The sequence below is a fragment of the Physcomitrium patens genome, chromosome 2, assembly GCF_059467195.1.
Source record: "Physcomitrium patens ecotype Gransden chromosome 2, ASM5946719v1, whole genome shotgun sequence".
In the NCBI taxonomy this organism is placed as follows: Eukaryota; Viridiplantae; Streptophyta; class Bryopsida; order Funariales; family Funariaceae; genus Physcomitrium; species Physcomitrium patens.
The window spans coordinates 9,406,532-9,550,710 of NC_143411.1; the positions used below are offsets into that span (position 1 = coordinate 9,406,532).

A 144,179-nucleotide genomic window follows, 5' to 3' on the forward strand; every position below is an offset into this window, starting at 1 on the left:
TTACTATCCATTCCTTAATTACATATTTGATTCCTTGAATATTTTATTGATTCTCAATTGGCACATGATGTATTTATATGATATACAAACAAAAAAGTATTTATTGTTATTGTGTTTTTTATTAATAGTGAAGTTAGGTTAATACATTTTTTATTTTAAAAATAATTATATTAAATTATTATGGTTGATATGAAGAAGAGTTGTATTAATTCATTTTAATTTTTATCACTACTACTAATATTTATTGTCAAAATAATAATAATAATAATAATAAATTTTAATGATCTTTGATATTTGAAAAAGAATTGATAAACCAAAAAAATAAAATAACATAGGTTATTAGATAGAATAGAAAATATTGTGGTTTTAAAACCAAATATATTATCAATTTTTTAATTCTATATATATATATATATATATATATAGATAGATATAGACACATATCAACTTAAACTTTTAAAATAAATCATCAAATAAATCATGATATGATGTGAACTTATTGACAATCCACAAAATAATTTTAGAACGTATGTAGATTTAAATTTCAATATATTCATTTTTTAACTAAAAAACTAGTTATATTAAATACTTAAACAATAAAAATTAATACAAGTTTTTGTTACATTGATACCTTCAAAATACCTTTATAATTCCATCACAATTAACAAAAACCACATATCCTAGACTTTAATACAAGATTCAGTTTGTTAATACATGATTCAATTCTTTTCATAGTCTTATAATAGTTAGACGTCATTATCTTATTAATTAGAAAAAAATATATTCTCAAAATATGTTGATTAATAATATTTACATACTATGCTTTTAAGTATATTATAATATATTTGTGTAATTTTTGGTATTGTTTTTAAATTCAAAAGTTCAAACTTAAGACCAAATATATGTAATTTATATTCTTTTATAGTAAATTCTAAATAAGCATGTTAAAAAAGTGAATTATGTTATTTAAAATAGAATCTCACTTAAACGCTTTATTTAAATCAAATTAATTTTAAATTATTACTCGTTTATTTCAATGATATTCTATAGGATTCTTAAAATTATGTACAAAATATTTTGATTCACGGATTGTAATTGGAATATAGTAAGAAGTAATATTCTAATACAACACAAGTAGCATCTAAAGACCAAAATAATTTATATTTTATTGATCATATTTTGTTAGTCATGTTATAATGAATTAGATTTTTTAAAGTAATGTGATATATATGTATATAGATAGGTAGATAGAGACCATGCTATTATCTAAAAATTTTGTCATTTTATTTTTAAATATTAAATATACAGACATCTATTACTTATAAGAATCTAAAAATGTACTTTAATATATTGAATTTATTTATTTTTGAATCTTGAATTTTATACATACACATGACGAGTTTTTTTTTTTTGAAAAAATATAATGAAATTTCACTCAAATGATTTATCTTCCTTCTTACATTTGCACCAAGTTAATCATGGTTTGGATGGCTTCAAAAAAATATATTTTCCTTCTTTTTTTTCTTTTTAAATAATGGCATGTTTATTGAAGAATATATCAAGTGATGTGTTTGTTTTTATTTCCTCTAATTGAAGAATGACAACAAAAAGATGTTGTATATAAAATTCGATTATCACAACTAATAAAAAAATTAATATTGAATTTGTGCTGTGTACTAATATTTATATAAAGGACTGTAAATAAAAATTTTAATTTTAGAAAAATATTATAATGAAAAATAATTTTGTAAGTATGTATTGTCTAAATTGGATTTTTTCTTTTTTTCTTTTTTATTAATATTTGGGTGAAATTATGAGTAGGAAAATGATGGTTTGGACTCTTTGTTTAGAAGTGATACAAAAATAAAGGCGTTAATAGGTTTTCGAAATTGAAATTAAGGAATACCTTTGTTTTGGGATGGTTATTGTAGTTTAATAAACTCAGAAATTCAAGTTCCATATGAGTATCCAGAATTTCTTAAGTACTTTGATTTGTGCTTGATTAGAAACATGATTTTAGATTAGTTGGCCATACTTCTTTCGTATTTATCAAATTAGAAAAAAAATAAATGGCACTGATTAGATATATCACACATTGCATTAACAAGAAAATGATACCAATTAATAAATAAATAAATAAATAAATAAATAAATAATAGTATAACAAGTAAAAGATATTATAATTATTATAAATGTAAAATGCAATATATTTGAAAATGTATTTCGTAAATAAGAATATTTTTTTAAATTATATAAAAAAATAAGCATGCAACCAATTAGGAATATATTGAGAATTTAGATTTATAATATTAAAATTTTGGTTTAAATTATATAAAATGCATTAACAATAGAGAAAATATGTGAACAGTATTTTGAAAGAAGTAAGGATGCATGTTGCTTCTAAAACATCATAGACATTATTATACCAATTTTTTTATTAAGTTCAAAGAGTAATTTATTTGTAATAATTATACTTTAAAAAAGATTCACGCTTCTAAAATCAGCAAAAAAATCACAGAATAGCTCATATATTATTAAGAGATTTAGAACGAAAAATAAAATCAAAACAAAATAAAATTTATATTTTTTTTATAATTTCAATCATTTCATATTGTAATTGAATCAAAATCATTCTAAAAATAATTAAAATATATGGATGTTTCATCACCAAAGAATTTGAAAATTTGAAAATATATAAATTATGAGATTAAAAATATAATTGTGTATTCTATTTTATGTAGGTTGAGGGTATATGATGTGCATAAAGGTATAAAAGGAAAGTCAAAAACTTAAAAATATACACTAATTAATTGTGTTAATATTCATTTGATTGAAAATTTTACTTAAAATTTATAATTTTAGCAAACTAGGTGTTATGTTAAATGTCTCTTTTACTCCAATTTAGTAAAATAATTTTAAAAAATTACTTCAAAAAAACTATTCCATCATTGAAAGTATTGGATACAATTTCATCATCTAAATTATACATCTTTAAAATGTTTTCGTTCAATCTGTAAAAATATGTAAACCCTATGGAGGTGCTGAAACGAATGAATAAACGGGTGGACTGATGAGTGAATTCTGTGGAGATCATGAGGAAAAAGCGGTGAAGAATGAGACCTGCGAGGGGCAGCAGGACGGGCAGGGATCACGGAGCGGGCAGACGGGCCGACGGGCAGAAGGAGGGGACCCCGCCAACGACGAGGTCAGCAAGTGGGGGGGGAGGGATCTCATCTGCAAGAGCGCGGAAGCTCAGGGGGTTCGAGGCCCCATAGCCAGACTTGGCCCCTAAAGCCACGAATCAAGGGGAAGGGGCCCCGTCACCACGGAGCCTCAATCAAGAGGGAAGAAGAAATATAAGCTCCACGCGCGCTTCGCATGCATCTACCACTTCCTCTTCTTCTTCGTTTTCTACGTCTTTCTGTCTGTCTGTCTATATTGTATTGTTTGCTTGCCTTGCTCGTTTGTGTCATCTTCTCCGCCTTCAAATTCACTATGGCAACTTCTGGATGCGGCAAGCCCGGTTGCCCCTGCGGCAGCGACTGCCAATGCAACTCTGGATGCTCGTGAGTGCTCTCCTTCACTCGGCTTCAGTCGGTGTGTTATGTTGTGTTATTATTTATTTATTTATTTATTTTGGTCGTCTGTTGTGTGTGAATTGGGGATTCTTTGTCCGGTTGAGGACAGGAGTTCTTTGACCGATGAGAGATTGGATTGGGGCTCGGGGCTTGGGGGTGACGGTGAGACCACATGCAGTCGAATACTGGAGCCTGTTATGGATTTCGCGGCTTTTACAACATAATCGATTTCAATTATAGCCTTTGGCCTCTTCTTTCTTTTCGTGTATAGTTAAAAGTTGCTCTCAGCGGAGATGTCTTCGAGGTTGTTGGACACCGTGGAGCAGATATAGGGTTGTTGTTGAGATGTTGAGTACCGGTAGGTTGCTTGTTGTAGACTTGCGATCATTAGTACGTTGAAGAGCGGTTGTAACCAAATTAGAGCGACTGAAACTATGCTTCTGATCTGCTACATCGAGTGTGATAGAGGTTTAACTGGTGTTTTTTTGTTGTATGATTCTCCAGGTGCTGCAGGACTTTGGTGAAGTAAGTTTCGTGTCCTCTCTGCTCTTTTACTAGCAGAAATTGTGTTTAAAAATGCATTATTAGGATGAGTCTAGTGTTCGTCAAGTGTGACTTAATTTGCACCTGCAACAGCCTTGAGCATGATCTATAAATACTGAAGTCTGTGCTGATGTGTTCCTACCAACAGCTTCAACGCAGAGAATGATTGCAAGTGCGGCCCCAACTGCAACTGCGCCGACTGCGCATGCCACAAGTGAGCCATCGATTTGGCTGCCTTAGTGAGGCGACTCCCTTGCGAAGACACGGGGTAGATGCTTCAGGCGGGAAGGGTAGTCCTGCTGGATTTCTTACATCTTTGCAGATTATCATGAAAAATCCCCCAAAAAATAGCATGACTATCCGTGTTGGGTTGCACAAGGATATGATAGAGGCAGTTATGTTTTAATAATTTGTTGCGGACCCATGCTGGTTCCTCGCTACTGTTGTGTATCCAAGTGTTTACAACTGATGAATTGGCATATCGTGTGATTTTTGTGTCTAGCTGGTGCTTCCGTGTTCGTGCGAGGTTTTACTTTTCTGCCTGCTGTGTCGTAGAAAGCTGCTACATATGGATGGTTTTTACATGTGTCTGCTACATTTCTCTCTAATCCGTTCGCGACTGTTCGACACTATCTTCGAGATGTGCTGTTGCTCTCTTAGTAGTTTTGTAATGAAATCGTCCATTCATGACACAGTGAACGCAATAGTCCATCATTTGCGTGCAAAATTACATTCTGAGTGCTCTCTTCTAAGTTAGCATTACGTCTAAGTTTCATCCTCCACGAAGTAGCTTGGATCTCCTAGCTTATTCTAGTACCGAATTTAAATGGCCCCGAATATGTAGATGGTAGCTTGATTCATCGTATCGTCCACTCAGGTATGTTATCTTCACTCAGATCTGTAAGAGTTTATCTCCTTACTCTGTCCTGTGGACACATGCACAGTCTTCCGTCTTGAATTATAATATCTCATACACCGTAATTGTGTCGCTCATGCATGTGCAGATATTATCTATCAGTAATTAATTCGTCATTTGTTAGGCACGTACTCCGAAAATTATTCCTATCCTAATCCGAATGATCAAGGGCTGACGATGCTTGAAATCAGAAGTCCAATAGAATCTTCCAATTCTTGGGTAGTTTCAACAGTGGTTTCGAAGCACGAGATTTTTTGTTAGAGAATAGGATATGCTTGGGTCGGATATAGATCAGAGATGTTTTCGTAAACACTCATTGGTGCACCTGGTCATCAATGAATCAATGACTGCTGCTCAGGGAACGATCTTAAACCGGATATCTGTAACATCATTGCTGTTCAAGCTTGCAATTCATTTTGCTCTTGGAGATTGGAACTTAGGGCCCGTCTCGTTAGGGTTGTGACCAGGAAGATTGGAGAAATGGAGCGAGGCTTTGGTGTACTTCCACATTCTGACTACAATGTAGCCAGCCATGGTTGACCATCTGATCATGATGCTATCGGAGTCTCACGGCGTTTACTTAACTGCATGCCACTCTGTCGAAAGAGGAAGGACTCCTGAGGGTGAGAGCTGGTGACGACAGCCCCACCTCGTTACTTTCATGCGCTCTTGCACCCGTAGGCTTTTGTAGTCGTCCAACATCATACTTGCTTTTGGCATTGCAACTACCTGACATCAAATCGTAATGTTGCACAATCGTGCCCGATGCGTTGAGACCAGGCCCGCAAACTGGTCTGGTTTTGAAGCCCCTCAGAAAGGCGTAGATTAACTGATTCTAGCACTTGCTGATTAAGTGGTTGCATTATCTTCATTGGACCCTTTGATCGGGTTCAATCATGGAGCAATTGAGTTGGCTTGAGGAAAAAGACCATTGGCCGAGTGCCTGATCGTCAGCACATGCCAGTGTTCTTGCATGGATGTAGAAGCTGGGTAATCGAATCCATTATTCATGCAATAAACAAGGTTTTTGATTTTTGCATATTCAAAGGTCTATGTGGTTTGTTTGCAAAGCTATGTCTAGTAGAAGATAACACTGTAGCAACAATTTTAGATCGTCCTCTGTTACTTCCGTTCCTGTCCTCCTCACTCAGGATCATCTGACTATAAATATGTACCTATCCTTTCTTATTAATCAAGTGAGTGTGTCATTATGGTTAGTAAGAGCTTGAGAGCTCTGGTGCCTGAATTCTCACATGGTATCAGAGCTAGTTATGTAGTTCCTTTCCTTGAGTATTCTCCCAAGCACTTGGTATCTTCCTTCCTAGAGGTCTCTGCTTACTTTCCAGACAAATTATCAGAAATTATTTCACATTTGTCTCCTTACTTGGATTCACTTTATTCTCTTCACTTGCATTTTCTTTGCTCAAAATTCCTCCCATCCAAATTCTATACGAGGTAGTTTAGACACTTTACTTCAACATTGATAAATTAGGTTGGTCCATTGGATAGCAAGATGTTAGAATTGTTAGACAACATCATTATTGAGAAGAATCTCTTTCATGGAAATAATTACAAAGAGTGAGCCTCGACAATGTAAAGTGTATTTCATGGAAAAGACTTGCTGTGCATTGTTTACACTATACCTATAGAATAGAATGCAACACCATTAATATTAATATTAGACAACAAAAGCAAGCAGCTTGCTAGAGACAATGATATCAAATTGATAACCATCAAATTGGATTTTTAGAAAAGAAAGAGTGAAAAAGCAACATCTTATCCCAAATTAGCCATCAACAACTCTATTGGCCCTCAAATCAAAGATATGGAAGACTCAAAAGAGACATGGTTGTAATTACAAAGAATCTTTTAAACTACTATCGTTATTGATGCAATAGTTGTCTTAAATAAATAAGAATCTCTTTGCATGAATGAAAATCAAAATATAGCCAAATTTAATATCATCTATATATTTTATTGTTAAAAAGATGAAAGAGATAGGACAACCATAGAATGATGTGGCTATTATTTACAAAATACTCAATTATTTGTTTATTTAATTTATAAATCTTACATAACTCTTGCAAAATAAAAATGAGATATTAAGCTTGGATAAACTTAGCAATCAATTAAAGATAGAAGAGAGTAATATAAAACTACATAATAACTCTAATTCAATACCAAAAGAAGAGCTTGATATGTAACTCCAATATGTAACTAACAAAAATCAATTTTGAGAGAGTTATGGTAGTCTAGATACTTCAATCTACATCCAACAACATTGATATATCTACTAAGTATTATATGATACTTTAGAGGAATTTCACCCAAAAAATGACATTAAGACTAACTTATTAATTAACCACTACATATGTTTATATATCATCGATGTAATAAAGAACACAACCATATCTCAAGGAATTATATAATATCAACCTCTATATAAATAATAAATTTTAATTTAGTATAATTTAGGGCTAATTATATCTTAGTATCATGAATATATATATATATATATATATTCTAATAATTATTTAGATAATATGAATAAAAAGAAATAAATTAAAATAAATAAATTTGATAATATCTTATAGAAAAGCTTCTTAGAAGGTTCATAGACACGGCTCTGATTTTATACATATTTATAGTTGATTAATAGGTTAGAAACTTGACCAACAAATTAACCAAATATTATATATGTTGACAAGTTGTGATACAAGCTAATTATGTTGTGTATATGTATATATATATATATATATATAGAAAGCTTGGCTTATAAGTTAAAACATATATCTTATAAGTTGGATATGTATTAGAGGTCGTATAGAACGTCACCATATAGCTCTTAAATAAATAGTATATATGGAGGCATAAATGAAGCCTTTTTTACTTTCATCAATGCCTTTCTAATATTTAGCGTCATTTTAAGACTTTCTAGCTTTTGATAATAGCTATTTGAGTTTAAAATTATACCATCTTTGAGCAATTTTTTTAGTATCTATCTTTTAGTACTATCTTTAGTATATTTGATATCAAATATTATTAAATTCTAAAATCTTACTTGCAATATGGTTTTGAATAACAAAGAACTTATCAATCAATTTTAGTATGGATTAAAAGATAATTTTAAAATTTCATAATCAACAATACTAAGAGCAAACTCATTGGAGCAATTTATTATTCAAGCCATTGCATGCAACAATCAATTCTTTGAAAGATGCCAAAAATAAAGATTTGATTGAACAAGTAGAAGTCAAATTATAGCAATAACTTCTAAGTTTGTAAAATCTCATTCATCAAGACTGAAATCTATGCAAAGTAACATAGTGTCATATTATAACATAACTATTAGGTGAAAAAGGAAAAAAAAAGTTATAATATAGAAGAGTATAAATAAAAATATTTTAGCAAATCATCTTAAAAATTTAGATAATAGACAAAGAAGTAATAAAAATTAATAAGTATTAAGATTGCTTTCTTAAAAAAAAAGATCTATTTACTTTATATGGCCTTAAATAAGACAAAATAAAGTAGAATAAGTAAATAAATCATATAAATATTTAAAAAAAAATTTAAGAATAGGTTTAGTAAAAAACTATTTAAAAATACTAAAAATTGATACTTGAAGAAGATTAATTGTGAATATAGATCAAAATTAGACCTTGATGCACAAAATTGAATACCTATAGCAATTCCAAGGTTCTTTGGTTGATCAATAATTTACAATCTTTTTAAGACAGTAAAAGAGTCTCTATAGCTTAGAAGGTAAAATTCCTAATCAACCTTCAACCTACTAACTATTAAGACAAGAAAATTAACTAAGAGGCTTTTATAAAAGTCATGTTTAAATATCTTGAATTATTATTGAACCAAGATAATTAGATATTAATTAGAAATTCAATTTCAATTATATTTTCACTATATAGTCATATCACATCACAACATCATACATGTTTGCACCATTAGGTAATCCAATAGCATATAAGTATCTTTATCAAAAAGCATCTATGTCAAGCTTGCCTTGATATTTAATAAACTACAAGTCAAATTAGAAAGTACATGACTAGATTGCAAATCCCTCATCTAAGAGCAATACAAATAATTTTATGGTACATCAAAGAAACATGGATCTATGGAGTTTTATATAAGAAATCAAGATTATCTCATATTTTTAGTTTTGTGGACAATGACTTGGCAAGGAATATCAAAGGTGTTCTACCTACTACAAGTTTTGTTTTTTTTCTTAGCAATAGATTGATAATGTGGATGTCAAAAAAGCAATCAAGTGTTGCATTATCTTCCATAGAAGCCAATTATGTGGCTATTTCATCACCTTGATATAAAAGCCACTAGTTAAAAATACTTACCATTGACTTATGAATGATTATTAAATAGTCAATTTTTATAAATTACAATAATAAAGCTTATATGAAGATAGCAAAAAATTCCAAGATTACTCCATGCAACAAACATAATTCAACTTCTTTCTATTATACAAAGAAAAAATTGGAACAACAAGAGATATATCTAAATTATATATCAATAATTAAATAAATTACTATTTTATTTATAAAGTATTTGATAAAAGGTTTATTTGAAAAATTTAGAGAAAAAATAATAAAAATAAGCTTTAAAAAGTCTTATGAGAATCTATTTTAAAAAAACAAAATTAAAACACTAAATTTTCTATTGCTTTATTCTTTTTACTTTGTAATTTATTAGCATAGTTATATGTAATTTTTACTTTCTATGTCCAAAATAATCATTGATAAAATATGATTAATATCTATCAATTAAAAAAAATTAACAATCTTAAAACCTAAAATCCTAATGTCTAAGTAATACTCAGCCTCTTTATACTTTTTGAAATTCTTAAGCTTTATGTTGTTGAAGCCATTTACTTGAACTTTGCAATTTTACCAAGAGAAATGGATATTAGGATGATAGCCTTGTCAAATGGCATAATATTTTCTAATGTTGGGCAATAGCAATAAACTCTCAATATGACAAACAACACATTGATTTAGATATGATTGCACATAATATTTTATAATGTTGGGCAATAGCAATAAACTCTCAACATGACAAACAATACATTGATTTAGATATGATTGCACAACAAAGGTTAAAACTTGTACATTATTCCTTGTAGTGGCAATTACATCAACAAAAACATCTTAGTCATCTCTAACATGATAATATGATAATGTCTATCAAAAAGGCAAGCATAAAAAAGAAGAAATAAATATGACAATCACAAAGATAACAAGCAATAAAATCTCCACATGAAAGAAATCCAAAACATAGATATTAACAAACCTTTTGTCAAGTAATTATAGAAATAGGAAATATAGCTATATATAATTTTAGTTTTTGGAGTATAATTAGAATTAGAACTCACCACAATTAGAGAATCCAACTATAGTTGGAGATCCTTCACAAATTGCATAGGAATCAACTTCACTTGCAACATTGCTTCGGAGACATTATCCTAAAGCAAACAAGATGGGAGTATGAGGGGAAAAACAAGTTCTTTTAAACTCTACTTCGCTCTCAAGAATCTATGCTCCAAAAGCTAGAGTCATTGATCAACAATTCTCAAAATTGTTTTACAATGAGAGAAGGTGTTAGAAGATAATATTGTAGCAACAGTTTTAGATCCTCCTCTGTTACATCCATTCCAATACACCTCACTGAGGATCACTTGAGTAAAAATATGTACCTCTCTTTTCTTATTAATCAAGTGAATGTGTTCTTTATGGTTAGTAAAACTTGAGAGCTCTAGTGTGTGAATTCTCATGTGTGCATTATTGGTTTGTAGATGATTCTGATAGAACCTGTTGGAAGGGTAGGTTTAGCAACAAGTTCTCCCACTAGACTGTACTTTCATTGATACAGGTGGGCATGACTTTTGTGGTTCTGCAAAAAGGAAGATGTAACTGAACTTAGGCCAAAAGCCTGAGATTGATAAGCCATGGCCCCTATTCATTTTCAGCTCTAGACACCCCATAACAATTGTTTTATAGAAGAATGAAAGTTATAAGCTGCCACACAAATTTATATGATGGGGAGGATTTCATCCATGAGACACCTCCACCTACAGGTAGACAAAGGACGCAAACAAGTTCTTTCACTAGCAAATTTTTTGCTTTTGTTTATCAACTGGACTATTAACTTTTCTTCACATGGAGATTTCTATGAAGTGGAAACGTCTCTAATGTTAGAAATTAATCGAAATCCAAATAAATTAATTGATGTGCTCAACTGCATGGATTTCAATTTATTTATTAGATATACATAGAAAGACAGTGAATTATCTTATTATTTACCTTTGTAAGACAATGATTAATCAGTCAAAAGTTTTTATTGTCTTGATTGTTGCATTAAAACTACACAAGATTAAAATATTAAAATACTTGGTACAACTATGATGATCAGATTATATTATTAACAACAAATGTCTTTTATTATTGTATATTTAATTGATATTAGTTAATTAAAAAAATAAATAAGTTATAAAAATAAACTTACAAACTTATGTTCAATTAATGAAAATTTAAGTCAGAGTTAAATAATTTTTATATTATATTTTTACAGGGAAAATAAAGAAGATATTAAAATATTGCATGAATGAGTTATCAAAACGTAATTTAACAATATTTGTTAAATAATTTTGTAAATAAGATAATATGAATCACATTTTAAAGATTATGTGTATGAAAATTAAACTTGATTTTTGACATCTAGAAATTATATTTGAAATCACAAGTATCAATCATTGGAGTTTTAAGATGATTGAAGTTTGAATATTTTTTAGTTACAATTGCTTCTGTTTATAATTGTAAGACTCAAATATAAAATTACAAGGTTAAGGTATTTTTCTACTCATTTTTTTCATAATAGTACATAAATTATACAAAAAGAAGAATGTGATATTCCTGTCTTCCTCTCATCTGGTAATTGGAATTTTCATCAAAGTAACACATGTTCTTCAATTCAACACTAAAAAACAATTACCTATACAAAAAAAAAAAAAAAAAAAAAAAAAATCCAACCCAATGATACTGATATTTATATTTTTCCCTTGCTGTTTACCTTTACTGTGGCCATGTCGCCCATATTGCAAAACCATGTCAATGTTTTACCTCCATTAATTTATCACCCTTGAAGAATTGAATATAAACGAATAAAAAAGTTGCAATACATTCACATATTTGCTCACATGAATAAATAAAAGGCCTTGGCCAGAGTGCACACCTCATTCTTTTATTCAATTACGTCAAAACTAAAGGTACAATGACTAACCAGGCATACAAAACTAAAAATGAAATAAAAACTTATAGACTTCATCATCTAAAACTTGGATTTTAGATCTGTTATTCAGAATTATTCTCATTATTCAGAATTTGGGTTTTAAAGAGACCGCAATTCAGTTCCCATGAAACCATTAGGATTTACTCATTCTCACCGATTACCAAAGAAAGGGGCCATCTGCCTCCCTGTTGCGGTGTGAACAGAGGTTACACCCACTAATTTCAATTTATTAACCGAAAAAAAAGCTTTAGAACACGTAATACAGTTTCGTCACAGAACGGCCATACCGCTGATGATGTTCCATTTCGGAACTGTCGAGCCCTAAAACACTGCACGTCCAACAGCACTAAGAGGCGCTGGAGCAACTCAAGAGTCCTCTTTTCAGCGTTTTGCACCTCCCCTCGCGTCGTCGGACGTGGGCTTCGCTGCTTGTCAAGCCAGCTCGACCACCATGGCGGAGCAGGTACGATTTCTCTTTGCTCGGCTATAGCTTAGGGTTGTGTAGTTTTGTCCCTGAACAACGTCATGAGGCGGTAGTTGGGAGTATGCTGTGTATTAGACTCTAGGGTTTCGGTTCAGTACTGTCATCTCGATGTTGTTGTCTCATTTAGTCTTATGTTTCTGCTGGCTTCTATTTCGTTTTGCAGACTGAGAAGTCGTTCTTGAAGCAGCCCAAGGTCTTCCTCAGGTGGTATTTCGTTCCACTAACCCCCCCCCCTTTTTTTTCATTACCTCCATGTGCCGTTTTTCGTCGTTGGAGATCGCTGTCGTTGTGGAGATCATGTATTGAGCGGCATGCTTGTTTTTTTCTGTATATAGCACCAAGGCTTCTGCTAAAGGGAAGGCAGCAGGGAAGGCTGGTACCCGCTTCTGGAAGAACGTCGGTCTCGGTTTCAAGACTCCCCGTGAAGCAATTGAAGGTACGGATATGTGTTCAAGATCTCGTGCATACCAGTCTTGTCACCTGTCTCAATGATCTAATTTAGAGATCTCCCTCGGAGATTGTGATAAGTGCTTGGTTTCCACACCCTTCGGATTTTTTTTAGTATCCCACATTTTCCGTTGTTTTTGCAAGCCACGCTCTGATCATTTTGGTTTTGTTGTAATCCTACTATAGCAAGTGAATTAAAACGGTCTCTGGAGGTAGTCCCGGCTATTCCTTTATAATCCCGATGTATTTTTCTTATGAACAGAGCGCAGGCAGGTGTTCGGGTTCAACCCAGGCTATGTGACTTAATATTCTCCATCATTACTTATATCTGTGAACTACTCCTCTCCTGCAGGCACCTACATTGACAAGAAGTGCCCATTCACCGGAGATGTGTCCATTCGCGGCCGCATTCTCACCGGAACCGTGAACTGCACAAAAATGACTCGCACTATTACTATCCGACGGGATTACCTCCACTTCGTCAGGAAGTACCAAAGGTGACCTTGTCTAGCAATTAACTCGCTTAGAATTCAGTGCTACCGATTTCAGGATAGGAGTGTAGGGGAGAGTTGTACGTTGGTGCATTGGCAGACTATATTTTCTTTTTTTTATATTTTTAAACATCCTCAATAGTGTTTTCTGTCGAGTAATGGATGAGTTTCCTGCAGGTACGAGAAGAGACATTCAAACCTGGCTGCTCACGTCTCTCCTGCTTTCCGTGTGAAAGAGGGCGACAAGGTCATTATTGGCCAATGCAGGTAAGGCTTAATTTTGTTTGTTTGAAAGCGCGTACCAGAGACACAAAATTGAATGAATATTAGTTTCCTATTCCATGTGTTGTAGAATGTGTCTTCTTTGTATGATTGAATGAAGTTCTTTGCAACTACTGATTTATATTTTGAGTACTCCTAAGTACCTGTTTGTCCGTCCGTACACCGACCTAACCAATTGTTCTGACTATTCGTAGGCCTCTTTCGAAGACTGTGAGATTCAACGTCTTGAAGGTCATTCCCATGGGCGCATCAGACGGAGGGAACAAGAAGGTGTTTACTGCCGTATAGAGCCAGTGTGCTAGATGGGGATCTAATGTAGTTTGCCCGAGCAATGGGCGAGGACCTATTTTAGCCGCATGTTTCACATTATGCAAATGAGAATTTTTTTCGCTTCCTACGATGTTTCTCTCAAAGTCTATCCAATCACTGTTAAGTCGTTTTTCATACCCATTTGGACCATATGGATTGAATGGCTTTTCCGATTGTCAAGAACTTCATTTGCTTAACTTTCATGAAAGTTACCCCTGGAGAGTTTGGATACATGATTTGGTTATTACTAACTGTCTACACCTTCGTCCCAACCCACGTCTGTGTTTGAAGCAATGAAGCACTGTCTCCATCTTCAGAATGAGCCTTAATTGAGGCATCTGGCTTGTCTGAGGGGGTTTTAGATTAAGCATGCAATGCTATCTCTAATCTAAGAGCGATTAAATGTTATGAAAGTGCACAGTATATCCATTATTGAACACTTTGAGCAATTTCTTTTTACGAGTTTGGAGTCGAATTTAAATATGGTCATTACCTGCGTATGAAATGTTTACATCTTACGACTAATTGCGAATGACCTCCGCATATACGCGATCTAATACCTCTGCATTAATTGTGAAGTATATGTTTAACTTAGAGTAAATTTTCAATGTTTTATTGTTAATAATCTTAATTTTTCAAACTTACTCCTACTATGCTAAACAAAAAACAAAAAACATATATCATGATCATTCTCCAGGGATTATTTATGTGTATATCATCAAGATATACATACAATGAAATGCAGTTGAAAGAAGAATAATAGAATAATACTCAGTGTGAATGGGATGATACTCACTGTGATGTTTTGGAATTACAATACTAATTAAATACAGTGAAATTGTTATAATGCCAGTAAAAAAGCATATTAAAATTTTCCAAATAAACACTTTTCTCTTAAGTTACACAGTTCAATTTTCTAACACAACTTCTGAATGGTATGCCAAAATAATGTCTTTGGATGTAGAGAAATAGACATGTTGCTAATACAATTTACTGCTTTGTGCTTCATGTAAGTCTGAAGTTTAGCATTAACTCTTTATGAAGCTAAATTGCTTTGCTTATTAGGGGACATTAGAAAAAGAGAAAGAACTAAACAAAACACCTTGAAGAATCCGTGTGATTCCACAAGGTGTCAAAAATTTCTCCCACCAATAACACCACTTCTGAATACAAAGAAGAGAATCTAAAAAATAAATTATAAAACACAGTAAGAAGAAGAAGAAAAAAGAAAATGGGAAAACAATGCTACCCATGTCATGACCCCAGTACCTCCACCCATACCTTATTAGCACATAAACATTCCCTTCGTAAATGAACTTCTTCACTCCCTTCATTACAACATGTTACATTATGTAAAAATAGAGAATGGATAACTTTTCTCCAAGGTTCTCAGGAGTTCATTCACCGACCATTCTACTATAACTCCCTCAATTGAGACCTATTATGGGCATCAACACTAGACAATAGATAGGAAAACAATGAATCAATGCACGTTATGACATTGAACTGTTTAGTATCTTTTCCACCACGGGGATAATTTGCAAGGCAATGAAGAGGTGCTGCAAGTACCGTGTTTGCAGCACCGAGCTCTGCCTCAGTGAACATGCTGGAAAGTTGTACAATCGATCTGCATTTACATCTTGTCCTAGATGGGTTGGTTAATGAAGGATGTGATACAAAACCTTGAAAGCTGTTTACGATTGACTCGGGAGCTTGGTTTTCCTGCCCTTCGAGAGACCTAAGCAGAGCATAATGCAAAAAAACAATAAAAACAATAAAATAAAAATACCCTACTCCTCAAAAAGCCCCTCCAAGCTATCACGCGGTGTTGAATAGTGAAAGAGGTTGATATGAATCTGATGTTCTGTTCCAGCATGTAGGAGATAACCCACCTGTAATTTTCCTGAACCGAGAAATAGTGTCAATGATGTGAGCTGACTCTCTTTACAAGCTATGGAATGCCTGTCAAGCTTCCCGAATCGATGCTGATGCGTCCTTCGTTTATGCTCGGGCTTCATATAGAACCTCCAGAACCATATCAGCAATGACACCCAGTTTCAGTGATGCTTCAGTAAAGACCAAGAGAAGTTCAAAGAATATAAACAAAAGATGAAGTTAGATCGTCTCAGAGCTACTCAATTTTCTCCGATTTTTTTCTCTGAGGGTACTGCGTGTGAGCTTCCATCAAACCTGCTATATTGTTCTTGATAGTGCCGCAGATGGCCCCAAGAGCAAGCGTCGCAAACGGCTCCTCAATCAGCACTCCAACCTCCTCGATGCACAACAAGGCTGCGGCGTTGAAGAAGACGGCAGGGATTGTGAGCCATCTGCAGTGATCCCACAGCCCTAATGGCAGCGCTATATGCCATATGACCAGGAATCTTGAAGTGAGCCTCGTGTACGAGAGAGGTATTGGCGTTTTGAAAAGCCTCTCACATGCACCAACATTGTCATGGAATTGAGTCAAATTTTTGTCCATGCCCGATCTTTGCATATCAGTCATGGTGGTGCTATATACAAGCTCCGACATGATTTGCAACACGTAAATCGGTCGATGAGGGGCCGCCAGAAGGGATGCAAGCTGACTCTTCCAATAAACCCACCAATTCTTCCTCCAGATTCGCACCCTGACTCACATGGCTCTTCAAAGTGTATGGGAATGTCGCTACGTAATGCAAGAAGCTCTGCAATTTGGATCCATCGGCAGGAGAACCCATGAAAGTTAGGGCTTGCCTGCACACGTCTCGAGATCTGTTTACGTTCATGCCCCACACCTTCCGGGCTTCATCGAACCTCGCATAGGAGGCATTTGTCCTGAAAACGAGCAGAAGTGCAAGCGCGGGGGCTGTGAGGGAGAAAGGCAGACTCGAAATGTGCAGGAGAGGCAGCCACTGAGGCAAAGTCTGCGCTGAGATAGCTTCTTTGTAGGAGGTGACAACAGCTGCCACGCCTGTGAGAGAGAAGACTGGAACTCCGAGGGCTAAGATAACCCTCGAAGACACAATTGATGCCAGATGCCGCCCGTGTCTGATACTACTCCGATGTCGAAGCCAATCGTCGTGGTCGAATACCATCCTCCTGTATTCCATGGCCTCCTCCTTCTCCCTGTCCGCCACAGTCGGGTCCAGATAGCCACCAATTAGCTTTGCACTTGCACCAATTTTTTTCACCCTTCGCGAAGGTGCCGGACTTCTATCCTTCCTCAACTTTGAAGGCGCCAGAAACTGCTTGGAACAGAGGAAGACCGTTATGGCTGTAGCCATAGGGGTTCCATGGAAATCTCGACTCGCCAACATCACCATCCTGCGGCAATCATAAAATTCATGCGCGGCCCAAATCATATTATGAATTAGTCATGAATTCTTCTCACTGAGTTACGATTCTCCTTCTGAATTAATCTCAGCAGGCTAACCAACTCGGAACTCAAACAAAGGGAGTACCCAAGGTCAGCAATGCCAACTACAACAGGCTGTGTGGACTACACAAATGATCGCTCAATGTTTAACACGCTCACAGACGAATCGAACAATCCATCAAGTTAAAATAAAATAAAACAAATCGAACAAACAATCGAACCGTCCGAGGCTACTTCACAAGCACAAGCCAGCACGATCAGCAGTGAACAGAGGACTTCATCGCCGCTATAACAACAAACAAAACTGGATGGAAATCTCTCTGATCGAGTGCAACTAGGGTTTAGAGGAGATGCTGAGATTGAAGACCCACGATTGTCCACATTTCAGCGTGTTCATCTCGGCGTTCACGTGGACCACTAGGGCCTGACCTGGGGGGTTTTAAGTCCAACCGCCATCGCTCGCAGCTTGCTGCAACAAACTCCCAAAACCCACAAATGTTATGGAAATTCAAAGTCGGCAGATGACTGGGCAGCCCAGCATACTCGATCTCTCATCCTTCCCAACACTTATCCATGCGTAACGCTTATCCACTTATCCACTTATCGGCGACATGCTGAAACAACAAACCTTAACACACTTGCGCTTGTGCCTCAATTTTCGGCTGTTTTGCAACATGGGTTACGAAAACCACAACAATCACATGACAGTAGTAACTTCATTCACACAATCCCGATTCTCTTCTTTGCTAATCAACTCTTCATTTTCTACTCCAGCTGAAAACTTATCACCAGGTATCACCAGTATCCACTAGTATCCTACAGGATGCAAACTCCTCAACCCTAAATTGCAAAACATTGCCATGTTCTACAAGAGCATATTCAGTTTTAAGGCCACTGCGGAATATGATAAGTTCCGCTCATTTAGTGAAGGATGCGTGCAGGTAGGCGTAGTTCGAGCATTAGGTTCATCTCTGAGTGTTGTGTGCTTGCACTCAGAACATGTGTACGAATGTCATGACATTCAATTTGATATTCAGTCCTCTTTTCCTTTACTGAGTACGACATTAAGGTATAGTTTCCTTGTTATTAGTGTCTTTACAAGATCGGAAGTCCTAACGCCGGTACAATGTGCCGAATGGCGTGTTGATTGTGCACTTAACGCAGCCAACACTCCCGAGCAGTTCCTGAAGCTCACCAAAGAATGCAGGGACCGAGCTCAAAAGATGACTACGCCAAAAGCGTTTTCCAGCCCACCTAAAGTCAACTCTGAACTGTGCAAACATCTAGCTGATAAGCTGAAGTCGGTTGTCGAGAGGGCACAGTCGTTCCTCCACAGAAGGTTTCTTTCCCCTAAGGACACAGCAAAGTAGATGTTTTCAAGCTGTATTGTGCGTTAGCTAACATGGAAGTGAAAATCATCCGAAGTTGTTGCCAAGAGGAATGGATTCAAGCCGCCTTTCTGATGACAAATGTGCCGGAGCATAATCTGTCAACAAGTTTTGACTTAGAAATGTTAACACATTTATTTTCTGGAAGCTTGAGATCGACAGAAGTACTTCAGAGTATTTTTAAAGCTGAAGTTGCAATTATCAACAAGAAGGCATCACATGATAGAGAGTCGTTGGTAGGGGATGTGTATGAATTGCTCCGGATAAGTGAAAGTGGGAGCACGGAAACGTATGGGCTGGCTTCTCTTCTACTTGAGAGGCTTGATCCCCTAAGGAAGAACTTGGGAGGCAGCTCATCAAGCACATATTGCACGGACATGGAGAGCTTGAAAGAAATGGAGCAGTTGGGAAGAGGTTCCTTTGCTACTGTGTTCAATGCAATGTGGCTTGGAGTTGAGGTTGCTGAGAAGACGTTCTATGCACCAAGTTCCCCAGATTTTAAGAAGTGTCAATCCTAGCACGGCTGTCTTATCCCAATATCGTGTCCTTGCTTTGTTATGCAGAAGGTAAGCGGAAGTGCTGCATGGTGATGGAATTGATGGATGGTGACCTTTCCGGGTAAATGCGGAAGTTCATGACAGAGCACAAGCATCGCAGTTGTCCATTTAGCATACTGGAAGCAGTTGACCTCATGCTTCAAGTTGGAAGAGGCATGGAGTACTTGCACGAGATGAGGATTGTTCACCGAGGTTTGAAGGCCATGAACATTCTTGTGAAACAGGTGAAAGGAAAAGACGGTAGAAGCTGATATACATGGGCAAAGGTGGCTGACTTTGGGTTGTCAAAAACAAAAGAAAGAAGTGTAACTTACAGCTACCAGACTCTGAATACGGGGACAACACGATGGATGGCTCCTGAGGTGATAAAAGAAAGTAAAAATGAAGGGCAAGAACAAGTGACAAATGTTGGTATGATAGCAAAGTATCCTTTTGGTGGTGGTGGAGTGTTATGCAATGGTATGTTATGAACTCTTGATTGGAGAGGTGCCCTTTTATGACATAACACAACCAAATGAGATAAAGAAGAAGGTATTGAAGAGTGATTGTCCTAGGCTACCAAAAGATTGTCTTAATTTATTGAAGCAATTGATAAAGAGGTGTTGGAGAAAGATGCAAGTGCATGCCTTTGATTTGATGAAATATGTGTTGAATTGCGGAATGTGAAATGCCAACTTTTCATATCATTACTCCATATTGGTAAATTGGTGAATACTATCTAACTTACAAGAAGGCTTGAGTTATAGTACTTTTATACATAGAAGTAGTCTTTATTTCATTTGTTGTATTAAATAGTTTGGCATTCAAATGTAAAGCTTGTCATAGTTGTTTTAATCATTATTTAGAATACCTAACCTAATCAAAAATATATTTTTTGTTTCACTATTGTTAAATGAAAGAGAATTTTCATCTTAGAAAATAGATATTGCAACAAAATATTTTGAGGTGGAAGTAGCACAATCTTTGACCAAGTCTACTTTAGCAAGTTAGAAGAAGGAATGCATGTGGTGGTTAAATAGAGACGTCATCATTAATCTAAAATTATACTCATTGAAATTATATCTATAATTCAATATTGTAATATTCTTTTGTCAATTGAATATTGCATAGAGTTTGATGAGAGTATCTTTGTATATGATTATATGGCCAATAAATTTCTTAAAAATAGATAAGATTCATTTGTAAAAGGAGCAATAATTGAAGATTTGTATTAGTGCAATACAAGACATACATAACCTTTATATTGAAGCAAGCTAGAATATTATTTGGATGAACTTCACACCTCACACTGACTAACTTTATTTTTTTAAATCTTGGTGTAGACTTTAAATTTCATTGTTGACTTCTTCCATAGGCATCAAAATACTTGCTCTATAGTTGATATTAGAAATATATGAGATTTTTATTCTAAGAATATTAACAAGCTTGTAAAGATTTGCAATAGTTGTAAATTTATTTTTACTTCCATTGTGAGCAACATTCATATTTTTTTCTTTCTATAGACGATTCAAATAAAGTTACAAATCAATTTAGAAGAAGATAATTTGTAACCTCTAATATCAAATGAAAATTTCTACAAAGAAAGATATTTTTCTTTTTTAAGAAAAATAATTGGTATTTAGAAAACTAAAAGCTAGTTTAAAGGCAAGTAGTCCACAACCTTTAAAACACAAATTATAGAAGTGGAGTAGTCCACTCTCTTCTAAAACAAAACAAGAACAATAAGTTGGTACTCTTGTCAAACTATTAAGGACATGAATTTTAAAGAACTAAAAGATCAATAAATTCTTCTGTCATCCAAAAAGACTAGAAAATCATTTAAAGATGGTATAATATTAAACTAAAATGACTATTGTCAAAGACAAAAAGAATAAAAAGACTTGAAATGAGACTAAAGATTAAAAAGGTGTTGACAAGAATGAAAAAGGCTTCATCCTTGCCACCATATATACTATCTAATTAGAAGCTACATGGCAACGTTCTATAAGACCTCCAACACATATCTAATTTGCAAAACATATATTTTAACTTATAAGGCAAGTTTCTTATATGTGTGCCACAACATTAGCTTATACTATAAGCTATCCACACGTATGACATATGGCTAATGTATTTGCCAAGTTTCTACGCTATCAATCAACTATGAACATATGCAAAGTCAAATATACATCTATGAAGCTTCTAAGAAGCTTTGTCATAAAATAATATCAAATTTACTTATATTTACCTTCTATCTAGTACTTAATATCTAAGTAAAAATGTATGTCCATGATACTTATTGCAAAAATATGATATAAATATCTTTGATTTAATCCTCTTAGTATTACTATGTAGGTGATAGGTAATCAACAATGCACTTCCATGTGAACAAATTATCTTGAATGATTGGATAATGAAGTTAAAAAAAACTAATAAGTTAGATGAAATTTTTGATGAGAAAATCCATCACAAAATCAATTCCAATGCTTTGAAAAAGTTTGGCAACATTATGGAAAAGTATTTGGAAATATAAGTGTTAATAGACCAAACATGGATGAAGTCCTTCTGAACTTGGATGATTGCTTGTGACTACATGAAGCAATTCAATTGTAGATCATTTTTTTAAGCTTTAAATAGGGAATTTTAGGCATTGATATAACAACATGTTGTTAATAGTATGTATGTGAATTGGTATATTAAAGCCTTTTAATGATCCTTTAAGGATTTTTTTGCAATAAAGAATAATCAACAAGACTCTTTAAAACAAATTGATTAGAAAATATTTTCACAATTATGCAATCCTTAGAAAAGGTTAAATTCATTACTATTTTAATTCTTGATTCAAAGAATAAATCTTATATCAAAGTAAGTTTATAACTTGGAGCCACCCACATTAGAAATGATATAGTGTCTATTTACTTATTTGCTAACTTAGTGGATATTATCTAAAGTTTAGAAAGTGACAAAGTATTTTTTTGGTTTTTCTCTCCATACTAATAGACTCATTTACTTTCTATCACTTTTAATTATTAAATTAATCTCCTTTGTTTGTATCATATGTAGATAGTATATAAAATAAAGTTACAATTGAAAATGTTTTGATTGTATCAAAGTAGGTATTAAAATAGTCATATCTCTATGAGAAGCAAGTTCTAACAATTTGATGTTGGGAGGATTAGAAACATTATTACCTTAAATGATACTTAAAATAAAATTGATTTTATAATCTCTTTTCAAAGTTATTTTTTTATACATGTCTTAGAACTTATCAACAAGTTGCATTTAAACTTAATGTTATAATATATACACAAAGGCTTAAAATACCATGTTTTTTCTTTCCTACTAAGAAGTTTTAAGAGATATTATTTTTAAAAATCTCATAAATTTTGATATATTTGTAAAGAAGATATTTTAATACCAATAACTAATGGATAAATATTAAAAAATTTAACATAAAAAATTTAAAGCCTTTAAAATTTGCTACAAAATTTTTATTTTAAAAAATTTTGAATGTTATTTTTTTAAATATTTTATATGTAGGAAATTTTAAATATATTATATGTTAAAGAAGAAATTAATGCAAGCAATAGGCTACTAATTTTTTATTTTTTATTCATAAAATTTAATTTTTTTATAGAAAAAATATTTTTTAAATATTATAATATTAAACAAAGAGGTTTAGAAGCTATTACAATTTATTTTACTCTATACATTATTAGTAATTATAAAATAATAATAAAATAAAAGAAGATTAAAAAATAAATATTAAAAATAAAAAATAATTAATAAGGTATAAATGACATACATAAGAAAATTTAAATATAATATATAGCTATATTTACTAATATATTTATTTAAATAAGTAAAAATAAGTAAAAATAAGAAAAAATAGATTAAATTGTTGATATATTGTTAGAAAGCTTCTTGAAAGCTTTGTAGACTTTATCCATATTTATAAAGAAATGGTAGATTAAAAGCTTAGCCACATGTTTTACATCTTGCCACTTGTATTATAATTTGGTTTCAGTTTAGATTCTATATCTATCTTTTAGCTATCTATTATTTCTTTTTTTTGTGATATACAAATATATTATTATTTTTGGATTTTTTTTATAATTTATATTAATTTTTTTTAATAAGAATGTTAATTTTTTATATTTGTTTTCTTTTTTATGTGACTAGATTATTTCACTTTTATGATTGTATTTTAAATATTATAGTTTTTTATTTTTAAACTATTTTTTTAACATTAATTTTTTCTTTAAAAAAGTAGACTATCACTCTTTGTAAAACTTTTTATTTGACATTAGAGGCTGTGGATTACCCTCCTTTAATTAGATTTGTGAATTTGTTAAAATTATTTTTTATAAAAATAGAAAAAAATAAGATATAGATGCTACACTTCATAGAAGTCAAAATAGATTAGTTACAAATTTTTATAAGCTTGTCAATATTCTTAGAGTAAAAAATTTACTCATTAATAATATTACTACTATTGCTCTAATTACTTCCGTATCTATTATAATTTTGTGTGGAATGTGGATGGAAAAAAATTATACATCTATTCTCATGGCTATAGAAATTGCATTCATCTAATTTTATAAGGCTCAAAGAAAGCAATTGCACCTTGCATGGCAGCATGGTTTTGTTACTTCTACCTCTAGCTTTTATTTTGCCAATGCTAATATTGCTTCTTGTAAGTTTCTTCATTAGTAAGTATAGCAATGCCATGAAAATTTTGATGGATTCTTATTGGATCTTCTTTGGATGGAATACATAATCATAACAAGTTTGTATAATTCTTTGTCTTTTAAATGGAAAGGACTATATGTCTAGGAAATTTGAATTACTTTTAATTTGTGTTGATTGGACCTTGTAGGTTTGATTGGTGCCATAGTCAACAACTTGTACAAAGGACCTAACATTTACAAAGTGGTATGTGGGAATGAAACTCCATCATCTCTTTTATTGTACATGTCTTGGCTTGTGGTAATTAGTTGTTGGATTATAATTCATGGGTTGTAGACTTGTGTGTAATGCTCTTTGCTATTTCTCAGTGATATCTTGGGATCAAGTCTAACTTTTGGTGATTACTCCTTTAACATGTTGGGAGAATACTTGTGTAAATATTGAAATATTCACTAGTGGCATTTTGCTGCAACCTTGGCAGAGTTCAATGAATTTGCAAATCTAAATACATCCTTTTTAATAGAGTTAGTATAGGTTTTACATAACATATTTAGCAATAGGACAAATCTCATTTTAATGAATGTCTCTCTCTCTCAGTACTCCTTTTTATAAGACAAGGGGCTGACAATCGTTGCGCACATTGAGATGAACGCTAAACTCTGTCTCTTACGTGGAACAGTGGCCAAAGCAGCTAAATGCTGACATATCTGAGGTCGACCCTGAGATTATTGTCATCATCGAACATGAGAAGAACCGCCAGCACAAGGTTCTGAAGTCTCCTTTGCACTAAAATGTTGATGCTAGTTGTCTTGACATGAGCTGCAATCTCACGCATATTCATTCTAGCATATTAGTTATCATCTAATGATTGTATTGACTCGTTTAACTCTAGTTGTTTTGTGTAGGGCCTGTAGTTGATCCCTCAAACTTCACCTCCCTCTCAGTTATGCAGACAGTGGGGTCAGTCATGACCAAAAGCTGCTGGTTGTGTCAAAAGAGAGCGCTCAATGCTTTCCGCCTTGACATAGAGAAATGGGAAGATCTGTCTTCTCTGCTCCTACCTACGCAGTCGTCTACATCAACTTAACTAATTCTACTTCACATTCTTCGGTCCCGTTGTTGTTTCTTTTCTACTTCAGCGAAGAGTATTTCACTGATGTTGAACATGTTTAACCAGTGAAGGTGCAGTTCCTATCTGGATCACCAGCCAACTTTCAGGTTTACACACCTCCTGAAGCAGTATGTTAATGGGTTTGAAATGCACTGAGTATATTCCAGCTACCAGGAGAAGTTGGACATGCTTCACCTTGACCAACCGGATTGGCTTTATTATTTTGTTGAACTTAAGATTGTTTACCGTCATGTGTACTCTATTCATATACGTTTCTAGAAATGATGCGTTCTTATTGATTAGATCGAAAATTTTGTTTCTTTGCAGATGGAGAAAAGTGCGGATCTTTTCAGACCAAAGCTCTTAGTGACAGTTGCCAGTGCTTACCCCTGGCATTACGACTATGCACGTGTGCGTCAAGTGGGTTGCAAATTTGATAACCAGGATATGTGGCATATTGATGCACCCGTACCACTGCTCGTTTTCTCACTTTCGATCGCTCTAACGATGCTGATGTAGTCACCACCACTACTCACAAGTCTCTTCGAGGCCCTCGGGTGCAATACCTTCTACTGCAAGGGTTTGAAAGAGACAACGAAGAAGGGTGAGAAGGTTAGTTCAGTGGCAAACTGATGCATTGAATTTTCATTTCTATAGAAGATCTTGCATTAGCATGTGTTTCAGGTGGAAGTAGCCTTATTTATAGGCGACTTGTTGAGTTCTGTGGATTACGAATCACTTCTTCGTGAGTGGAAGCGTAACTGAAGAGGGCTGGTCGACATGAACCTCTGGACTAATCGTTGACGAAGTATCCAGTTTTGCAAATCCTCTACAATTGTGAAGAAAGATCAATGCTTCTGTCTTTCCAGAACTTCAGGATGTAATATTTTGCTAGCGAATGATTCTGAATATATTCTGAAGCACAGAATGTAATCCCAAATAATAATTTCGGAATGATCTTACCACAAAATTTTGCTTCAGAATATATTCAGAATCATTCGCTAGCAAATTTTTGGGGTAAGATCATTCAGTTAGTCTTACAGTGTGGTTTAGAGTGTAATTGATAACTGAATGTACTTCTTTGGCCTGAGAATTATTAGAACTGAACATAGTTCCAAAATGGTACAGGCAGCTTCCCCAGAATTCAAAGCTCATCAGGAACAGGTTTTGAAGAACTCTGCACACTTTGCTAAGGTCAGTTAGACCTCCCATCTTTTTCGGATAAAACTCAGCAAATGAGAACGTGTAGAGCGTTTCTCGTGACCACTAGTAGTTCAATGTCATCTTCCGAAACGTTCAAATGCTGGTACTCTCTCATCATCGACTCTCAGAGTATCATGTCATTTCTACCCAGTATCAGTTTCTGGTATCTCACGAAAGTGATTCTTAAACTGTAGACTTTGATAAGCCGAGGTTATGATCTGGTGTCTGGTTGAACTGAAAACCATATGGTACTCGTTAATCTCAAGCCCAAGGTGTGTCCTATGCACTTTCTTCAGTATCACTGGCTTTTGTCCCGCATTGTTTTGTGCCAACCTGACTATACTTTTGAAACCGTGTTCTGAAGTGTGATGGATGATCCTTGTCGTGATGTCAGGGTGTGGATGGTTCAAGGGGAGAGCGAGTGATGGAGCTCGCTCACATTGAAGCAAATAAAAACACTGTTCCAGGAGATGTTACTGCTTTGGTGCCTGGAGGTCTGAATGGGTAAGCATCCACATCTGAGTAAGAAGCCATTATCGAACTATAACTCAACTGTATGGAGCTCAACAAAGTACCATGAATTGATAATTTTTAATGACAGGGTACAAATATTACGGATAACTGGATGCAGATATTCACCCATTTTGATTGGTAGTGTCATTTCCTTGGTCAAAAGGTCAGCTTGTCATGATGTACTAAATAATGGGTTTCAAACATTGCACTTTTGCAAAACCAAATAATTGGATTCAACACTCCATCATCATTCAAAATATCAAATCCAAAATATCACGGTTCAAATTTTATTATCCCATGAGACATATGCTTTCTGCACACGGTGTGGTATGGAGGGCTGAAGGAAGGAAGGGGCTTGGTTTTTTGATAGTTGACCCACCCCTCTTCTGATATGTCAATTTTAAAATCACCCATCTTGCGAGGTGAATGATTTGGTGAAGTATCAAGTGATATTTCAAAATATCACGGGATACTTTGAACAAATATCATGTTTGAAACCCCTAATAGTGATAAACTTAATAGTGATGAACTGCAATATTCTTTGAGAACAGGAACCCTAGCTTTGACAGGCGGAGGCTTTACCGAGAAAGATTTTGAGAAGGTGGCAGAGTATTTCGACCATACAGTGGATGTTGCTGTGAAGGTCAAGAAAGCATTAGGTGCAAATCAAATTAGATTCTACATTCATTGAACTTGTTGAGATCATTAAATGTAGCCAGCGCTCTCCAAAATATTTATTGTAGACTATAGTAAATACCATAGCTCCAGTATTTAGAGTCTAGTAGAGAAGTACTGTTTATCTTCTCCTCTTTCTCTTCTTGTATACAAGACACAACCATATCAATAGATTTTATGTGCGAAGCTCTCTCTTCTTAGAAACCCTCTTGTGTGTATGACTTACTACTACTCTTGTGTGTATGTATTACTTACTATTACTCTTGTGTCTTTCTAAACATTCTCAATATGTTATCAGCACGACTCTCTTCTACACACTATCACATTTTTTTATTTTTTTTTATTTTTTTTTTTGCTCTAGTCTTGACTCTTCAAACCTATTGCTACTCTTGTTCAGTGTCTACCTCATGATCTTGTTGCTCTTCTTGCTAGCCCCTCACACATTAGTTGCTTGCTTAGAACACTTGTTCCACTCTCTACCCTATTTGCTTGGAATACTTGATCCAGCCCAGCTCGACCTCAACTTGCTCTCAGCTGCGCCCTGCGCCTGCCGCCGAGCTACCGCCAAATTGCTGCCAAACCCATCGCTGCCACTATCGTCTACCCTACTACCACTGCTGCTGCTACCCGTTGCTGCCACCTTGTTGTCCACCCTGCCGCCGCTGCTGCTACCACCCACCCTGCCGTCCGTAATGTCCTGCCATCCGTAATATCCTACCGTCGCTACAACCCTATTGCCTTACTGCTGCCGCTCTCTTACTGCTGTTTTGCTGCTTTAATCTACAACAATATTTAAAAAATAATAATAATAATAATAATAATAATAAATTAAATTAAATTAAATTAATATTTTTATTTTTAAAGTTCAAGTTTATCATTTCATTTGATTTTATATTTTAAGATACGTTTTATTCAACTTTTCTACTTGATCTTGTATTTTTTTTACAGATTTATTTATGATGAGTGCTTCAATATCTTCAACTTCTTTTACTATGGTTCCAATTATTACCAATGCATCCCAACATTTTTAAGCTCTTTTATTTTCACTATTGACTATGGATGGAAATAATTATCTATTATGGGAAAAAATGGCAAAAGTAAATTTATTTGCAGAACAACTCTTGGATGCCATTATGTTTGAAGAATCTCCTAAAATAAGTATTTCTATTCCTCCTGCTATTCGTTGGAAAGCACTTCTTCTCTTTCGCCATCATCTTATACTTGCATTACAACATCAATACTTGAAAATGGAAGATCTTATAGAACTTTGGAAGAATCTTAAATCCACGTTTGATCATCAAAAGACCATTTTTCTTCCACGCGTATGTCATAATTGGACACATTTACATATCTTAGATTTTCCAAATTTAAATGCTTTTAGTAGTAAAATATATAGTATTGTCTCACAATTACGATTATATCGACAAAGCATCTCTAAAGAAGAAATGATTGAGAAAACTCTCTCTATATTTCCTCTTGTATCTGCTATGCTTGCACAACAATACAAGAACATGAAATTTCAGAGCTATTCTAATCTCATGTCCTATCTACTTCTTGCGGAGAAGCAAAATGACCTACTCTTGCGTAATGCGGAAGCTCGTCTTATTAGAACTACAGTTCCAAAATTTCATGCACTTAATATTTCAAAGTCTAAGAAAAAATTATATCAATATGGAAAACGAGCTCATAAGTATCAGGGTAGTCATAGTCATGACCATTTCCAGCCATATGAAAAGAATAAATGTTCTACTATTAATTATAGTAGAAAATAAAAATCAGAGATGTGTTCTTGTCATAAGTATGGAATGATTGGACATTTAGCACATGCGTATCATACTTCACAACATTTTATTAAAATATTCCAAAAAAATAAGAAACTACGAGCTGAGGCTCATGAAGTTCATACCATAGATGCGTCGATGGATTCAATTGGTATTGATGACTTAGAGGCTTATATGAATGACAAAACCTCTAATGATGAATCAAATGATGTGCTCATTGATTCTCCAACAACACATACTATCTTACAAGATAGACAATTTTTTATTGAAAAATCTTCAATTTGACAAACTAAAAATATGATGATCATGGCTAGAGCAAATGCGTTTTGTTTCCAAGAGGGCATAGTGATGGTAAAATTACTTGCGAGTTCCATCATAAAATGTAACCATGCGAGGTTTGCACCTTCAACACCTCGGAGTTTGATTAGCTACTAAGATGTACATAGTAATGGTTATCACTTCTTCACCGCCATTTTAAATAGAAAAGAGGTTTTAGTTCTTGCAAAGAATCATAAAGTTGTTGAAAAAGCTTTTGCTACAAAAAATGGTTTATACCGAATTGTGATTCGGCCTCCTATTATATTTAATTTTGTATCATCTATTACAGAGAGTCGTGTTTTTCTCTGGCATGGACAATTGGGACATCCAGGATCTATATTATTTAGAAAGATCATTCCATGTATAACTAGGCACAATTTAAAGCCTGCAAATGTAGACTCTATGGAATTATGTCGTGCATACGTGCAAGGTAAAATGATTACTCAGCCTTCAATTTGGAAACTTCCACAAGAATTACTATTAATGCTTGAAAGATTGTATGGTGATATTTGTGGTCCTATTAATCTAATATTGGAACCATTTCATTATTTTTTGGTCCTTGTTGATGTATCAGGTAAACAATCACATGTTTCATTATTATCAACTCGAAACATGGTGTTTGCCAATCTTATATCTATAATTATTTGTTTTTAGGTTTATTTTCTTAATTATCCTATAAAAACATTATGTATGGATAATGCAAAAGAATTTGCATCAAAGTCTTTTGAAGACTATTATATTGCAATAGGAATTGAATTGGCATATTATGTTCCATATGAACATGCTCAAAATGGACTTACAGAGTCATTTATAAAGCGTATACATCTCATTATCCGACTTCTTTTCCTTCACGCAAATTTACTTACATCTATGTAGGATCATGTAGTTTTACATGCTGTAGCATTAATATGCCTCTGCCCTTCTTTTCTTGAAATTGTTTCAGCACATGAGCTCATTTTCGACACTTTCATATAAATATTTGCATTAAGAGAACCATATAGTTATGCAATTACTACATCCATCATATGCATCTCAAGGGTGGCATGAACTGTCATTCCAATAATATATCAAAATGTAATTGAATCCATGACTGGAAAATATATGTATTTATAATCAATGCCAAATCATTGAGTAAATCCTTATGTAACAAGATGATCTTTATAACAGATTATCTGACCTTGAGCATCTTGCTTCCATATTAATACCATCTTATATCCCACATGGCGAGATGTAAGAGTGTCTACAATTGGACCAAATACTTTCCTCTTACGCAAAGAGACATACTCCTCCTCAATAGTAGTTTTTCATTTTAACCAATCAAAGCAACACATTGCCTCCTTGGTGGTTTGAGGTTCAAGATCATCTTCTTCGCAAGGAAGGGCTTCTATAATCATATATGCAAATAATTCATCTTCTGTAATAGATGGTCTGTCCCAAATATCATCTGTTGCATAATACAAAATAGATAATTCTTTACTCAATTTGTTCTTATTCCTTCTAATTCCAAGATTGTTTTTCATAAGAATTGAAGGTACATTATGCATGGATATATCATACCAACTAATATATATTAGACGAATCTTGCGAAGATTTAATATGATTGATGCTTATCCATTGTCCACACCAATGGTTGAACATGGTCGTGATGGTCATGATCCATACCGTCCATGCAAGGAGGAGGAGGAAATATTGGAAGATCAATATCCATACCTCGCAACGGTTGGAGCACTTTTGTATTTAGATACATCTACAAGATCAGATATTTCATTGGAGTTAGTGTTCTTGCCAGACATAGTGCTCATCCAACACTATGACATTAGAATGGCATCAAACATTTATTACGTTATTTAAAAGGTACTAAAGACTTGAAATTATAGTACACACAATCTGCAGATCCAAAATTGATTGGATATTGTGATGCAAGATATAAATCTAATACTGCAACAGCTAAATCTTAAATAGGATATATATTTTTAAGACATGGAGCTGCAATATCATGGAAATAAATGAAACAAACAATAACTGCAACTTCATCCAACCATGAAAAAATTATTGCCTTAAATGAAGCATCTCGAGAATGTATTTGGTTGCGATCAATTGATAAATTCATTCAAACAACTTGTGGATTTTCATATGATGATTCTCCAACTATCTTGTATGAAGATAATAGTGCTTGTATTACTCAGATGCAAGTTGGTTTCATTAAAGGCGACATGACAAAGCATATTGATCCAAAGTATTTTAGTTACATCCATAACTTGATTACTGATCAAGCACTTATAACTAAGAAAATTGAATCTACAAATAACCTTGCTGATTTCTTCACCAAAGCTCTCCCATTGTACAACTATTGTCAACTTACTTATGGCATTGGTATGCGGCGACTTGCTTTTCTTGAATAAGAAAGTTAATGAGCTCTTTAGATAATTAAAGAAAATGATGTACTCTTTTTCCTTCATCTATGATTTTGTCCTTAAATACAATAAGGTTTTCCTAGATAAGGTTTTAATGAGGCAACAATTATTGATCTTATAAGATCATAAAAAAACATAGATCATAATTCTATACAAATTTTATATTATATAAATATTATGATGAGCGAGGAAGAGTATTGAGATCATTAAATGTAGCTAACACTATCCATAATATTTATTATAGACTACAGTAAATACCATACCTACAATATTTAGAGTCTAGTGGAGAAGTACTATTTATCCTCCTCCCTTTCTCTTCTTATATATGAAACACAATCAGATCAATAGATTTTATGTATGCTCTCTCTTCTTAGAAATTCTCTTGTGTGTATGACTTACTACTACTCGTGTGTGTGTGTATTACTTACTATTACTCTTGTGTCTTTCTAAACATTCTCAACAGAACTTGAACATGCCAATTGTATTATTCGCCCTCTTCAACCTAGAGAACATTGTCATTGATTTACATTATTTAATATTATTTTACTTTTGGTCACAGAAATGAGGTTGAAGGACTTCAGGAATGCAGTCGACACTGATCCCCAGATCCAAGCCTAGATTGGAAAGTTGAAACATGAAGTAGAAGGGCTAGCAAAGCAATTCCCCACCGTTAAGTTGATTTTGTGATGTTCTCAATGAAGTGAAAAAAATTAGAAAGACGATCATTGTAAAAGCAAAAACTCAGTTCATTTACCATCCCGGTAATCCAGGATTTCTACCAGTAAGTTTGTTTATTGTCATATTACGCAATTTTCAACAAGGAATACTCTCAATTTTCACGAAATATGGCCAACAATTTTTGGTGATCTACTCTAAATAAGGAATTTCGAATGCCCCATCGTAGATAAGATTGTCGCTGGTAACGCTTACATTTATCATGACCTCGCATTTTAATTACGTAAGGCTCAAAAGCATTGGTGGAGGTAACTTCAAAATAAAGTATTTCAAATGAACATTTTAATTCTTAACCACGCAGAAGAGCATCAAAAAAATCACCAAGAGAAAAAAACAGAAAAAAAAAAAAAAAAAAAAAAAAAAAAAACACACTATTGCCTAGTGTTTATATATTTGCAAAAGTATACTGATGCCTAACCCAATAAATTTTTGGAATGTAATTTTTTAAAATTAAAAACAAACAAACAAAACAAAAACCAAAAACCAAAAAGCGTGCACCAACTCACCAAAGCAGTTGATCCTCACGTTTATGATTAAGCGGAGAGTGGAAAGATTTATTCCAGTGAAAATTTTCGTTCCCTTGAGATGTAGCAATGGAATCAAAAACGTCAAAAGCCGTCAAACTTGCCAAAGCTATGTAACAGTGCTGCAGTGAGAGCATTGGCTGCCGCATGCGTCACGGCCATAGCACGGCAGTTTTTGAACGATTCCTTTCAAACTTGGTTTTGACAGACTCGTCACGTGAATTGTCATATTGAGTTTCGACTGCCGATGCCAACACCGCCATTATTCGCCCTCGGTTGAATATTCTTCTCTTCCGCTCTCCACTGCAAGCCTCCAGAAAGTTTAGAACACGCTCATCACAAATGTCCGATCCTGATTTCAGCTGAGGCTCGAGCATTATTTGTGAGTGCAGTTAAATCGCAACTTGAGAAGTAACAAAAGCAGCAATGGAGGCTGTGACACGAGTTTCGGAAGCAAACTAAGGATTCAAAGCTCAGAAAGCCAACCATTGCGGACTAAAGACCATCCAACCTATGTCTGTTTCTGAGCTTGTGCATTGCCTCCCTATTTCACGTCTGTCATTTTCCTCCTTCGAATAACTAATAGAACCACTGTAATTGTTAGGAACCATAGAGAAACCATGCTGACGACGGTCTGCTGAACAGTACTGAGATGGACTTTATGCTAGTCACTAGAGTTCAGCCACACAAAGTGGATCTTCCCCTTTTCCTTAGTCATAGTAAGCAGAACCACTAAGCAAATTATTCCATAAATTTAGATAGTTACTAAATTGTATCTCTAGTCAAGGTTGAACCAGGAACATGTGCCCTTCATTCACGAACGACCTTTCTTAATATTGTGGAACTAATATTGTAGGACTACTCCATAGGATGGTTAAAGGACCTTCTCTTTAGAGAGCTTCGATCTTAGAGTGCATCGCTTGTATCAGCAGGAAACAATCTCTGATATCTTTGTGCTCTCAGAGCGTTTGCCTCTTCAACGTTCTTCCGCAATTCACGGACCACATTTCCCAAATCTGTCACGAAGTAAACAATATACAAACAACGCATGTCGGGTAGTTTAAATAAAATGTTCGAATTTGAGTTTCTGATCATGAAAGACTGCATAGAGGAACTAGGATCACCTACTATTGTGTTAAGGAGCAGGGCAGAAGGGTTGGGGAAAACAGCTCTTCTATCCCCTTCCTTTGCACGTTAAATGATAAGTTTCATTGACGTCAAAAAACTGGATAGAGACCGACAGTACTTACCATCAACAAGAGGAAGATTCTGCAGCTGGTCGAAGGCATCCATAAAATTAGCTTTCGCTTCCACAAGGGCTTCCAGGGCCTTAACATCTCTGCGTAATTCGGCTGCTTCTTTTTCAGCCTGCAGTGACATAATAAGAAGATTTAAAGCCGCACGACAGCCGTTCATAAAGATAGTAAAACTTCCATTACGAAGAACATCAGATAGCAGACACCATGCACGCACATCCATTTAACGTATACGATGCCAAGTAAAAATTCGGTCGGGTATAAGAGACTTGCAGTAGCCTTTCGTTCACGAAGACTAATCAGCTCAGCGTCCAGCTTAGCATCCGCGTCTTCCATTGCGACTACGGATGCATCCAACTGCAAAATTTAGATCGAACCTCGGTACATTGAGGTGAGTAGAACTGAAAATGAAAATGAATCATAGAACAAATTTTTAGCAAGTTCAAATCAAAGTTGACGAAGCAACATTAATCATGGGCAGTTGCTATGGATAGATGCAGAGAGAAGCAAATTGATGGCAACGATTCTTGCAGCAAAGTAGCAACAACCTCTTGCTAAACAATCTTACTTACGACTTTCTGGTACTGGACACTCACCTTCTCGGGCAAGACCATACCGTCTGGAACTTTAAAACAAACCTCCCTGCAGTAAGCCTCCCAAGGCGCAAGATCTTCTTCGATGAACTTGCTCAAAAATTTCTCAAAAACGGCAGATAATCCCTAAAAAATATCATTATATCCATTCCGAGATATTTCACCACAAGAACATCATTTTAGCATTTACTAGAAATTCATACAAACCCTTCGCCAGCAGAACCACGCCCTAGAAATACGTAGTTATTATCGAAGGTTTACGGAATGCACCCCAACAGTGACCGTGGTTGCTGGAATAGATAACAAACCGTGCGACAAGACTGCAGCTAATTCTATTTCATTTTGCAATTTCATATAATACTGAGTAGCCTTGATCACAAGGTACCTGTTGCAACGCTTCCTGAGATTCCGTGCTGGTAATGTTTAGCATTCGAGTAGCACACCTGCATGCACACACAAAACTACCAAGTAAGTTGAAATTTTCATGGCAATGACATATATTACTTGAGGGTTTTGTGTTCACACCAAACTCTCAAGTGAAATTTATCTCACTAACCGATGTTTGTTGATAAAATGAGTACTCGGAAGTTCACACAGGTAATAATTTCCTGTGGATTCATTGTTGTCATGACGATATTAGGAAGTGAACTCAAAAACACCAATAGAAACAAGGACTAACTGTTACTTCTTGAGGACGCCCAAAGTCGACTCGTGTGGTAGGAAACCAACAATATAAACGAAACAACAAAATGGCAGAATGTAGCATATACCTTTCCATCTCAGTAAAGTTGCTCATGGAAATTTCAATGACCTGAAGCGCCAATAATTACACACACCTGCTTCCGAATTAGAACAGCCAGAAACATAATTTGCTGAAGATGATTGGAGAAGTCAAAATTGTATGACATTTGAAGCCCTGACTGAACTCTCCCTTATGCCTAATTCGTCTAAGCAAGAGAATTGAATGACTCAAATACGGCAAAAAAAAAAAAAAAAAGGTCGGCGTGATCTAGATCATGCACACTTTTATTGACCCACAAGAATTAATTTTGTTCTCCGTAAAACTGCACAGCGCATTCGAATTTACTTCTGAAAAACTAGGAAATTTTCCTGCTCACTTCCTTAACGCCGCACCCACGCAAAGAAATGCCACAACGCTAGCAAAATAAAAGACGCGAGGTAAGAAAAAACAAAAGTGCCGTCTGTGTCTTCCAAATCATTGACACCAGAACTTGCCACCTAAAATCCCTTACACATGAATCTTACAGCGTTGACGACATCGGCAGTGAAGGCATCCTTGTCGAAGTTTAGAAAATGCACAGGGTACATCGCAAGAATCTTGTCGCGCGTATCAACTTCCATAGCTCTGCAACCTTTTATCTCTCTCTCTCTCTCTCTCTCTCTCCCTAACTTTGCCTCTTTTTCTCGATGCTCAATCTCCTCGACTCAAGCACAACCGCATTCCATGATGCAATCCTTCGAGTCAAGCCTGCTGATCGATTCCTCGATGCAAGCTCGTGAGAGAGAGATGCAGCTTGGTTTCGAAGCGAAGCCCCCTTCTCCGCGACGCCATAGCCAAAAGATCCCTCTGCACTGCAAGCACCGAATTGCGGAAAGCGAAAGAGCGGGAACTGACGAAACCCCACGGTGTTGGGTCGACACACGGTGAAAGGGATGTTCTTTCCCAATCCGATTTTGAATTCCCCAAGAAATCAATAGTCTATAACCGTGTAAGGACAAGTCTTGCATTTAGCTTTGGTTGTTAAATCATCTTTTTCACTCCGAAGATCGTGTTATCACATCTTAAATACTACATAATTTCTTCTAAATATATTTTATTGTGATTTTATAATTAAAATGGCCACATATTAAAAATAAAAATGCATATATTTATTTATTTATTTTTATTTACTTATTGTGCATTGGTGCAAACATAGCTTGGTGATAATTGTGGATGCAAACATAGCTTTTCTCTTATTGTAATAAGTAAAAATTCCATTAATATTTCAAATACATACATTATGTATAATAGTATGTTTTTATAACATATTCTATATAATAACATTTTCTTAGATTGTATTTTATATATCCATATAGCATATTTTTAAGAAACAAATTATTAATTTTGAATACTGATTTACAAAATTTACCAGTTTCTAATTTTTAAATTCATAAATGATTGAAGCTACTTATCATCTGATTTATAAAAAAAATGTTGTTGAAATATTTATTCTTCAAAAATCATCCCTATCTTCTTTTTATTCTTTTTAATTAAATATGCGTATAAATATGACTTGCAACTATTTTCTAGACAAATTAGTAAAATCATTAAGGTGACACTAAATCACCTTTCAAAAGTCTTTATGACAACAATGGAATAGGAATCTACATAGTTTTGGATTGTAGCTAAGATTTTTATAACTACTTAGTCAAAGCAGCACAAGGAGACATGTATGTTTTTACAACTAATTATGTACATCACATTAATGAAAAATAATATATATATATATATATATATTTATATAGAGGAAAATGATAAAGCAACCAAAAATTTTACTAAACCAATCTACATGTTTAAACCATCATTGTACCCTTTCAACTCCATCTCCATTCTCCGCCATTCCCATATTCCCAATCATCACCTCTATTCCCAACATTTCTGGGTCCCACTCCTATTCCCAATCCCCTACCCTCATCCTTAGCAATCGTTGGAAACAAAGAACAGTTGGGAATAAAGATGGCAGTTGCAAGGATGCAGTGATGGTTAAGATAGAGTGGATTGCTTTAGTAAAAATTTGGGTCGCTTTATTATTCCCCTATCTATATATTTAAATTAATCCAAACATTTACTAAATCAATCCATCCATCATTATTGATTGTGGATCCAATCATTTTTTCAATGGTTTTCAATCCATATAGATTTGGCAATGGAGAAATTTTTGATGATGATCAAGATGGGTGGGTCAATTTAGTAAATGCTTGGTTCAATTTAATTAATAAATATATATATATATATATATATGTATATATAATATTTGTGTTGTAGTCGAACTTACAAGATATAATAAAGTTCATGGAACAATGTCTTATTACTTTGACTTTTAAAATACATAAAGTGCTAAAATATCACATTTAATTTTTTTAAAGTAAAAAAATTATAAAAATTTTAGTTTACAAATAATTGAAATAATTTTTTTATTTATTAGGCATTGAAGGAGAATTTATATAACTTAAAAAATAAAGCTACATTAATTAAGTAGCATTATTGTGGGCATATTATAGACCATTGTTTGAGTAATAATATTCTATTTTTTCTTTAAAAGTAAATTATAAGGGTTTAAAATAAAATAAAACATAAAATATTCCAAAATTATATTTTTGATTAAATTATACTTTTAGGATTTCTGAATATTATAAAAAATATTGAGCATTGTGTATGAATGTTTTGAGATATTAAACAATAATTTTTTTATTATAATATAACTTAAACCATCATTTTAGCTTATCCAAAAAATATTTTAATATATCTATAATAATATACGATTTGAGTTACAATAGAGATTCTAGGAATTATTTTTAAAAATCCATAATTTAGATTTTTAATATTTTTCATTGTATCATAATATTCAAAGAACTTATTGTTACTCAATTCTTGTTATTGATTTTGTTTTAATTTATTCTAAAATTATGTCTACTTTATTTTTACCATCTCCAAAATATGTTACATTTGCTACGACTTTCAACAAGGAACAAATTTGCTAAAAGTTGGTATTAATTTAAATAAAAGCATCTTTTGCATACATTATTTGTTATATGTTAAATTCTTATAAGCATCTATATTGCACAATATTATAGTAATTTTAGAACATAGCACATAAAAAAATATTAGATTGATGTAGAATGTTGTTTATAACAAAATATCATAATAACCACAATGGCAGACTTGCAATTTTTTTTTTTTTTTTTTTTTTTTTTTTTTTTTTTCGTTTCTTTTAACAACAATTGAAATAACAAACACATTTACTCTCTTTCCAAAATAAATTAACTTTACTTGAACTTTTCTTTGGCCAAAAGCTCAAGTACTATATGTCACTAACTAACCAACAACTAACTAACTAACTAACTAACTATATATATATAATAAGAATGAGTTTACTTTTTTCTATTTAAATAAATCAATGTTTTTTTTTTTTTTTTTTTTTTTTTTTTTCTGTACTTAATTGTATTGATTAGAACTTTGACAAAAATTTATATATTTGATTGTAGAATTTTTTAAAAATTAATCTAAAATTTTGACATCTTTGATAAATATTAAATTTCTAAATTTAAAAATAATTATTAAATTAAAAGACCAAAAATTTTAAAAATATTAAAAAAATATTAAAATAGTATTTTTGGACACTTTAGGTAGATATTGATTTTAGATGTTTTATTATTTCAATAAAAGATGGAAAAAATATTAAATAATTTAGTTATACAACAGGCATGTTTAGTAAAAGATAAGTTAAAAAATGATATCACACGCTCAGTATAATGTGTCATGAAATATACTACACAAGTTTTAATCAATCACTCACAAACAAAAGCACTCAAAAAAGCCACAATCTCTAGTAAATGCAAAATGTAAATTTAAGAACTTGAAATAAAATTTTAAATTTTGTGGTATCTATGGGGAATAACTTCAAAAAGCGTTATTATTAAATGTTGTGCCCTGGCCATATAAAAATAACATATGAGACTTTAATGATGGAAATGTGCAAAACAACAAAATTATTTTTATTTTACTTTGGCCCACAAAAGAAAAAGAAAAAATTATAACAAATGAGTGGATCTGTCAAAGGCTAAACGTATTCTGGATGTACCTTATGAAAATATGGAGTGCATTTAAAAAAATATAAAAAAACAAGTAAATAAATAAATTTTTGAGTTACAACTACACAAATGTTAGCTAGGATATTTTTTTATTTTTTTTATTTTTTTCTTTTTAAAGTGTTGTTGGTGCTAAAATGAACTAAATAGCTAGAATGGCATTACAATGGTTATGGTAAATGATGTATTGATGCCATCAAAAACATTTCACCTATATAGAGTATGAATACTTTTAAGCAGGCCTTGAGTATGAAAATAGATTTATGTTTCATAAGTAATGCCCAAGCTGGCAGGACATTGTAAAGATAAACATTACTTTCAGTTATATTATGACGTTTTTCTTTGTAACATTCAACTGTTAAATTTTCTATTTCTATTTTGGTAGAAAGTGGAGTATACAATCTTTATCAATTTACTTTAATAAATATGATTAGTGTTTAAAAAAATTTAAACAATTTTTAAAAATCAAATGCAAGATATTAAATTTATTTTTATTGTTATTGTGAATTTTTTTGTTAAGCTTTAAAATTGGTATTAAATTTGGTTAAAAAAATACTAGTATATGATGGTCAAATTATACAAACATATACATATAGTCACCAATATATAAACTACAACAAACATCATAACAAGACTGTTAATATATATATATATATATATATATATCTATATGTAAAGATATATGTTTTTTTTGTTGAAAACTAGACGCAGTAAGAATGATGTTTGAATAATTGATGAATAAAGATAATCTATGATTGTATAAAAGTTGATTGAAACCTTTAAATTATAATAAGAACAGGATTCAAAACAATGTACATCTATGTACACACACACACACATATATATATATATATATATAGAGAGAGAGAGAGAGAGAGAGAGAGAGAGAGAGAGAGAAAAGGAAAAATAAGATGTTTGTGTTTAGCTTTTTTATTGGTGTGTATGAAATTTGAAATTAAAAATAGATACATGTTGAGTATAATTATTTTTTCTCATATAAAATAGTAGATACATTATAATTAATTGCTGTTGTTGGTTTTTCTTTAATTTTTTTCCCTTTGTGCCCAACTAAATTTTAATTTTTTGTGTACTTACTTATGTTTATATATTTAAGCAGTACATTATTGAGGTTTGCCAATTCTAAATGCCATGTTTTCATTTGTGCATGCATTCATATGATGCTTTGTTGGCATGTCATAATATCTGTGTGTAATTCCATATTGAGTGTGAAGATGTGATATATTACCAATGTTCTGGACAAGAACAACGTTTGAACTTGCTGTTTTACAAATAAATCTAATGTTCATTCTAAAAATAACTTAAAATAATAGTGATAAGGTTGTTAGATTATTATTAACATTTAATATTGTGTTAATTAAATAGAATTGTTTAAATTAAATTGATCAAATTACATGTAGACGTATATGTGTGTATATATAGATACACAGATGTAATTATATGCATATTGTCAGCTATTGTAATTAATGTTTTATGATTTATTTGTGTTTTCTTTGTTTGTTACTTTATAATTCAACATGTTTTCATGTTTTGCAATGCAAAAATAAAGTATATCTTCAAAAATTATATTAGATAATAATAACCATCAAATATGATTAAAATGTATGCAAAAAATTTCCAAAAATAAATATGCATATTGAAATTTTACATATATGGAGTTCAACTCTTCTTTCAATGAATGACACAATTATCATAAAAAATCACATTCTTATTTTGAATATTGATCACATTGTTAAGCACAAAAATAATTATACTATTTTAGAGACTTAAGTGCTTTCTAAGCACCAATAAGTAAAGCTATTAAAATAAGTAACATTTAAAGTTCAAAATATTTAAAATTACAATCATTATAATAATGATTTCATTTTTATCGTACAATGAAGTGTTTTTTTAGTATGTTTTTTTAGATAATTATTTTTGTTGGTAGATTTTTTTTAAAAAAATCAGTTATTTTAAAATAAAATGAAATAAAATAAAAAATATTAAAAACCAATTTTTTTTGTTAGAAATTAAACATATTTTTGAAAGCAATCAAAAGTTTTTTTCAAAAAGAAATGAGAGTTTGAAAATAAATAAAAAGATATTTATTATTAATATTCTAGCAAGTAATTATTTATTTTAATTTTCTTGAGGTGTGGGTTGTTTTTTTCAAGGCTACATGGCTTCTTTTATTTGCCTAAATTTTAATAAATATTTTTTTATTTATCAATTTTGGTAAAAAATGCACAAATAAAAATCTCAAGTTTCATATAGAAATATAATTGTCATTGTTGTAATAAGGAACACGAAATCAAAAAGTAAATAGGAAGATAAATTAAAAAAATAGATATAAAAGAGAGATAACTGAAAAGAATTCAACAACAACCAAATAAGAAAGATGGAGTCAAAATTTCTAATTAGTTTACGATATTACAAATGCCACCACAATATATACTATTACGAATAAAACTTACTACTTACATGACATTTTTTTTTGTTTCTTTTATTCCAATAAAAAAGTTATATTAAAATTTATAGTCATATCTAGTGTAATTTATAACTTTGATAAATGATAATTTTATAAAATACACAAGAATATAAATCAAGCGTAATAGATCACATGCAATCAACATGTAATGTTGATAGAATTTTTTTTTCATTTGTAGCAATAGCTATAATTTGAAATGTTGTAGCACATCACATTTATCTATAGAATTTGCTTAGAAACCTTCATCATTTAAGTCAATTTGATAAGTATGATTATTTGTTAAAAAAATTATACTTCTAAAGGAATTTGAATTATTAATTTGAAAAATATTATTTTTCTATTCATACATCTCTTAATTGCTAATACTAAAAAATATGTTATTGTTATAATGAGATTTTAGCTTAAGTCTGGTTTTTTTGACAACTTACATAATAATATAAAAAAAATTCTTTTTGTTGGTTCCTAAATGTTAATCCGTTGATGTCATACACTTTCTTCTTTTATTAACTGATTGGATATTTAGGGCTTTTTTAGAGTATTTTAAATTTAAGATGCATACAATGTCAGTCTCGTAAAAAATTTACAATATATCTTGATCAATAAATTATTCATAAATCATTTTTATAGAGGATTTTTTTTTTTTTTTGTAAGTTTGATAATACTTCAAAAAATTACTTGCATGTTCTATCTTTTCTTGCTTTGACATAATACTTATTTCTGAGATTTCTAAATTTATGATAGACATCTACAATAACTACATCTACATATTCCTTTACATCTAGAATTCATGTTATTTTTGAGGCTTATTATTTGTATAATAAATACTCATATTTACTAATATATTTACTTACATAAATAGAAGTAGATAGAAGTAATTAAAAATAAGATAAATGATTGATATCTTATTGAAAAGCTTCTTAGAAGCCTTGTGGACTTTATATGTATTTATAAATGATTGGTAGATTGACAACTATATCAATAAATTAGCCACATGGTATACATTTAGTCACTTATATTACAAGTTAGCTATGTGGTACACATGTCAAAAACTTGCATATAAAATAAAACAAGTATTCTATGAATTAATTACATAACATTGCTACATAGTTCTTTAATAGGTAATATATATATATATATATATATATATATAGACAAGATTGAAGCCTTCTTCACTACTATCAATGCTTTTCTTATACTCTACCTTTGTTCAAGACTTTTTAATCATCTTCTATTTTGTCAATAATCATTTTAATTTCAATTCTATAACTATCTTTTAGTTGTTTAATTTCTTTCTTTTACTAACATAATTATAACAAGGTATAGATAAGATAATTATATAGATGATTAAAACCATGGAAGTTTCTAGAATTGGGATTAGGTTAGTGGACCAGGTAGGATTCACTGTAGAACATTCTTGAAAGGATTTAGGGTAGTTATTTAGATAGAATCTACCATAGAATATTCTAGAAGAAAACTTTGGATGGTAATCTAAGTAGGGCTTATTATAAAATCCTCTAAAAAAAGAGTTTAAGATATTTATTTAGGTGAGATCCATCACCTAAGAATATTCTAGAAAGTCTAGGATAATAGAATAAAATACAAGTAGGACTAGCCAGGGCCTTTTCAGGTATCTGGTCAAGTGTACCTTCAAACTCTTTCTCTTAGTAAAGTTTGGTTCTACATCTTTTTATTCACATTTGTTCTCTACTATTTCTGTTTGCTAAGTTTTGTCTTTCATGTCTTATTTTGATTACTTCCGTTCAGTTTTGTTGTGGTCCATTTTGTCTTATTTTGTAAGGAGGCTTTATGTTATTGTATATTGGAAGGATCTCAAGTTTTAAGATAGTCTAATCTTCTTTCAATGGTATCAGAGTGAATGTTAGACTATTTACTTTTGGTAGCATGTCAATAGTCATTATTTAGTCCAAGATCAATTGTTGTGGTCAAACTGGATATTATGTTGAGGCTATCACAAGTTACTCTTAAAAAGTCAATCGGGAGGTGAAAAGGCATTATAATAGTGGAGTCTAGCAGAGAAATTAAAATATAAGAGATATGGCAAAGCAATCCTAGATAGAGGCTCAAATAAAACACCTCTTAGGCCAAATAGCTACTTTGCATGGACAAATAGAAGTCTTAAGGACAAGTGAATCGACATCTGCTAGTTTGAAATTGAATAAGCTTAATACATACTCTAGAACTTCAAGACAAGAAGATATATGTCAATGGCTCTTCAATATGCAAAAATACCTCATACTATCTGAGGCAAATACCACTAAACGAATTATATATGCAACCAACTATTTGAAAGATATGATAGCTATTTGGTGGCGACATCAAATTCAAAGTTACAGAGCTCAAGGTAGATTTTGTGACTAGGAAGAGATTGAGACCAAGTTTAGGAATCAATTTTGATCCATCAATGTACAGAAGATAACATGTTGTCATATGATGTATTGTCTTGCTCAGGAATGCATCGGGCACCTAGGTATAGAAGGTGAGATTGTGTTTTACAAATAGCCAAGAAATCCTAATAGGTTTCATCCATATGAGAAGAATATAATCTGAATTTCAATTCAAAAGTACTAAAAATACTCTTCTTAGTAGTCTTAACCATATATAAATTCCAATTACCTTGTTACTTTCATATTTAAGCAATTTAGATTTTTCTTGTAAGTCCCAATCTTAATCAATGAGCTTTAATAAGCTGTAACATCCAATCCGACCGTCCACTTGATGTACAATTTTGCATGCAATTGTCAATGTAAGTCTTCTATATGCTCAAGAATTTTTAGCCCAATCCAACATACAAATTGTTAGAAAACCTCCAAAAATTGCACTGATGTTACTTGGCTGCCAACTTGAAAAGTAAAGCAAAAATCCCAGTAGTGATTTCTCCCTTTTCAATTGTGAACTTTGTCTCAAAATTGGTGTGTAGCTTGATCTTCAAGTCCTTCAACACCATGCCAATTTCTACCTTAATCCAATTAATAGATCTTAAGATATCATAGAAATCCTACCCAACCTCAAACTGCCACCTTCTAAAATCCTCTTGTGCTAAAAACTAGATATCTCTAAACCATGCCATTAGATTATCAAAAAAAAAATTATACACTTAGCACACCTAAAAATCTAAATAATTTCAAATTTTCAACCATAGATGTTACTTAAATTGTGCAAACTAGCCAAAATTACTAGCCCTAATTATATTATATAAAATCCAAATCACTAATATAATCCTTGACTTCGAACAAAAATTGCTAAGTCCTCAAAAACCCTCAAAAAACAATCCTTATGCCTCTAAAAAGAACTTCAAGCTAGCTCTCTAATTTTATCCTTTGATCTTCAAATCAATCCCTAACTTGCCCTCGGCAGTCGTTTTAGCGACCAAAGGTTTGATTTCGACCTTGTCTAACAAATGGTCGACCCCCAAGTATCAATCTAACTTATCCTAAGGATTTTTTAGCCCAATTCTATCCTTAACTTGACCCTAGTATCAACCATACCAACCATTTACCTCTTATACTATGATTTTATTAATTTATGGTCTTTCTAAGGTAGTAGAAGAGTCTCTACAACTTAGAAGGTAAAATTATTAACTAACCTTCAACTTACTAATTATTAAGATAAGAAAATAACCTAAGAGGCTTTTATAAAATCCATCTTTAGATAACTCAAATTATAACTGAACTAAGATAATTAGATATTAATCAAAAGTTTAATTTTGATTATAATTTCACTATGTAGTCATATTACATTATGACAATATGATCACTTAACAAATCTTACACAAGCTAGATCGATGCAAGATTATGTCTCTCGTTCAAGACCTTTTGTCTTCAAATTGACAATGTTTCAAAGGTGGAGATGGTGGATCGATTCCTACAAGGTTTGAAACCTAAAGTCCAGTGAGAGATAGAGCTAAGAGATCCATAAACATTCGAAGGGGCAATTTGGATTACAAAGAGGGTCGATGCTATCGATTTCAAAAATTGTGGAATACGACCTATAGCACAAAGTCCTTTACCACTATCTAATATTATGGCACAACAACGAATGTCAATAGAGATTGATGCCTTACAAGGATCATGGACATTACAAAGACGACAAATATTGGTACAAAAAAAATTATATTTCTATTATTGGAAGCTAGGCCATCAAGTTAGAGGTTGTCCAAAATGTCAAAGTGCAAGTACTAGGAAGACAAGGCGAGTTCATAGTCTAGAAGCTCATGAAGTCGATAATAAGTCAGAGTAGAAAAATGAAACTCCCCAATAAAGGTGCTGGGAGCCAGTACTGGGAGTAATTATTGTCTCTTACAGACAAATGACATAGCCTCGAACAACTATAAAAAGAGTCAACTACTGCTTCTAACAAGACTATTAAGAAAACAACCATGTCAAATACTTATAGGTTGTGGCTCTACAGAAAATTGTATCTCAACTAAAATTGTCTATCGGTTTGGAATTAAAACCAAAGAAATCAAAAGAGGAAGAATATACTTTGTAGAAGATTGAGAGAATATATTGAGTAAGACGTATGAAGAAGAAACCTTAAAATTGACAGACATATATGTCTTAAAAGAGAGATCCAAGATAACAAAACAAAGGTATGATGTTATCATTGGTATGCCATAGTTGAAGATGAAAAATAAGTAAATTGATTGGATAGTAAGGACAATCTCTTTTAAAGATAGAGGACGCAAGATGATTCTTCGCACTTCCATATCAAATGAAGAGGAATGACAATGTGCAATCAAAGATTTATTTGTAGGAATGACTTTTATGGAGAAGCAACTATAACATAAGTAACTAATATAAATGGTGGTTCGAAATCTTATGTCAGTAGTAGGAAAGACAATTGAAAGGATAGAATGGGCAAAGCAACTTATACAGGAATATCATGATGTCTTTCCAATCGATCTATCTAATGGCATACGTCTTGATTAAGGTGCCCCCTTTCAAATAGAACTATTGCTAGGAGCCAAACTATCAAGTCGAACAATTTATCACCTAGCACCAAAAGAACTTCAAGAGCTGCAAAAGACATTGGATGAACTCTTAGAGAAAGGTCTCATTTAAGAAAGCACATCACTATAGGGAGCATCCATATTCTTATACCTAAGAAAGATGGCGGACTTTGCCTTTGCATAGACTATTGAGGTTTAAATAAGCAGACTATTAAAAATGCATATCTACTTCCACGTGTGGATGATCTTTTTGACAAACTTTGAGGTGTGACTATCTTTAGTTAATTAGATCTTTGAAGTAGATATTGACAAACACCTATTGCAAGAGAGGATATAAAAAAGACGACATTTTATACACGCTATGGATAATTTAAATGGCTGATTTTATCATTTGGCTTCACCAATACTCCAACCTCTTTCATAGTCACATAAAAAGTTTTTTTTTCTAGATCTTTTGAATAAGTATGTAGTCTTCTTCATTGATTATATTCTTGTATATAATAAAATCTCTAAAGAGCATGGACAACACCTACAAGAGGTACTGCATCGATTACAAGATAGTTGCTTTTATTACAAGCAATCAAAATATAAACTTTGGAAGTCAAAAGTCACCTTTTTGGAGCATGTGGTGTCCTTTGAAGGTATGCATATGAAGCAAGATAAGATAAAAATAATAAAAGATTGGCCAACTCCTAAGGATGCTTCTAAAATTTGCTCATTTTCAGGCCTTGTTGGATACTATCGCCATTTTGTTTTACGATTTGCTCACATTGCTACCTCATTGATAAACCTATTGGAGAAAGGTGCCCTATTTGAATGGAAACTGAAGCAACAAAATGTCTTTGATAATTTGAAGGAGGCATTCATTACTACTCTAATATTACAATCGTATGATCCTAATCTCCCTTGTAAACTTGTCATTAATGCTTTCGACTTTATTATTGGAGCAGTCCATCAATAAGACTTTGGTAGGAGCCTTTAATCTATGGCATATGAATCATGCAAGCTCAGAAGGGCATAGCTCAATTACATTACATGTAATCGAGAGCAATTAGCAATTGTACATGCCACAAAGGTGTGGCGACACTATCTATTGGAAAAACCAATGGTTATTCAGACTGACCATCAATCCTTGCTTCATGATTTGTATCTAGAAAATATGAAATTGTGGGATCATCGTTAGAAAGAATAATTGCAGCTTTTTTATATCTAGCTTGAGTATAAGCAAGGGCGATAACATACTATGCCAGATAATTTATCATAGAGATCAAACTTAAAGAAAAAATTAGAAGATAAGACAGAAGTTATTATTATTAGTAGTATCTTTTCAAATATAACCAAAGAGAGAGAATAGAAGGAAGCTACATAACAGGATGCTTATTTCAAGATGATTAGCGATCAATTGAAGGTAGGCAATATATAATATTAAGATTATACTCTTAATGAAGGCTTGCTCTATTTTAAAAAATAAATTTATATATCCAACAATACTAAACTCTAGATGCGTATACTTCAAGAGAAACATGACATTCTAATATGTGGACATCTAAGATGAGAGAAGATCTTAGAATGGATCTCAAGGACATGGTTTTGGGCTGGTTTAGATTATGATGTTTGAATCTTTATACTCATACGAGTCATGTCAACGTAACAAAGCATGTAACGCAGCGTCTCTTGGACTATTGTAGTCAATTCTGCTATCCATGACATATTGAGAGCACATGACTATGGATCTAATTACGTATTTGCTACAAACGCCTCATAATCATACCACGGTTGCCATCTTTGTGAATTGATTTTGGAAGCAATTTCATTTGGCTGTGGTGCGCTCGAATATTGATGTCCTAATGCTTGCACAAGTCTTCTTTAATACCAACTTTTGTCACCATGGATTACATCATATCATTATTTCAAATCAAGATCTATCCTTCACGGGAAGTTTTTGGCAAGCCTTATTCAAGCTACTAGGCACACAACTTATCATGTCTATAACCTTCCATTGTCAAACAAAAAAACAAACAAAGCATGCAAATTGGACCTTGGAAGATATGATGTGGATATTTGTGGCGGATCATCATAATGATTGAGATGAATACTTGACATCCTTAGAGTTTGATTACAATGATAGTATTCAAAGAAATATCTATCATTCACAATTTTTCCTTAATACCAGTCAGTATCTGATTATGCAAGCAACTCTCCATCATCCCATTGACACCAATAATTTGACAGCAAAGAAATTTATACAAGAACTTATAATGGCCTTACAAGAAGCATGGCATCACCTCTTTACTACTCAAAATTGACAAAAGTAATATGTAGATAATCATCAACAATACAAGACTTTTTGAAAGAGTAATCAGGTATTAATTTCCAACACCAACTTGTCACTTGCTACATCAATCCAAATCCATAATCTAATACCTAGATGGCTTGAAACTTTCCACATTTCTGTAGTGATATCTAATGTCACATATTATCTCGAGCTTCCACTACATATTCGGGTTTATCTAATCTTCCATATTTTGTAACTAAAGGAATTTCATACTGAGCCAAAGTGCTTTTTGGATCGACACCAACTACTACCACCACCAGTTGTAATTGATGACTAATAAGAATATGAAGAGAATAGTGTTTTGGAGCATTGCTACTTTTGTCATGGCAATGGAAATCTACAGCTTTAGTACAAAATTCTTCCTAAAGGTTATTTCATTCATGATGCAATGTAAGAACTTGCACAAAATCTCACCCATTATCAAGAGACAATTCTGAGATACCATCGGAAGCAAAACAAGGACGTTTCACATTAGTGAAGGGAGATTAACTATCATAAGGTATAGATAAGATAATTATATAGATAATTAGAACCATGGAAGTTTCTAGAATTGAGATTAGATTAGTAGACTAAGTAGAATCCATCACAGAACATTCTAAAAAGGATTTGGGGTGGTCATTTAGGTGGAACGTATCATAGAACCTTCTAAAAGAAAGCTTAAGGCAGTTATCTAGGTGGGCCTATCATAAAACTTTTTAGAAAATGAGTTTAAGGCGGTTATTTAGGTAGGGCCTACTACCTAAGAACATTCTAGAAAGTCTAAGGTAGTATGACAAGGTATAAATAAGACTGGCCATGGCCTTTTGGGACATTTGGTCAGGCATGGCTTCAGACCCTTTCTCTTAATAAAGTTTGGTTTTGCATCTTTCTGTTGAAATTTGTTCTATTTTGTTTCAATTTGCTCAATTTTGTTTTTCATGTCCTATTTTGTTTAATTCCGTTCAGTTTTTTTTTGGTTCATTTTATCCTATTTTGTGAGGAGGCTTTATATTATTATGGAATGGAAGGATCTTGGGTTTTAAGATAGTCTAGTCATGTTTCAATAAGAATATGTTTTTATTTTTATAATTTTATTGTTTTTCATGTTCTTAACAATTTATATTTTCTTATTTAATTTATTTCTTAAATTTTTTATGGTATCTAGATTATTATAGAAACTTAATATTTTTTAAATATAGTTCTTATTAGAGATATCATAAAATATAAATTACATACTTTTCTTAAAAAATATCATTATTTCATATTATTCTAGTATTGACATATTTTATAGATGCTATGATCAATTATAGAATTGATATATAATAATAATAATAATAATAATAAATTTAAATTAATTGTATTATTTATATTGACTATTTGGTACATGATCTTCTTATCTATATAGAATCAACATCTTGTGTACTTTTGTCAGCTCCAAAAAATATTTTTTGATCTTATGAATATTCCTATTAACACAATTGGCATATATAAGATTCTAAAACTTTGCAAAGTTGTTGTGGATTACAATAAGTATTGACGCTTTTGAAACTTGAAACTTCATATTGTCTTTTATATTGCATAGTTTATCAACTCATTAATTTTTTCTTCATACACCTACAAAAACCTCTACTCATTTTTCCTAGTTTGACACAAAGGAGTTAAAATGGTTGGATCCAAGAGATGTAGCAATTTCAAAAACAACAAATATAAGAGTATGGAGACAAAAAAAAAAAAAAAAAATGTAAGCATGGCCTTTGCAATAAGGCAATGTCTAAAAGAGTATAAAAACAATAAATCTAAAATTCTAAATGCACAAAAAAATCATCTATATTCTTATCAAATCTACATTCATCTATTTGTTATAGAAAGAATCAATGCTAAAATTACAAAATTTCTCCTTTAATTTCTCACTTAATTTATGGTTTATAATTTATTTATTGATTAATTATTGATTATGCAAAAAGCAAGGTTATAAGTTTACAACCTATGAACAAACTCAGTGCCAACAAATATTATCAATTATGCAAAAAATAATAGTTAAGATATATAAATTATGTGAGATACCACTATGTGTGTATGTGAATATTTACATAATTAATGAAACATATTTATTTAAAAAATTAATATTAAATAAGGATGTGGTAAATGGCGAGTTGTGGCAATACCAGAAACTGTGGTGACATCAGCAACATCCCAAATCAAATTCAGAATCAATACACAGGATGAGGATGAAACGCAGACCTGGAGTAGGAACATTGACACATCCATCCGTTCCCACAAGTTCCCATCCAAATCCCAGTTCCAACTGGACAATGGAAGCTCCCCCTTGGACCCACCCGACTAACCCTACAACATTTTGCCCACAACACTCTGAAATGGGACCTTGCCACATTGCAATCCCGAAGCTCAACCGGAGATGCTTTCTGGAGTGACAAAAGGTGAAGGCCACATGCAACAACCCACATTGTGAACGCCAGAGTTTGCACCAATGGGAACGCAACCAAGGGTGGGGAGTGGCAGTGGAGATGGGGCCCGCCTTCCTATTACCTTACCATTGCCAAGCAAGGAAGGCATCTGGGGGACTGAGATGGGAGTTGGTGGGTCAAACCCCAAGGCCACTACTATCCAGAGAGGCTCTTCTGTTGTATATCACTATCATATTGATTGCTACTCCAAAGCTGTCCAACAACATCCACCACAAAAATGAAGGGGACCTTTTGGTTTTTTCGTGAATGGATCAACAGGTGGCGGTGTTGATGCCCGCCACGATCGTAAGGTACGAGTTTCCCCGATCTCATATCCGGGTATCATTAAATGAACGATGGAAGTGTTGGGAGGTGCTTACGGAAAGCGAACTCTTTCACACACACTCACCCACTCACGCTCTCTCTCTCCGTCGTGGTCTTTTGAGGAGCCGGTGATTTCGAAGAGATGCAGCGTGTGTTGGAAATCTTCTCAAATTGCAGTTGCTCTATCGATGCGTCTCGTGGCGAAATATATATTCTGCAGTTGTTGAATTCTGGTCCAGTACTGCAGGGGAGGAGTTCAGTTTTGCAGAGTCTGGTGCTGCCTCACCTCGTCGCGCATGCTGAGAGAGGAGAGCTAAGAGTTGCGGGGAGCTTTGAGAGTCGCATTTGAGTTTTGTTCGGAGTGCATTTGAGACTCTTCGTGTTGTGTTTTGTCTTGTTTTGTTTTGTTTTTTGTTTTGTTTTGTTTTGTTTTTTTTTTTTTTTTTTTCTGTTTTTTTTTTTGTTTTTTTTAGAGGAACGGGATCGGTGTCGGGTCGAGGTCAGATGAAGGTCGGGCCTGTGTGAGTTTTTAGGATGGAGTTATGAAAGGGTAGAAGTTGTGGTGAAACTGGATATGAGTTTGGTTGCAGGATGCGGACGAGGCTACCTGGCAGCATGCGAAGTTTGGCAGGTCAAGGTTTGTCTCTGCCATTTCTTTACCTGCCTTTCAACGACTCTGCGAGAAGGCGAAACGCGCTACAGATTTTTTTAGCCAGGAGAGAGTATGTCGAGGATCTGCTGTTGTCATGCTGACGGCCAAGCCAACCAGCAATAATGGAATGTTAGTTTCTTTGTGAGTCATAGTATTCGAATACACTTGGACTCCTTCTCATAATGCTTTCCTTTGTAGGCACATTTTTCAGTTGGTGTAGAGCTGTTCCGGTGTTTTTGTGTTTTTTCAGCCTGAATCACGAGAGGTGTTGTGTCAACTTAGCTGTCAGGATGTTACTTTACATTCTTCAAAAATTGTGGACTTTAATATTAGCACTCTTTGAGAGCCCCTTAGAGACTCTCGAAATCTTTTTTTTTTAATTTGATTTTTAAATTGTAAGCTTCTTTTTATTCACCCAATTGTAGCAATGACTGCATGCATTTGCCTAGTTGGGGATTGACACAGTATTCGCGCCTCTAGAGAGTTTTTTCCTTAAATTTCTTAATTTGAAATGTTTGCCCTCTGATGTCGAATACTGTCTTCCGCTTCGTGCGGAAAAATGGATTGTCCTTTCAAGTCCACGGTATTTATTTCAACATTGTCCATGCAGATTCTTTTTGTGAAATTTCAGAGTAAGAAAGAGCGCTCGAAGCCAGAACAATTTCAAGAAGTTTGAAAATTCAGTAGATTCGATCACAGAAAACTTAAGTGACCATGACTTCCACCGCTGAACGCACGCGAGTTGGAAAATACGACCTTGGCAAGACCCTTGGTGAGGGTACTTTTGCCAAAGTTAAAGTTGCTAAGCACTTGGACACCGGAGCGCTCGTGGCCATTAAAATCCTGGACAAAGAAAAAATTCTTAAGCATAGGATGGTTGAGCAGATCAAAAGAGAAATTTCCACTATGAAGCTTGTGAAGCATCCCTACGTCGTCCAGCTTTTGGAGGTTAGATCTTTTTACATTTTGCTTTTCTTGATTGTCATCAATGTCATCAACCACGTTTTTGGATATTAGGGCCTAATGAAGTGTTTTCTCTGCAGGTGATGGCGAGCAGGACAAAGATCTACATTGTGCTGGAGTATGTCACAGGTGGCGAGCTCTTCAACAAGATCGTAAGTTTTCTAGTTGGTGAAAGTTGGCAAGGAATGTTATTGTCTGTAGCTGGTTTCTTTGTTCATTTTTAAGCAAGGGTGTCGATGATTTTTAGCAGCAGTAAAGCAGTCTCACCTTCATTCTGGGAGCATTTCGAAGTATTTTATTTTCTCACCTATGTGTTATCGTATGGCTGATTCCAGGCCAAACAAGGGAGATTGTCAGAGACCGAGGCTAGGAAGTACTTCCACCAGCTCATCGATGCAGTTGATTACTGTCATAGTCGGCAAGTTTTTCATAGAGATTTGAAGGTAATTGTATCCAGCATCGCATCTTTATATTAGTTGTCACATCAAAACTTAGTTCTTGTGTTTTGCGTGTATTCATGAAAACACTCTTTGAAGAATGTCGATTAAAGAATGAATACCATTGCCATTGTTATTAGTTGCAGTTATGTTAAAAAAAATTATTTGAAGTGTTTGCAGCCTGAGAATCTGCTTCTAGATGCCGAAGGTAACTTGAAGATTTCAGACTTTGGTCTAAGTGCGTTACCTCAACAATTTAGGGTAAGACCAAGTTTTTTCTGCCTAAAACTCAACGCGACATTCTTATAAATGTTTTCACCAAAACATTTACTTATGTACGTAATTAGACACTTGACTTATACTAAATAGAGTGAAACTTAACTTAAATTTGTGCTGTGCAGGAGGATGGGTTGCTTCACACGACTTGCGGGACACCCAACTATGTGGCTCCAGAGGTAATCATGGATAAGGGCTATTCAGGAGCTACCGCTGACATGTGGTCGTGTGGTGTTATATTGTACGTGCTGATGGCTGGCTACTTACCTTTTGAAGAGCCTACGATACTGGCTTTATACAAGAAGGTACTCTTTTTATTGTTAACGTTCTGGGTTTATCTGCGAGTTTGAAAGCTATTTGCTGTATAATCTTGTTCACTGAATTTGTGGATGCTATTTTCAATCTGTCAGTCTTCTGTCTTTTTTTCTTTATCTTTTTTTTTGTTTTTGTTTTTTTGTTTTTTTTTTTTTTTGACTACAGATATATCGAGCCCAATTTTCATGGCCTTCCTGGTTTTCATCAGGTGCCCGGAAATTAATTTCAAGGATATTGGACCCCAATCCTAGAACTGTAAGTAACAGGTTATTTTGTTCCCACGGCTTTCGGTGTAGCTCTTCTCCTGCACCTCATCGGGAGTTTGTTTTTTAGTAATTTTTGAGAATATTTTATTTTTTTAGGAGCAATTCTGTTTTCTGAATCATGTTTCCGTCTATATGGAAATGGTTTGCAGCGCATAACAGCAGCTCAAATCCATGAAAATGACTGGTTCAAGAAAGGATATAATCCAGCCAAGTTTGATAGAGAAGCTAACGTCAGTCTTGATGATTTGGATTCCATCTTCAACGAATCAACAGTAAGGCGGATAGCATCTTTATTCTTTCCTGGTCTTGGACGAAGCTGAAGCTTGTGCTTTGCCCAATGGGAGTTGTGAAAGTGGTGTGTATCTTGGCATTAACTTGTGCTGTATTAAATTCATTGATTTTGATACTTATCTACCTAAATTCAGGAGCATATGATAATAGAGAAGAAAGAAACAAAGCCTGTTGCGATGAACGCCTTCGAACTCATCTCTCTCTCTCAAGGCCTCAATCTTTCGAGTCTGTTTGAGACTAAGGAGGTATTTTGTGCAACTTTAATTCAACCATGTAGTCATGGATTGCCTTACTATTAAATCAAGCGATTGGAAAATTACTGATGGTTGACACAGAACTGATCTCGGCTAAACGAGCTTTACGTTGGGTGTGCAAAAGCAGGGAATTAGTGCATAAAGTCCTTCGACTGGACTTGATTCAAACATCACCTAACCTTGTCTAGTGACTTTGATCCTTAGATACCTGATAAGAAGGAGACGCGATTTACAAGCAAGAAACCTGCCAAAGAAATCCTCAGCACTATTGAAGATGCTGCGAAGCCCTTGGGCTTCAATATTCAAAAGAAAGATTACAAAATGAAATTGCAAGGTGATAAGTTGGGCAGGAAAGGGTATCTTTCAGTGTCAACTGAGGTGTTCGAGGTGACACCCTCTCTTTTCATGGTTGAATTACAAAAAGACAGTGGTGATACGTTGGAGTACAACCATGTAAGAGTCAACTATTGCAACTATTGCAACTACTTTTCATTTGTAGGTCCTGTCCAGGGAATTCTTACTCGTATGCTTGTGCAGTTCCTTGGAAATATCTCATTTCTAATACTGTTGGTGTTGTACATGATTATAAGTTTAGCCGTTGTTGTTTTTTTCAATTGCAGTATGCTCAATCTGTGTTTCTGGTCGTGCTGTTGCAGTTCTACAAAAATCTTTCGAAAGGTCTCAAAGACATTGTTTGGAAAGCAGAACCTGTGGAGAGTAATCCCACTTCTGTAAGTGATCAGAAGTAGAAGCTTCCGGTATGACATAAAAAATTGGTCATTCTGTGATGTCACCACTTGTCCTTTTCTTTACACTGTACCTTTACTAGAATTGCATTTCTATTACTACTTCTTTCAAACTTCGAACGTACCTCTTGATCTTTGTAAAGACAAAAACCAATAGAGTGCCGAGTTTCTAATGCATAGTACCATATACAATCAATGATAATTGTCCGCAAACAGCTCTATTGGGATATGTTCCTCTTTAATCGTAAATCGCTTCAGAACCTGTACATAATGTTCTGGAATGGAGAACTCATGTGGTGTACAAACTTGTAGAGGCAAAATTCATGGTAGGCGAATCTTCGGATTTTTTGTGCAGATTTTCTCAGTCTTTTCACAGAAGCAGGCTAATTATTGCTGAGAGCAGTCGCAACAATGTAGATATGCGAATTTTTGATTCTGTAAATGGTCACATGCGGATAGAAGGAAAAGCGTCTTTCAATTTCTTTTAAGAACACAGTACAATGATGTTTACAAATCCTTAATTTTCAGATTTGATTAGCTTTGGAGTTGGCCACAGTACGTAGCATGCGAAGGAATGTGTGAGGTTGAAACAATGAAATTCCTCCAAGGCATGGGAGGCACATGGTGTTAACAGTGTTGCAGGATGACATCATTTAGAGCGCCTGGATACGGGACTGTCTGGATTTTGGGTTCTATTGCAAATGCTGGGACATTTGCGTCGTGGTCAAGAATGAGGGGAGGGTAGTCATTCGGAAGTCATCCGACAGCGATGAAGAATTCGTCCTTCGATTTGGGAAGCACTTTTTTGCGCTCCCAAAGAGATCCCTCATCACGGGTTCAAGGTTGCTTGAATGTGTGTTACGTATGGGATTTCACAAAAGAGTCCACTGTGTTCAGCTCAAAGAATTTATTTGTATACTTATTTGTTCGCTCGTCACATGAGGCCTCAAAACCTCCATGTGAAGGTTTTGGATTAGTATAGGAGATATGGACCTTTGGTAGAAGAGGAGTTCAATCATATAAACTTTTATCTTTTTTAGAATCTTTAGTTATATTTTAATAATTTAATAGACATGTTTGTGTGATTTTCAAGAATTTTTTGAAGTCATTTTTAATTTTTGAAATATTATGTTTTGTCATATTCAACGAAGTTGTATCACATGGTTTCTTCTAATTTCTATCAAATTTTGTAATAAGGTTACAGTAAACAATTTGCTGATTTTGTCATTTTATACATTTGTATATATATAGATATAAACAATTTTTCATCAAAAAATATTATATTTTTATATATTTTAATTTTAAAACTTTTTTTTTGAAAATGATTTGATAATGTATCATGCTTAGTCATAGATCTTTCAATATCTATTTATAATTAAAGTTGTGTAAGATTATGGTACATTATTTTAAAATCTTTTGAATAGTCTAATATTATTAAAATCTACTTTTATTTTGTCTTATTTTATTTTATTTATTTTCATTACAATAAACTTTTATTTTAGTATAAAGCTTAATATATTTGATATTATATTGTTCTAAGTTGTATCTGAAGATTTTTTAAAAAAACAATAAGATCAAATCTTAAATCCATAATAAGACCAAAAAAAGATTAATAGAGAAATCAGTGATATTTGAAGACCTTGAATTTGACAACTCTATCTATCTATCTATATATATATATATATATATATATATAATTGGACGCATAATTTTATTTATTTTTTAAAACAATTTGAGATGTTAATGCAAGTATATTTTTTAAATGTATTTAATTTCGCATATATTATAAATGTTTTAATTTTTGTTAATGGTATTCTTAAATTAATTAATATATTTGTTTTTAGCACACTTAACTAAGATTTAAAAAGATACAACATGGTCATTTTTGTTGTCTTTGTTGTTCTATAGTTTAAATTAATTGTTACAACTTAAGATTTTAGGTCTTTGCTATAAAGCAAATATTTATTGGTCAAAATTTTATACTTTATGATATTTTAGAGTAAGAATTCTTGTAATTTGGCTTTAAAAAACTTTAAATTAGATGAAACCAAATTAAATCAATAACACAAGGTGAAACCAAATTAAATCAAATCAAACTTGTGAAACCAAGTTTGCTACTATGCATGTCATTATTCTTTCTAATTATGTAAATAATACATGTTATTGATTTCATAATCTAAATTGTTAAAAATTTACTATCTCATAATTCGAAATTGACATATCCATTTACATCATCTCATAATAAAACTTGCAAGCTTCAAACTAGTTTTGGAATTAGTTTGGACACCCTTTAAACTAATTTAATCTTAAGCTAAATCAAAAAAATAAAAATAAAAAACAAACAAAAACAAAAACAAAAATCAATCTAAATTGTGGAGTTTGGTTTGATTTTTAAGTCTACACAATTTGAACCAAACCACGCTAATACTTGTCTTGGAATTGCAAGTTATTTTATCCTAATTTTAAAAACTTAATAACAATTTTGTACTTTAATTTTCTTTTAAATGTAAGTATCACATATCTTAAATGAGCCTTATTCTAAATATTTGTATACTAAGGGCATTACTTTTCAAAACATCTACTCTGATCATCTTTAATTTTTTTTTAATTGATACAAATAGTTTAAATATATCAAAATTATTTGAACAAATTTGTTTCAAATCTTTAATCATATTTTTGTATCTTTTTAAAATTCTAAGTTATACTTTAAAAACTATACAAAAAATAATATTATAACTAACTATCTAACAATGGTCTAATTTTTATTTAGGAGTTTTGCTTTAATTATTTGATTTTCTTTGTTTGAACCTCAATAAAGTTAATAAATTAGATTATATAAATATAATATTTGTATTTTATTTTTTATAACTTTTATTGCACTTTTAAGGTATTTGAAATAGTTTTGGATTCTCATAAGTTTAATAATTTATTTAAATAATTTGGTTGATAATATTCTAAGATATTTTTTTCTTTGAAGAGTGTTCGATGTTAAAATTGCAAAGTTTTTGAAAACTTCTAATATGAAGTGTTGAAAGGAATTATCTTAAAACAAACATAATGCATTTATAAATTATAAATTATAATAATAATAAAATAGAACCTTATATTTTTTTAAGTGTTAGTAAGTTTTTTTAATTTTTCTTTTTAAAAGATAAACCTTTTAAAACAATGTTTTATTAATTAAAGCTATTATAAATGCCTTATATATGAGTTCTTAATCAAAATTTTGAATATAGACTTATCGTTTATTTTATTTTATGGTTGTTATTATTAAGATTCATATAAACTCTAATATAACTATTTTATATCTAATATGTAATTTAACATTCATGATTGTGTTGTGAAGAACTCTTGCTATATTTGATGAGATGTGCCTCTTTTATTTATTCTTGCTTGCATTTAATGGTGTTTGTTGTTGTTTTTTGTATTATTCTAAGAACATATAATATTATCAGCATATTTATAAAAGGACAAATGTTAAAATGACCCATCCATTTACTAAATCAACCTATTCTATTGTAACTATCATTAGAAAAATGGACCATCTCCATGAACCATCATTACAATGATAGCCCTCGTCTCATTTCTAGTCTCCTATTCCTTATATTCCTAGCCTTCTTTATTCCAACTTCCTCCCATCCCTTCCTTCTCTTTTTGTTGTTTCCAACTCTCAATCCAACTCTCATCTCAACTCTCTTTGTTCTCCATAATTGGATGGATAAGTTTAGTAAATGGATGGGTCATTTTAACATTTTTCATAAAAAAATATTTATTATTATAATGTCTTTGAGATAGTTAGTGTTATAACTTACATTGCAAAAAAAAACAAATCACTTAAAAATATAGTTATTATATATTTTAATATAAAAATAAAATAAATATACTAATATAAATATATGTAATTTTATTTTTAAAATATTTTTTTACTAATATATATATATATATATATGAAATCAATTTAATAGGAATATAAAGAAATCTTAATTATTGAGTATTCTACCAACACAAATATCTAGCAAAGATGATTTGTTATATATTTTTAATAACTATTAAAAAATAGTAAAATATGAATTAATATGATATCAACCTAATTCAAGAGAAACGTTCAATGAGTAAAAATATATAAATTAATGTCCAAAATGGCAACTTATGACTTAATAAATGTCTAAATTTTGTAAATAAATAAATGTTCTTTCACTTATGTTCTTTCACTTATTTCTATAAAACATTGAATTTTAGAATTAAAACACTGAACAACATTTACATGATAGAATAATCTCATTTACATCATTATGTATCGGTACATTTATTTTTTTTATTGCTCACGTATACAAAACTACATTGACAACAATAAGTGGACCCAAAAAATTGTTACAATACTGGTACAACCAACGTTGTTGATCTTTCCAAGGCAACAGTAACAAGATTTTTACATGTTGTTGGTAAATGTTGGAGGATCTTGCCAATTGCTTCGCAATCACTTGCATCTAGTATCGTGAATTTCCAAGCAGGTCAAACCTAGTTGCAACATGTGGACCCTTAACACAGGCTAGTGAAGATGTCTGTGGTGCTCTAAGTAAAGAAGGATTTGCTTGTACCAATAGAGCGAGTATCAGGGTCTTATGATACAGATTTTCATACCTTCAATGACGGAATTATGTAGCAAAGCCATAAACCAGAAGAAGTTGAATATTGTGTGGAGATCCGCGTCACTCGCTATCTTCAGCATGGCGTACATTGTGCAGGATACCAAAAACCTGGAGATTGTAGACACATGAGGCATTCATGCAACGCATTCAAGGAATTACTCGGCAATCGGGGAAGTAAAATCTTCATTCCTGTACATCCTCCCACTATATTATTATTGTTTGCGAGTTCCTAAGTAAACATGTACGCTTGTAAACCAGTAGACGTAGAGAATCTTCAAACTCTTGAGCTGTCATTAGCTGTACATTCTAAATTTGTAAGTAATCTTGACAACAGAGTATCTGGCACCTCACCGCTTATATTACTGATTCACTGCTTCAAAGGCCATCATGGTTGCTAAAAAATCAACTTACCAGACGAGTAGCAGATGTATGAACAGTAACTTCGGATGAGCGCACAACTGCTCTTCAGTACAATTTATATGCATCGTAAGAGCTACCAGATGTTCGGCAACGTTGCAGTACCCGCCTACCGACACGCGCTCTTATGGGAATTGTCGAAACAGTAATGCCCTAGCCCTCCACAAAGGTAGCACACCGTGTACAGCTAAAATCTGTTGGTGAATGAGTTCCAGGAGTTGCATTCTGTACAACTTGTCCGCCAGCTTCAACGCAACAACCAGCCAGCTGATCAGACATCCCCTGTTCGACGCAGTTCGTTCATTTTGGATTGTAGACTTCTGCAAACTGGAGTCGTTTGCTGCAAAAAAATTCAGTTGTGAATTAATCGACCTGCTCAGTAAATTGAATAAGCAGCGAACATTCCCAGACGTCGATTTAGCAGAGTAGGAATCAACCTCTGCACTACGGACCAAACTTATATGATAAAGAAAAGTCCTTGTGAAAATCTCCATGCTATCAAGCGTTGCTCACAACGTCGTAGATCCAATACAGACCGATACAATGCTTTCCAGTTATTGAAGTTCATTTCTAGGACAAAAATGCTGTGAACTTTCTCAAGTTGACCTTCAGTTACAGCATTGATATTACTCTCACTCTGTTTTCCCGTTTAAGAGGACTTACGGACAAATGGTGGAAATTATGACCATAAGGCCATCTCAGAAACTTCCTTACTTTCAGTACTCTATCACAAAGAATATCCTTACCATGCATTTCGTGAAAAAAATATTGTGCAGTCCCTCTGAATCCCTTATATCACCATGTTTACATGGCTTATGACACTTCCCTGGCTTAAGGAACATTGGAAAACCTCGCCTTCTTGGTTTTTGACTTAACCAACTTCAAAATCCCCTACTCAGAGCTGCCTCTGAGGGGAAAATCAAAAAATGCATGTAGCCTGTTATGTTTCCATCTAAAACACATCCGTCATCTGCGTTACTCAAGGTGGACGTGACTCTTGATTCACAATTTAAACTAAAACGCATTAACACTAAAGCTTCATTTTTCTTCATTAGACATCCACATTGCTAGTACTCGTATGAGACGTTTCATTGAGCCATCAATTTACTGGACAGCTCATTAGCTCTTCTGGAATGTAATGAGCCTTCCAGTAATATTTGCAGTAAGCTGATTATTGTTCTCGCTTCGTTGGAAACAATCCACATATTCATCCCTACAACAGATGTTTGACATGAACACATTAGGACATCCGTCAACTCAATGTGGTTGTGCATAATATTCACTCAAACTGATAATTCGATCGCTGACCGGCAGCTGAAAGTGTGAATGTGACACCATCCAAGAAACGTTGAAAGATAAGCACGCCTTTACTCACATTGAACCAACAATGATTAAAAAGAAAAAAGGACAGAAAACTACGAAGAGTCTTGACAAGAACGCTAGCTACCTATCGCTCGCACCGGCTGCAATCTCAAATCGAAGTTTACTCAGCAAATCGAAGTTTCTACCGATTCGTCAGTCAAGGATGACATAAGTTGAAGCAGACTGCAATCTCCGTAGCCAAGCCAGACTTCCACAACCAAGCCAACTTTTCTAATAAAATAGGCATGAGGTCTCTCAAAGTCTTTCACCAGAAAAACGTGGTACACGACATCAAACACAATTTAACGGAGTATTTCTAATGAAATTCACCTCCGCCACATCCAGAACTATAATCACTTCCCGAGATTCCACACGGCCAGGCCTTCTTCATGAACCTGAGAGCATCCGCTCCCTCATCAAACACCGCAACGCATCAAGCATCTGCATCCATGACACACATTACTCTCCATTCAAAAACAGTGATAAGGCCAGTCAAACCCTCACTCCAGTCCAACCATCCCCTGACAAGCTGTCCGTCGATCCGACGAACGAACTACTTCGTTGGTTCTCTCGAACGTAAGATTCTCTCGTTAAGGCAAATCCTGCCCTCCATGCAACTGTCATCCGAATCAACGAACGAACCTCTTTCACACGTTCTTTTGAACGAAAAGTTAAGGTGTCCGCGCGGACAACGGTAACAAGTATCAACGCGTTCGTTGGTTTAATGGAATCAGTGAAAGGATGAATTATCTTAACTCTTCATCCTCATATGTCAAGATATCATCCGACATGTGGCTGTCTTGTGGAGGAATGGTTAGGGAAGGGGATTGGTTCGGTGATAGGACCCGTCTTTCTGCATCCTCACCCTCATTGCCCTATGGTTATGGGGTCAACACACGGAAGAGGGGCTTCTTGCTCACATGAGTGAACGACGCAATGTAAACCATTATTTATCATAAATACCAATGAACAATAATAACTATGGAAAAAATTAAATATAGGTCTGACGATTTTTCAATCTCCAAAATAATCCTTGTGATGGGAATTGTCTGACTTTTTTTCAATATTTTTCCTATTCTTATTAATGCTTATTTTTTTGTAAATATAAAAAGGATTAGAAATTAAGAATTTTAATTGCAGACCTTGTTGTTTTCTTTTATACGTTTTGTTTCTACGTTAAAATTTCCACAGAATAATGAGATGAAAAATAAACAAACTGTAGGATTCAAAAATATAATATATTTTTTGAGAACGAAATTGAGAATTAAAATTTGGAATTGTATATGTTAGGCTTGATAAAATCTCAAGCACACCAATGCACATAAAATTCTTAAAATTCAATAAATCTATATGTTACAAAGACTTCACAATCCTATCACAACGACTATTTTGGAAATCAAAAATTTATTAAGCCAGTTTTTTATATTTTTTCCAATAATAACTCAAGATACTATATTTGTGAATATAAAATATATGCAAAGATAATACAGCAATACATGGATAATCTTTTTCATATACAACAAAAAAGAACTTAAACTTTGTTTATCTTTCTTTGTATTATCTTTTTAAAATTATACTTGTACTTACCTATAAGAAAAACTTTTTGTACTAAAATTTTATTTTGTATTAAAATCTTTAAAAAAAATCCAAAAATTCTATCAATATGAATTTGTATTAATTTTTATTTCGACTCTTTTCTTTCTCAATAATTAACATTCAAAAAAATATTAATAATGCTTCAAAATCACAAGAAAAATCTTTGAATTATTCAATTATACATCAGTGACAATAGAATAGCCTGAAATTTTTAAATTTTAAATCTAAACAGGAAAAAAAACAAAACAAACCTCCATGCAATAAGTAATAAGTTTTATTGTTAAAGCATATTCATGCTTTTAACATCTTATAAAAAATATCTAATACAACTAAATACTTGATGTAAGCCTCAACTTTAAAGTGTTTTAGGGAAAATGCTCAATCTAGTGACAAAGAATTATGGTGCAACCATACCACCAATTAATTTACCACCAAAGTTCATCAAACTTGGCATGTGAATATTTCTCTTATTTAGCTTCATGATGGCTTGGTAGTTCAAGACAACTAAATGGTGACACCTCCAATTTATTGCAGTTGCATGTTGTTAATTAATGATAACATTGTCAACAATTGTGTGCTTTGTCAAGTGAACTAAGTGTGTATCCTTGTAAATTGTTAAAAATCCTTCATTTTTGTTCATAAATATATATATATATATATTTGAAGCTAAATGTTCTGGTTTTCACCCAGAAAATTTACCTTCATGTAATATACAACTTCTTTAGATCAATCTTATAAAACATATCATGTTGGTTTTATATCTCACCAAGAACTTCAGTACCAAATTGACTTCTAAACTCCAACATTGCTTTATTAAACTCTGTTGTAATTATGCACAAATCAACCAGTTGTCATGACTTGTGCACTAAAGATCTCAACTCTCTGTAAAGTAAAAATGACATCAAAGTTTTGTAGCCACAGTAATAGTAATTTCCATGAACTAGTCAATACAGTTTATATGTTTAGCTACCTCTAAAAACATTGCAACTTCTGAAGCAAGTAAATGAGTAGCATCTTACTTTGTATTCCTTGGTCATTGCTCGATTAGAAATAGTTGTGATCCAATTTGCCATCATAAATGCCAACACCATGTATGAGATGCCTCATAATGTTAATGCTATCAAATGCTTGACAAGAGTTTTTGGCATTTTAAAGTTGTTAGAATGTTGCATTTTCATAATAAACATTGAAGCCTCAACTGTAACCTTGTCTTAAATAGAACCAGGTATCTAAATACTTATTCTTTGTCATTCATAAATTCTTAATTAATTTAATCCTATTGATTTCATTTGGATTTGTAATCATTTATAAATATTTCATCATCTAAACTATTTTATTGTTTGATTACATTTTAGTTCATACTTTAGATAGAATTCGGAAAATACCATTTGAGATAGGATAATATTTAACAATATATCATGCATTATTTAAGCTTTTAGTTGCATTTTAAAATTTTAAAAAATGATGGAATTGTTGGTGTGGCGAAATTGAATGATTTTATTTTTTATAAATTTAGTGGATAAAACAAAAAAAATGAATTAATAAATAAAAATGATGGGGTTGGTTTTTATTTAGAGAAAGGAAAACAAGATAAAAAAAAAATCTTATTTTAAATTTAAAAGTTGGATATATTTTAATATGAAATGAAATATTTTTTTAAAATAAAATAAAATAAAATGACACACTTAATTTGCTGGATGGATTATGGAAACAATGAACCATGTAACTGATAAACAGTCAAACTGTAAATGTAAGTAGGGTAGTTATAATATATTTTAACAAAAGAGCATTGATGTTTACCAATTTCAAAATTTTTAAAAATATATAGATTTTATAACCAAATAATGATAAGAGAAGAAATAACAAAAATAAAACAAACTGTGTATCATGTGGTATGATTATCATTAAATTTGATTCAAATATATATATATATATTCATTCTGATTGATTTGATTGATTTGAAAGGATTTCTCTTAAACCAAGATTACCTTTTACAACATAAGCTCCATCCAAAATATTATTATCATAAATTAGAGAATTTAAAATTACACTGTCAAGCTTCTTTTTATGTATTTCTTTAATGTTGTTTACAACTAATTATAAGAAAGGAAGAACTTCACCAATATTTGAAAGACCTCAAATATTCATGTATACTTGTGAATATGTGTACTTGAAAGAAAAAAAACATTCAAAAACTGGCAATGATAAAAAATAAATAAATAAAACTACTTGGCAGTTGTGATTGTTTGGTCAGATTCCACCAATTCACATGTGAACAACAGAGACTTTCAATGCTGGTTGAGAGGACAATGACTGGCAAAGGGGAGAATGCACTTGGGCCTATACAGTGAACACTCTATGTATTGTTGCCTTCAAACTGGTAAAATTGTGAATGGATTCAGGATGAGCTGTAAATAAGGTAAAAGCTAGGTTGGTTGGTAATGAATCAAGTGGAAGGTTCAAAGGAGGTGGGAAGTGACAATTAGTATACTTGTGAAAAAAATAAAATAAAATAAAATAATCATTTTTCATTTTTTGGGTTTTCTCTCTCTCTAGTATACACAGTATGATAATTCAAAAAAAGTAAAAAAGAAAAAAAGTAACTAAACATGTTTCTTTAGATTACTATATGGACACTTGTGAAATGTGTATTTGCCATTTTCAGATACTTATTGATAACATGGATGTTCCAAAATAGGTGCTTCGGAAGATTCACCTGCTATTACATCATTAGAGTTATTTACATCCACATTTGAACAGATTAGATTTCAAACACTCAAGATTCAAAGTGAGAAAGTTAAATTCTGAACATTTGAAATTTCTAGACCCTCTAATTCACCTAGAAATATTAGATTTACTAACGACTTGGTAAATATGAATGCAACTATATTTATATATATATATATATATATATATATAACCTGTTTGAACATTCCTAGAGTCTTACTTTTGTTCAAGTATGATGCAAGCTTTATTCTTTATATGTAATGCATATTCTACTGCAACTTAATAATAAAATACACAGTTACAACCTGATAATATAATAAACAACAACAGAAAACTGAAAAGGAAGCAAGTCTAATTAAAAGTAAAAAAATAGTGTATTCTATTGCATAAAAAAAATGATAATTACTTGAATGAATAATTTTAAATAGAAATGAACCCAAAAACAAAACTTGGTCGAAGAATTCAAAAATAGTATAAACAATCAAATCTTTGCAAATTTGGTGCATGAAAGCACAATTCATATACAAGGTGCAAATCTTTAAATTATGAATCTATAAACAACACTGCTTTCATGCTTTTAATTAAAAAATTATCAAATTGGTGATACCAATTTAGTTTCGTGTACAAGTTGGCTGAATCACAACCATGGTAAGCTCATATTTTTTTTGTAAGAAAATAATGTAGGAGGAGAATGTCATTTATATCTCCCACACCAATGTTATTAGTTTCAATTTCTTATTTCTAACATTTTGCTTTGTACACTTCTAACTTCCTCACAACAACTCCTCTGTCAAGATAAATGTGTTCACTTGGATTTTTACTAATGAACCATCAACATCAGAGGATATGAAAAATGAATTCAAACTTGACCAAATTCTTCACTCTGATAAACACACACACAACAAACATTCATCTTCCTTAGACACAAGTCAAGAGGTCGTCACTCACTATCCAACTAGTCATGTTTGTGTCCCACAACTTAAAAAGTTGCAAACTTTGTTCCATCTTCCAACATGGGTAAATAAAGATAGGAGTAGGAGGGGGGGGGGCAAATAAATACATAAATAAGTGTAAAACATATATGTCAATATTATTCAAAAAAGAGAAATAGTGAGAAGATAGAAATATTCTTGTTTGACAAGAAAGGGAGGAAAAATTAAGACGCGGTGGGAGCTGAGTGGATGACAGCCACCGAGGAAAGTTTCCCCAGAAGAGAGAGAGCAGCATCCACGCTGTGAATATGCGACCAATGGAACAACAAGGGGAAGGATTCAGTGTTGACGAGAGTCAAGAGCGGCAACAAAGCTACGAAGCTTCCTCTTCTCCCCTCATCCCTTTGACTCCCTGACCTTGCGTGATCACCACTCCAGCCCCTGCCCGGCCCGGTAGCCACCTCACGGGGCTACATCCGACGTGGCAGGACCGAGGTCCTATCTCTATAAGTAGGAAGGGGAGAGAGGAGCATCAGACCAGGACCAGTCCTCCCCACCCCCGTGCTGGCTTTGATGGACGAATGGATGGATGGGTAGAAGGATGACCATTCTTACTTTCTGTTCATTCGAGCAGTTCAGGATAAAAACGAGTTATACATATTATTTTACTTTACTTTGTCTCTAACAAGCTGTGAAACTTATTTCAAGCTATACCAGAGATGTTTGATAATATATATACTCGTTCTTTCTCTTTTCTTTGCAATGGATTGTTTCAAAACCATATGAAGTTCTCTCTTAGTTTTGATGGCATATATACATATATATATATATATATACATTACTAAATCATTGAATCCTGAAATTAATTGAGACAATATTTACCACACACATATTAACTTGACTACGTAATATCTTGTGACTACTTGATACAGAGGAATTATACATGTGACTTTCAATAAATACAATTGTCTTTCATCTTCTAAAAAATCAACAAAAGTGATGATATATGGGTTATCCATGGAAAGCTGTGATTGTGAAAACCACAGACAGAATCTTATCATATATATATATATATATATATATGAATTATTTGCTGGTGATTACTATTATAATATTCCATCACTAGCCACATCACGGCTGAATTGATGGTCAGCGAATCCATACACAGTGAAGAGCAATGCGTGTTAAACCAATACCATACACGTATATATCCGGGCTGGGAGACGTACGGGCGTGGGAGAATACGGCGAGAGATGGTTGTTCGGGGGGCATGGGTGATCAAATTCTACGGGAATGGGTGACCAAGCTCCGCGGGCATGAGATACTCATTGGGCCAGAATAGGGGGAGGGGGCTCATTACCGCTAGCCAGAACTCAGCGTGAGGGCAAAACTTGCTGGCCACTCCAACCCCTTGAAGTGCAAGCCAAGCACTGCAGACCGTTTTGTGTGTGCCGTCGCTGGGGCTCGCCTTTCTCGTAGGTTGTCTGTGTCGTTGTTCGCAAGGTCAGCCTTCCGTTGTTTGTGGTCATGCCTCCCCCCACCGTCTCTCGCTCTGGCTCCCCCAACCACTCTTCATTGCACGGAGTCGGCAGTGTCTCCCGTGGCTGATTGAAGGTGTGTTTGGAGGGTCTGGACTAACTGAGTGAAGTCCAGTTGGACTGTGCTTTACGTGAAGGTGTGTTTGGAGGGTCTGGACTAACTGAGTGAAGTCCAGTTGGACTGTGCTTTACGTTGCATTTCGGAATGACCATGGCGAATGTGCGTGCTGATAGCGTCTTGCGGCTCGTAGGGGCTTCGAAGTAGGCCTATCTAGCTTTCCTGGAGGATTTTTGCCTGCTTAGGGATCTTGCCTCTCCACTCGAGGAGAGAGTTTTGGCGTTTGGGCCACCTTGACCCTTCCGTCGACGCTATGCTTGTGCCTTATGCGCAACTCTTGCTCATAGGAATTGGCCGTAGGCTATATGCTTGGGCTGTTTAGAGATTGCTTTCAATGGATCTGTAACTCCCTCATGCCCTCTAAAATAACTGCTCGCCACGGCTTGCGTCTCTACTGCTACGGTTCCATTCTTGAATACTCTGTTGTATTCACGGCGGTGTTGCAGAGCCTGTGCACCAAGTAATGCTCCTACCGGCCGATTTCAAAGTGGTCGAGCGCGGCACCAGTGGCAGAGGTGAGAGCGGCACATTCGAGGGACTTTGAGAGTGGGAGAGATTTGAGCAGTGACTAAGTAAAAGTGACAGTAATGGCGGAAAAGATAGCGGGCATGATCCGGCATGCAGGGGGAATCAACTACGCGCATGTTCTGCCGTCGCCTCCCCTTAAGAGCTCTCGTGTCGCTGAAGAAACCGTGACATGTGAGAAGGCCGCGGAGCATTCTTGCGATATTGTTGCAGAGACGCCGCCAGCTTGCGATGCTGTCGGACACTCAATTCAGGTTGACATCGCCGTGTGGTTTGGCATTCGATTTTTGCTCTGTTTGCACAACGGTTGTTGTGTTTTATGATTGTTGAAGCTTCAGTTCAAGCGTTTGATGGATGGAGTCTTTTCGTAGTTTTCATCAATGTTTGATCTGTACTCTAGGGTTTTGATTTCTTGTCAGGGGTCGCAGCTCTGAAATTCTGAGCCTTTCCCTGCTCCAGGGACAAGTTCTTGCTATAGAAGAGTAGTTTGTGAAGCAGAATTTTTTGCATTTAGCGAGCACCCTAAGCAACTTCTAGCTCATGGTCGTCTCCCCCCCCCCTTTTTTTTCATGTTTTCTTCACCCTTGTGATTCAGTCTGCGAAGAAGAGAAGCCTTTCTCACAATGGTTCAACCGGAGACGATTTTTGCAAGCGACTACGGACACCGCACTTGGTCATGCACAAAGGTCGAGTTGGATGTCATACTTCTTATGAGGTATGTGACAACATGGTGTTGTTTTTTCTCTTCTTTTGTGCGTTTTGTTTGTGGATCTGATATTCTGCATGTAAAACATCTGATGTCTTTCTCTATACATCCTATTTGTGTCCTCGCGCACATGTGTTTATACAGAGATATGTAGTCGTACAATAAGGGAAACATACAAACTCTAGACAGCAAGGTTGTATGTACCTGCTGAATATGGTGAATTTGATTCAGGTGTGTATGTCTACACCGTGTGTGCGCACGAGTTTATGTGTCAACGGAGCTGTTCAGTCTTCGGAAGACCTCCCTTGTTCTCCGTCTGTGTTGCACATGAAAAAGTCAAATTTCGGACACTCAAACTTCCCACATCGGACATCATGGTGCGATGGTGCCGCGGACTCTATGTCGAGTTGCTTGCTCAGTTCTGGTGGAACACCAGATGAATCAATGCAGGATTTCGAGCTGCCAGATGAAATTTACGCGGATTCTACATGTGCTTCACTGCATAATGAGTTTGAATCTGACAATGGGTATGTTCATGTGTCTGGGAAAGACGTTGTACAGTGCGATGACGATATATATAGTGAAGCTGAATCAGGTTTGTCGGGTCAAGTTGATGGGCCCAGGATGCAATCAAACAACGAGGTAGATGGAAATCGGTGTCCCCCAAGCTACCCGCTTATTGAGAAGTTAGTGTCACCTGTGCCGGAAGGAACCGAAGAATATGAAAACATCACGAGCATGTTTCTCAAAGGTCTGGGGAAGTTCGGTTCCGAGACTATTGTCACGAATATATATCGTGATACTAGTTCTCGAGGGCAAGCACGTCAGCAAGCCTTCCAAAAATTGGTGGAATCAACGGAAAAGACTCGCGGAGATGCGAATGTACGGTTTGCCTGGCATGGTACTAGTAAGGCCGGTGTGTCTGGAATTTTCCTTCACGGATTTGGACAACCCAGGACACCAAAGAACGGCTCAGCTTATGGCGTAGGAGTTTATCTCGCACCAGAGGAGCGCTCCCACGTCAGGTGAAACCTTGTGCTTACAGGATTCGGTTGTAGAATACATGCAAAACTGGTGAACACGTCATATTCTTGAGTCTCGCATTGACATGCTATCATCTCTCTCCCATGATAGACGTGAGGTACAAGTTCGAGTAAGAATTGGTGGATTCTGCTGAAAAGCTCAATGAAGTTTTGTATCAGAGGTTTTACTTCGTGTGTGGGAACGCAGCGCTGTGTACGCAGATAATGACGATAGCGGTGAACAGCACGTAGTTTTAGTTCGGGTGGTTTTAGGGACTTCTGAGCTCGTAAAGCAAGGGTCTGATCAATTCCACCCTAGTAGTGAGAAATATGACACAGGTGTGGACGACCTGGTTAGTCCGAAGAGATTAATCGTGTGGTCCACCCACATGAACACACATATTCTTCCGTTGTATGTTGTCAGCTTCAAGCTTCCTCCTCTCTGGCATAGTAAGTATCATCACTCTAACAGATTTAATTCAAGTTTTCGACTTATGTTTCTGGTTAAAAACATCTTCGGAACCTAACTTTATAAGTATGTGCCAAGTGCCCACGGTAAATCCAAGGGAGAGGCTATCGGACTTTTTCAATCCGCTCGAGTGGGTCTGAGCTCAGGACGTTGTAAAAGCAGACCTGAGGATATACCACTCAAGCTTTCACCAAAAGGGCTATGGTACAGTCTTGCTATCTCTGCTATGGCAGAGAAGTGACTGGTTGCTGGTATTTTTGTCTTGTTTATGGATTGGAATTGAGATGTGGGTTATGTGGTCAGAAATGATGTCAGCGTTTCATGGGAAGAAGGCTTCTACAATTTGTCGCTTAGCCTCTATCAAGCGGCACTTAACAGCACGGAAGGTAAGTATTACTTTCGTGATACGCACTTTATGCCTCACCCCTGAAAGTCGAGTATCTCGATATCAGATTTTAGACTGACTTGAGGATATGGGTTCCTTTCAGCTTGTTAGAGTTCCTAAAATGGTCATGATCTGTTTGGTTACACTACCTGTAGCATGTGGTTTTGTTAAGAAAGTTTTATTCGAAGTTAGTTTGTCACGAAGAACGAACTGCACGCCATAAGTCGTTGACTTTTGTGTGAGTCAGTTGAGTGAGGAATTTGAAGTCTAAATATGTTTTAGTGCAGGAATTTCAGGTTTCAGAGAATGGGATGGGCACTTGCTCGTCATCCAAACAGGGTCCAACGTCACCGGCCATCTCATTTCCTGATCTCTTCCTCCTCCTCACGCCGCTTCTACACCCAAACAGCCTTGAATATTTAAGAAATTCCTATCAGGAGTTTCAGGTAGCAATACACATCCGAAAGACTATTTGTAAGACACACTTCATGATTATTTGACACCGACTGATGAGATTTATTTATTTATTTATGATAGGCCAAGAGACTTCCTCGCTCAGAACTCATTCAACACGTGCGAAACGAAGTTGGAGCTGAGCGGTTACTCCATGCAATCAAATTGCTCCAGGGTTCTCAGGTAGCTAATCCTGCTGTTTTGACCTCGAACACAGTTATCAGCTATTATTCTGAGAGGTAGTTGATCTCGGGGCTGATTGGTATGTTTTTCGCGCTTCTTCGTCATCATCATCATCCCATCAGACTTATCAAAATACAATTCTAACGATTTGAAATGATATATCCAATTCAAGTCCTACGAACAAGGTCAACAGTGTGAAAGATTTTCTGCAACAGAGAATCACATCTAAATGAAATTTATTGAAAGAATTCTGGGAAAGTCAATTATTGTGATGTGTACTATTCGATCGAGTTCTAAAAGTTATGTAGGTTATCTGATCCTAAACGTAGTTGGATCGAATTCGTCAGATTTCTAGGGAGCAACGAGTTGGTATAACCGGAAACCCCGCAGCAATTTGATGGTTTACAGGGTTGCTAATTAGTGCTGGAGCTACGACAACCCATGAAGCAAGGTGAGTTCATACTATCCTTCTCTACAACTCATGTTTGACTGAGCGAATATTTCCCTATTCTCCCGCTTATGAAATACAGATAAATATGAAACTGTACATCACTTGGCCTGCCTTCTGCTCTGCTATTGTGCTTACATTACACCAGTTCTCCAGGTTTATGGCTATCAAAGTATGTCGAGATATGGAAGCAGGCTTAAAGGAATTACCTGAACGTAGTTAACTTTTCAGAAATTCGAATTTTACTATTCACTACTGAGAGAAGATGCTATCTAGGAGCAAAGTACACCTCGTCAATGTAGTTGTGGAACATTTGGACTTTCAACTATTTCCCATCATGCTAATACGAATTCGAAGATACCTTTAACCCCTGAAACTTCTACTAATTTTCCGTTTCTGTTTCTCTGTTGTCTTATGCAGGTAAGTTAAGGCATCAGAGCATACGTTCTGGGTTGATTTAGTCAAAGAGTCTTGTATCTAGCTTTTTCTGCCTGTCGCTGAAGCTTTCTCTGTCTAGGATTTATCCTTCAAGGAACCTCGTTTCATTCAGGGAGTAGCTAGGACACATGTTCTCTTCGTTTTAGTTAGAACCCACTAGAGCGGGTGGGCTTCTAAGCAGGGTTAGAGTATTACACTGAGTGCGTGGCTGTTGTGGTTTAGGTTCTAATTAGTCGACTAGAATTTTCACTTTGTACACTTGTCTAATACATACTCGTCCTTTGCCAATTGTTGTTGTTTATAGCGTCTCCTTTTACGGACACCGTTTATGAACTAGGTGTTCTGTCACCAGCTGGCCAGTTTTTCGCTGTCATAAGTTGTCAGAAGAGTTTATAACTGCGTCTGCCATGTTTTGACCCATTGGATACGATTTATCTTCGGAAAATGTAGCTACTGTAGATCACGTCATCCGATCTGCTCTTTACCCAGTCCTTGTTTCGACTACATTCATTCGTTCTGACTAATGTGGACTGTCAGGCCACACGACCGAGATAGTGTATGTGCAGTGTTTCGATTACCTGGCGATTTTATTCTTCATGTTGAACTTCAATGGTTAAGTGTCGATCATTGGCCCTGCACCCTATGGCTAGAGCGAATGCACCCCGAGCCTGAGATTTGGGCGGACTGTGTTCGTCTATCCAAGTGGCTGCCAACCTGCCCCGGCCCCAGCTGAGCTGGGCGGAGCAGGGTCGGTAAAACAGTCCGGGCCCTGTGGATGTGTCCGGCGAGTTCTAATGCCCATAACCCCAGCCCTTGTCGGCGGAGCCTGTGGCCCGCTGGCTAGGGCTAGGGCTAGGGCTAGGGCTTATGATCCTTATAAAAAAAATCATAGCCCTAGCCATAGCCCTTGGCGGGCAAAGGATTTTGCGAAAAGAAATCATTAATTGTAAGTATGAAAGGAAATTGTGTAACAGCCTGTTACGGAACTGTGCTGTTTTGAAAATAAGGTAAAAATTCCTAACACAACAAAAGAGTTTCTGTCGATGAATTTGAGTGGACGTGTTTTTTTGAAATTTCAAATATGAAGTCGGTGTCCTGCTATCGAAAAGTAAATCCATAATACGAAACATCACAGTATTAGTCTGTAGATATTTTCTATGAAGATAACGAACTTGTACACGTTTTTTTAACACTAAGCCCTATTCTCTAAATTTCGTACGCAAAATACAATGAGGAATTTTGTAAGTCCGCTTAAGTCACTAGATTCATCGATACAGAATGCATTTATGTATTTACAATGTGTTTTACAAACACGAACTCGAACAAGAAAAATGATCTTAACATATCACTGTATGCCCTGTTTTATGGATGTGGAATGAGGTGAAGTGTTACGCTTCCTTCGAATACACATCTCCATGTACCCGTGCTTCTGTTAGGCGCAATTAGATAATCCAGGAAACGTAATTACAACCATTACGACTACTCCGAGAATACCGGATGCCGTTGGTGCTTACAATGAAAAGGGGATGAAAAGGTATAGATTTTGTGGATAGTCTAAATTTTCTTATTCTCACGCCCCGTACTACTAATACTCTAAATAGATGCTTACAGGCGAAAGAACGGTCCTTGCTCCAGAAATTAGTGAAAGTGATGACCGTTGCGCGATCTCCTTTACCAGAAGTGTCCAGAATCTTGTTCACAACAGATTGCGGAGCATTCAAATTGGTTGTGAGTGCAGAGCCCAATGGTCGCCAGGAAGATCGTCGTTGTCCAGAAGTCTGATGTCAAGTAGCACAATCACATCTCTCTTGATTGCAGTCACTCCCATGTACCTGTGTCGCGTGGGCAGAGTTCCATTCAAAGCCGCAAGAACCAGAAGGATGTGCGATATTTTATGAGCATGTTGACAGATGAATTTAAGTGAGAACTATCACAGTAGCAGAAATTTCGAAAGTTCTTGCAATTAGAAAAGTAGCAAGTTCTTAGACCAACAGGTGAAAGAAATAGATGAATAAAAAGGTCTTGTTACAAATCTTCATATAGTTCGTCAGTAACATATAGAGAGCTGGGAGAGCGATCCAACAATGGCTGCAACATGTTTTTGAATAGGTCTAGCAACACAATGTCAAGATTCATAACTCCAACATATATATATATATATATATATTTTTTTTTCTATTAGTTTTTTGTAGTCGAATTATGTCTCAAGCAAGCTCACAATTATCTGGAGCAAAACCCGTGGATTGTTCATGGACAATCCACTTTGAAAGAATAGATGCTCATCACCCTACACTTACACCGATTGATGGAGGCTTACTCACTAGTAGGCAAATGCTTCTTTGAAGTCACCTTCTTGTCATCAAATGGCATCCACCATGCCCTCTACTCGACCCTAAAAATATGTAGGTAAGAAATTTCTTTTTACTTTTTGGAACTTTTTTGGTTGAGAACAAAGATTCATTCAATTTTCTCTCATACTTGGTTTGGATACAATTCTTAGGATTGAGTCAATATCTAAGGCATGAAAGTTGTAGAAGAGACTTCTATTTACTTTGTAGGATATACATTAGCCAAATAAAAAATTAATATAAACAACTTTAGCAAGGAATTAAGAATATATTTTAGCAAAATTTATCTCAAAATATCAAGAATTAATACCCGAAGAAGATTGGTTGTGAATCAAGGTGAATATCAAACTCAGAGGCACAAAATTGTGCACCTACAATGACTTTGAGGTTCTTTGGTTGATTGAAGAGTAGAATTTGAGAGGAGATTTGTAAGAGAATTTTTGAGAGTTTATTATATATGATTTTAAGGCATATTGAGGTTTTGAGGGCTTTTCAAAGTGAGTAATATATTTAGAAGGATTGGATTTTAAAAAATAAAAAAAATTCACAATTTTGAAGTTTTTAAGAGTGTCATAGTATGTGTATATATGAAATTTTTAAAATTTGTTATTTTATTTGTCTTAAACAAGTTTATAAAATTTGATATTAATTAAATGGTTAAATTGATGGTTATGAGGGTTTTGTAGGTTACGGTCTCAGATAATTAAAATTTACAATCAATAAAGATTTTTAGTTTGATTGAAGTAAAAATTAGTGATAAAAATTTAGAGTTAGAATTTTATACACCAATCAATTTTTGAAGAAATTGAATTGTTCAACAAGAAGAAATTTATATTAGAATATCGACATCCAAGTTGGAGAAGGAAGGAAGCCAACATCTAAGTGGTTTAAGAGCTTTTTATTTTGAATTGGTAAATTGATATCCTTCAAAAGTTGTATATTTATTACTTGCTTGTGGATTGAGATGTGAATAATTTTTAGTTAAGATCAATAGTTTAATTAATATTTATTGAAGTTTTAAAATAGCTATAATAATTAATTAAGATTTACTTAGGATTTTTTAAGATTTGATCCAGGATTTGGTTAGGATTTGATTAAGATTTGATCTAAGATTTGATCTGATTTTTGAATAAAATTTCATTAAAATTACATTAGGATCAGTTTAGGTTTTAGAATTTAATTAAAATTTGATTAAAATTTTATTAGAATTTTATTTAATATTTAGGATATGATTAGGATTTGATTAATGACATATTAAGATTTAGTTTGGATTTATCTAAGATTTATTTGAGATTCATTTGAGATTTTTTTTTTAATATTTAAAAGATTTTTTATTATTTCTTTCAATATTTTTATTTTCATGAGTTCTTTAAGGTTATTATTTTTTTTAAGAGTATTATTTTATATTTCTTTTAGAAAATTTTATTATTTTTCTTTGAGATTAACTTATGTCTTCTTTATATATATATATATTTTTAATTTATTTTAAATTTTATTTAGATTGGTTAAAATTTAATTAAGGATATTAAATATTACTTAGAATTTATTTAAGATTCTATTAAACTTGATAGGATCTTGTTATTGCGTTTCCTATTTACCTTCTATAACTAGGAGCCCAATGCATTTTTAAGCAAAAATTCATATTATACAATAATGTATGAAGCATACCATTTCCAAACTGAATCCACTTAATCTCTAATATAACAAATGATTTTTGAGGCCGTTTTATTTGCAATGTAAATACACACTTCAAGGATATCTTAATCTTAGGAATCAACATCAATAAACATAAATAAAAAAAACTCCTAAAGAACATTATTAGCTATTCTTATAACTTTCAGAGACAAGATGATCAACTCCATCATAACATCTCACTCGAGATCCTTCTTAATATATATATTAATACAAAAAATATTTCTTAATCCATATACAACGATGAATTCTAATTTATATGGAAAAAACAAGCAACAATGTGCAATCTTCAATACAAGAACACACCCTTCTTTAAATCCAGTGACCTAAACATTAGTAATTATAGCCATCAAATCACATCCCTTTTTAAGGTATTTATACAAGCTATTTTTGGTACTTTCTATCATAACAAAAAAAATTCTAGGTATAAGATCTTTTCCAAATTAAATACAACAACAACAATAAATTCCTTGAATAACTACTACTACAAAGTAGTAACCAACTCAAGCATGGTTAAATAATAATTAGTTATATTTTGTTAAATCTTTGTCTTCAATAATCAAACCAAAAGGACACATTCACAGGTTACAAACTTCTTCTTAGAAGAACCAGCTATAGTCTTTTTTAAGGTCATTGATAATATCCTTAACATCAAAAATCTATTAAAGAAATGAGATGACATAATGTGGGGCTATAAGTAGGAGAAAGTGGACAATAGAATCAGCAACTATATTTGTAAAGTTTTTGTTCTAGTATCACTTTCTATCCTCAAATTTAAGAAGCTTGATTGCTACTTTTGGATTCTATTTGATGCTATACTTCAAAAATTGTATCATTGGATTATATGGAGTTGCTACATCAATTACTTGCATTGTCAACTAAATTTTTCATATATTTATTACAAAATAACAATCACTATAATAAAGATCTATCACCTTTTAAACTTGATAAGAAAAAAACAAGAATAATTACATCCCAAAGAGTCCATCACCTTAATTGCAAAGACAACACATCTTTAAAAGAAAGTACAAACCAAGAAACCATTATCTTCCATCCTATTCAAATGATAATAAAAAGCATTGTTTTAACCTCTTTAAAGATGCAATCTTTTGGATATGGAAATCAAGGAGTAAAAAAAAAAATCAAAAAAAAAAAAAAAAAAAATCAAAATTTGTAATCTATTATAGAAAGTACATCTATAATTCAAGAAAATTTTATTGCAAAAATACCATTATTACATTAATAATCACATCCAACGTACAAATCAATCATAGTTTAAAAGAAATAAGATTTTCTAAAATAACTACACCTATTCTACAAGAAGATGTAGCTTTTTGAGAGGTGTTGCAATCTCAATCTTGCATATACTTGCTCCTTCTATCTTCTTTTATACAGACATCATTGAATTTATAATTTAATTTTTAATTATAAAACTTAATAGCAATCTAATAGATCTATTTAATCTCTATATCTTAAAAATCATAAAATAACAAGATCAATTTTTGAACTTTTTCTTGCATTAACTATTCCCTCACATCATTTGGATAATAACAATGAACTTCATCATTATAGAATTCTACTCTAACCACAATTGGGGATATTGAGAATAAGCACCCTAGATCATCTTCACACTAAAGCTTGCCATTGCAATTACATTTTACATAGATACATATTAACAAGTCAAAAAGAAATACTTTAAGTAGTATTAACAAAATTTGATGTTAAGTTGGTCCAAAATAGACCTCTTTTACACAAGCCAAGAGCTTCATCATTTTGGAGACACAAACCATGTTTGGCCCTAAGTCTTGTATATCTTAGATCATTCTACCACCTTTTTATCAATCACGTTTATAATAATTTGGCGTAATCTACAACTATACTTTGACAAAAATATATCTACAACTCCAAAGCTAAACAATGTTATATATGAGTGTAGCAAGATGCAATAATCAATTATGCTTTGAATACTTGTCATGGACAAGAACTCCATGAAAAAGAAATTTAGACAAGTGAGCCTTCACTCAAAGAAAGGTAACAAAATATAAATAAACAAGTATGTATATTGAAAGTGAAACTAGAATGGCTATTGCCAAAAGACAAGAAAATTAGAGACCCTTGAAACTAGACTAGAAACAAGAAAGGAGTTGACAAGAGTGAAGAAGGCTTCACTCTTATCTCTATATATATACTATCTAACTAAGGGCTACATGGCGACGTTCTATAGGACCTCCGATAAGTGTTGACTTTATAAGACACATGCCTTGACTTACAAGGCCAATTTTTCTACGTGTGGGCTATATTGTTAGCTTGGTCTTCAAGGTAATAACATGTGTGGCACATGGCCAACTTGTTGATCACGTTTCTAATCTAAAAAGTCAATTAAAGACACCTATAAAATCAAAGCAGGATCTATAAAGCTTCTAAGAAGCTTCCATATCAAATATTATTGAATTAACTAACCTTTATCTACTTTTACTTATTTCTACTTATTTATATATGTAATTACTCGTTTAATTGAGTATGTCCGTGATATTACCTTCCCTTCTAGGGACAAGTTACACAATGAGCGATCATCATATATTGAAGAAATCTATGATGCGACGAATTATATTCGCCACATACTCTGATCTTTCTTCTCTTTGAAGATGATTAATAAGGCCTCTCAACCATCGATAGTGTCCCATACTAAGGCGAGAAGACCACCTAGTTATTTGATCATTGTTGAGGCCTTCATAACTTCGTTCAAATAGAACATTTGAAACACTATCAGGAATTATTCCTACCTCTAGTAAAATTATCAAACATCGAGAGTCCCTTCCGAAGTCGTGATACTAAACGCGTTGTATCTCACCATCTATTCGAGGAAGAACACTTTATTCTTGAAGATCTTCATCTCGATTACATCGTCTTGAAGATTGTGACAATCGTAATGTCTCATCTGGCAGGTCAGCAAATGAAGGCTCTTGAATCGAATCCGCTGGTTGTTGGTCCTCCATCTTCTGAGCATCACAACTACAAAGAAGCTATAAACAAGGATTGAAAGTAGAATGTTATCTTGCTTAGATGCTGTTTCTTTTATAAAGAAGGTTTTCATCTTAATTTTGATGGATGTCGTTGATAAAAAGCCTTGACCGCCTTTGTTGCATTTGCAAGATTCTTTACTGGCTTCCATGTGCGTTCACTAATATCATATCCGTGCCAATAGACAAGATATTGCAATTTATTTCGACGCCGCCTTAAATCTAAGACTTCTTCTACTTCAAACTCTTCATTATTGTCCACTTCTATAGGAGGAGGTGGAGCTTGTCGTCTTCTTGGTATGTCTACTATCTTGAATGGTTCAAGAAGAGACACGTGGAATACTGAATGGATTTTCATTGACTCCGGTAGATATAAACGATATGCGACTGGATTGATTTGTGTAGAAATAGAACATGGTCCTAGCCTTTGATAGGCCAACTTATCACAAGGATGAGTGGTCTTGATATTATCACAAAGTAGTCATACTTTATCACCTAAATAAAATGGTGGTTGTTCCTTGAGATAGACATCCGCATTGACCTTTTGTTTTTCTTGAGCTTCTTTTGACTATGCCTTCATTGTTACATGTAGCTCTGACAAATGAATTGCCAAATCTTTTGCAACAGGATTATCAACTTTTGAAAAGTTGAAAATATCAAGTTGTAGATGATATCCATAATTAGCAAAAAAAGGTATTTGTTTTGTAGAAGAATGTACCATATTATTGTAAGCAAACTCTGCCAATGGCAAAAGAGTTGTCCAATCATCTCATTGGTAGTTAATGGTACATCTTAAATATTGCTCCAGAACTTGATTAAAATGCTCCGTTTGTCCATCAATTTGAAGATAGAATGTTGAAGATAGTTTTATATCCACTTTTAGAATCTTGAAAAGAGTCCACCAAAATCTTGATACAAATTGACTTCCCCTATCTGATATAATATCCTTAGATAATCTATGATAGCGATAGATATTGTCAAGAAAGAGCTTAGGTATTTCTTCACGTGTGATAGATTTTGTACATGGTACAAAATGTGCCATCTTCGTGAAACAATCTACTATCACAAATATAGAGTCATAAGAACTTGAGATTGGAAGATCCGTGATGAAGTCCATAGAAACAGAAGACCATGGTTGTTTTGGAATGGATAATGGCTGAAGAAGTCCAAAAGATCGATGACGAGGAGTTTTTGATCTTGAGCAAACATTACATGATTGTATAAAATCTTTGACTGCCTTCCACATTTGAAGCCACCAAAAATCCCTAGATATCAGTTCCAAAGTTTTATTGTATCCAAAATGTCCTACTGCTGGGAAATCATGATGAGCTTGAAGAATATGTAAACGTGCTTCACCTTCTTGAACATACAGGTGTCCTTCGAAATAGAGAAGGTTGTTCTTCAATTCGAATTTAGAGGGATTTTGAGATTTAGAAGAATTATTCTTGATATCATGAACAAGAAGGTCTGAAGACATACTTAACTAGACTTGTTTGAAAAAAAATTAAATCAACAGTCAATGTTGATTTTATTACTCAAAGATGAAATTACTTTGGCTTCAAGAGAACCATTTTTTGTTGCTCAAAAGCTGCATCTCCTTCTTTTGGTACAAGATAAGAATTTTTAGACAAAACAGCGGACAAACCTTGTTGTTTTTCTAGCTTATAAGTGATGATGAACTGGAATCTTGATAAAGATATGCTCCAATGAGCTTGACGACGATTTAATATGCGTGTTGACATGAAATACTCGAGGTTCTTGTGATCCATATACACGATGACTGGATTGGAAGCGCCTTCTACATAATGATGCCATTCTTGAAAAGAATCCACAATTGCAAGAAGTTCTTTGTCATGTATCTTATAAATAGATTGTACTGCTGAGAATTTTCTTGAATGAAAGGCTACTAGATGAAGTTTGTCATGTGTTTCTATTTGTGACAAAACCGTACCTAGAGCAAAGTCTGATGCATCTATTTTCATAAAGAATGCTTTGAAAAAATCAACATGATACAAGATTGGTGCAGAAATAAACGCTGTCTTCAAAGATTCAAAAGCAACTTCCGCTTTTTGATGCCATTGGAGTTTGTTTTTACAAGTCAAACGTGTAAGTGGAGCTACAACTCGAGAGAAGTCTTTGATGAAGATCCGATAGTAGTTGACAAATTCCAAAAAGTATTGGACATCTCTTATCATTTTTGAGATCTTCCAATCTATAATAGTTTGAACTTTCTTAGGATCTATCATAAGTTCATCATTTGAAATGATGTAACCTAAGAAATTGACTTGAGTAATGTGGAATACACACTTTTCTATCTTAGCATAGAGTCTCGTATTTCTTAATTTTTGTAACAGATGACGAATATGAAGTTCATGTACTTCTAGATTCTTAGAATAGATCAAGATGTCATCTAGATAACAGACTACAAAATCGTCCAAAAACTCTCAAAAAACATCATTCATTAGATGATGAAAAGCTGTTGGTGCATTAATAAGTCCAAAAAGCATGACGTTGTATTCAAAATATCCATACCTAGTTTGAAATGCAGTCTTCTATTCATCTCTTTCTTTGATGCGTACTAGATTATATGCTCCCCGGAGATCTATTTTTGTATAGATCTTAGCTTGATTCAGTTCATCAAGAAGTCCAGATATTAAAGGTAGTGGATACCTGTTCTTGATGGTAATCTTGTTGAGTCCTCGATAATCAACACACATCCACAATGATCCATCTTTTTTCTTCTCAAATAGAATTGGAGCTCCTACCAAAGATTTAGATTGGCGTATGAAATTCTTGGCTAGATTTTCTTCAATATACTCCTTAAGTTCAATCAATTCATTTTGTGATAAACTGTAGATTGGTCCAAATGGTAGTTGTGCTCTTTCTTCAAGGTCAATTAAGCAATCATACAGACGATGTTTCGGGAGTGTATCCGCATTCTTTTTTTTTCAAATACATCTTGAAATTCTTGATATTGGCTTAGAATGCCACGTGAAGTCTTTGCACCATTAGAAACGGGTGTGGCATAAATAATATATGGTGATCCTTTATAGTAATATGTAAGAAAGCTTTTGCACCTATAAATACGAGTTTAATTGAACTCGACTTATGACTCTCTATTTGATTAACTACACTGTTAGTTATACTTTTAGAGAAAGTAAGAGTTCGGGAAATCCAATCTATTTGACGGTTGTATTTTTCTAACCACGATAAACCTAAAATGACTGGATTAGAGGGAGATCTAATGATATTAAATACTACAAAGCTATTATGACCATTGATTATTACATTTATAGGAAGGGTTTCGTGAGTAGTATCTCAAGAAGACAATAGACGACCATCTATGACTTCTACATGAACAGGTTTAGTTTTCTTTACTAAAGATATGTTATGTCTTTTAGTAAATTCTTCATCTAAGAAACATGCTGAGGCTCCTAAATCTAACAAGATAGAGGCTTTGTAATGTTTAGGTCCTAAAATAACATTTAATGTAAAACAAGGAGACGGCTTTGAGGAGAGAATAAGTCCTTTACTAGATGTTGTGCAAGATTCCAACTGCACTATCCCTATTGTAGCAGGACAAACTTGTTTTCCAACATATTGTCTTCTTTGACAGCCATACTCCTCATTTTGTGGTTGTGTCATTTCTTTGGACAATGTTGAGTGGTGTTTTGATTCTCCATAATATAAAAATAATCTTTCTTGACGACGATGAGTCTTTTCTTGCCCAGTAAGAGGTTTGAAACGTACTGCATCAATTTGCATATCCTCTATTTTTGAATGTATGTGTTGAAGAGATATTGGTATTGCCATTGAATTATAATAATGTTGAGATCTACTTCTACGGTTCTCAGATCGAAATTTAAAAAGGCAATTGTCGCACTTTACAGCAAAGTCAATTGCTTGACTCAATGTTTGAGGATCAGATAAGTTGAGCATTAATTTTTTTTACCTCATATTGTAATCCGTAGAAAAATTGGCTAATAAATGCAACATCAATTCACTTGATATCAGTTGTAAGTTGTCAAAATTGTAAAGCATACAACGTTACTGATCGATTGCCTTGTCATAAAATATGGATCTTATTGGTTGCAACACGAATTGCATCATGTTTTCCATATATGAATCAAAACTCTGCCAAAAATCCTCTAGATTATCCAATATTGGATCTCGTCATTCATGAAAAGATAAAAACCATGATAGTACTAAAAAAAGCATACAAATGAATCTAACTTGTAATCCTGGAGTTGGATAGCTTTGGAGTTGAAGTTCAATCACAAGTTACACTTGATTGATAAATCCTCAAAACTTGGATCTGGTGCCATCAAACTTCTCGGTTGGAAAAGTCAATTCTTGGTTCTCTAACATTAGAAGGGTATTCCACTATAGGAGAAAGGACATGATTTGGTGCAGATGTTGAAGCAACTCCAACCATTTCTATATCTTCACTTCCTACCAATCTTGTTGCTCCTTGTGGTCATAAATTGAATTGATGCATCACAAGCATTAACTCCCTCAATTGCTCTTGCATTTGTGCCATTGCACTCTTCATTTCAATAAGTTCTGCCATGATAACACTTAAAAAAGAGAAGATGTCTAATATGGCTCAAGACAAATAAAAGAGAGGACTTGAGAACAAAGAAAATACTAAGGACAATATCAGTTTAGAAGAGGGTAATCCGTAACTTCTAATATGCTTATATCTTATCAAGAAAAAGAAATAATCTACTCTTAATCAAGATTAGACAAAGCTTTGATATTATAGGTCAGTCTTGTCAATGTGTCAAGGACAAGAACTCGATGAAAAAGTAATTCAGACAAGTGAGCCTTCACTCAAAGAAAGGTAAAAAAATATAAATAAACAAGTATGTATATTGAAAGAGAAACTGGAATGGCTATTGCCAAAAGACAAGAAAACTAGAGACCCTTGAAACTAGACTGGAAGCAAGACAGGAGTTGACAAGAGTGAAGAAGGCTTCATTCTTGTCTCTATATATATTATCTAACTAGAGGCTATGTGGCGACGTTCTATAGGACCTCCAATAAGTGTTGACTTTATAGGACACATGCCTTGACTTACAAGGCCAGTTTTTCTATGTGTGGGCCACATTGTTAGCTTGGTCTTCAAGGTAACAATATGTGTGGCACATGGCCAACTTGTTGACTATGTTTCTAATCCAGAACGTCAATTAAAGACACCTATAAAGTCAAAGCAGGCTCTATAAAGCTTCTAGGAAGCTTCTATATCAAATACTATAGAATTAACTTACTTTTATCTATTTTTACTTACTTCTACTTATTTATATATGTAATTAATGGTTTATATGACTATGTCCATGATAATACTCTAAGTAAAAATATTACTACCACTTTGAAATAAGTATATTGTATGAGAGCCTTATTTAGCAAAAAAAAGAAACAAGAAAATTAATTAGCATATCAAGAACAATTCCATGGAATAGAAGAAGGATAAAAAGCTATGAATTCAAATTAATCAAACCTCTAAGTATGGAATTGATTCAAATAAAATCTCTACTACTTTTGAAGAAATTAGGCTAAAAAAATTAAAAATAATAAAAAATATAAAAATTACAAAAGAAACCAAAGTGGACAATAAATATTCTAAAAATTCTTTAAATTTCACAAGGATAAATATAAATAATCCAACATCAATAATTAATTTTTTGGTTGCTAATGTTCAACATGAAAAACCAATATAGTCTAATAAGTATATCTCTTTTATAAAATATTATATACAAATAATCTTATAGTTAAAAATAAAAAAATAGACCATAACATCTACCTATATAATATATTGATAAGGATTATTTCTATACAAAATTTCTCCCATACCACTATTATTGATGCATTGGAAGTCTAAAAGGCTACAAAGATGTGGCCTCTTCCATAACTCTCTTAAGTAGGGCCTCATTAGTTTGATTTCGAAAAGAAGATCAACATCCAACATCCAAAATAACTACCATATCACAATACTATTTGTAATGTATAGACTAGCCAAAAAAGTGTTAGCCAATTGGCTACAACAAATATTTCTAAGTTGTATCCGTTCTAAATAAATTGAATCTGTGAAGTATTAATACATACTAGATAATTTTTTCTTATTATAAAAAGTAATTCATTTATCTTCAGAGAGCTACTAAGACCTTGTCATCTTGCTTTTTAACTTTGAAAAAACTTATGATTGTATAAATAGATCTTCCTACAACAAATAATGGCCAAACTTAGATACTTAGTAAAATAGATCAAATAGACAATACTAAAATATCTATTTTTTAGTCCTTTTGAACGGATACAAGAATAAAAAAATTTCACTCCAATAACCTATAAAATAAGGATGCTTTAATATATAGTCAGTAATCCAAGCTATGAAATTGAAGGCCTTCAATTCTTTAATAACAAAACAATTTAAGATTAATATTTTGCCAATAATACCATCTTCTATCTTTGAAGAACCTCAAAAAGCCTCCAACACATACTCAAAGTGTTAGAGTTATTATGCAAGGCTTCATATTCGTCCATAAACTAAAACAAAACAAGAATACTTGAGATTAATATTGATATGAGGCTATGGCAATTTGGTAAAGACAAAGACCTCATATGATTCCTTCAAAAAATATCTACAAAGTTCTTGAGTTTTATTTTAGAAGACTACATTAGTCAATAAGAAAAATATGAAACAATTATGTAATAGATATTAAAAAATCTTAGTACATATATAAATAAAAAAAATTCTCTGTCTTAGCAAGAATACTTGTTTCTAATCAAATAATTTTAGATAGCATTTGTAGCCTTGCTTCATATAGTGATATCTAAAAATATATACTCATCTACATACAAAATCTAATTCACAAATTTATTGGAATTGACAATTGAAACAAGAAAATAATAGCCAAGGTAGTCTAAGTCACAACAATTATTTCCACATTCAAAGATAAATTTAAAATTCTTTATTCAATGGATCAAACATAAGCACTACTTGCAAGAATGCTCTTTTAAGGTCTTGTTTTAGAAATAGAATCTTAGAAGATTTCTTTTTTCTATAAAATCTATAATATATAAACTTGAAAAGACAAAGATTAGAGCTACAATGTTAGATGGCTCTTTATTGCATCCTAGATCAAAAAATAAGACTAAAGTCTTTGAAAAGCTACCCAAACAATATAGATAGCAATGCAAAAATGACTCACAAAATTTCCCACTTCTTTTGAAGCTGAGATATTGTACCAACAATTGTACTTGAATACAAAAAAAATCATTGATGATAATATGAGTATTCGCTAAGAAGGAAAGTCAAGATTTTGAACTTAATCAATCAAAAGAGTCAACCACATTAGATACATGTAGAATAATACTCAATAGCAATATATACTTGATTAAAATTTTAGGCAAGAAAAGAGAGCTTGATAATAGATATTGCAAAAACAAGGGTTAATGCTGACTATATCTTTTTATAATTATACCATGAAATATAAATATTATATTATCTTGCAACAATAATACAAACAAGGAAGCATCAAAAAGAACATGTAGGAAAAATACTACTATTAAGTGCAATATATTTAATATTTTGCATGTCTTTAGCACCTTACAATTTTTTTGCCATCGTTAGGCTCATAATTGCTGAAGGTCTTTCTATTGAAGAATGGAAGCAAAAGTTCCAATACTTTAGCTAATGTAACTTGTGCATGGGTGAGACATTGGAAACAATAGAATATAATTTCTTTACAAGCCCAAGAATCACCAAAATATGGAATAAATTTATAATCCTATAAAGATTGGCGGATTCTATTATATTTACTCTTATATGCAACATAAAACTCTATAGACCACTCTTGATGCCCAATTCTATTCAAAATATATAAAAAAAATTCTATCTTTTGACGTGTATGTAATTTTTGCTCAACTTTCAAAAATATACCATAGAACATACTTTGTTGGACCATATTTTGGTACATTTGGTGTCAAAAATATATACATAATTTAGAAGAGAGATAATTTTATCTTAAGATAGCTTTATATTGCACCTAACAAACTATAGTCAAAGTAGAAATGAGAGCTTAGGCCAAATTTTAGAAGTTTAAATATTAAAAAATACTTGAATAATATATGGTAATAGAATCTACTGTCTTCATGATATAGAAATTTGCTAAATTATTTTACATAGAAAGATCTCATTTCAAGTGAACATTCTTCTTACACTTGGACTTTTCATCAAGAAACTTTATTAATTACATATAAATAATTTAGGTATACAACATCCTTATAATACTAGGCTCTAAAGAACCCAATATGACCAACCTCTCTCTTAAACTCACTAAAGGCTTTTAAGTTCGTCTTGAAAACAAGTTATGTCAACACACCATCTTTCACATTTTTAACTTTTAATACCCATGATATCATTTAAAACAAGAAATACAAATGAGAACAATTGACTTACAAGAGCAATAGCAAAAGAAATTATTACTCAGAGCATGTTCGATATTGAGACATCTAATAATGATCACGCAACATAAACTAAATAGATATACAAGGACTTGTCTCTTATTAACATTACTTACATATCTTTGGATGTACTTATGTCCATGTTCTTCATTGATATATAAAAGTAAAAAAAAAAACATATGCATGCAACTAAGATATTACTTTACAAAAAACATGAGGAACTAGGCCTTTTATGCACGCAACTAAATTTTTTAGGAACTTTCCAAAAACATTCTACATGCCACTTTGAATCAATCCAATGTTAAATTTTTTATTTTTGTACAAACCAATTTGATACCTTTCAACTCATCAACAACATATAAGTTCAAAAAGAATGAAAGATTTAGATTTTTTAATACAATCACTTCTATGATTCAAAGCATATCTATTTGGTGATACATCCTATAGCATAAGATACGTTTTAAAGATGTTTGGAATACTAAATTAATTAAAAATAATAGAATTGATATTAATACCTCTACTTGTAGTATAATAAATTGATTTCTAATACCAAAATGTGAAAACTTATTTAACTTGAAAAAACTTGGTGGATGCCACTGATAGAAGCAAACTTTAAAAAGTTGAAGTCAGGTTGTTGTAGGAAGATTAAATGTTTTTGAAAGCTGCATGAAGTTTCTAAGAGACCAGATGGTAGTATTTGCTTCAAACATCAAATTGCTTATACATGTCAATAACCTATGTGGTTCACATGGATTATTACAAGTGTATGCAACATCATGGACTTTCAAAACCTCCAAAAAATACACCATAGATTGCCATCTATGATATAAAAGTACAATATATTTTGTAGAAAGCTTTTAGCCCTTTGCATCTTATTGTAATGGCAAATAAACTTATTTAAAGTAGTTCTCTTAACATGATGATAATAATTGTGAGAAATTAGAAATAATATGAACTTATTGAAGAATACAAAGTAATGCACTGCCATTGCAAAGCTCTTCTATAATAAATATATGATGCAAGTTATAACAAATCACATAAATGAATGTCTTTAACATTTGTCAAAATTTTTTATGCACAAATTGATATTAATGAAGGATACAAATATAGAAATATTCATTGCATAATCTCATAAAGTTAGTCATAGGAATTTTTATGGAGTCTCCTCAATTTGGCTTTCAACCTTATCAATAAACTTGATTATGTCTATTCTATTCTAATGATGATAAACATCACCACAAATGATTGCCAATATAGCGACAAAGAAAAATAAGCCCTGAGTACTTCTCTCATCTCTAAATGGTCAATTCTATGAAAAGGGTATAAAAATAAGTTTCCATAGAATCTCAAAGGAAGTTTAAAATAGGTGATAAAGCACTTGGTACTCCTTTGTTGAATCTATAAATGTATTCTTATTGATTTTTAATTTTTTTTTGTAAATAGAAATATTATAAATTATGTGAGAAATATTAATTAAAAATATATATATTTATGACCTAAGAATGATCTTAGTCTAAAAAAATATTATTAAATAAGCAAGGAATATTAGTTATGATGTCTTTGCTACCTAATTTCTTTCTTAAAAACTACTAACATCAACTATGTAATTTTAAATTTTAAAAACACACCAACATAATAGTGACTACTCACATCAACATTTATTTACTTTTGTAAAAGTCATACTTCTATAAGATTATTAGTATGTGAATTTTTTCAATCACAAAGTTAAGAAGATTTATGCAAATAAACTTTTAAATTGTTTGGTATCTTTATTTTATTTTTGTAATTAATGGTTTATTTTTAAATTTTATAAAGAATTTAATACAAAAAATCTACATCATCTAGTGAAATTTTGAATAATTTATTTTTACATATAATATATTTTAATTTATTTTAATTTATTAATATATTGCAAATGTACCGAACTGAACTACTATCTCACTATAAAGCAAGCGCCTTGAGGCGTGAAAACTATACCAAGCTGCTACTATTTTGAAATTTTGGCTTCCGTGTACTGAAGCCAACACGTCTTTGAGAGAATCATCAACTTCTTAGCAAGTTGTTGCCGCCGATGTTGAAGGACCACGATAACCGCCGCCGATGTTGAAGGACCACGATAACCGCCGCCGTGACTTTGTGGTGCCAACTCGCACTCTGCCGCAGCGTTTCGTTCACTATCGAATTTTCGTCAAATTGATTGTTAAATATCCACAGCGTGCTGAGCTCACCTCACATGTGAAAGTTCCATAAACATGTAACTGAAACATGGTTTCCATTCCAGACCTGGATAAATCTTAAGATGAATGGCAACGAATTCGAACAAATGGTCCTGAAGTTAGCTGTGAGTCAAAAGTTTCAGTAAAAACCATGCCATGTCCTTGTGGCTTTCCCAAAAGCACAGTCCATCCATGAGTTAGAAAAAGATGCCAGAACTCAACTCTGAAGCTTTCCTCACATCGTTCTGCCACGCATTCGTCCACAACGACAAAGAGAGCAATGTCTCACACACACCGTGCGGCAATGCCTTCATTCCTTCGACGAAGGGTACGTTCTGACTCCTCGGCGAATCCAATTCTCCGCGACGGCTGATCCCCTAGCGCCATTCTCCCGATAGCGATTGCAACGGTCTTCCTATCCTAATTCTTCTTCTTTTAGCAACATTATACGGGGCAGTGCCAAAAGAAGCGATTCCTCTCACACTCCAGACCACAAAGCAAAATGCACAGATGACCAGAAAGACAAAGCGGGGGAGGGAGGGAGGATTGTCGAGCATCAGACGCTGCATGTGGCTGCGCGCAACAAAACGTCGACCAAGTCTCTTGTAATGAAGAAGAGAGCTCCGACCACCCTCGGGCATCGTGATCGGCTCCACCATTCGTGTCCTCCTATTCAGGGAATCGAGACAATGCTCCTCCTTACTCCAAATGAGCAACAGAGATTCGGAGCTATCTTTCTAAACGGTCTCTCAGCACATTCCTTCCTCACCAAAATGGGACGAGGTCATGGCCAGTGCCGCCATCGTAAAAACAAAGTATAAAAACAAAATAAAAATAAACGCAGAAGAAGAAGGAGAAGGCTCTAGAAGGGTCTTGGCATTGTGATCTCCGCTGAGGGAGGGAAGCTCAGTTTCGAAAGTTCGGTGTGCCACGCAGGATTTAGGAAAGGGGAGCTTCTCGTCCGACGTGGCAAAACTCATTCAGCCCCCCTGTTATTGTGCGGATGATGACGTGGAAGTCCCCCCAATGCTGACGCACATGGTGTGCTTTAAAGGGTTTCCTTGTTACTTTTACTTTTTTCTTTTCAATACTTCCTCTGCATCATTTTGGCTTCATAGTCTTTGATAAATGCATTTTATTCATTGTTCCATTCACATACAATTTCGTTTTAATAATATTTTTTGGTATGTAAGCCTCAAATTCATTATTTAGATTGATAGTGTCATTTTTTTTTAGATTTAATAATTCTCTGAAAATATAAAGTGTTTTTTCCATTATTTTTAAGTATTTAGAATTCAATTTTCAAGCATATCAGGAGTTTCAATTTACATATACTTGAACTACTTGTCTCTATTCTAAAACTTGGCATTCTTTGATTTGAAAAATGATCATCTTTTGTCTTGATAGCATTTACATGTTTTAAGTTTTGTGGACCATTGATCTCAAAACCAGTCTTGTAACACAGGTTGTATTAATTCATTCTAGTTTAGTAGTCCTAAAATAGTATGGGTATTTTTTATTTTTATTTTTTTGAGAAAAGCACATTTTCTTTTTTGCTAAAAATATTTTTTTAATTTTTTGAGGGCATTTCTTACAGTACAAAAGGATATTCATGTGATTTGTAAAATTTTGAAGATAAAAATTAACTGGTACGATTTGATTCAAAAATGTAGTATAAGAAAATCATGCGGATCCATGTTAAAATCCAAAAGATTCTTCAAAGATTCATTAGCATTCAACTCAAAATTTATTGATGAATGCAAAATATTACATAGTTTGATATAGGAATAAAATACTTTCAAACGCCATAAATCTATTATGTATTATTATGCAGTTATAATAAATTTATAATTTATATTACATAAGAAAAAATTCAAAAAAATAAAGATTAATATAAAATTTTGTTATTCCACAATATGTTAATAACATGAAAATTTTAACCATAACTGTTGTATTGCAAAGCTTAAACCATAGATATATTTACTTGTGGTTTTTTATGTACTCTATTGTATAATATCAAATTATGAGAAGTGATTGTTATTATCTTTTATTTTTTTTCATACAAATGTTTGAAAGAATCGTTCAGATCTTTAGATACTTATCTTGTCAATTATACAAAATGTGATGGTTGGGCGGGAATTTTGTTTTTAGATTTTACAAGTATCAAGTGTAACAAGTTCTGTGAAAACCAGTAATTTTCGTTTTGATTTTTTGAGTTTTGGTAGTGTTTTATACTTTGGTTGTTTGAATACAAATTTTTTTTAGTATTCATGTAGAAAGGGATTTTTGAATAATAATTTTTAATTTACATGGGGTTTTTAATGATAACAAGTTGACAATGCAAAACTTACACAAATAGTCAAGAGCATATTACACACGCAATTCCAAAGTGATACTGAAAAAAGTGAATATATTATTGTTTCTTAGTTTTTTATTATTCCAATGCACTGAAGATGAACTTAAATATATTTTAAATAAAAGTAAACCAAAGCCTAATTTTAAAATTACTTACAAGGATACTGTATAATCCAAAGCCTTTATATTATTACTTCTCGCACAATGATACTGAATAAAAATATGTCTCTGTAGTGCACTTACTAAGCTCTTAAAACATGTGCATGAATTGTTCATAATTGTAACAAAAACAACAATTCATTTAATTTTCCATTTTAAAATGTCCATAAATATCTTTGGTATTATGTAGAAAGAAAAGTGTCTCAATTAATGAAAAAAAACGTCCTAAATCGATATGTACCAGGTACCATACAGCGAATATTATGTTACATGTCATGTCAAATCCAAAAGAGAAAGAGGCACAAAATCCAACATTCTTAATCGAAACAGTTGGATCCTGAATCAAGTTGTGAAGAAAACCATTGGAAGTTTTTATTTTTTCCGCAAAATAAAAACTATTTATATAGATATATTTGCGTTCTACAAAATTCCCATGTGTGCATTTTTTCGATATTTTTTAAAATTTCATACAAAACATACAAACTTCGTACTCCATGCCCAGTTCTACTTTCCAAAATTCCATGTTGACTTTGCCCACAAGGTTTTTTCTCTTTTGGGTGGAGCAGCTTCCAAGGATCCCCGCAGCTGGGGTATGAAATCCGAAAGGAGGAGGGGGGGTTGTATGTGGTGGGGCGCGCTATTGGACTCCCCCATTCACGAGGCAGAGAGGCAAAAAATTTGAATTTGGGCGAGACTGGGCAAGAGGAAAAACCAAAATTTGAATGAGCGACGATGGGTTACCCCGCCCAACGGACAGCCTGGCATCCCAACTCCACACCCTAAACGTTCCCTTGTGGGAAACGTTCACATGTCCACGTCAACCGCTACACGACAGGGGTACTACCCACTCAGAACCGTCCACGTGTACTTCAGTTCCTGACTGCCCGCAACTGGGCGGGTCCAGTGAGATGGCTGTTGGAGCGCGACCCGGTGTCGACCGGGGCCGGGGTCATGGCCGAGCAGTAGTAACGGGGAGCAGAATTTAACCTTCGTCTCTGTCCCAGTTGGGATCGCTTCGAGCGCTTGTTATAAATTGTCGTGGGCAACACGCCCCCCCCCCCTCTCCCGGAGGTGGGCTGAGATTTCTCAAGCGTTTAACGATCCGTCGTTGCTGTGACGGAGTGCTGTATCATCATCACCATCATCGCGTGGATAATCGCCGTGGATGCGGCGCTGTGGCGGGCTACAACGCAGAGTGACATTCCGACGCCGGGTTGAGGTTTTGTGTGCATGGTCTCAGAGGAAGAAACTGTCGATTCGTGTAGGTGAGGAGGTCTTGGATCGGATTTCAAGGGCGAGGAGGAGCGTGGGAGATTTGATAGCGACATTGGTTTTTTTTTTTTTTTTTTTTTTTTTTTTTCATTCTTTTTATTTTTTTCAGGAGTGGAGAGGTTGAGGTCGGAGTATCGTGTGGTGGAGTTCTGTGCCGGGAAATGGTTTGGCTCTTAGGTTTGGTTTCGGGTATGAACAGCTGTGCAGTGACGGACTTTAGATTCTGCTGTGAGGTGTGACATCTCGTGGTGTCGATTTGCCGTGGGATGTTGTTCGTTTAGGGAGTATTGGTGATGCTGGAGCGAGTTCGCGGTGGGGAGTTGGTCGGATTTTTCAAGGAAGGTTGGCATGTGTACCATTCGGTGGAATTACTAGCAGATCTGCAATCGTCGCAACGGAAGGGCGTCTAGTGTCCCATGACGGTCTGTTGAAGTTGTGAGGAAGGTTGTTTCCTCCGAGAGTTAATGCAGAGGTTCTGCTCTGGTTTGACAGCTGGCGTGTTTCTATCTCCATTCTATCTCGGAAGAGGTTTGTTGAACTTGGTGTTTAGCGGTGCTGCTGTTACTCCGCTCGCCCGGTTGGTAGCAACCTATATTGCAATCTCTTCGACCTACTTGCTGATCATCTAACGGTAGTCTCAATGGTGAGTGATACTTATCCTGATTCCCTGCCTATGTGTTTTTGTCGACATCATACGTCCGCTTGTTGATCGCCGGGATGCAATTTTGAGTCCATGCATCATCTATGAACAATTCGGAATTGAAGCAAATATGCCACTGAGTACTGTCTAACTTTCCTCATGGTAAGGTTGGATTACGTTGCTTGGGTTCTGGAATGTGCTTGGCCAATTGATCATTCCAGGAAAGCGTTTCTTTCTGCCCGCACTGTGCACGTGAATCACTTCAGATAACGACAGCATGATCGGATTATTTCGTGGGCCTCTGTGCCCTTGGTTTCATCGAAATGGCGAATTTCTATTCATCAGTAATGTGCCGAGTAATTGTATTTTTTTTCGTATGCGGTTCATATCGTAGATTACCCTCTCTTTGAGGGTTTTGAAATCTGCACTCCCGAAAAGACATGAACGATGATAGAGTACAGTTTGCTTAACTACAGGGTTTGGGAATACACATCTTGGGCTTGGAGATGTTGAAATTTCGAAGTCATGACCTGTTTTCTCCCTGCAGGCAACAAACGAGAATGTTAACCTGTCTGCGAAGGTGATCAGAGACCTTGCCAGGGAATTAAAGAATTTGGATGACAGTCCTCCAGAAGATATTAAAGTCTACGTGAACGAGGAGAACTTCTCGAATGTGACTGCCGACATCGAGGGTCCACGTATGTTTTCTGCAACTATATGATACGCCTTCAAAGTCTCGTATACCTCTATGTCTCTTATCTGCATTGACTGTGTCTGAACTCTTCCAGGAACGTTCTCAGATAGGGTTAATGTGTAGATCATCAGGAACCCGGGGCAAGGCAGGGTTTTCAAACAATTGATTCGTGTTACGCTTTGGATTGTGACAGATGGAACGCCGTACGAAGGTGGCGTGTTTAGAATGAAGCTTATTCTTAGCAACGACTTTCCTCAAACCCCACCCAAAGGTAACAGCTCTAGCTCTAGGAGTCGTCGCCTGCCACCTTTTCGTAACAATTTTTCAGCTTTTGCATTCTGATTTCCATGTTTTCTGTCTTCAATGCTTAGCATACCCTTGTGGGGTTTATGATACAGGGTACTTCGTGACCCGCATATTCCATCCCAACATTGCCAAAAATGGAGAAATATGTGTGAACACCCTTAAGAAGGATTGGAAGCCGACTCTTGGCCTACGACATGTCCTACTTGTAAGCTTTATGATATATCACGTCGTGGAACTCGTGTTTTCTTCGTCAATTCATTAGAGTGTCAGTTGTTGGGCTGCCCAGTAACGAGCCTAAGAGGAAATTATGGCTACTTTTTGAGCTGCGGCGACTTAACAGTCTTGACCAATTTCTATTCTATACTTACGTGCAGGTTGTTAGGTGCCTTCTTATTGAGCCATTTCCTGAATCTGCCCTCAATGAAGAGGCTGGCAAGATGTTGATGGAGGATTATGAAGGCTACGCCAAACACGCCAGGTCTGTCTTAGTGCGCATATAGTGATTTCCACGCTTCATGTTTAGTAATTGAAAGCAATCGCGTGAAAGAATGTCATGGTGTCCATTCAGTTTCTTCTGTCTTACAATTGAACCTCTCATTTCAGTCGACCTGTTTGGATAGACGATTATATGTTCATATTTAATTCGAGGAGTTATTAACATATCAACTTTCTTCCTGTGTAACCAGACTCATGACCAGTATCCACGCAATGAAGCCGAAGCCCAAGAGCAAAGTGCCCATTGCCGAATCCACAAGCGTCAACGCTGTTTCCACAGACGACGCGCACACCCCTCTCATGCATAATTCTGCTAATAAAGACAACACATTGGATAATAGCCTATGTGTTGGAATTAGTGATACCGTTGCCACTACCTCTCCTACCGCAAAGAAACCGAAGGGTGAGCTGACGTCCGCAAAGTCTCTTGTGGACAAAAGAAAAATGGATGTAAGGAAGAAAAGTTTAAAGAGGTTGTAGTGAGGACCAGCGATAAGACCGTACGAGGTGGTTACCTGTTAATATACCCCTGGATCTCTTTTCTTCCTTCGATATGTTACTACTTTTTAACCAGGATAGTGTTAAATCAGGTCGATTGCTCCAGCAGTTCTGTAGTCCCCCTCCTGGTATCCTTTACCGTAGTTACAGGTCAGGACATAAGGTTCTTAATTTTTTTATACAACAATCTTTGAAGTTAGAAGGGGTGATCTTGTTCTGCATAGGAGGTAAGTCATCCATTCAGATCAAGATTTTGAATGGTTTTGCTCACTGAAAGCGTATTAGTCTCGATGTAAGGATGTACAACTATGTTAACGGCGCATGCACGCCATGATCTCAGTCTTCATTAAGAGCGTGAACTGTAGCAGAGGAATGAAATTACTTTTTTCCGATGGGAACAGAGCGATATATCCACCAGCTTTGGTGAACGCTGTGGCACCATGTACTACTACCTTTCTTATTATGGTATGCAAAGAGCTCAGTTACGTATTAAAATTTTCTCCATGATTGTCGAATGCCAAGTTGTGGTAGTACCCAGAAGTTCTGATAGCGACCGGTCAGTCTGCATTGGTATGCGTCTGGGATCTGTGTCGTTATCCCTCGACACTCAAGCGAGCAGTGTCTAGACTGGCGCTTTTCTTCCATCTTCGTAGCCACCTCTGTCGATGCCGACTGCTACTTCACACCTATTATGGGATCTCTCTGGTAGATGACTGTTGGGTCATCTCGAATTTAACATATGATTGCCCTGTTTCATGCCCTAGGAGAATGCACCAGCGCATCAATTATTGTACAAGCCCTTCCCTCTGACCACGCCCGCCTCTTTCCCAGTTTCAGCTGTAGGACTTGTGGATAGGCTGTCCAGGTGGACAGTGATCAGACAACTTCTGTAAAGTAGATAACTGTGAAAAATTCTGCAATCTACTGTCTTCAGGTGTGATGCATCCCAGGACATGTCTTGCAAATAGTGAAAGCAAAAATTTGTTTCGAGGAGTAAGTCTTATTGACAGTCTATTTTTATTTTCCAACTTGTGAAATGTTCTTGTAATACCAGTACATTACATGATAAAAATTGTGCTGAGATTATGGCTGCTCAGATTAAAGTCATTGATCTTTGTCCCATAATCTCTTGCTTTAATGACTGTTTTAGATCTGGTGTTTTTATTTCTGAAGACATATATACATTGTCTGTGTGATGAATTTTTAAGTAGTAATAATTTTACTATATCTACAGTACCCAACAATGTTTTAACTACAGTTACATGCATGATTTCAAATAAAACTCATATTATATATTATGAAACAGTTGTGTTTTTTTTTTTTTTTTTTTTTTTTTTTTGTTTTAAAATGTATGAGACGAGGACAAATTGTTCAAAAAAAATAAAAACAATGACATCAAAACATCCATTTTGATGCCATTGTGTTTTATCAGTTCAAACTTTTACAATTATTTAGTAACTATTTCGTAAGTATTTTTCGGTGAATATGATTAGAGAGAATTTTCATTGTTATTACTATTATAGTTTTCTTGTTGTCTTGGTCACACAAATCGGAGATTCTTGCAAGTATGACGTCAAATTATTTATTAGGTATATGTTTTAAAAAAGTTACTTGATTGTAGATAATAAAAATTAATTGTTCCAAATTTAAACTACTTTTTAACATCAATATTAACTGGAAATCTTCAAATAAGGTTTGTTCAGTTTTAAAAACATAATATAATTTTCATTTTTTTTGATAGATCAGTATAATACAAATCTACATTTATTTATTTTCGTTTTAATTGTCGAAGGTTTATACTTGTTGAATCTGTATGTGAGTATAAACATTCATGTATGCATGTATATATACATTTCCTACTATTCAAATATTTACATTAATATTAAAAACAAACTACTACCCTCATTGCAAGTCTATATCTCCAGTGTATATTTACAAAATTCTTGATATTGTCTGCAAATCACACACTCAAATCACATTTTTTCTGTATTCACAAACAACCAACTATGAAACCAAGCAATGAACTAAACAAATATCCAAACCCTCAACAATACAAAGAATCCTAATTTGACATGCACTTGAAGACAACATTCCCCACAAAAACGAATATCCAAATCTCAAAGGGTGACGGTAATAAAGGGAACATTTCTATCCCATAGTGAACGATTTGCTCTTTCTCTACCAATTTTCGTACACAATATGGTTTTTTTAACCATTTAAAACGTTAGCTTTTGGTTGAAGCTTCCCCCGACCAAAGGAAAAGGGGAAAAAAAAAAAAAAAAAAAAAAAAAGGTAGAAGAAGAAAAAAGTGGGGAAAATAAGCTAGAGCCTACTTTATTGGACACAACATTCAACGCCCTCAGTGCCACCCTCTGTAGGGCACAGAGAGCAACCCCCCCCACCCCCGATTTCCCACGAAGGAAGCGAACGACATCTTTCCATTCTTCTATTCGTTCGTTCATTCGTTTCTTCGTTCATGCTTTCGTTCAGTAATAACTTCGTTCGTCGCCTCCCTCGCAATCAGCCAAGAGTTCGTGGCGGAGCCCACGCGCTTCCGCAGAGGAAAAACGACGACCAGGACAATGATTCGCTGGAAAGAGGCAATTGGACCTGGCGCTGCTCCCGAAGCTGCGCAGAGTTGTTGCATCAACAACAACGAACTGTGTTCATGCCGACTGCCACCAGGAGGGAAGGAAGGAAGAAGGGGAGTGAGGAGAGGGGATCAGGCAGGAAGGTAGGCAAGGCAAGGCATTCATCATCGGGGTTGGGGTGGAGGTGGAGGTGGGCAGGGAGTAGTGGGGTGGGGTGAAGTGAGGTGAAAACAACTGCACTCACTACTACTGCTGCACTGCAGAGCACTAATACAACTAGGAGGATCGGGTCGAGGATTGTTGTGTTTCGTCATTCTTCGAGGCTGTGGTGGGGCAGCAGGCAAGCTGTACTCGGGTGAGTTTTGTTGGCGTGGTGGTCGAAGGTGTTCGTTTTTACCCTGTGGGGCCTTGGAGAGATTCCTTGTGTTATGGGACTGGGTTCAGAGGTGGTGGTGGTGGTGGATGTGGTGACTTACCGACATGTGAGAATCGAAGGGTGTGTTTTTAAGGTTGGAGTTGTTTTGAGGTTGTGGTTTGGTGGAGAGCGAGAGAGGGAGTTGGTAGGGGTTGATTTTGGTGGTGAGAGATAAGCGTTGTTGTTTTTTTTTTTTTTCGGTGGGAGGAGGGTAATGGATTGAATTGTGTTGGTGGGCGTTGCAGGTAGGAGTTTGAGATCTTTGATTCGCAGCGGTTACAGATCAATCGTCATGGGGAACAGTGGGTCGTCGTCGTCGTCATCGAGTTTTAATAACGATCCTCGACGGGTGTCTCGGTCTAGGGGTTACGAGGGTTCCTCATCGCAAGCGTACGGTGGTTATTCGCATCCGTCTTCCTCTCGTTATGGGGATGCGTATGAGGAGCCGCCCAGTGAGCCACCGTACGTCCCACGTCCAGTACCGAAGAAGCCCTTGAAGCGTGAATTCTCGTTTATTAGGGACAATTATTCGTCTGTGGAAGAGGTGCAGAATGCCCTTGGTCAAGCTGGGATGGAATCTTCCAATCTCATTGTGGGCATTGATTTTACGAAGAGTAATGAATGGACAGGGAAGAATTCTTATGGTGGTCGGAGCTTGCACGCTATCGGAGGCGAGCCGAACCCTTACGAGAAAGCCCTCAGCATTATTGGTCGAACGTTGCCAAAATTCGATGATGATAACCTCATTCCATGCTTTGGATTTGGTGATTCCACGACTCATGACAAGTATGTCTTCAGCTTTAATGCCGACCACCGCCCTTGTGAAGGATTCGAGGAAGTTTTCTCCCGGTACCGAACTATTGTGCCGCACCTCCGTCTCGCTGGACCCACTTCGTTTGCGCCCATCATCAACGCCGCGATTGATATCGTTGAGGAAAGCGGCGGACAGTACCATCTTCTCATCATCATCGCAGGTTAGTTCGTGAATTTACCCTCTGTACCCTCATGCTCTTAAACCTTTAGGGCTTCCAGGCCATCTTTTGTAATGTGTCTCAAAGTTGTGGTGCACGTCTTGGCACTCTTGACACAACTGCTGTCGTGCAAGATACATCATTTAAGGATCTACCCTTATTTGATAGTTCTTTGGATCCTTACATCTTTCGGATCGTGATTTATTATTATTATTATTATTATTATTTCTGGTGTAGCGACTCGTGCACAGAGAACAGAATGTTATTGTTCGAGGGGGTCCTTTTAATGTTCGAGTTGCTGAAGCTTACCCTTGGACGCACTTTTTCGTTTTTAAGCGCTCCTTATTAATCTTCGTTTTGTGGGTGCTAGTAAAACTTTCCTTAACCATGAATTTGCTCTCAAGAGTACAGACGACAACTTGCCAGAACGCAGCTTCGACAAATTCGTCGTTCTTGCAAGTTGTCGTCGAGTATATTTGACGAAGCTGCGTTCTGGCAACTCATGGTTAAGGAAAGTTGTCGTCGTTCTGGCAAGTTGTCGTCGACCTTACTGCGAAGCAATATAGGATAGGATCCTGTTGACTCTTGTCGTAATGTCACAGATGGGCAGGTAACAAGGAGCGTGGACGTAGCATACGGTCAGCAGAGTCCTCAAGAGGCAGCAACTATTCGAGCCATCGTCAATGCCAGCTCCTACCCTTTGTCCATCGTGCTTGTAGGCGTGGGGGATGGACCTTGGGACATGATGCGTGAGTTCGACGACAACTTGCCAGAACGCAGCTTCGACAACTTTCAGTTCGTCAACTTCACCGAGATCATGAACTCCAGAAACCTCAACGCCCACCAAAAAGAGGCTAAGTTTGCACTCAACGCACTGATGGAAATTCCTCTCCAATACAGAGCAACATTGGAACTTTCCATGCTTGGCAATCAAGTTGGCACATCCCCTGGAATCAAGCCGTTGCCTCCCCCTCCCAAGGTGCTGCAGAACGATGGCATCTATCCTGGTGGCAATTCTCGACAACCACAACAACCAACTCACAAAAATGGCTACCCAAACTACAATCATGGACATTATTCTGGTGGAGCTGCAGGAGGTCCACCACCGTCTTCTACCAGAGACTATCACCCGCATTCACCACACCACAGCTTCGACTCTTACCCCAGCTTCAACAATCACAACTATTCTACTCAACCTTCTGCTCCCGCCTCGTCAGTGGACGGTTCCAACATGGACTGCCCGGTTTGCCTCACAGACAGGAAGGACATGGCCTTCAATTGTGGGCATCAGACATGCCGGCAGTGTGGTGTGGGTCTACTCAATTGTCCTATGTGCAGGCAACTGATCACCACCAGGATACATCTCTACTGAATGGACTATGAGATAGCATGATCTCCCTTGTAAATGAACCAGGTGCACTTGTCGATCAAGCCGGATTGATCGACTTAGTCAAGGTGCTGTGTGATTTCGCCACCATCAGGTTGAGATTAGTAATCCAATCGAATCTTTTTATTAAGTTGCTGTGAGGGATGTGGAGTCCTTCCGGGCAGCAGCAGGGGCAGATGCTGGAGATAGCCAGTTGGTATTGTACAGTGTGTATTCCTGAATTCATACCAGACTCTGAATACGGTGATCTCTGAGATTGTGATACAGTTCCAAATACTGCAAATGTTCTGTTCCTCATTAGTGTCCAAGAATGAGTGTTGTTTGTTATGGACTTGTTTCGTATATGAAACAGACGTCATCATTTCTTTTAGCATTTTAGGAACTATTTGTTTATTTATGAAGAACAATATGTTTCTAGTTCTAAGAGCCGAAGAGGTTTTAGTGGTGTTCTTCATTAGGAGGGTTGGGGCCTATAAATGGGATTCAAATCATTGATCTCATTTGGTGGAGCTATTTGCCATTTTTTTGATAGTTTAAGTTTATTGTTGCCTAATATTGTAAGACTTTTATTTGTATTTAAGATTAGTTTTTAGTTGGATACTAAGTGTAATAGTGATTTTAGAATATAAATGAGGTGGAAATTGTAGATGCAAATCTCATCATAGAATCCACATGGAATGCTTTGGATCATGAACAATGAAAGTTTAACCTAAGAGTGAGAGTGTTTTATGGAAAAATATCATATATATATTTCTTAAATTTGTTGAGAAATCAAGAGTATCCATGTATTCTTGGTAATAGCAAATGTATCCTCCACTTTTGTGATAATATCAAATCTATCCTTGAATGTGATAAGGTATCATGATTGTTCTTTTTTTAGGTGCAATTAGGGCCCAAAGTGAAAATCACATAGAATTTAGTAGTCATTTTTGCACTTTTTGGCAAATTACGCCTCTTTATTTTGTATAGATTTTGGTGTGGCCATTTTTGACAGATTTTGGCACGTTTTGGCTCTTGCTCTTCTTCTATCAATTTCTATATGCCACTGATATTTTTTCGTACTAGTTTTTGGCAAATTTTGCTATGACAATGCTTTTCCTACCATGGTACTTACATTTTGTGCAAGTAATAGAGTACCAAGATAGATTCAAGCTCTCGCTTGAGTTCTTGTTCCTTCTTTTATATATTAAGCTGCTTCTTGTCGTCCATAGACATTGATGTCTCTCCCTTTTTTTGACGTCTTTGCTTTACTTTCTCTTGTGATATGTTCTTTTCATCACCTTCATTCGTGGCTACCACAACTTATATGATTGTTAAATTATTTTATTTTATTTAATTTATTTTTAATTTTATTATTATTATTATTATTATTTTATATGTATTATTTTTCTTTTTTATTGTGTGTTCCACCCAAAAACAAAGGAATTATATGTTGAGCTTAATAGATTATTCATTATCCACTTGAAGCCTTGCTAATCGAAACAAAATTTCTATCTTTCATATCTTAATTGAAGGCTATGATGTATTTTAGAAGAATGCATTCTATTCATACTTAATATGGATTTGTATTTGTGAAAGATATAACTCCATGTCTTTATTCTACAATTTTGCAATTAACTTCTATCCCATGCTAGATATTGAAGATAAGAATCAATTTCTCTTATCAAGCATAATTAAAGTGTTTGTAGTCAATTATATAGGAAAATTTTCACATTTGAGATAGGATTGTGAGTGCTACACAATGACTTTTCTTCACTTGTTGTCAGATTGCATCTATTCTTGTCATGATTATTGATGATAAGATGAAGATTCTAACTTCTAATTTTCAAGGGCCATTGAGGATGCATGTGACACTATAAGACATGCAGTGCTTTACCAAGTGCTAGACTCTATCTCGAAGTAATACTATGCTAGATGGTATTATACTTGGGCTTATGTTCAAAGCTGTTGTACAATCTCTAAGCCCTCTTACTAATTGAAGCTTCATACTTGGTCCCATGATCAAATATAAATTGCATGCTTAAGTACCATCTATTTTTGAGGCTATTTGATTTAACAAGTGAATTGTTATATATAATTTAGTAGATTTTGACTTCCATGATTATTGTCATATTATCTTAATCAACATTCTTTGTAGGATTTGAATTAGCATGTAATTTGGCTTTATAATCTAGTTTTGGTTCATTCCACATTGCTAGTTCTATTTATTAAAAATGGCCCATTTCTATTAGTTGATGAAGAAGCCAATCCTAGCAAAATCAAGTAAGATCAAAATCAAGTAGGAGCAACAACATTGATTTTATGCCAAGGTTCAACCAAGTAATCTTTGCAACTTATTTATTTAAAATTTGAAAATAGTTCAAGAGTATTATACTTTAAATGCCTCTAATGACTTGCTTCATGCTAAACTCTTATATAAGCTCCAACTACTAACTTGATCACCAAAAAACTCACTAAAATTGACCATAATAAATAATTATTTTTTGATGACTTTGTAGGTCAAATATCATAAAGCCTTCTTCAATATGTTTTAAAATAAAATTGATTTGGTCTTGCATATTATGCATGATTTTTAAAATTTAGTTTTTTGACAAGTTTTTTTTGTGTAGAAACTTTTTGAAGATAAATTATACTTCAAAATAGATAGTTTTTTTAATATGGATATTATTTTTAGTAGTACTAGGGCCGATTGGTTAGCGGACAATATGAAGAATAAATTGGATGATATACCATAATACAGAATTATAGATATTCAAAAAAATACTTAATGTGATGGGAGTATTATGATATCCTATTTGATTACATAATATAGAAGAAAAAGTAATTTTTGAGATAATTGGCTCCTATATAAATAATTATTGCAATTTGAAAGTATTGTTGTGATGTAACATGGCTAATAAGTGAAAGAGTGAAGACAATATTATATTATAGAAGATCTTATTTCAAAATATTATAAAAAATTATCTTTAAAATATAGATAATAGTCAAAAGGTAATAAAATTAAAAGTTTAAATTTTGTCTTTTTACAAAGTGGGCTTCTACTTACTTTGTAGAGCTATAAATAAGGCAAAAAAAGATAGATTATAAAAATAAAAGAAATAAACATATGTATAAGAAATTTAGGAGTTGATTTTAGGAAAAAAAACATCAAGAAAATAAAAATTGATACTAAAAAAGGATCGGTTGCCAACTACAATCAAAATTAGTTCCTAAAGCATAAGACTTCATACCTACAATAACTTTAGGATTCTTTGTAAATTAGAGAGTAGAATTTGTAAGAAGATTTTATAAGATTTTTTTAAGCATGGATTTTGAGGAATTTGAGTTTGTAATGACTTATCAAGGATATGAATTGGAAGAAAATACATAAACCTGGAAAATTTGTATTAAAAAAAAAGTGAAAAAATAAAAATAAAGTAATATGTATATTAAAAAGAAACTAGAATGGATATTGCCAAAAGACAAAGAAATTAGAGACTCTTGAATCTAAACTAGAAGCAAGAAAGGAGTTAAGAAGAGTGAAGAAGGCTTTGCTCTTGCCTCTATATATACTATCTATATAGGATCTATGTAGCAATGTTCTATATGACCTCCAAAAATATGTTGACTTTGTATGACACATATCTTAACTTGCAAGGCAAGTTTTTTATATGGCCACAACATAGTTAGTTTATTCTGTAAGCTACCAATACATATGGTACATGGATAGCTTATTGACCAAGTTTCTAACCTATCAATCAACTGCAAACATATGCAAAGTCAAAACATCATCTAAAAAGCTTTTAGGAAGCTTCTTTGGAAGGTATTATAAAATTAATCTACTTTTATCTAATTCTACCTACCTACATAACAATTATAGTAGGTATATATTCATGACATTATCCCCCCTTTTAGAGACAAGTTCGACAAGAAGCGATGATCATATGTTGAAAAAGTCTAAGATGTGGTGAATTGTATTTGCCACATACTTTGATCTTTATTCCCTTTGAAGGTAGTTGATAGGTCCTTTCAATCATTGATAATGTCCCATTTCAGGAAGAGAAGACTATCCTATGATTTGATCATTGTTCAAACCTTCATAACTTCTTTCAAATAAAACATTTGCAACACCATTAAGAGTTGTATCTACCTCCCATAAAATTATCAAATATTCACAGTCTTTTGCAAGTCATGATATTAAATGCATTATATCTTGCCATCTATTTAAAAAATGACATGTTATTCCTGAAGATCTTCATTCCTATTACGTTATCTTAAAGGCTGTGATAATCACAATGTCTTATCCGATAAGTTGGCAAATGTTGGCTCTCGAGTTGAGTCCGTCAGTTGTTGGTTCTCTATCTCCTTGATGCCACAATTATACAAAAACTACAAACAAAGATAGAAGTTAGAATGTAATCTTTCTTGAATTGTATTTCATTTATAGTAAAGATTTGCTATCCTTCATCTTGATTTTAATAGATGATGTTGATGAAAAGCTTCCATTATCTTTGCTGTATTTACAAGTTTTTTTTTGGCTCCCAATTGTATTCACTAATATTATATCTATACCAATGGACAAGATATTTTAATTTATTTCAGCATTGCCTTGAATCTAGAACTTCTTCTACTTCAAATTCTTCATTATTGTCGACTTCTATAGGAGGAGGTCGAACTTATCTTCTTCTTGGTATGTTCAGAGTCTTGTATGGTTTAAGAAGAAATTCATAGAAGATAGAATGGATCTTCATTAACTTTGGTAGATGTAATTGATAAGCAATTGAATTGATTTGTCTACAAATAAGAAAAGATCAAAGTTTGTGGTAGTCCAACTAATGTCGAAGACAAGTAATCTTGATATTATGATGAAGTAATCATATCTTATCACCTACATTAAATTATGGTTTTTCTTTTTGATAGGCATCTATGTTGATCTTTTGTTATTCTTGAGCTTCTTTTAATTGTGCCTTCATTATTACTTATAGCTTAAACAAATGATTTGCCAAATCTTCCACTACAAGATGATCAACTTTTAAAAAGTCAAAAGTATCAAGTCATAGATAATAACCATAATTGACAAAAAAAGATGTTTATTGCATAGAAGAATGCATCATATTATTATAAGCAAACTTTGCCAATGGCAAGAGGGCTCTCTAATTGTTTTGTTGATAATTGATTGTACACCTTAAGTATTGCTCCAAAACTTTGTTTATGCACTTTGTTTGTCCATCAATTTGAAGATGAAAGGCCAAAGAAAGCTTTATGTCCACCTTTAGAATCTTAAAAAGAATTTTCTAAAATCTTGATACAAATTGAATCTCTCTATTTCATATAATATCTTTTGATAATGCATGATACCAATAGATATTGTCAAAGAAAAGCTTGGTAGTTTCTTCATCTATGATAGATTTTGTACATGGTACAAAATATGTCATTTTGATAAAACAATCTACTATTACAAATATAAAATCACACAAATATGAAACTAGAAGATCTGTAATAAAATCCATAGAAATAAAAGAACAAGGTTGTGCTAAAATAGGTAATGGTTGAAAAAGTCTATAAGATCAATGATGAGGAGTTTTTGACCTTAAACAAATGTAACATGATTGAACAAAGTCTTTTATAGCTTTCTACATTTGCGGCTACAAGTAATATTTAGATATTAGCTCCAAAGACTTATTTTATCCAAAATATCTTGTTGCTGGAAAGTTGTGATGTGCTTGAAGAACATGTAAACGTGCTTCTTGTTTTAGAATATATATGCATCCTTTGAAATAAAGTAGGTTGTTCTTAAACTTGAACTTAGAAGTATTATGAGACTTAGAAGAAGTATTTTTGATATCATGAACAAAAAGATGAAAGGACATACTTAATTGAATTTGTTTGAAAAAAGTTGAATTAACAGTCAATGTTGATTTCACTGCCCAAAGATGAAATTGTTCTAGCTTCAATTAAATTATCCTTTGTTAATCAAAAGTTGCATATCCTTCTTTAGGTATAAAATAAGAATGTCTAGAAAGGACATTTGATAAACCTGATTATTTTCCTGGCCAATAAGTGATATTGAATTTGAATCTTGATAAAAACATGCTCCAATGGGCTTGGGGACAATTCAAAATATATACTGACATTAAATACTCGAGGTTCTTGTGATCCATATATATGATGTCAAAGCAAGAGTCCACTTTGGATAGATGCAAGATCCCTCTTTGCATTCAAGTTGGATCCAATATGCATAAAACTTTCTTAAATTTTCTTTTGAATATTTACAAAACTATGTTTGTAATAAATCAAAAAACTTGAAATTTAAAAAATTTATATCCTAAGATCTAACTATTCAAATAAGCTTAAAATTTGGAGATACAGAACTTACACCTTTGAACATTATCACACAAATTTTCAACTGTAAATTTGTTATTGAACGTCTGATATCACCAAATCCTTGATAAGTACTTTTGAAAATCAAAACCAAACCAGAAACTTGAAAATTCATATTCCAAGCTCCAACCATTTAAATAAGCTCAAAATTTGGAAGTATGGAACTTACATCTTTGATTGTTATCACTTAGATTTTTAGCTGTAAATTTGTTGCCAATCGACTAATATCACCAAATTATTAGCAAGTATTTTTGAAAGTCAAATCCAAATTAAAAACTTAAAAATTCATATTTTAAGATCCAGCCATTTAAATAAGCTCAAAATTTGGCAGTACAAAACTTATACCTTTGATCATCATTACAAAAATTATCAACTGCAAATTCGTTGCCAATAGACTGATATCACCAAAGTCTTATCAAGTACTTTTGAAAGTCAAAATCTTAGATACCTAAGAACAAATTTTTCTATTTATTCCAAGTCATAGTTTCAATTAATATGAGATTTTAAGCATAGACTCTTTATATCATAAGTCATATGTACACAAAAAATGAGCTTCAAATTCATCTTCAAGTTCAAGTTCTAGCTTAAAATCAAAACTCTCTAATTCTCTAATTTCTTCAAAATCTTGGTTTTAGTTTGCTAGTTTTAACTAGCCATGTTTTACTCATTCTAGACTCAATTCTATTAATCCAAAAATCTTTCATTATTAACTATAAAGTCTTATTGTATCTAAAATGTGTGGTTGCTAGAAGTCATGATGAGTTTAAAGAACACGTAATTGTATTTTGTCTTTTGGAATATATAATCATCTCTCAAAATAGAGTAGATTATTTTTAATCTCAAACTTTTAAGTTTCATGAAACTTAAAAGAATTATTCTTAATATCATAAATAAAAAGATCAAAGGACATATTCGATTAAACTTGTTTGAAAAAGGTTAAATTGACAATCAATGTTGATTTCATTGCTCAAAAATAAAAATATTCTCACTTCAAAAAAAAATTATTAATAAAAATTTACATTTTTTTCTTTTGGTGTAATATAAGAATGTCTAAAAATGATATTTCACAAATCTTGTTATATTTTCATTTCATAAATGATCTTAAAATCAAATCTTTGTAAAGATATGCTTCAATAAGCTTGGTAGTGATTCAAAACACATGCTGATATGAAATACTTTAAATTCTTGTAATCTCTATATATAATGATTGGATTAAAAGTGCCTTTTAAATAATGATGTCATTCTTGAAATGAATCCACAATTACAAGGAGCTCTTTGTCATAAATCTTGTAATTAATCTTGATTGCTAAAACTTTTTTAGAATAAAAAGCAACTAAGTGGAGCTTATCATTTACTCCCATTAGTGACAACATTTCACCTATAGCAAAGTTTGATGTATTTATTTCATAAATAATATTTTAGAAATTTAATATTTTAAATATAAAAAAATATTGAATAAATAAAAATAAAAATTTTAGTTAGAATATCTAGTATCTTTTTTTATGAAATTATTTTTTTAGAATAATATATATAAATATTTTGATTACTTATATCACTTACACAAAATATTATTTAAATTTTAAAAAATATATATAATAAAAAAATATTTTAAATAGCATAAAATATTTAAGAAAAAAACTTACATAAAAAATAAAACATCATGAAATAGGATTTTCTTTCATAAGAAAGATATGATGGTTTCAAAAGTATCAAAACTTGTAAATAGATATACAGAGAGAGACTTATATGTAGAATATAATTTATTTTTATCAAAGTAAGTAAATAAAATAAATTAAAAATATAAAATATATAAATATAAAATAATTAGCACATAATATATAAAATCATAAATCAACATGTCATTGAAGCATTTAAGATATTCATGCAAAATATTACTATATCTAACTGAAAAGTTGCCATAATAGTGGTGGTGATCTCTTTCTGCTTCTTATTAATAAGTGTGAACTAAGTCTACATAGCATACCATTTTCACATACTATTCTAATTCATGTAATTTATACATCTCTTAAATCATTTGAAGAAAATAAAATAAAATATTTTATATAAACATGTATATCTATATATATATATATATATATATATATATATAAGTACATAAATATATATATATATATATATATATATATAAGTACATAAATATATATATATATATATATATAAGTACATAAATATATATATATATATATATATATAAGTACATAAATATATATATATATATATATATATATATATATATAGTAATTCATTGATAATATTTTAAGTTTGATAAAATAAATTTTATAAATTTAATGTTATAATTCTATTGATCAAACTAACATGAATGATTAAAGATGAATTTCAACCATGATTTTATAAAAAAATTAAATTGGATAGATATATTACAATAAGTTAAATCATATAAGTGTTGCAGCAAATTTATGAATAAGAATTGAGAAGTCTTAATCAATATCTTTGTTAATAAGATTTTTTACAATCTTATAACATCCATTAATTTGATTGAAGAAAAAATTGGTAAAAATAATTAAGACTTAAATACTTATACACAAGTCAAATTTTGGAGTAATTGAATAGTTCATTAAAGAGAAATCTTTCTTAAAGATCATCATTTAAGTTGGAGAAGGAAAGTAGCCAACATTTAAGAGGTTTTGAAAGCTTTTCTTTCAATTGGTGATTTTGATTCTTATTAAAATTTGTATTCTTATAAATTATTTATGGATTGAAATTTTGATGAAATTTTAGTTCAAATCAATAATTCAATTAATATTTATTGAGGTTCAAAAAAACTGTAGTAATTAATTAATATTTATTTTGAATTTTATTAGGATTTAAAATTTTATTAGAATTCAATTAAATTTTAGGATTTAATTAGGATTTATTTAGGATTTATTTAATATTTAATTTAAAAAATTAAGAATTTAATTAAGATTTTATTAGAATTAGATTAGAATTTTATTAAGATTGATTTAGGATTTTATTAGGATTTTCTTAGGATTTTATTAGGATTTATTGAAAATAATATTAAATTTTGATCAGGATTCAATTAAGATTTTTATTTTAATTTTTTTTTAAAGATTTATTTCATATTTTTTTAGGATTCTTTTATCATATATATATTTTTAAATTAATTTATAATTTATTAATGTTATTTTTTATAAGTTCTTTGAAACCTCTTTTGAAATTTAATTAAAGATTGATTATTATTGTTATAATCTGATTGGAGTTTGATTAGGCTTCTATTATAATTGTTTGGATCTTCTTGTAGCAAGTTTAATTTTATTTTCTGTAATTACTTACTTAGTGCATTCTCAAGCAAACTTTACAAAATATGATACTACCATTTGGACCAATCTATAGCTTATTGCAAAACAAGTTGGTTGCACTCAAGAAATACATTGAAAAAAACTTAGTTAAGAACTTTATATCCCATTCAAAATCTCTAGGAGGTACTCTTATCTTATTTATGAAAAAGAAAGATGGATCATTGTAGATGTGTATGAATTATTAAGAATACAAGTTCACTATCAAGAATAGGTATCTTTTATCTTTGATTATATGACTTTTTAATTAATTCAATCAAGCAAAGACCTATACAAAAATAAATCTAAAAAGAGCATATAACTTAGTATGAATCAAAAAATAAGATAAATGGAAGATTTTATTTCAACCAAATATGGATATTTTGAATATAATGTCATGTCTTTTAGACTTATGAATGTACTAGCTATCTTTTAGTATCTAATGAATGATATTTTTTTGAAAGTTTGTTGATGATTTTGTTATTTGTTATTTAAATAATATTCTAATCTACTCTAAGAATATAGAAGAGCATGAATTTCATATTTTTTATGTGTTACAAAAATTTAAAGATACAAGTCTATACACCAAGATAGAAAAGTGTATATTTCACACCACTCAAGTTGACTTTTTAGAATACACCATTCAAATCATGGTCTTACAATGGATCCTAAAATAGTTGAAACTATCATAGATTAAAGGAATCCAAAAATAATGAGAGATATCCAATATTATTTGAGATTTGTTAACTACTATCAAATCTTTATTAAAAACTATTTCAAGTAGCAGTTTCTTACACACATCTTATATGTAAAGATAAACTTAAGTGGAAAAAAGAAATTAAAGCATCTTTTGAAGCTTTAAAGATACATTTTATTTTTATACCAATCTTCAACCATATTGATTTATTTAAGGTATTTTTTATAAAAATAGATACATCAAATTTTTTTTAAGAATAATATTGTTATAAATGAGAAGAGATGACAAACTCCATCTTGTAGCTTTCTATTCCTAAAAACTTTTAGAAGAAAAGATCAACTATGAGATTCACAACAAAAAACTTCTTGTAATCATGGATTTATTTCAAAAATGGCATTATTATCTAAAAGTTACTTTGAGCCTAGTCATTGTATATATGGATCACAAAAATTTCAAGTATTTTATATCAGCACATATTTTAAATTATCGTCAAGTGTGTTAGAGTATGTCTTTATTAAGTTTTAATTTTAAGATCATTTATTAATCATAAAAGCAAAAAAATTTATCAAATGCCCTTTTTAGACGTTCTTATTTAGTATCAAAAGAAAAAAATATAGCTTGTGATTAAAGAAAGAATATTTTTTTTAAAACCAAAGTATCTTCATCTTCAAGCAACAAAATCAATATTAATTATTGATTCAATCTTTTTCAAGAAAATTCAAGTAAATATTTCCTTTAATCCTCTTATTCATGACATTAAGAATAATTTTTCTAAATCTTATGATACTTCTAAGTTTGAATTCAAAAATAATCTATTCTATTTTAAAAATCACTGATTTGTTTTTAGAAAGTGAAGCACTATTACATGTTATTCAAGTTTGTCACAACTTCTTAGCACTGAGACATTTTGGATACAACAAGATTTTAAAGCTAATATTTAGAGATTTTTGGTGGCCTCAAATATAAAAGATAATTAAAGACTTTTTATAAATATAAAATATTTGTTTAAGATCAAAAATTAATTTTCTTATTTCATCAATAACATCCATCTAAATTAAGATGAAAGATAGTAAATCTCTGTTATAAAAGAAACATAATTCAAAAATAATTACAATCTATTTTCTATTTTTTTTTATAATTTTCTATATATTTGTGGTGCTTAAGGAATGAAGAACCAACAACCAACAAATTTAATTTAAGATTTGTCTTTTGACAAGTTAGTAAACAAGACATTATAACTATCATAATCTGTAAGATGACACAATAGAGGTGAAGATCTTCAAGAACAACATATTCTTCTTCAAAGAAATAATAAAATATAATGTATTTGATATCACGGCCTTAAAAGAGATGCTTCATGCTTGATAATATTATTAGAAGTAGGAACCATCTCCAATTGTGTTGTAAATGTTTTACTTGAAGAAAGTTATAAAGGCCTCAATAATGATCAAATAACAAGGTGGTCTTCTTGCCTTAATATGAGATACTATCAAGAGTTGAAAAGATCTATCAACCACATTCAAAAGAAACAAAGATCAAAATATGTGATAAATATAATTTGCCATATTAATTAGTGAGTTAATAAATGAAGTTTTGAGATAGATCAAATAAATATTAGGATTTCAATGCCTTCTATCAAAGAACTCAATTCACTTCAATGCTGTTTGAAGCAAAATTTAAAACAATGCGCATCAAAGATAAGAACCTAGTGGATTTCCAAGCTACAATTTTTGTAATCATTCAAACTTGGAAGAACTTACGGAAGCTGCACATTTGATACTATTTCACTTAAATTTTTTGTGGAACTCAGAAGTTTACAAGTTATGTAAGATCGTCAAGTCCTAAATTGTGGACTCATTTGACCCTATCAACATTTCAAACTTCACTAGAAGCTCTTTAACACAACCCTTACCAATGGTGATAGCAATGAGCATGTATAGCCATAACCATGCAATGATAGGATTTGTATATGAAGTTATATGTGAGCATTATTAGATTCATCATGTTTGGTATTGATTTTGTGTTCCATTTGATCTGGATGTTGTTTTCAAGTGAAACTCAAAATGGGCGCTTCTCAGGGAGTCCGTCCACATCCGGCGTACATTCAAATTGTCCACCTACTGCGCAGGTTTTCAAATATGTGCGGGAGAGGATGTTCGAACCGCCTTAAGGGACCAGCCCGCCTTGAGCAACTATTGAGCAACCTGCATTGTATCGTAAATCCATGCATTCGGACGTTGAGCATCGTTTTGTCTCCAGATCCTGCAGTTCAATTTTGCGCCGTGATCCACTTTGCGGCGTTCTTGCCCCTCGCCTGTGCATCGTCTTTCTGTCAAGTTCAGTGGAATTTGACTTTCCTAGGCTCCATGGATGACTATTACACAGAGGGGAAACGAAAGGCTGCAGCGGATTTTCTGAGAATAGTCAAGGATGCGTTCCGTGATGATGCGGCGCGATACGAACTTTGGAAGAATGCTGTGACTGATATTAAATTGCACTACAACAAGTCTGGTAATTTGACATTAATAATTCCCATTGCAGTTCGTCGCGTGAGGGATATTTTCAAGGACCATCCTCAACATCCGGATTTGATCAGCGGGTTCAATGTGTGGATTCCGGGCTACGAGATAGCACTGCCATTGGAGGAGGTCGAGAATGAACCCAAACCTTTCGGGGATAGCGAGGGTGAATCCGAGACACGGCCTCCAGACTGGTATCACGAAGCGATTAAGTTCGTAGACAAGATTCTAAATCTTCCGGATTCGGAGCAGTACCTCTACAAGAAGTTTAGAGAAGATGTATGTACATTTCAAAACTGGCCCGTGACTTCTGTATCTGTAACTGAACTTCAGCGACAGGTGGCTGCTCTATTCGCTAATCGTGAGGATCTGCTACAGGAATTCACAGTGTGGTACTTGCCTTGCCTACTTGGACGAGGCTTGCCTCGTGACACTGTGACGACCAGTGCTACATCGAAACGTAGCTTCTTTCAGTAGAATGTTGGCATGCCTTCAAGGGTAACGGATAGTAAGGCTAAGGAGATACCACATTATCATACGACGTCACTTGTCTCTCGTTAGGATCCTTTTTCTCAGAAATATGGACGAGTATACCGCGTGATCTGTAAAATAGCTCTTCTGCTGCACTGCTCTGTATAACCCGGACGCTTATTCCGTGAATTCTGAAGTCACTGTACGAATCAAGTAAAAAATGTATAATTCTTATAGCAATGTCTCCTGGTCTTTGTAAAGCAAGAGACGTTGAGTTTGGTCTTAGCTTGCCAACAGCATACTGAAGCAGTCTTGCAAGTAGTGTGATATAATCTTAATAGGTGCTTTTGGTTGGGGATTTCCTAGATCTTGTAGTTTCATTTCTCTCCCTGAAGTGTTTGTACAGCTGTATTCGAATTTTAAGAGCTACCGAGCATGTTAAAGAAATTGAGCTGAACACATTACGCTGAGCCCTGAATATCACGTATGTTCTCTTTTCATGCTTGCAAATTGAACTAGGACAAATCCTTGATTGTCAAATAGGTTGTATGGATTTATTCCACAAGAAGTTACAGATAGCAATGCATTGTAAGTCCCGGTCAAGTTGTGGGGTCGGTGTATTAGATTATACTGTGGTAGAGGTCCGGCAATAGCGTGGTAAAAGTATTCCGTTTTGGTTCAACCCAGTGGATGTTCCTATCATTGGTTATTAATTTTCTTGAAATGATGACTAAACATGAGCCATCAGTTAGCTTGATCTGTATCTCAAATCCTCACTTGTGTGCGACTATTATTTCAGTGTGAAACAACACAGCGAACAGCAGATATAGTAATCCACAAAGTTGCGGGAGTTGGTGGATATAGGTAGAAAACAGGATAGCAGATATTTTCTTCCGTTGTCGTGCTTCAGCCAGCAGCTGCTACTTATTGATGCAAATTACACAGGATTAACAAATTTCCCTGCGAGGCACGACTTTGATTCAGATGCTGGGGAATGCGCCATATTCATGAAGGAAAGTTAGAATCACACTAATGTCCAGTGAGGCGTGCGAAGTAGCGAACAATTCTGTCGTCTTGTGTCGGAGTCAGAAGAACGCGAATAGATTGCAGCACAATGTCCGGAGAACCAAGAAATTTCCAACGACCAAACACCACGCATGCTGATCTTTGAAAGGGCCACTTACAGGGTTCCAAAGCTACTCAAACATGAAGTAACGCGGTGATGGTTGGTTACCATGGATTAGCCCCACCCTTTTGGCATAATATCATGATCGCTCTGTTTTCCTCATCTGTAGGCGAACTCGATGGTTCACCAAAAACAAAATAACAAGTCTCTTTTAAATAATATATATACATATATATATATATATATAATTGTATTTTATTACTTATATTGATAAATATATATATATATATATATATATATATAACTTTTGGATAATCTTAAAGGATTATGGAACTGTTGTGAAAATTCTAAGTATATTAAAAGGAAATAAAATCTAAAAGATTTTAATTCATAAAACTTAAGTATAGTTATTAATATATTAATTAAATTTAATGATGGTTATATATTTAATTTTAATTCTTTTCTCTGTAATATATTATTTATTCTTAAGTATTTTGTTTATAAACTTAATTATTTAGTTTATAAACTTTACCTTTGATGTTTTTTAATTATAAATAAAATTAGTTGCAAACAACATTATTTAAAATGAGTGAGTTATAAGTGTCTTTTAAAAATAAAAAATCAATAAATAAAAAATAGATTTTTTTATATACAATTAAGAGCTTTTGGAAAGGATTGTTTAGATTAACTTTATACATATTTATAGATGGATTCGATCTCAAAAAACTATATTTTTATATTTTAAAAAATGTTTTTTATTTTACTTTCTAATTTAAATTAAAACTAATTTCATCAAAATAATGATAATAATTTTTCGTTGTCTTCTAATTCTTATAGATAAATTACAAATTAATCATTAGATTAAATGAAGCAATTTAATATAAAAAATATAATTAGACTTCTAAAAACTTTTATTTAAAAAAATATGTTCATAAAAATTGGATGCAATTTTTATAAATTATAGTTTTATATCATTATTATGAACAAATTTTTTCAATAATTTAAATAAATAAATAATATTTTATATTCAAAAAAATAATGTGCTAAATTTGGTGGATACATCTAATTTAATATTTTTATTTATAGATTATTTGTTATAATATGTAATATTAGTAACTAAGATTTGAAAAAAATCTAAAAATTCAATACAGAATTTTAATTTTGATATAGCATAAATTGTCTTATTACTCTATAAATGAAGTAGATATTGTCAAAAAAATGTTTGGTCAAAGATTTTTTCAAAAATACTTTTATTGAAATAAAAAAGCAGCTAAGTTTTTTTTTTTTTTTTTTTTTTTTTTTTTCTTCTTCTTTTGAACACATACTTGTTGTCATGATGAAGTTAATTATTATATGGTCATATACTTACTCTAATATCATATTTTTATCTTTATTTTTATTATTTTAGCCATTATTATTACACTTTATTTTTATTATTTTAGTTAATCTGATACCATTTCAAATTTTATTGGCAGCTATTACAATTGGCAAAGAACCCACTAGTTTTTCCTTGATTATCATCAAAGCAATATACAATGTATAAACCAAGATAATATAATATTCTCCTAGTTTGTTGCTCATACAAAATCATGCCCTTATTTGAAAAAAAGATTCTTATTATATATATATATTTTTTTTTTCTTAAATAAATGACATTATTCTTCTGATAATTATTTCTTTTTAAAATATCATTTTAGTAAATTTTGTAATTGAGTTATATAAGAAATAGTTTTATGAAAGTAACATGTAAGTAGCTAAAGCTTTCTTTTGTTGCCACATTGTGATAACATTAAGCCAAGTGCAAAATAAAAAAAAATATTTGCTTCTACTTTTTCTTTTCTTTTTTCATTTTTTTTCTTTAGATATATTCATATTAATATTAAATTAGGAGTAATTGATCATTATTATTATTATTATTATTCTAATATCATCTTTGGCTTTAATATTCCATCTTTTATATTAACTTTGTTAATGCAACTGTGATTTTAAAACAGTCCTTAATGAAAATTTAAAATCTCTAAAAATCTATTAGACATCCTTGATTAATTGAATTTGAAAATTGATAAAAATAATTATGAATCAAAAATCAAAAATCAAAATCCCAAATTTGGTACATAAATCTTGTTTTTGTAGATTTTCTAATACCAAATATACATGACATTGTAAATTTTTTTGTTTGTGATGATTAAAGAATAACTACCAAGTTATCTAAGTATGTTTAAAACATATTGTTCATTAAGTTCTAAAATACATTGTCCATATTTTTTACAAAGTATTATTTCTTAATGTTATAATTTCTTAATTTCAAATTATATTAGAAGAACTTTCTAAGTTGTTCTAAATGTCCATATTTTTTTAAAGTTTTACATTGCTAGTAAATTTATTAGTAATAGATATAAGAAATTATATATTCTTTTTAAATTATAATAATTATTAAGTATATTTAATATTTTTTTTTTCTTAAAAAATACAATAGGAATTTTTATTCGTAACCCTATATATTAGATAAAAGTTTTGCTAATATTTTTTAAAATATTGACATTTCTGTCTATGGTAAGTTAAAGACTAGCTCAAATGAAGTTTTTGTATTCTTGTTGTTGTTTGATTGCACCATTATATGGTTGATAGTTTAATGATATAGATATAATTATATCACTAAGTAGTAAAATTTATAATAGTTTTGTTTTAGTTAAACCACGTACTAATCTGGCATCAAGTACATAAATTGCATTTTTTTGGCTTCTTATTTCGAAGCATAAATGTTTTAATTTTCAAAAATATATAATGCTTGATGTTGTGCAATCACTTCCAAAGATTTTATTACTTTGCCAATAATTCATCACATTAGAATTTGTTTATCTATGATTGCATTACATATTAGAAAGACATTCTTAAAAACAATATAGATTGTTGCTGAGTAGAATTTTCATCCATAAAACATGTTAATAATTTGGCGCCTAAGAAATAAAAATGAAAAGCTTTGGATTGTATATTAATGTATATAAAAATCGCAAAAGAAGGTAAAAAATTAAATTGTAGAAAGAGATTTTTTCAGAAACAGGTTCCTAATGGTCGTCACAGTGTCACGAGGCAAGCCTCGTCCAAGTAGGCAAGGCAAGTACCACACTGTGAATTCCTGTAGCAGATCCTCACGATTAGCGAATAGAGCAGCCACCTGTCGCTGAAGTTCAGTTACAGATACAGAAGTCACGGGCCAGTTTTGAAATGTACATACATCTTCTCTAAACTTCTTGTAGAGGTACTGCTCCGAATCCGGAAGATTTAGAATCTTGTCTACGAACTTAATCGCTTCGTGATACCAGTCTGGAGGCCGTGTCTCGGATTCACCCTCGCTATCCCCGAAAGGTTTGGGTTCATTCTCGACCTCCTCCAATGGCAGTGCTATCTCGTAGCCCGGAATCCACACATTGAACCCGCTGATCAAATCCGGATGTTGAGGATGGTCCTTGAAAATATCCCTCACGCGACGAACTGCAATGGGAATTATTAATGTCAAATTACCAGACTTGTTGTAGTGCAATTTAATATCAGTCACAGCATTCTTCCAAAGTTCGTATCGCGCCGCATCATCACGGAACGCATCCTTGACTATTCTCAGAAAATCCGCTGCAGCCTTTCGTTTCCCCTCTGTGTAATAGTCATCCATGGAGCCTAGGAAAGTCAAATTCCACTGAACTTGACAGAAAGACGATGCACAGGCGAGGGGCAAGAACGCCGCAAAGTGGATCACGGCGCAAAATTGAACTGCAGGATCTGGAGACAAAACGATGCTCAACGTCCGAATGCATGGATTTACGATACAATGCAGGTTGCTCAATAGTTGCTCAAGGCGGGCTGGTCCCTTAAGGCGGTTCGAACATCCTCTCCCGCACATATTTGAAAACCTGCGCAGTAGGTGGACAATTTGAATGTACGCCGGATGTGGACGGACTCCCTGAGAAGCGCCCATTTTGAGTTTCACTTGAAAACAACATCCAGATCAAATGGAACACAAAATCAATACCAAACATGATGAATCTAATAATGCTCACATATAACTTCATATACAAATCCTATCATTGCATGGTTATGGCTATACATGCTCATTGCTATCACCATTGGTAAGGGTTGTGTTAAAGAGCTTCTAGTGAAGTTTGAAATGTTGATAGGGTCAAATGAGTCCACAATTTAGGACTTGACGATCTTACATAACTTGTAAACTTCTGAGTTCCACAAAAAATTTAAGTGAAATAGTATCAAATGTGCAGCTTCCGTAAGTTCTTCCAAGTTTGAATGATTACAAAAATTGCAGCTCGAAAATTCACTTCAGTTCCTTTTGAAGCAAAGTTCTTTGATAGAGGGTATTGAGATCCTAATGTTTATTTGGTACTCGATGGATGTTGAGGGTAACAATCGATTGGAAAGGAAAAATAGATGAGGGCTTGTTTTGCATTAGGAGTAGAATAGTTGCTGTCGAACTAGCCTGGGTGGTGACTCAGATCGCTACTGATGTTGAAAGCATTGAATGCACAAAGGGTGCAAAGCGATGCAAAATGACGGCATGTCAGGTGACGTGAAGCGTGGCCATTCTCATTTTATTTACTGGGGTTGTGAAGCTTAATGCTTATTTGTTCGTTGCTTCACGTCTAGAGCAACCAGGAGCTTGCATACTGATCCTTCCATCTCGACTGTATCCAACCTGATCACCTCACATTCACAGGTTTGTAGGAATGGGCTCACGGAGTAATTTCGGTGGGGAAGACATGGCGACGAGCCGGGACTCGTGAGAGACTGGATTACAACAGACTGCAATCTGGACGTGATGGCACACGAGACAGGGTTTTTGTAAGCGGTACGTCACTTAGCCCTTGCCGGTGGCGATGGCTGGACTAAAAAGGAATCAAACTATAGATTTATCCCATGTTTGATTCACGCTCATCGTGTGCCCCTTCTGCAGTTTTGTAGCAAGTTATTCGTGGTCAGTAACCTCGCTATCCCCTACTCCCATCAAGTCTCACGAAAATGATGCTCAACAGACTACATTTCCTCCTTTGGAACTACCTCCCAATCTTGTTCCCTTAACCATTGCAACTAAGCTACTTAATGAATGTAATACACACTTTTAATGCATTTTCTAATAGATTGTCCATAGGAATCCGGCAGTATTAGTTTTATTGATAGATATTCAAGAACTTGATGCGTATCATTTTCTTTCAAGAAACACATTTGAATTCAAATAAATAAAATACGAATTTAACAGAATGAAAAACATAATTGCAGAGGGTTCATGATAATCACTAATCTTGTGATGTGTTTGAACTTGGGCATTCTATGACATTTGAATAACCCTGAATAGCGAGGTTACTGACCACGACATTTGAATTCATTCAAAGACCTAGTTTGAGAGTATTTCCTGTAAAAATAAATTTCAATAACTATGATAATCTGCAGTTTTAAAAAATAATTTATTACATATGTAATAAATTGACTAGATTTTAAAATGCCGAAGTTTGGTACATTATTTTTTCATGTTTTGTAAATAAATAAACAAAAGAAAAAGAAGAAGAAGAAGAAGAAGAAGAAGAAGTGAGAGAGAGAGAGAGAAAGCAACCAAGCCTTGCATTTACGTACAAAAAATATCATGCTTATTTTCATGCACATGTATTGGCTCTAATTTTAGACAAATGATTGCAATATAATACCTTGCTCCCTTTACTATTTATGAAATGAAAGTAAAAAGCTTGTGACTCTTTTCTAGGGAGGGAACACTGTACACTTAACACACAATAGGTGGTAAGAAAAGCAAGGTACTGGAGTGATGCGGACTGGACCAACGTCTGGCCACAGTAATGCCCAGATTCTCAACGTCTTCATCGAGAATTCAAATTGAGGATGCCGGTTTCGGCATCATGGTCTTGATTATTGTTTCATGACCCATGGAGTAATTTTCTTTTGTCCGTGGAAAGGAGCTCTGGCACCAGGATCCAAAATCCGTTATTATCTAGTTAAAGCATCGAATCTGGTCCTCTATGAAAGCACAATTGTAGTAATTGAGTGACCGAAGAAGGTGACCAATCTGTGATAGATTGGAGAGGATTATGGTCCCCATGTTTCCCTTGCTTTATGATAGATACCCTCTCAATCTGCCACTGAATCCCTATCTGTATCCAGCATGATCTTGTGCTGTACCATGGCTCCAAATCTTAGAGCAAGTTCGTCGGAGGAGGATCGCTTCCGAATTCGACGCAGATCTTGCTTTAGGTGTTGGATGCTGGTGAGGTGATGAAAAGGTATTGAGACTTGAAGTAGCGGAGAGATTAAACTTCTATTCTCTCTAGGAAGCAGTTGAAAATTTCTCGGATGTAATTTTGTCGACAATCACACAGTGTGTGTCTGATGATTTGAAAACAAGTGCAATAGTCCAACTTTCTCCTTGGCGACCGTCGAGTTCTATTCAACTTGTTCTCTGCCTCCCATCATCTCTTGCAATCGCTGTGACAAATTCCTTCTATTTCTTTCGTGTCCCATGGTTCTGTTCCGCTGCCGTTGTGAAGAGAGAATGTGTCATAACTGGTGTAAATCCTGTGGCATCCGGCTGTTGTGTGATAAGTCCGTAAAGTTATCAGTCAAAAAGTAACTTGACGCATAAGCATCTCTCAAAAACCGTGTCTTGTGGTGTCTTCTAATCATGCAGTGTGTTGTTCAAGATTCTAGGATGACAAATTGCCTTGAGATATATGGCTTGAGATTTGGAATTCCTTTTCATGCACACTCGTTGGTCCTGAAGAACCAGCGAAAAGATTGATCATGGATACCCTTATTCAACGGTTGTTCACTCAAATATCCAGAATACCGTAGTTGAATAAAGCAGTATGCAGTTTGGTAAATCAGAAAGCAACTACCGAGAGGCAACTGTACAAATCCTGGTCTCCTTACTAATTGACCCATTATACAGGATGATCAGTGGGTCTCAAGTGAAGGTTGACATGAGCGTGTTACTCGACTCCAGGGGTTGAATTTGGCGCAGAGCAGTATTGATCGAAACCCGGGTGTGGGAGTACATGTCACCACTTCAAATATGGGATTGTACACTCAAGTTCGTCGTTACTCGACAAAGCATTAGAAGGCCGACCTTAGGCTGCTGCGATACGAAAAAACCGCAGCTCTGATTTCAGTGAGGGATTTGTTATCAAATCTGTCACCGCCTCGATGTTTCCGACTACTGTAGTTTTCCCTTTCTTACCACCCATTCTGTCTTGGCACACAACTCATCACCTGTGCAGATGTAACCAGATGCTAGAACGCGTGATCAATTCAACGAGAAATGTAACAAGCTCCTCTAGATTCAAAAGGTTAACTCGAATTGCCGTTAACAATGGTGGAACTCCGGGATCACCCTCGCCACTACAGATCAACGAAAAAACAAGCGATCGTAAACACATACGCTCAAAACCCTAAGTATAATAACAAACTTTTCTCGCCCAAACTCAGGCACTTTGGATGACTGTGGGGCTTGGTATAATCGAATGACGATTCTAAATGAAAAACGTTCATCCGTCTGCTATTAGCAATAATGTTATTCTTATTATTAGGGGAATGCTAAATAAACCCAATTTTTATTTAAAATGATAAAATTTTGGAAGATAAAGTTTTAAAAGATCAAAATACAAATCAATGGCAAGCAGTTCCAATTAAAAGTATCTTTATCTTACAGTCATAAATAAAATAAAAGCCAATTACAACCACAAATCACAATCACAAATAAAAACCTTCACCTGATGGAGGTATAGAATCAATTGTGGATGGTGAATGTTGTGGTGGTGACAACACTAAGTGCGGTTGGATCACTAAATTAAATTAAATAAGAAATAAATAGAATTAAATATGTATATCATGATCAAAAACTTATAGATACCCTTTAGCTAGCTAAAAGTAGAATACTGTATAAACTTTGTGTGATGTTTATCAATGGTAAATGGAATTAATGTGATAAAATCATTGTATGCATGTGAGTAAATATATGAATGTGATTTTGTTTTGATTTAAGAATAATTTTAAATACTTGATATTATTTTAAAGAAATATAAGCTGCTTTCTTGAAATTTATCATAAAAATGTTAATTAGTTAAGTGTTTATTTGAAATTGAAAATAAAATTAAAAATTAAAAAATTCATTGACATTGAATAATAATTGTATGGAAATGAATCCATACAGTTTCTTTACAGAACAGAATGTAAATAAAAATACTTGTAAATTTTGTAGTAGCCATGCTGTGGTTCAAGTTATTGTCCAGTTGTTTGTAGGAATTGAAAATATTTTTATTGTTACTGTTCAAGTTTAATTTGTATGTTATAAAAATAGATAATCATATACATTAATTGCTTTAAATAGAATGTTCTACTGTCAGATTTCTTAAATGAACCTGAAAAACATTTTAAGCAAAATTCTCAATCCCTTCAACAGCACCAACATAGCACTACATCATACACACAAACTTTAGGGTATAATTTTTTTCTTTCTCTTTGCTACAAGAACATTGGAACTATTGTCTCCTATTTATCTTTTTTTTTTTTTTAAAAAAAACGATGGAGAATATTGTACAATAAAGTCTCTATTCCTAAGGAGGTCATACAAAGAGAAAGATGGGTTTCCAGTATCTACTTGCAACAATTACAGCAAAAACAACTAAATGGTGTAATGCTCCACATTGATGGTGCCATTGCTAACCATTAAATAAGAGTTGCCTTCTGTAGCTACATTATATTTATTAACGTTCTCATGCTCCTACATTCCTTTTCATCATGCTCTTGATCACCACAAAATAAGCATTGTAGTGAGCATGTATATGCATATGCATATATATATATATATATAAACAAAAGCTATTAAATTAAGACCATCTCTTCATGGTCAAAATGAGTTCATTTTAACATGGCTTTGAAGGTTGCAATAAATTTGGTGAGAGTTGGTGAGATTGAAAATGGTTTGGGTCTATTTCTATTGTCAAGCATTTGTCAAAGCTAGTTATTATTGAGTTAAGAAAAATGAAATAATGCTATGCATGATGTCTAATAGTTTAAAAGATGATTTTCAAAGTAAGGTCAAAATTGGTGTTTCTCCTTAAATCATTCCAAAATCTAACAAAAAAATGGAACCTATAATATCATTATTTTATTTTTAGAAGATGAAAATAATTAGAATCAAGTGACTGAATTCATGTGGATGAGGTGTGCATGTAAGAGCCTTGGAGAGGTGTAATGTCTCTTATTTGCTTTTGGACTTTTCAAAGAGGGACTAGAAACATTCACTAATTTAATTCCATGCTTACATTATAATAAAAAAAAATTAATACATATATATGTAAATACATTACAGAGAGAGAGAGAGAGAGAGAGAGTAGTATTTATATCTCAAGCATCCTCTTCTCCACTCAATTCACAATTTCCACTAATTTATTCTGTTTGTTTTAAATTGCAAAATTTTAAATCTTGAAAAGAAACCATGGAACATTGAGAACTCTAACTAAAGCATTCAAACTATCACAACTCACCCTCTTTTTTCTTTCTTCTAAATTTTTATTTTTATATGTATACATGTGAATGTGTAGAGCACTAAGTCTACTTTTCATAGTCCATCACACATCGAATGCAACCTCCTTGATTCAAGAGTTCAAAGGCCTCATTAATCTTAGAAAAGGGCAATTTGTGGGTGATGTAGTGATCCAAGTTAATGTGCTGCACCATCATCAAACCAGTGGAAAAAGAACAGAAGAACATTAGAACTTCAGTATGAATATGTATATTTCACAATTAGCAATATGTGAAAAAATACTAAAAAATCAAAAATGCATTTGCAACACTACCTACAATAGAAGACCTTTTAAAATGAAACATTTGATAATTTTATTTGGAAAAACAGCTCTCTCTCTCTCTCTCTCATTTCTCAATAGTTGTGCTATTATAGCTTGGGCGATTTGTGATTTGAAGCCAAAAGCAAAGGAGAGAATGTGAGTGAGGTAAGGAGAGAGAAAGGACCCCTTTGATGCATCGGTCAACAAGGTCGGGGAGCTGCGATCGGCCCTTGTATCCACCAAACAACCCAGACGTCCACACTCGGCCCCACAACAGCAGTGCTGGATGGAAGCTCACCCTCTGTGATGACTCGACCAGCCCCAGTATGCATGACACCCCTCCCCACTACAATATCCCCCCCCCACACACACACACTCACACATTCTCTTAGCATTTCATTCATTCATGTTATTATAATGCATAGCAAATACAATGAAACAAATTTTAGGGCATTGAACATCTTCAGTTTTTTCATGTAAAACACAAAATTTTCTTCAATGCCGATTGAATGTCTGATTTGATCATTGAGGCTTGACATTTTGCAGCAATTGGGGGTTTCAATATTGTCTTGATTGTGCCAGTTGCACTGTTGTGAGTGTGATCATGATTTTAGGAATCAAGGAGTTGATTCTAACATGCTTGAAGCAGTTTTTTAAAAAAATTGCTAGCAAACATTGTGATGTTCTCTGAAAGATGAACACAACATGAACAATCCAACAAGTGGCATTGCTTATAAGTTTTTGTTCACCCATATACTCAGGATTATTTATCTACACTATATTATTATTCAGTTAATAAGTATTGTTAAATAATGGGCTTACTTCCACACAGCATTCAAGGGCTGATTTGATGATGCCAGGGTCACCAGTGCAGTCAAAGCTGTAGTCTACACCACCACCAGTCATATCCCGGATCACCTGTCCATGTCCCCCACACAACCCACCAGCCACATTGATAATTTTTTTCAAGCTAGTGAGGGACTTTATATGTGTGCATACATTTATTCATATGTACACACAGACACACAACTGCTGCTACTCAGTAGAGAATATGTTCCTGTGAACATCTCCTTTTGCCCACCAGGAGGCAGTCACAAAGTGGTCTTGTATGCATTGATAGATCCATAGCCAAGCAAAGTACTCTTTCACCCACCCCCTCCCTTTCTTACCTGCTCAATGGGCTTGTCAAAGGACTTGATGTTGAGAGTGTCTGTGAGTCCAAACTCCATGGCTGCATTCATGAAAAATAAAACAAACAGCTTACATAACATAACAAATATATCCATTGGGTTCAATATAAGAAAGAGACATTTTTTTCCATTTTAGTTACAAAGTAAAAGAGAATATATATGTATATATACATATATATAAAACAATAATGCAAAATAATAATGATGGGCAACAAGGGAGGGTGGGGGGGGGGTTGTGGGTTGTAATGGGGGGATGGGAGTGGGAATGTGATTTTGTCAACCTCTCTGCAATTTGCCAGCATCCCTGGCAACTCCAATGATCCGAGAGCACCCTGACACCTTACATGCCTCCACCACCTTACATGCACACGGCAACATCCCCCCCCCCATAGAACAAACATGGCCCCCCATTCAGCCAAGCCAATCAGGTAGAATGAAAGAGAGCAGGAAAGAAAAGGGAGGGGGGAAAACATTTATATATATATATATATATATGTGTGTGTGTGTGTGTGTACACACACACACACACAGAATGAATTAGCAATGTAGAGAGAGAGCACTGGCACTCACAGCCAGTCCAATTGTCCCAAGTCCAAACACAGCTACAGTTGACCCTGGATGGACTTTGCATATATTCCACACTGACCCAACTCCTGCCATTTAATTACCCCCTCCCCCATCCAACCAATGTAACTGCAGCATTAATTAAAACAACACCATCAACAAAAACATTGCTTTAATTGTGGTTAACAAAAAAACCAAAATGGGTAATCCTTGGAACTCATCTCAAAATCTTCCAAAGGAGTAATAAAACACACACACACACACCTGTGGGAATGCCACAACCAAGGAGACAGATTTTGTGGAGCTCGGCCTTGGGGTTGATTTTGGCAATACAGGCCTCATCCATGGTGGAGTACTGGCTGAACACAGAGATGCCAAAGAAGTGGTAGATGGGTTTGCCATCTTCCACACGGGTGAAGCGTGTGGTGGCCTTATCGGAGGGCATGAGGCCGCTGCCCCAATTGAACATGAACACATCACAAATGTTGGTCTTGCTCGACTTGCATTTGCCACACTTGGTGCACTCACACTGCCATACTGGGATGCACTTGTCTCCTGCCTTTATGTGCCTCACTTGTGCTCCAACACTCTCACATATTCTATCCATCCAGACACAAATATACATAAATGAATTAAACAAACTAAATAAATAATCCTTTAATACACTGTTTTATTGTTGAAACATCATTGAAATTTGTGCTTTTATTGAAGGAAATAAAATCAAAAGCATGGTCTTATTTTCATTCTTATTTTTTAAGTAGGAAGAAAACCAATGATATGTCAATCTTGCTGTCTTCCCTTTTTTTTTTCCAAATAAAAGTGAAACAATGAGTTGTTTGTGTTTTTGACTGTAGGATGTAATGAGTGTGTTTATTCATTAGTAAAGTGAAAATGAAAACAGAATAAATTGAGATTTGAGTGATGCAGATTTTAGTGAGGTGAGTGTGAAGTAGATGTGATCTATGCATGGATTATGGTAAATGGATTTTGGGTTTGTACCCAGCCCCTTCATGGCCTAAGATTCGTGGAAACAACTTTTGTGTATCCTGAAATGTATTTACCACACAGTTTCTATCTCTTTAGAAAAATATTTGTTCAGCCAAACTATGTATACACACATATATACATACAAATAAAAACAAATGGGCACATGAACAACTGATTAATTAAATAGCTTCTGTTGGTTGGTTGGTTGGTCGGTTGTTGTTTTTTTTATTTTTTTTGTTTTTTTTTGTACATACTCAATACCTTGCCCTTCCAGAAGTAGAGGTCTGATTGGCAGATGCAGGCATGGGTAATTTTGACACGGACTTCTGTGGGTTGAGGGGGTGACACATGAATATCCTCAAATGACAGAGGCTTGTTGGCCTCATATGCCACCCCAGCTGCATCACCACCATCATTTACACTTCCAATTACTAGAAAACAAAATCACTCAGAATGCAGAGAATAATCCATTAGCAGTGGAAGGGAAGGAATAGGAAACAAGGAGAAAGTAGCAAAAACAGGACAGGAGAATGGAAAGCCCTAACTCAAATCACCCACCTGTTTTATTTGCAACTGAAGAATGGTTGCAAACAGGGAAATATGAGAGGCTGAGAGAAGAAGGATTAGGGCATCCATGTGTGTGTGTGTGTTTTGTGTGTTCTGTTTTGTGAGAGAGGACAGGGATTGTGGGGAAGAAAAACCTTCACAATGCTTGCAAACCCTTACCCTTGCATTGGATGCGTTTGCCAGCAGTGGCAGCAAAGCTTGCAGCTATGTGAGAATCCTGAATGATTTGGGGAGGACCACTTCCACCATCACCCTTACATGAACATGGGGAGCACATATTAACTCCCACCCTCTCACTCTCTTTCCCCCTATTTTCTATCAAACTTCACTCCACTCACACAGACACCCTTTGATCTCTCTCTTTCTCACTTCATTCTGTTTCACATACTCACAAACTCACACACAAAGCAAACACTGTAACACTCACTCTTCCTTTGATCATCACCACCACCAACACAGCATATGAAGAAGTTATGAATGTGGGTACTACTGCTACTACCAAGACTAGCAGTACTATGGCATTAGAGCAGCAATTGTTTTGAAGGAGGAGGAGAAAGAAGATGAAGGACACAGGAGAGATGATGGATAGTAGGAGTAGAAGAATCAAGTGCAATAGGAGGAATAGAAATAGGAGAGATACCCTTGCATGTGATAACTTTGCCTTCTGTTGCAGCCATGGTCCTCAACACTCCAAAACCACTACCCAACAAACAATATGGGGAAAAAAAGATGATAAAAAAAAGGGAAAGAAACACCCACAAAGACTGCCCACAAATATGAAGGAGCAAGAAACAACTACAACAGCAACAACTTACACAACAGAGAAAGAGATGATGAAAACTTCTTAACTAGGTCAAGGTTTATTCTCCTTTGTTTTTGTTTTTTTTGTTTTTTTTGTTTTTCTGTTTCTATACACTTGCATGTTTGAATATGACGAGTTTTTTTTTTCCCTTCAACACAACTTGTAAATTCACTTTTTTCTTTCTCTTTCCTCTTATTTATTAACATTTCTTGTTATTTTTATTATTTTTATTCTTTTGTGTGTTGGTTGGGTTTTGAATGGATGTTTTGTCAATGTTGGATTCTAAGGGATACATGTATGGAGCAATGGTGCCCCTTTAACTCCACTTCAATAGGGGTTCTCTCTCTCTCTCTCTCTCTCTCCCCATCCCTTTGATTTATCACAAAAGAATAGTAATACAAATAAGATGGTAATTATTGGGTGAAATTCATGTGCCATAATTTTTCATGTTCATCCATTTCAAAGCCCACAATGATCTGTGAGCCAGCACTGAGTGAACTGATTCCATCACACCTGACAATGTCTGGAGACAGCCCCACACCTTGCAAGGTTTCACACATTGCCTGTGAACCATTTTGTTCTCAAGGACCATTTTTTCAAGTGTTTGTAAGTCAAATGTTACTTTTGTAAGAAATTATAGACAAAGAACTTGAAGATGGATGAGGTGGGAATGACATGGAATTCTGTATGTTAACAATAAATGGTCACAACATAGTTCAGTCAGAAACCATCTTGAAATGGTTCAAATGAAGGTGTTCAAAGTTGCCCTACTTGTAATACCTTCAAAACCATGCTTGTTGATTCTCAAGGTTTAGTTGGAAAAAGATATTCATTACAGTATCACATAATTTTGTGAACAATGGGTCTCACCCCCTCTAAAGGACATCTCAATCAAACATATGTTTCATATTCAATATAATACTTCCTTAAAATATCAGATGTAATAGTACACAACTGGTTTTGTCTAAATTATTGAATTGATACCAAATGCTTCCAGATACATTAATTATTTTGTCCAAGATTATCACTTCTTTCAAAAAAAAATCAAAAAATCTTCTGCTTCCAAATGGAAGTCTGTCCTGCCTCAATCCAACTTTGCATGCACAAATAATGGAAATTCTTTTATTACCCAAGTATCCAAATCTCCTCCACTTTTCTTTTTTGTTACATAGACCAATCACAGAAATTAGTTTTGTGGACATCAAACCCCTCTCATTGAAAGAAGTTAGAATGAATCCATAGGGTTATATTTTTGCAAAGCTCATAAAACACTCCAAAAACAAGCCATGGCCATCACACAGATGGTCAAGTATTCAGAAATGCCATTGAAAAGCAATGCCATTTTCTTGTTGGCGTTGGAACCACAAAGATGAAGTTCCAACTTGTGCAATCAAAAAAGGGTGTGTGACACCTTGGCACTTCTCCCAACGCCAGGTCACCAAAATAAGATTTGGTTGTGCCATGTCAGCATGTGTTTGAGTATGTGGCCTTCTTGCAAGGCCAATCGCAGCCCCACATTCGCAGAATCAGCCAAATTTGGTAATCAAAACCTGGTGGCTTGGAATGATAAAAGAAGTCAAAGCTTTTGGCAATATTAAAAATGACCCACTATTTGGACTTTGACCTGGGACTCTAATGAATGTTAAATGGCTCAAATTTGCTGAGGTCGTGTTCACACACATTGTTCACAGTGTTAATGTGTTGATATATATACATATATATATATATATAGAGAGAGAGAGATATGAATGTGTGTGAATACGTAAATTCAGTAGGAAAGCTTGAAGTCAATGATGGTGGCTAAACATTTTTTAATTCAAAAAAACAAAAGCAGATGTATGGAGTCCACCAAATTCAGGAAAATGGTTGAATGAATCATTTATTGATGTTGATCTTATGTTTAGTGTAATTTTTGAGTTGGACTTTTTGCAGTAGTAGTAATTTATTTCTTGTTTGATATTTCATATTATAAAAAAATATAAAATAGATCTTTGTTAACACTATCATATTCAAGAAATAAAATATTAAATAGATATATCATATTTTTAGCTTCAAGACGCAGATTTTTTTTTAAAAGACTTTTTATTAATTGGTTGCAATATTTTCTTCCCTTTGAGGCAAATAAATATTTTTAAACAAGAAATAAAAAAATAATTTGTTACTTCTAATTTAAAACACAATAGTAGATACTAATTATATGCTTTAATGATTTTGACAAAAATTCAAGAAACTCATTTATATAATATATTTATGGTTCTTTGTATTGTTACAAATCATAACTAAACTCAAATTGCCATCCAAATATTAGTTTTATTCTTAAAACAAATTACAATAATATAAGGTTTTTAGTTGCAATTTTTATGAAAAGTCATGGTTGCTAGGATTTTCTTCAAATGAAAAAATAGATTAAATCATATTACTATTAGTAATAGAGTTTTATTTGATGTCAGATTTGATGCATTTTTATTTATTTTTAAATATCTGTAAAAAATTAGATAATATTAAATTAAGGTTGTACATAAAATTATTTTTAATCTTAGAATTTTATTTTTTCATTATATTTTACTTTGATTTATCTTTGTAAGTTGGTTATGTAAGTGATGTAATAATTAAGGATATTTAATATATATATATATATATATATATATATATATATATATATCGTTTCAGTTTATAAATTCCATATAACTCCAAACTTAACATAAAATTCATGAAGTTTTCTAATCTATCATATTTTATATTATTTTATGATATTTTTGTAAATCCTTATTTAAAATGGTATCTCAGAAGCTCTAAATAAGTTGGGTAAAACATACATTTTTTCATCTCAGTATATAATCTCGTCTTCCTTATTTTTATAACATAATGAAATTTTGTTACAAATATACTTTCTTTCTTTAGATTACATGAGAATATCATTTTAACAATAAATGAAAAATTATCTAAAATTTTATAAAATATATTGGATATCAAATGTTGAAAGTTAGTTCGAGCTTTTGTAGATCTTAAAGACAAAAATTAAATTCAAAATGGGCTAACTTGGTTCAATATTTAATCTTCTATTGATTGTCTTGGTTGCTATGTTTCAGATTGTAGGATCTATGTAGAGCTATTTTAGAATAAGTATTAGTTATATTTAATTGTTTAAAAATATTAAATATCAAAGATAATAGATAATAATTTTTAAAGGTTAATTTTAATAGCCCTCCGTAGTTTACATATATTTGCAATGGTAATTGTTATTTTTCTTTGCAAAAAAGATTGGTATATTTTTACAAGACTTTGAATGTCAAATGAAATTGTTAATTAAATTTTCATTGTAATATTATTTGAAATAAATTAATATATTTTTCAATTAATTATGAATATTATCAAATGTGAGTTGAACTCTTTTTAACATTCAATTTCATAATCTTAAAGAAAATATTTATATCAAATATTAATATCGATTTTTTCAAATACATCTTAATATCTCTTATATTTTTTAAAACTTTTTTCTATTACCTGTTTTTTTTGAGGGCTAAGTGTTGCATTAAATTAAAAGAAAAAAAAATAATTATTATGATTCTTGCATTAGTGTCCTTGATCCAACAAATAGGTGTTTTATTTTTCTGCAATTTTCTAAACATGAAATTTGAAATGATGTTTCTGAATCACAAAGAAATTAAAGACTATACATTGTCGAATCCTTTTTAAAATTGTACTATTATTACTTTAATAATAAATTACCATTATTTCTAATAACAGTAATAGTAAATAAGTAATAATAAAGTTAGAATAACATGATCACTTAGAAACTTAATAATAATAAATACTATTGAATTACAATGACTAAATAAGTAGTTTAAGGAAAGATTTTATAAATGGTATGTTTAAAAGATAAGAGTGTGCGATTTATGATTCCTGCATGCAGCATTTTGGAATTTTCTATTGAAAGTAGTTACATCATCTAACAAAGCTTTTGATAAAAAATAAACAAACATTTTCAAATATAATAATAAAAAGGCAATAATCAAACAATTTTTAGATTCTAAATAAATTTTGTATTAAGATAATTAATATATTTAAATATAGCTATAAAATATCTATTGTGATTATTAAATATGTTCTTAAATAAAAATAGATTTAAGATTTCATTCTTTTTTTGTAGTTATATTATTTTTAAAGAAATTGTAGATAAAATATTTTGATTCTTTACAATGTAACCACGATCTTTGTTGTTAATTTTATACTTTTTATTATATAAGAAGAAGTTTAAATCTTAAAGCATTTATATGAGTAGATATTGGATTAGATTTTATATCTTAATTATTAGAGAAGTTTCTTCTAAAAGTTTATAATCACTAGAGGATCATTGCATGATTTTTTCTTAAGAATTCAATTTTTATTTATTATTGCTTGTGATAGATATTTTATTTTTCTCACGTAATATTTGAATATTAGGAGAAATTAGGAATTTTATTTAATAATATGATATAACATGTAAGACTATTGATACTTAAGAGCAGAACTATTGTATGTGATATTATTTACTATTAATTAAAATTTTAAAATACACATAGACAAAGACCAATATTTTTATTACAAAGTCCAGATTATTTTGCTTCTTATATAAATTACATCATGTAATCTATACATAAATAATAATTTTGATAGAATTGTGTCATATTTTATTATTTTAAAAATAATGCATATATATATATATATATATATATATATATCTATATATAGATCCACACTTTTATTAAATAGACACACTTTTAATAAAGAATATGGTAATTATGATGAATGTTGTTGTTGTTGTTGTTGTTGTTTTTTTTTTTTTTTTTTTTTTTGTTTTGTTTTTTTATTACAATGGTAGTAAAAACTTGAGTCTATTCATCATTCTCTTTTACATATTCTCTTTTATATATATTAAAAAGAAGAGTCTAATAGAGTTTTAATGTCAAGTTTTACTTGATTGGTGAATTATCTTAGGTTGGATTTAGCACCATCAAATATTTGTAAATGAGCAATATTTAGTCCTTTAATGAATGGAACTATATTTGTAGAAGCCTCTTGATATAGTATAGGTGAAAAAAATAACTTTTAACATCTCTATAATATTTTGTTTAGTCACTTCTAAAATCAATTAAGATGGTAAATATAGCTTAGGCTTAACAAGCATTAAATATCTTATTTTTTCCTATTTTTGTCAAATAATATTTTTTATTTCTACTATTTGTATTGTAAGTTGAATAATACAAGAGATTTTATCCAATAAAAAAATAAATAATAAATATATTATAAATTTAAAAGAAAAAATACACAAGTATCAAATATTATTATGCTTTAAAGACAAAATATATTTTTTTTATGAAGAAAAATTAAGATTTAATAAGATTTATATTTATTTTCTAAAAATATCAAGGACATCAATTCAGAAAAATATATAAATAGGTAATATAGTTATCTAAAATCAATAATTTTTTATTAGTATTTTTTATTTTACTTATATGCTAAAACCTTTTATATGCTTAAATACAAAATGCCATTGTTGATTGATTGCATAAGTTAACATAGTAGCATTATTCAAATTTATAAATTTTACATAATTAACATAATTTTAAACAATGAATTTAAAATACGAAAGAGTAATAAAGAACAAATAAAATAATTTAAAATATAATATAAAATTATCTGTTTTAATAAATGTTAAATGATCATTACTATCCATTGTAATTATATTTTATATTAGCCATTAGTGTTAAATAAGATCTCATTATAATATATTATAAATAAAAATATTTAAAAAAGAAATTGAAAGAACCACAACTATATCAATCAAGATATTGGACTATTTGTGTTAAAATAAATTTATATAGAATGTAGATGAATTAATTATAGAAAAAAAAATATTTTTTTCTTATCAATATTTATTATAAATAATTATTTTTATTTTTAAATATTTTTAAAAGCATTAATATTAGATATATCTTTTAAATTATATTATAAGAAAAAAATAAAATATTAGTTGGTAGCTACAAGACTATTTAAAATTTTTATTTTTTTATTTAAATAATTAATCCTAATTATATATAATAATTGAATTTAAAATTTAATTTTTCTTAATTTATTTATAAAGGATATAAATAGTAATTATATTTTTTTAATTATGACAAAGAATGAATGTTATTATGATAAGACTATTTATTATGATTCATATCTAATAATGATAATAATATTTATGAATTATAAGATTTTAAATATTGATTATAAATAATTAATAAAATTTAAAATATATTTAAATATTTAAATAATTTTATCATTCTATATTTTTTTTATTTTTATGTATTATTTATGATTATAAATTTTTATTTTTTTAAAACCTAAAATTTTGATTTTAAAAATAATTATAGAAATATATATCATTGATAATATTGCATTGAATTAATATTTTGCAATATTAAAAATCTAAATTATGACTTATTTAATTATATTATTTATTAATATTTTTATTTACTAGGTGATTTTAAATAATTTTACTTAATTTCGTATTTTTTTTTATTTTTTAAGGTGTATTATGGTTCATAAAACAAATATTAAATTAAATTAAATTCTTTATTTTAAATCCTAAAATAATATCTAATCTATATATTAAGATTGCTTAAGAAGATAAGTAGTGGTTTTCATTCATCACATAGATTAGTCTTTGTTTTCATAAAAAATGTTCATGTTTTGTGGAATTCATAAATATATATATATATATATATATATATTAAAGTTATGATCTGAAAGAAGATGCATAAACTTGAGAAATCTATGTCAAAAGAAAAGTCACAAAAACAAAACCAAAGAAGTATATATATTAAAAAGAAAATAGAATGGCTATTGCTAAAAGACAAAGAAACTAGAGACTCTTGAAACTAGATTAGAAACAAAAAATGAGTTGAAAAGAGTGAAGAAGGTTTCACTCTTACCTCTCTATATATTATCTACTTAGGATCTATGTGGCGACGTTTTGTAGGACTCCTAAAAATGTGTTGACTTTGCATGACACTTATCTTGACTTACAAGGTAAGTTTTCTATATGGCTCCCACATAGTTAGCTTCTTCCGCAAGCTACCAACACATATGGTATATGGGTAGCTTGTTGTCCAAGTTTCTAACATACCAATCAACTACAAATATATGTAAAGTCAAAATAGCATCTAAGAAGCTTTCAAGAAGCTTTTTTAGAAGGTATTATGAAATTATTCTATCTTTATCTAATTCTATCTATTCTATCTTTATCTAATTCTATCTATTCTCTTTGAAGGTAGTTAATAGGTCCTCTTTGCCATTGGTAATTTTTTATTTTAAGGCAAGAAGACTACCCTATGATTTGATCATTGTTGAAACCTTCATTACTTCCTTCAAAAAAAATATTTGTAATACCATTAGGAGTCATGTCCACCTCCAATAAAATCACCAAGCATCAAGAGTCTTTTTCTATGTCGTGATACCAAACTCATTATATTTCGCCATCTATTCTAGAAAGAACATGTTGTTCTTGCAAGTCTTCATTTCTATTACATCATCTTGAAGGCTATAATAATTATAATGTCTTCTTTGGTAAGTCAACAAATGATGGGTCTTTAGTTGAATCTACCAGATATTGGTTCATCGTCTCTTTAATGCCACAATTATAAAGAAACTATAGATAAGGATAGAAGATAGAATGCAATCTTTTCTGAATCTTGTTTCCTTTATAATAAAGACTTACTATTCTTCATCTTGATTTTGATGGATGTCATTGATAAAAAGCCTCCTTTGCAAGTTTTTTTGTTCGTTTCCATGTGTATTCTTTAATATCATATCTAAGCTAATGGATAAGATATTCAAACTTATTTCAATGCTACCTTAAGTTTAAAACTTCTTCTACTTAAAACTATTTATTATTTTCCATTTCTATATGAGGATGCGAGACTTATTTTCTTCTTGATATGTTCACAATCTTGTATGGTTCAAGAAGAGATAGATGGAAGACATGATGGATCTTCATTGACTCTAGTAGATATAATTGATGAGAAACAAGATTGATTTATCCTCAAATAGGAAAAGGTGTAAGCCTATGGTAGTCCAACTTATGATAATAAAAAATAGTCTAATATTATGATGAAGTAATTATATCTTGTCACCTATGTTGAATTGTAGTTGTTCCTTTCAATAGGCATCCACATTAATCTTTTATTGTTCTTAAGCTTCTTTTAATTGCACCTTTATTGTTGCATGTAGCTCTGACAAACAATTTGCCAAATCTTCTACTATAGGATTATTAATTTTTGAAAAGTGAAAAGTATCAAGTCGTGGATAATAACCATAATTAGCAAAGAGAAGTGTTTATTGTATAGAAATATGCATCATATTATTATAAGTAAACTCTGCCAATGGTAAAAGAGTTGTGCAATCACCTTGTTGAGAATTGATAGTATACCTTAAATATTACTCTAAAACTTGATTTATGTGCTCTATCTATCCATCAATTAGAGTATGAAAGGTCAAAGAAAGTTTTGTATCTATCTTTAGAAACTTAAATAGGATTCTCTAAAATCTTCATTCAAATTAAGTTTCTCTATTTAGTATAATATCTTTGGGTAATCTATGATATCGATAGATATTATCAAGGAAAAACTTGGCAATTTCTTCATGTGTGATAGATTTTGCACATGGTTCAAAATGTGCCATTTTGATAAAATAATCTACTATCACATATATTGAATTATACAAATCTGAAATTAAAAGATTTATAATAAAATCCATAGAAACAGAAGACCATGGTTGTTCTGGAATAGATAATAGATGAAGAAGTCTATAAAGTAGATGACAAAGATTTTTTGAATAAATGTCAGATGATTGAACAAAGTCTTCATACCCTTCTAGATTTGTGGCTACAAAAAATCTCTAGATATTAGCTCCAAAGTCTTCTTATATCTAAAATGTCTTGCTACTGAGAAGTTGTGACATGCTTAAAGAACACATAAACGTGCTTTTCTTTTTGAAACATATAGGTGTCCTTCAAAATAAAGTAGGTTGTTCTTCAACTCAAACTTAGAAGTATTACAAGACTTAGAAGAAGTATTCTTGATATCATAAAGAAGAAGATCAAAAGACATATTTAATTAAATTTTCTTGAAAAAAGTTGAATCAATAATTAATGTTGATTTCACTACTCAAAGATGAAATTATTGTGGCTTCAATAAAATTATCTTTTGTTAATGAAAAGCTACATCTACTTCTTTTGATACAAGATAAGAACAAAACTTGTTGTTTTCTTGGCTAATAAGTGATATTGAACTCAAATCTTGATAAAGACATACTCCAACGGGCTTGGCAACAATTCAAAATATGTGCTCATATGAAATACTCAAGATTCTTATGATCTATATATATGGTGATTGGAATAGAAGTGCCTTCTAGATAATAATGCCATTCTTCAAAAGAATCCATGATTGTAAGAAGTTCTATGTTGTAGATCTTATAGTTAATCTTAGTTGCTTATAATTTCTTCAAATGGAAAGCTACTAGATTGAGCTTATCATCTTCTCATACTTGTGACAAAATAACATCTATAGCAAAATTTGAGGTATCTATTTCTATAAAAAATATCTTAAAAAAGTTGATACAATATAAAATTGGTGTAAAAATAAATGTTGGCGGTAAGGCTTCAAAAGTTACTTGAGCTTCTTTGCTTTAATTCAGTTTTTCTTTGCATGTAAGATGTATAAGAGAAGTCGCAACTTAAGAATAATTCTTAATCAAGATCTGATAGTAATTGGCAAAGTTCAAAAAGTATTATATATTTCTTATTGTTCTTCAAATCTTCCAATCTATAATAGTTTAAATTTTTGTTGGATCTATCATAAGTCCTTCATTGGAAATGATATATCCTAAGAAGTCAACTTGAGTAGTGTAGAATACATATTTTTTTAACTTGGCATACAATCCCGCATCTCTAAGTTTTTGTAACACATGATGAATATAAATTTCATGCTCTTTTATGTTCTTAGAATAGATTAAAATATTATCTAAGTAATAGACAATAAAATCATCTAGAAACTCACAAAAAACATCATTCATAAGATGTTGAAAAGCAACTAGTGCATTCGTGAGTCCAAAAGACATGACATTATATTTAAACTATCAATATCTTATTTGAGATGCAGTCTTTTATTCATCTTCTTTTTTAATGCAAGTAAAGTTGTATGGTCCTTGTAGACCTATTTTGTATAGATCTCATTTTTATTTAGTTGATTAAGAAGTCCAAATATCAAAGATAAAGAATACCTATTCTTGATGATAATCTTGTTGAATCTTTAATAATCTATGTACATTTGTAGTGATTGATCTTTTTTCTTTACAAATAGGATAGGAGCTCTAGTAAGGAATTTTGAATAATATTTGAAATTCTTGGATAAGTTCTTCTCAATAAACTTCTCGAATTCAGTCAATTCATTTTGTAATTAACTATAGATTGAACCAAATAATGGCTAACTTTCTCTTACAGACATATATATTTACCTCAATAGTTACTTATATGATTAAGTAGAAGTAGGTAAATATAGAATAATTTCATAAAGTCTTATAGAAAAGCTTCCTAGAAGCTTCATAAATATGGTTTTGACTTTAGGTGTATTTATAGGTTAGAAACTTGACCAAAAAGCTAATCATGTATTGGTAGCTTGTGGAACAAGTTATCTCCATGTAATAGCTTGTGAAACAAGCCAATTACGTGGTGCATATATAGATAACTTACCTTGCAAGATAAGACATGTGGCTAGCAAAGCCAACACATGTTGGAGGTCCTATAGGACATCGCCACGTAGCTCTTAGTTCGATAGTATATATGGAGGCAAGAGTGAAGCCTTCTTCACTCTTGTCAACACCTTTCTAGTCTTAGTCTTGTTTCAAGACTTTTTAGTCTTTCTTGTTTTTGACAATAGCCATCCTACTTAATATTACATCACCTTTTGAGTGACTTTTTAGTTCTCTTCAAAGATAGAAGAATATATTGAGGATTCTCTTTGTTCGAGATTTATGTCCTTCACAGTTTGACAATAGTGCTAACATATTATTTATGTCTTGTTTTAGGAATGAGTGGATTACCTTACTTCTATTGTTGTGCTTTGAAGGTTGTAG

General features: G+C 33.0%; 9 protein-coding genes, 1 long non-coding RNA gene, 1 other non-coding gene and 1 pseudogene across 50 annotated transcripts; 7 read left to right on the forward strand and 5 right to left on the reverse strand.

Moving 5' to 3' along the window:
- The first annotated feature begins 3,398 nt into the window (after positions 1-3,398).
- Positions 3,399-4,622, forward strand: LOC112277384 (uncharacterized). The gene is made up of 3 exons (XR_016499702.1): positions 3,399-3,566; positions 4,083-4,103; positions 4,270-4,622. It is a non-coding gene; the product is annotated as an uncharacterized LOC112277384 (transcript).
- Positions 4,623-12,739: 8,117 nt separating this feature from the next.
- On the forward strand, positions 12,740-14,450 carry LOC112278056 (small ribosomal subunit protein uS17). The gene is made up of 6 exons (XM_024511076.3): positions 12,740-12,814; positions 12,999-13,039; positions 13,171-13,271; positions 13,635-13,779; positions 13,951-14,040; positions 14,250-14,450. Exons 1-6 carry the CDS (start codon positions 12,803-12,805, stop codon positions 14,341-14,343), a joined length of 483 nt encoding a protein of 160 aa, XP_024366844.1. The 5' UTR covers positions 12,740-12,802; the 3' UTR covers positions 14,344-14,450.
- A 1,222-nt stretch (positions 14,451-15,672) lies between these two features.
- Positions 15,673-18,603, reverse strand: LOC112278064 (voltage-dependent chloride channel 1, chloroplastic-like). Of its 8 annotated transcripts, none has more exons than XR_016499707.1 (5): positions 18,348-18,603; positions 18,091-18,188; positions 16,555-17,667; positions 16,257-16,389; positions 15,673-16,102 (listed from the first exon to the last, which is right to left on the reverse strand). XR_016499707.1 is itself a non-coding variant. In XM_090245663.1 (3 exons), exon 3 carries the CDS (start codon positions 17,664-17,666, stop codon positions 16,875-16,877), a length of 792 nt encoding a protein of 263 aa, XP_090101789.1. In that variant the 5' UTR covers position 17,667; positions 18,149-18,188; positions 18,348-18,488; the 3' UTR covers positions 15,673-16,874. The 8 variants fall into 8 exon arrangements, 2 of the variants coding, with proteins under 2 accessions (XP_090101789.1, XP_090101787.1); XR_016499708.1 differs by having other exon boundaries at positions 15,673-15,991; positions 18,348-18,488; XR_016499712.1 differs by lacking the exon at positions 18,348-18,603 and having other exon boundaries at positions 18,149-18,288.
- LOC149989729 (voltage-dependent chloride channel 1, chloroplastic pseudogene) lies at positions 16,155-16,867 on the reverse strand (annotated as a pseudogene).
- Positions 18,604-26,751: 8,148 nt separating the features above from the next.
- Positions 26,752-27,873, forward strand: LOC112276526 (serine hydroxymethyltransferase 1, mitochondrial-like). Its single transcript, XM_090245715.1, has 3 exons — positions 26,752-26,918; positions 27,041-27,150; positions 27,711-27,873. Exons 1-3 carry the CDS (start codon positions 26,892-26,894, stop codon positions 27,754-27,756), a joined length of 183 nt encoding a protein of 60 aa, XP_090101841.1. The 5' UTR covers positions 26,752-26,891; the 3' UTR covers positions 27,757-27,873.
- A 5,735-nt stretch (positions 27,874-33,608) lies between these two features.
- Positions 33,609-37,052, reverse strand: LOC112279170 (uncharacterized). 11 transcript variants are annotated; one of them, XR_002968910.3, is made up of 8 exons: positions 36,722-37,052; positions 36,226-36,266; positions 35,841-35,898; positions 35,459-35,581; positions 35,080-35,219; positions 34,857-34,974; positions 34,490-34,622; positions 33,609-33,909 (listed from the first exon to the last, which is right to left on the reverse strand). XR_002968910.3 is itself a non-coding variant. In XM_024513348.3 (8 exons), exons 1-7 carry the CDS (start codon positions 36,815-36,817, stop codon positions 34,513-34,515), a joined length of 630 nt encoding a protein of 209 aa, XP_024369116.1. In that variant the 5' UTR covers positions 36,818-37,052; the 3' UTR covers positions 33,609-33,909; positions 34,490-34,512. The 11 variants fall into 11 exon arrangements, 9 of the variants coding, with proteins under 9 accessions (XP_024369116.1, XP_024369115.1, XP_090101836.1 ...); XM_024513348.3 differs by having other exon boundaries at positions 35,136-35,219; XM_024513347.3 differs by having other exon boundaries at positions 33,609-34,185; positions 35,136-35,219.
- A 15,946-nt stretch (positions 37,053-52,998) lies between these two features.
- Positions 52,999-58,227, forward strand: LOC112278765 (CBL-interacting protein kinase 23). 3 transcript variants are annotated; one of them, XM_024512499.3, is made up of 11 exons: positions 52,999-53,674; positions 54,144-54,481; positions 54,577-54,648; positions 54,832-54,939; positions 55,114-55,194; positions 55,335-55,514; positions 55,690-55,779; positions 55,940-56,062; positions 56,216-56,326; positions 56,540-56,788; positions 56,992-58,227. In XM_024512499.3, the coding sequence occupies exons 2-11, from the start codon at positions 54,248-54,250 to the stop codon at positions 57,082-57,084; spliced, it is 1,341 nt and encodes a 446-aa protein (XP_024368267.1). In that variant the 5' UTR covers positions 52,999-53,674; positions 54,144-54,247; the 3' UTR covers positions 57,085-58,227. The 3 variants fall into 3 exon arrangements, with proteins under 3 accessions (XP_024368267.1, XP_024368266.1, XP_090101842.1); XM_024512498.3 differs by having other exon boundaries at positions 52,999-53,662; XM_090245716.1 differs by having other exon boundaries at positions 52,999-53,518.
- Positions 58,228-61,340: 3,113 nt separating this feature from the next.
- On the reverse strand, positions 61,341-63,999 carry LOC112295945 (uncharacterized). 6 transcript variants are annotated; one of them, XR_012216630.2, is made up of 4 exons: positions 63,840-63,999; positions 62,894-63,360; positions 62,142-62,487; positions 61,341-61,838 (listed from the first exon to the last, which is right to left on the reverse strand). It is a non-coding gene; the product is annotated as an uncharacterized LOC112295945 (long non-coding RNA). The 6 variants fall into 6 exon arrangements; XR_002973816.3 differs by having other exon boundaries at positions 63,595-63,999; XR_012216625.2 differs by lacking the exon at positions 62,894-63,360.
- Positions 64,000-70,220: 6,221 nt separating this feature from the next.
- On the forward strand, positions 70,221-75,337 carry LOC112296051 (inactive poly [ADP-ribose] polymerase RCD1). 8 transcript variants are annotated; one of them, XM_090245744.1, is made up of 9 exons: positions 70,221-71,199; positions 71,541-71,660; positions 71,883-72,676; positions 72,882-73,123; positions 73,221-73,528; positions 73,815-73,973; positions 74,065-74,163; positions 74,511-74,614; positions 75,032-75,337. In XM_090245744.1, exons 1-5 carry the CDS (start codon positions 71,008-71,010, stop codon positions 73,280-73,282), a joined length of 1,410 nt encoding a protein of 469 aa, XP_090101870.1. In that variant the 5' UTR covers positions 70,221-71,007; the 3' UTR covers positions 73,283-73,528; positions 73,815-73,973; positions 74,065-74,163; positions 74,511-74,614; positions 75,032-75,337. The 8 variants fall into 8 exon arrangements, with proteins under 8 accessions (XP_090101870.1, XP_090101866.1, XP_090101862.1 ...); XM_090245740.1 differs by having other exon boundaries at positions 73,446-73,528; positions 73,810-73,973; positions 74,493-74,614; XM_090245736.1 differs by having other exon boundaries at positions 73,446-73,528; positions 73,810-73,973.
- A 20,987-nt stretch (positions 75,338-96,324) lies between these two features.
- On the forward strand, positions 96,325-99,702 carry LOC112279060 (ubiquitin-conjugating enzyme E2 22). 3 transcript variants are annotated; one of them, XM_090245756.1, is made up of 8 exons: positions 96,327-96,567; positions 96,856-96,916; positions 97,067-97,217; positions 97,762-97,912; positions 98,102-98,179; positions 98,307-98,419; positions 98,589-98,692; positions 98,901-99,702. In XM_090245756.1, exons 3-8 carry the CDS (start codon positions 97,215-97,217, stop codon positions 99,187-99,189), a joined length of 738 nt encoding a protein of 245 aa, XP_090101882.1. In that variant the 5' UTR covers positions 96,327-96,567; positions 96,856-96,916; positions 97,067-97,214; the 3' UTR covers positions 99,190-99,702. The 3 variants fall into 3 exon arrangements, with proteins under 3 accessions (XP_090101884.1, XP_090101882.1, XP_090101883.1); XM_090245757.1 differs by having other exon boundaries at positions 96,374-96,563; XM_090245758.1 differs by lacking the exon at positions 96,856-96,916 and having other exon boundaries at positions 96,325-96,567.
- Positions 99,263-105,169, forward strand: LOC112278782 (E3 ubiquitin-protein ligase RGLG3). Its single transcript, XM_090248438.1, has 6 exons — positions 99,263-99,370; positions 99,609-99,777; positions 101,698-101,941; positions 102,062-102,153; positions 102,459-103,187; positions 103,787-105,169. Exons 1-6 carry the CDS (start codon positions 99,263-99,265, stop codon positions 104,554-104,556), a joined length of 2,112 nt encoding a protein of 703 aa, XP_090104564.1. The 3' UTR covers positions 104,557-105,169.
- A 23,229-nt stretch (positions 105,170-128,398) lies between these two features.
- On the reverse strand, positions 128,399-133,777 carry LOC112274159 (alcohol dehydrogenase class-3). 7 transcript variants are annotated; one of them, XM_073531912.2, is made up of 11 exons: positions 133,070-133,777; positions 132,861-132,919; positions 131,915-132,051; positions 131,666-131,712; positions 130,931-131,265; positions 130,673-130,755; positions 130,384-130,459; positions 130,082-130,143; positions 129,735-129,830; positions 129,097-129,258; positions 128,399-128,796 (listed from the first exon to the last, which is right to left on the reverse strand). In XM_073531912.2, the coding sequence occupies exons 2-11, from the start codon at positions 132,895-132,897 to the stop codon at positions 128,680-128,682; spliced, it is 1,152 nt and encodes a 383-aa protein (XP_073388013.1). In that variant the 5' UTR covers positions 132,898-132,919; positions 133,070-133,777; the 3' UTR covers positions 128,399-128,679. The 7 variants fall into 7 exon arrangements, with proteins under 7 accessions (XP_073388013.1, XP_024359176.1, XP_024359168.1 ...); XM_024503408.3 differs by having other exon boundaries at positions 132,861-133,776; XM_024503400.2 differs by lacking the exons at positions 132,861-132,919; positions 133,070-133,777 and adding an exon at positions 132,380-132,854.
- Positions 133,778-144,179: the final 10,402 nt, after the last annotated feature.

Bases quoted from the DNA above. Each gene is read 5' to 3' on its own strand.
- LOC112279170 (XM_024513345.3), bottom strand. From the start codon at position 36,817: ATGGAAGTTGATACGCGCGACAAGATTCTTGCGATGTACCCTGTGCAT. The intron at 36,267-36,721 runs GTAAGATTCATG...TTGGCGCTTCAG, and splicing joins CTGCCGATGTCGTCAACGCT to GTCATTGAAATTTCCATGAG. The intron at 34,975-35,079 runs GTGCGTGCATGG...ATGTCACTGCAG, and splicing joins ATCGTATACGTTAAATGGAT to GCTGAAAAAGAAGCAGCCGA.
- LOC112278056 (XM_024511076.3), top strand. The intron at 13,272-13,634 runs GTACGGATATGT...CCTCTCCTGCAG, and splicing joins TCCCCGTGAAGCAATTGAAG to GCACCTACATTGACAAGAAG. The intron at 14,041-14,249 runs GTAAGGCTTAAT...GACTATTCGTAG, and splicing joins GTCATTATTGGCCAATGCAG to GCCTCTTTCGAAGACTGTGA.
- LOC112278765 (XM_024512499.3), top strand. From the start codon at position 54,248: ATGACTTCCACCGCTGAACGCACGCGAGTTGGAAAATACGACCTTGGC. The intron at 54,649-54,831 runs GTAAGTTTTCTA...GGCTGATTCCAG, and splicing joins GCGAGCTCTTCAACAAGATC to GCCAAACAAGGGAGATTGTC. The intron at 55,195-55,334 runs GTAAGACCAAGT...TGTGCTGTGCAG, and splicing joins CGTTACCTCAACAATTTAGG to GAGGATGGGTTGCTTCACAC.
- LOC112278064 (XM_090245661.1), bottom strand. From the start codon at position 18,116: ATGAACACGCTGAAATGTGGACAATC. The intron at 17,668-18,090 runs GTGGGTCTTCAA...TGATTGCCGCAG, and splicing joins ACGCTGAAATGTGGACAATC to GATGGTGATGTTGGCGAGTC.
- LOC112274159 (XM_024503400.2), bottom strand. From the start codon at position 132,497: ATGTGCTCCCCATGTTCATGTAAGGGTGATGGTGGAAGTGGTCCTCCC. The intron at 132,052-132,379 runs GTAAGGGTTTGC...GTGGTGATGCAG, and splicing joins CAAACGCATCCAATGCAAGG to CTGGGGTGGCATATGAGGCC. The intron at 128,797-129,096 runs GTCCTTTCTCTC...ATGATGGTGCAG, and splicing joins TTGACCGATGCATCAAAGGG to CACATTAACTTGGATCACTA.
- LOC112278782 (XM_090248438.1), top strand. From the start codon at position 99,263: ATGTTACTACTTTTTAACCAGGATAGTGTTAAATCAGGTCGATTGCTC. The intron at 99,778-101,697 runs GTATGCGTCTGG...GCTTTCGTTCAG, and splicing joins CGACCGGTCAGTCTGCATTG to TAATAACTTCGTTCGTCGCC. The intron at 102,154-102,458 runs GTGAGTTTTGTT...TGGGCGTTGCAG, and splicing joins AGCAGGCAAGCTGTACTCGG to GTAGGAGTTTGAGATCTTTG.
- LOC112276526 (XM_090245715.1), top strand. From the start codon at position 26,892: ATGGTACTCGTTAATCTCAAGCCCAAG. The intron at 26,919-27,040 runs GTGTGTCCTATG...TCGTGATGTCAG, and splicing joins TCGTTAATCTCAAGCCCAAG to GGTGTGGATGGTTCAAGGGG. The intron at 27,151-27,710 runs GTAAGCATCCAC...CTTTGAGAACAG, and splicing joins GTGCCTGGAGGTCTGAATGG to GAACCCTAGCTTTGACAGGC.
- LOC112296051 (XM_090245724.1), top strand. From the start codon at position 71,008: ATGGCGGAAAAGATAGCGGGCATGATCCGGCATGCAGGGGGAATCAAC. The intron at 73,529-73,814 runs GTAAGTATTACT...GTTTTAGTGCAG, and splicing joins GGCACTTAACAGCACGGAAG to GAATTTCAGGTTTCAGAGAA. The intron at 73,974-74,064 runs GTAGCAATACAC...TATTTATGATAG, and splicing joins ATTCCTATCAGGAGTTTCAG to GCCAAGAGACTTCCTCGCTC.
- LOC112279060 (XM_090245758.1), top strand. The intron at 97,913-98,101 runs GTATGTTTTCTG...GGATTGTGACAG, and splicing joins TGCCGACATCGAGGGTCCAC to ATGGAACGCCGTACGAAGGT. The intron at 98,693-98,900 runs GTCTGTCTTAGT...CTGTGTAACCAG, and splicing joins GGCTACGCCAAACACGCCAG to ACTCATGACCAGTATCCACG.